General features: G+C 36.9%; 1 protein-coding gene and 1 pseudogene across 1 annotated transcript; both read left to right on the forward strand.

Annotated features, from left to right (window-relative positions):
• Positions 1-24,480: 24,480 nt before the first annotated feature.
• LOC119505684 (bile salt sulfotransferase-like) lies at positions 24,481-100,785 on the forward strand. The gene is made up of 6 exons (XM_037798555.1): positions 24,481-25,140; positions 61,187-61,395; positions 61,861-61,984; positions 94,497-94,591; positions 96,028-96,202; positions 99,393-100,785. The coding sequence occupies exons 1-6, from the start codon at positions 25,008-25,010 to the stop codon at positions 99,503-99,505; spliced, it is 849 nt and encodes a 282-aa protein (XP_037654483.1). The 5' UTR covers positions 24,481-25,007; the 3' UTR covers positions 99,506-100,785.
• Positions 100,786-107,151: 6,366 nt separating this feature from the next.
• LOC119505123 lies at positions 107,152-110,215 on the forward strand (annotated as a pseudogene).
• Positions 110,216-144,179: the final 33,964 nt, after the last annotated feature.

A 144,179-nucleotide genomic window follows, 5' to 3' on the forward strand; every position in this document is an offset into this window, starting at 1 on the left:
TTGAGTATAATTTTATCCTTATTTAAGAGAATTCACTGACTAAATTGGAAAAGAAACACAAGAGTTCACATTTATTATAAGAGATACAAAGAGCTTGAGAACAATGGGAAAGAATACAATTTTTATTTTCACAAACCATGATATGATAACTGTGCTGTCTCAATATGTGTGCCTTATTATTAAGCATCATTTTAAAGATGAAAATACTGAAGCTCATAGAATTTAAATAATTTGCTCAGGATCAGAGACCTGCTTTGTGTTGAAACATGGCTAGATATGACTCAAATCTATGACCTTTGTAATACACCATCCTACTTAAATACTAAAGAAATTTATCTAGGCTATATTAACTGGGTTGGACATTGAAGTACAGTAGGCTTTCACAAAATGACTTAAGAACATCTATTAAGAAATTTTCATTCCTTGACTCTAACTGGTTTCCCCAGACTACCTCAGCACTAACATTAGCATGAGGAGAGGAAATGGCACATTGGACACAGATCTCATTTTCCTTGGACTATTTCCAAATTTCAGATATATCAACTTTCTTATCTCCATCATTTTCCTGAGCTACATCATTGCCCTCACTGGAAACTCCATCCTGATCCTACTAATTTGGATGGAGTCCAGACTCCACACTCCCATGTACTTGCTCCTCAGCCATCTTTCTGATATGGACTTAATTCTCATCTCCACCACCATCCCCAAGATGGTCACTGACTTCTGGATGCAGAGGAGAACTATCTCACAGATTGGCTGTGGAATACAGATGATGCTGTATGACAGGTTCTGAATGTCTCCTCTTGACCCTGAAGTCCTATGATCGCTATGTAGCCATCTGCAACCCACTGAGGTAGTCAGTCATCATGAATCCCAGAGTCTGTCTGTGGATGGCTACTCTTTCCTGGGTGTTTGGGTTCCTAAATTCCTTTGCCCATACTGTGCATATAATGCAGTTTCCATTCTGTAACTCCAAGGATATTCAGCAATTCTTCTGCAAGATTTCAGCTACCTTGAAACTCTCTTGTGATGATACCTCTATATATGAAATGATTTTGTTTGTCACAGGAATTGTGTTCTTTCTCATCCCCTTTGGACTCATTCTGGCTTCCTAAAGCCTCATTGTCTTGCGTGTCTTTCATATGAAATCCCCTGAAGGACAGAGCAAAGCCTTGGCCCCTCTCCTCCCACCTCACAGTGGTAAGCCTATATTTGTGTTCAGGTGTCTTTCTCCTTATGATACATCCAAAATTGTATTCAGCACACCAGGCTGTCTCTCTTTTCTACAATCCCTTCACTCCCATGTTGAACCCCATCATCTACAGCCTGCAGAACAAGGAAGTGTTGGGTGCTTTGAGGAATATGCTTAGGATGGGTGTCAGTTGTCAAATTGTAGCCAGAAGAGTTTAGAGTTGTACCAACACATTTCATAAAAATCTTTCATGCAAATTTTGATAAAATAATAAAATAATTAGATGAAATCTTATTTATAACCCTGATAATCTTTGGCTTCATATTAGGAAACAAAATAACAAATATGGGATACTGCAATTTTCAATAACATGCAAATGCAGTAGTCACAAGAAGATTTAGCTGAAAGATAGCACAGTCAAGGCACTAATTCTCAAGGATTTCTGTTTTGAAATTCTTTTATTTCATGACATTTTAAGTTTTGTAGTTTCTAAACTAATTAGATAGATATATACTTAGGAAATTGGATCATAGTTCAAACTTCTACAACCCACCCACATTTTATCACTTTTAAATTTTTTGCATAACTACTTTTAATTAAGTTCATGTTCATATATGTAGGCTTAAGTATAAAAATAAATGCAACTTATAGACATTTGCATGTGTGTGCATGAATGTGTGCAGAATGATTATTGGACAATAGGAAAGAAACAAAAAATCCACAAGAATCTAATTATTGTAGTCTACTTTTTCATTTGTCAATAAATTGTGAATGTTTTCCATAATCTTTCTATAGTTATTCACAATATCATATATATTACTGAAAAAATTCCATTAAAATTCCACCATAATTTGTCATTGCTAGAGATCTAAAATATGTTCTTAACACAATGATAAATTGATTCAAAATGTTTGATTAAATGCATTCATTACTCCTCTTAATAAGAATAGTGTCATAAAATTTTTAACAAAATACAATCAGAAGGATTATAGAAAGTGGCCCATCTGCTGATATGAGCATACATGAGATTGGAAGTGGCCACTGACCAGTCAGGTCTCAGTAAGCACAAAAAAATAGACATTTTGTAGAGAAGTCTACTTTTTGAGGTAGACTCCCTTCAGAGCCCAGAAAAATTCAGGAATCCAAAATATTTTCCCTGATATAGGACAGGACTGAGATAGGCTGAAAACAGAGAGATATTGGTGTATCTTCAGGAAACTACTTCCTCATATCCCATCCATCCCTGTGAAAATAGAGCACCTTGATACAGAACTTTGGCCCACTCTGTGAAGATTCAGAGAATGACTTGCTACAAATAAATGAACATGTTCCAAGAAGATGAACTCAGCCTTCTGACCTTCAGGATTCAAAGCATAACTTTTGTTCCTCTGCCTAAAGACTCTGAGAAAATGAGAATTTTTCATGTCCACATCCAGTGGACCTAGGACAACTTTCACATACTCATTCTTAAATATAGAAAGACAGCCAAAAACCACCAGGGATTGCCATGCTTTGTAACATGAAATAAATGCAGATGAACCAAGTGGAAAAAAATTACAGGCAAAATCAAATTCAGGAAATAAAAATAAATCTGAATATAAAACAATGAGCCATTGGACATTATTAGGGAAAAAATATTTAATTTATAAAATAAACAAGAACAGGTGGATGCCAAAATGACAGTAAGAGAACAAGAAAGGAAAAGTAGAGCGTTCAGAAAGTTGCAAGAGAAAAGCCATATGCTATGTACAGGGGAGTCCCAATTAGATGGAGTGCTGAGTTTTTATAAGGAAACTCTCAAGGTAAGGAGTCAGTGGATTGAAATACTTAAACTGCTGAAAGAAAACATTTGCCAACCCCAGAATTTTATTGCTGTGAGACATTCTTTCCAAAGTGAGGGAAGGATTAAGACATTCAGAGATAAACAAAAGTTGAGGGAGTTCATCATCACTAGATTTCCCTACAAGCAATGCTAAAGGGAACTCTTCAGGCTGAAAGGAAAGTATGATATACAGTGGTTAAAATTGTGATAAATAAATAAATACCTGTGATAAAGATAATCATATGGGCAATTATGAATACCAGAAAAGTTTTGCATATTGTTTTTCATGTAACTCTACTTCTTACTTCATTCAGGTGCTAAAATGCAAATGCATAGCAGTAATGAGAAGTCTATGGTTTTTGGACATAAAATGTACAAAAGAAAGTTACTGGCAACAGGTACAAAATATAAAGATAGTGAGCAGAGAAAAAATAGGAAAATTCTGCATGTATGATACTGAAGTTAAATTGTTATCAAATCAGATATGATTGTTATCTATGTAAGATATTAAATTTTATTTCCATTGAAACCACAAGTAAAATAGATGAAAAATATGTCCAAAAAGAAAAGAGAGGAAACTCAATATGGTATAGTACAAAAAAAATCAAATAAATATAAATGTAGGCATTAATGGAAGAATTAAGGGTCACAAAATGTATAAGATATAAAGAGGCTAAATAGAAAATCACAGAAGAAAGTCCTGCTTTAACAATAGTGACTTTAAATGTAAATGGGTTAAACTCTCCAGTCAAATAGACACAGAGAGTTTGTATACAAGATACTTGTTCTACAAGGAATACTAAAGGGATCCGTACCAGCAGTTAGGAAAAGACATGAGAGAGGTTTGGAGAAGACTGTAGAAATGAAGACTGACAGTAAGAGTAAAAATAAAAATAAAATAAGTTATGACATATAAAATTCAAAAGACAAAATGGTAGACAGTAGATATTACATTGAGAGAAATTAGTCAGAAACAAAAGGACGGATACTATATGTTCTCATTAATATGGGTTAACATTGATGAACAAAATTTGATATATATATATATATATATATATATATGCATGTTTTCCTTCATATTGAAATATGAGAAGAGTGATGAAGAATAATTATATATGATGTTTATCTATTTGCATTTACAAAAAGTGCTGCCAGGTTAGTTTAATTAATGAATTTTGGGCTGAAATGGCAAGAAAATATTATACTATCAATGAGATTACTTATTAAATGTTAAGTTTCCTTGCTTCTTTAATTGTTTTATATTACCTTTTTGAAAACTTTATTAAAAAATTTAAAACAACACACAAAACCAAAATAACACCATATTTACAACAACATGAACCAAAGATTAAATATTCAAAATACCAAAAAATCCAATTTTTGTGCAATTCATGTTCCTAGATGGCATTTTTGCTTTATCTCCATGCAGTTGATTAAATAACATTTCTGATACAAAAAGTACTCTTAATTCAGGCCATGTATTTTCTGACAGTCATGTGTATTGCTGCACAATCCTAAGTTTTTTAATTTTCACACATTTTTCTTCTTACATACACACAATTCCATGTCCCAGTTACCCAATTTCAAATAAAGACACTTCTACTGAACCATATGTGAAGAATTCACTGCAGTGAACACACATCTTTCTTGAAACTCTTCCTTCACTACAAATAGGAATTCCTTTCCCAATACATGTACAATATGCAGCAGAAAATCCCAGTGGTAAGAAACTTCATGGAAGAAACCTGTTTTTAAAGGACCTAAGGAGAAGGCAGATTCAGATCACATTCTCAAAGAACCCTAGATTTCAGGTGGCACCTTGGAAAGCACATGGGCAAGTGCAATTCTATCCACCCACGTCACAATTAGAAGCAGGTTGCTAAGTGACAGGTATCAAATACAAAGGCTCTCCCTGAGGTCTGGAAATTTAAAGGACCCCAAAGTGGGCAAGCAATGGAAGGAGGAATTAGCACCCCAAATGACAGTATTAGGTACATGAGAATTTTTCAGCAGCCAAGAATATCAGCACAAATTTTGGAGGAAAGCTTTTGACTCTCCCTGTAATATTCTATGCCAAAACCCCTTGTTGCCTTTCTGGTTTGTTTGGCTGCTTGGTCATTTAAGATATGTGACAATTGCTGAGGATTCACCAAGCAAATTTTACACTAGCTCAGAATATATGAATGGATTTGAGGCAGGGATCTTAGAATCCCTGGGACTCACTGTGACATTTGCTCATGATGTGGCACAGCCATGCACATTCCAAGAACTGCATGAAATCAAGGAAATTTGGAGCAGTTGTGATGAGACCCACCTCCAAAGTTTTAACTGAAGTGAAGCTTGATTCCTTTCTTGTCTTACAGGTGAATTTGCTCCTGAATATTCTGCCCACCATGTGTATCTGTTAGTGCCTAAATACTGAGAGACTGTCTTGGGAGTACAGAGTTGCAGTGCCCAAATTATGATTACCTCTTTTGGAATTCAAAGTTAAATCCTTTTGTTAAAATTTGGACAGGGGAGGGTTCTAAGACAAGGCAGAAATTATGCTGTCCAATGAATAATATATTTGCTGGGTCCAGAAAATCCCAAACCCCATGGAATACCATGATCCTGGAGCAAGACTGTGCTGGATCTGACAATGGAGTGCTCACCTGGAAACTGTCATAGCCCACACCATTTCACCCATTAACATGATTCTGTCTCTGGGATAAGACACCCCAGATTGTATCATCTGTTTTTGGCTTCTGAATCCTATCAAAGTAGGAAAATATATTGCATGAATGCTTACCATGTTCAACTGATCCAGAATGTGCTGATTCCCATGTGTTGATCCTGTTGGCACTGATTCTGAATATCATTCTCAAATCCAGTGAAAGGCAAGTCAGTGCAAATTCACCCTGGCTCTGACCCACTGCCTTCATGTGGAGGGCAGCCACATCATCTGGAGTACATTTATTTCATTTCTTTTCAAGAAGATAACATTTTTTTAATTTGCTCTTGATAATAACATTACTTCTCAATCACTGGGAAATAATATATAAACACAATATTTCTATCTCATACATTATTCTATATATTTATCTAAGAACAAATACATTCTCCTAGGTATTCATAGAAAAATTTCAACAATCAATTAATTATCCATGAAATAGTCCTAGTATCACATTTCCAGGCCATTCCCATATCACACCAATGGCCTTTGTAATATCTTTCAAGCAAGCAATACCTTAATAACTATGAAAATGTTAGAAACAAAAGTAAAAATCAACAAATATATCACATCATCCTGTCTCATATCATGTATTACACTTTCTTTTCAGGTATATTTATTCATGATATACTGTAGTAATTGTATATATATTTTTTCTTCATATTGATATATTTGAAGAGCACAGAAGAACCATGCAGAATATGCATCAATTGGCATTTATAAAAAGGTGCTTTTTCATATGATTGAGGTAATGAATTTTGAGCAGGAATGGTAGAAATTTATTTTTCAATCTCTGTGATTATAGAAATTCAGAATTGAATTTGAATGTTTAGGCATATGGTTAAAATAAAATCAATGGTGGGAGAAATTAGAGCAAAGCAAAACAGCTTTAGAGTCAGACAGGTCTAGGTCAACATTTGGATCAACAACTAATCTGCAGCAAATTGTTGAGAGTATTTATTTAGCTTTTCTCAACTTCCATTTCACAATCCCAAAGAATGTAATCATAACACTACCAACCTTATGATTTGGGGAAGAGTTAAATATGGTGCTAAAGTGGTTTCAAACAGCACCTGGACAGTAGCAACTGGTTGATAAAAGCAAGGGACTGATATGGTCACTACAAAAATAAGCAACTTGGAAAGTCTTCATCTGTGATGTAATGTGATGGAAAGCACAAAGCAAAGAAAAGGGGATTTGGTGCTAGGCTACCTTGAAGTAGGGATTCATTTCCTAGTTTCTACGTCTTTCATCATGGGTGCAAGCAATGGGCTCTTCCTCTGTCTATATTTGTTCCAGTTATGTAAGATGTACTCTTCTTCAGATCTGGAAAAGTTGCTCAAGTAGCTGAGTATTTCAGATGGTTGAGGCAGGATAAAACATAGCAAAATAAGGCATAAAGCTACAAAGCTACCAAGGTGTGAAGAGTCACAGAAATGGCCAGGAAACAAAACAGAACAAGTAGTTCTATAAATGTTCAGGTATATAATCTCCCAAAAGATTAAAGAATGCAGTTCTATTTTTTCCATTAAAACTCTCTTGGTGCATGTGATGACCTGAACTAAAATGAGATTTTCATTGTCATTTTTCACATTTCTCTGTAGAAATAGTCACATATTTGGTTATGTATTTGTGCTTCTCTGGTAGTGTCACCTAATACTCTGTATATGATTACTTTCATTTTACCCAAGGACAAGGCTGGGGTTGGGATAGGCAATGGGAAATTAATGGTTAAAGGGTACAGAATTTCAGTTTGGGATAACAGAAGGTTTTGGAAATGAATGGTGGTGATGGTAGTAAAATATTGTGAATATAGTTAACAACACTGAATTATATATTTGAATATGGCTGAAAGGAGAAATCTTAAGTTATATTATTTTTAAAATATCAAACTTTTCTAGGATATGTCTGTCCCCAAAGGAATCTAGTAAGTGATTGTTGACATGAACTAATTTTATATTAAAATAAGAAGGTATCATGAGGAAATAGATCAGAGATCAATGGCTTAATGTTGAGGTCCTAAGTAGGTATATTTTAATTTCATATATACATTTCTGTTTTCTTCCTGTTTTATTTTTTGACAGATTTATTAAGATATAATTGATATACTATAAAGTTCACTCAAAGTAGGCAATTTGATGGTTTTTATTATATTTTTAGGATTTTGCAACCTACACCAAAACCTGATTTTAGAAATTTCATCACCCCCACAAGAAATTCTTTGTTCTCTCACCTCCAGTTCCATCTCTAGATAACCATTAATCTACATTTTGTTTTGAGAGTTTAGTTTTTTCTGGAAATTTCATATAAATGGAATAATACAATATGTACTCTTTGAGTGTCTTTCTTTCAATGTTTATCAATGTTTTAGCATGTTTTAGTACTCCATTCCTTTTGATGGCTGAATAATATTCCAATATATGGATTACACCAGATTTTGTTTATCCATTCATCCATTGATGGATGGATTTGAGTTGTTTTTACCTTTTGGCTATTGTGAATAGTGCTTCTATGAATATTTATATTAGAGTTTTTGAACACCTGTTTTCAACTCATAGGAGTAGAATTGCTGGCTTATCTGGTTATATTTAACATTTGAAGAGCTGTCAAACTTTTTTGTCAAAGTGATTAAAACATTTTACAATGACATCAGCAATTTATGCAAGTCCTATTTTCCCCATATTCTCAACACTTGGTTTTATCTCTCCTTTTAAAATTATAGCCATCCTAGTGAGTGTGTAGTGATATCCTATAGTTTTGATTTGCATTTCATGAATTTTTATAATATTGAACATCTTTATGTCTGGAGAAATGTTTGCTCATATCCATTGCCAATTCTTTTTTTTAAGAGTTGGGTTATTTATCTCTTATTGTGTTGTAAGAACTCATATATTTTGGATTCAAACCTCTTATAAGGTAGCTGCAAATATTTTCTTCCACTCTATGGGTTTCTTTTCATTTTACTAATGGTATCATCTGCAGCACAAAAGTTCTTAGTTTTGAAGTCCATTGGTTTATTTTCTTTTGTCACATATGCTTTTAGTATCATATCCAAGAAGGCTTTGCCTAAAAAGTGGTCACCAAGATTTATTCCTATGTTTTCTCCTAAGACTATATAGTTTTAGATCTTCATTTAGATCAATGATCCACTTCAGTTAATTTTTGCATTTGGTGAAAAGAAGAGCTTCAACATCATTTTTTTTTATGTGAATATCCATTTGTTCCAGAATCATTTGTTGAAATAGTATTCTTTCCCCATTGAATTGTCTCAGCAACTTTGTTGAAAATAATTGACTGTAAATTTAGGGATTTATTTCCAAATTCTTGGTTATGTTCCACTGCCCTGTGTGTCTATCCTTTTGCCAATACTCTAGTGTCTTGATTATCATAGCTTTGTAGCATGTTTTGAATTTGGGCAGGGTGAGACTTTCTACTTTGTACTTTTATCAAGATTACTTAGACTTTTCTAGATCTTTTGAATTCTCATATGGATTTTACAATGAGTTGGTCATTTTCTGAAAAAAGCCAGCTGGGACTTTGATGGGCATAACACTGAATCTGCAGATCAATTTGATGAGTATTGCCATCTTGACAATATTAAGTCTTCCAATCTGTGAACAAGGGATATCTCTCCACTTATTTAGGTTATCTTTAATTCCTTTCAATAATGCTTTGTAGTTTTCAGGATGTAAGTTAGTCTTATATTTCTTTTGATGAATTTATTTCTATTTTATTCTTTTGATGCTCTTGTGTATGGAATTGCTAATTTGATTTTTGGATTTTTCATTGGTATATAAAAACACAATTTTTGCTTATTTATCTTGTATCTTGCAACCTTGCTGAACTCATTTATTCTGATAATTCTTTAGTGGTTTTCTTAGGGTTTCTCTTCATTTGTTTATAATCATTTAATGACTGTTTCAAACATGTTCCGTAGGTTTTTTTTATATATAGGATTATATCATCTGCAAATAGCTGTAGTTTTACTTGTTTTCTTTCAAACTGGGCAATTTTTTTCCTCTCCCTTAATTGCCCTTGATAAAACCTCCAGTACAACATTGATAGAAGAGTGGTCTTGTTGACAAGATCTTTGTCTTGCTCCTGATCTTAGGGAGGAAATCATTCAGTATTCATCCACTAAGTAAGATATTAGCCATGGGTGTTCCTTGGATGTACTTTACCAGTTTGAGGATTTTCCCTTCTATTCCTAAGTTGAACATTCTATTTATTATGAAAAGATTTGGGATTTTGTCATGTGTCTTTCTTTCCTGCATCTATTGAAATGATTGTATGTTTTGACCTTTATTTATTGATACAGTATATTGCATTACTTTCTCTTCACATGTCAACTCAACATTGCTTTCCTGAGAAACCCACTTGACCATAGACTGAAATCCTTTTTATCTGTTGGTGGATTTGGTTTGCTAGTATTTTGTTGAAGATTTGTGTCTATATTTATAAGAAATATTGGTCTATTAACATCTTTGTGATGTTGTTATCTGGTTTTGGTGTCCAGATAATAGTGATTTCATAAAGTGATTTGGGAAGTATTCCCTACTCTTCTATCTTCTGGAAGAGTTTGTGAAGAATTAGTATTCTTAAATGTATTAATTGTTAAACCAGCGAAGCTATCTGAGCTAAGAGTTTTCTTTGTAGGTAGTTTTTTTTAATAGTTATCCAATCTCCTTACATGTTAAGTCTATTCATATTTTCTATTTCCTCTGAGTCAGTTTTGGTAGTTTGTATCTTTCTATGAATTTTCCCACTTCATTTAAGTTTTCCAGTGGGTTGACATGTGCTTGTTCCTAGTTCACATCTACATTTTAAACAGTCCAGATGCATCATAGTAAAATAACTTTCTATTTTTGCTGCTTATTTTTTCCTAGTCATGGAATTGAAGTGTAAAAATGATGAAAAAAATTTCATTTCCCTAAAGAAAATATCTATAAAATGCAAAATTCTGGTCATTACCAAGTCTGATAACTGGGAAATATTAATATCCTAATGGATTTATACTGTTTTTTTTTATGAAGAGTTTTTACAAAGACAACAGGAAAATTTTTTAGTTTATTTTTCTTGCATTTATATAAAATTAAGAAAATGAATGCAAATGGCTATATAAATGAGAGCAAACCCATATCACTAGTATCAAAGAAAGACAATTTAACATACCAACATGGTATCAGTCTGAGCAATCTAATTGGTAAATATAAAAATATTTATGATCATTGATTAGAATCCTGTGAAAATAAAGGCTGAAATTTGATTTCTTCTAATACAAAATCAATATACAACAACTTAATCAAATCTTTACAGAAACTCTTTTAGGTAAATAAAATATGATTAAAATATACCTTACTTTAATTTGGAGATAAATATCAAAATATGTTTTACAGATGATAATGTGATATCTGGTATTTATTTCAAAATCTAGCATGAGTTAGATTTTTCTCATGTCCTGCTGGATGGGAGAAATGGATGGGATATAGAAGAAAGACAGCTGTCCCTGTGTTGACAAATATTAAGTATGAGTGAGGGGTAAATGGAACTCTATATCATGGTTTAATTTTGCATGTTTTAAATACTCAGATATATAGATTTTATGAAAAACCCCTAATGAAATAAATTGTAGGTCTTGACAAAAATATTTATTCCAACTAATGAATATTATAAGATGTCAATTTAAATGTTAGTGATAAGGTAACAGTTTATCATATCTAGTAAAGCCCTTGAGTTCAGTGTTCAGCAGCAATTGAAATGTTAATAGTTTTATAAGATGATATAAAACATAAGGGTTTACTTAATTTGAAACAAGTGACACAATAAAATTCCTGATTTTCTGGTCTGACCTTGAGTATGGGTAGAAAAGATTAAATACATAAAAAGGAGAACAGTAGTGAAGCCAATAGTTACTTAGATTTCTTTGAAATCACATGATGGAAGGGGCTGAACCTTCAAGGACCAGACAGACATAGTAAACGAAGAAGGTTAGTAGGAGCTGAGAGCAGACAGGAGAGCACATGCTATGTTTTAAGGGAAGGGATGTTTCCCAGAGGTTTAGAGAATTTCTGTAATAGGCTAAGTAGTACATATTTTACCCTTTATGGGCCATAATGGTCTCTGTGGCAACTTCAGCTCTGCCTTTATAATGCAAAAGCAGTCATGAATCATATGTCAACAAATGGGTGTGGTTGTTCCAACAAAACTTTGTAACATCAAAATTTGAATTTCACACTCTTCAATTGTCACAGAGTATTAGTTTTCTCTTTTCTCAGACACTTAAAATGTTAAAACCAACCCTAGCTCACATTTGTACAAAAAACAGGCAGCAAGGTCGATTTTGCCTGCCAACCATAGTTTGCCATCCGGAGCTCCAATGAATATTCATGAAACAAAGATCCAGCTTCTTAAAATAGAAGCTAGAAAGCCAGATTAGAAATGAGCAAAACTTCAAATATTGGTAACAAATTCACAGTTAAAAAAAAGAACTGAGAATTCCACAAAATTGTTCTACAGATCCATATTTGAAGGGTTATAGGCATGACTTGAGATATTATGTTTCCTCTATTTTCAAAATTTCAACAGTCTTTATATTCATTTGTAACTGTTTTAGAATAATAGAATCATAGATTTAAAAGGTTGAAAGAATTTTAGGATTAAATTTAACCAATACACCTTATCAAACAGTGAGGAAACCAATTGTAGTAGAAATTTCTAAAAGGTCATCCAGCTGGTGAAAGAGATTTTTCTCATATCCTGCTGGAATTAAACATTCTGTGTTTCACACTCTGCATCATTTCAGTCATTTTATCTTCTTTCCAATAAGGAAGACACAGGAAGAGACTCTTGGCTATGACCCAGAAGTCATAGAGACACTTTTGGGTGTTAGACAGGTGTTGGATGATCATCTTCATGAGATTAAACAGTTTTATTGACTTGCTTTTTCTGTGCTTGTGATCCTTCACAGGTTATTCTTCTGTTGTCTCACCAAAACTTGTTGCAGCTCCATTGGGAGAGTTCTCATGCTCAGCAAAACCTTAAAACACTTGGATTTAAGTATGAATTACCTACAAGATCATGGAATACTTGTTTTGACTTTGCCCTTGATGTTAGCAAACTGTAAATTACAGGAGCTCAAATAAGTCTTGCCACAGGTTTCTTCAATGACTGTGTCCCTACTGTAAGAATTTGGGTGGCAGAGTTGGCAACATAAATGAGCAAAGACTTTAACAGTTGTGTTGGGAGCAGGAAGTGGTACTCATGAGGATTGGGGACATGCTTCCAGCAATAGGCCACCTAATGGTAGAATAAGATTTATTGTTAAAAAATTCCAGTTGAGAAACAGCTGAGTACACGCAGTTCCTTATAATACAGAGAAGGTTCACCTGGATACATATGTGGAAATGTACTACAGGAGAAGGGCTCCAGAGATCCAGCCCTGACCTGGCTTAAAAAATTTGAGGGCATTGGAATATTTTTTGGACTAAGCAATAGTGGGACCATCTTTTTTGGGAAATTGACCTACTGGAAAATTGGTGTGTTGGGTAGACACCTTGGTGGTAGCCATATCAAAGAAAGTACTATAGGCCAAAACCATATGCACTTCTGGTAAAGTAACTTAGGATGATCTGGCCATAGCCAAATATCCAAAAATAAATGTAGGTAATCATCAACCAATCATCTCCCATAGCCTTCTGACAATTTTTCATCAAAGATAGTAAATAATCAACTTTCTCATACTTCTAGAGATGCTGAGCTGTTACTTAGCTGGAAAAAATTAACTTTTTAATTCTTTGGCATTATTTGCATTGAAGCATTTCTTTGAAAATATTCCACCTCAAACGTCTTTCCTTAGCTTAGAAATATGGGAAATTGAGGTAAGGAAATTATCTCCTGTTCATAAAATAACAGCACTGTGGCCTATCAGCTCCTGAACTGAAGTGCTCAGTGGATTATATTAAAGAAAAATAACCAGCATTATGGTCTCTTTTTACCTCAAATTTATTTCCACCTAACACTTATAATTTAAATCCAGAAGTTCTTCTACTTTAATTTAGTGGTGATAGGTGAGTCAGGGAAAGATAGACAGTTCAGGGGAAACCCTTTTGTTGTAGAATCCTGTTTACCTTGGCATGACTGTCTATATATAGCCTTTGGGAAAATAACCTCTGTACCCCCACCTTCCCAGCCCTTGGTTTGTGCTAATTTGTTTGAGGTAGAGTCACTCAATGCTCTAGACCAAGGGCCAGAAAACTTTATCTATAGAGGGTCAGATAGTAAGAATTTTGAATTTAAAGACCATGTGGTTTCTGTCACAATTATTTGACTCTGCCATTGTAGTTCAAGAGTAGCCATGGACAATAAATAAGAGAATGGCTGTGTCCTAATTAAACTGTTTACAAAAAGAGGCAGGTGGCTGGATTTGGCTTGCAGACTGGTTTGCTATAAACATCACACTCTTTTCATGTCTACTTCTAATTTAGCCTTCAAAAGTCATATTAATTATAACTTTCCATTTCTTCTATAAGCTTCCTTAGGGTGTGTAAAAGCTTGTGTTTGTTTACCAGTCTTCATTTCTTTTAAGTATGAAAGCAGTGGTGTTATCTTTACCCCAAAATTAATACAGTAAATGGCCATAACTATTGAATGAATATACTTGAGGTTTTTTGAGAATTATTGAATGTGTTCTAAGCATCAGGTCTTCTTCAAGGTTGTTGGGATGCATCAGTGAAGAAAATGAATATCCATGTCCTAATGGATCCTAATGGAAAGATAGAAAACAAAGAAGGCATAAATAAATTATGCTATGTGTTAGTTTGAGGGTCAGGAAACCACAGCCCAGGGGCAAAACCTGGCCCACTACCTATTTTTATAAATAGAATTTTACTGGAACATAACTACAGCCATGTATTTACAGCATTATCTATTGCTGCTTTCATGCTAAAGTTCCAAAATTTTTACATTTTTGATAGGCTGTGTGACCCACAAAACCAAGATACTTACCATTTGAACCTTCACACACACACCCTTAGATGTTAATAAGCACACTGGACTTTTAAGCACACTGTGATCAGGACTGCTGACTGTGAGATGTGGCAATCTTAAGGAAGGTCAGTCAGTGTAAACATCATTGAGAAGGGGACATTTGAGCAAAGTCCTGAAGGAGGTGAGGGAGTCAGTCACACAGAAAACTGGAGGGACACTTTCAGCAGGATAATCAGCCAGTACAAAGGTGCTAACATAGGAACAGGTCATACACTCAAGGAGAATCAAGGAGGCCAAAGTAATTGAAACAGTGAGTGTCCCTACTGTAACCACAGATGTGATGGGAGAAGAGAATGAGAAAATGAGGTATATATTACTGGGAGCATATGGGCAATTGTAAGCACTTTACTTACTTTGAGTGAGAAGGGGAACCACCTTGTATAATTTTCCTTTTGCTATAAAGCCAAAATCTTCAGTCCTCCTCATTGTTTTTTCACAAGAGTACTAAAAGATAGAAGAATAAGTGCCAGAGGTTGCATAAAATAATTCTTTAGAGCTCCAGTTCAGTATCACAAAAAATGTAAATGGAAAATATGGTTTCCAATCATCTGCATCCTCAGACAAGATGCTTAAAACCTTCTGGCATCAACTTCCTTGTCTGTAAAGTTGGGAGTATAATAGCCTTGTAACTATCCTGGGAGGTAATAAGCATTAAGGGCTTAGATAATGCCTGGTACTTTGTAAGTGGCCCATCTGCATTGAAAATAATGCTCCCATCCTGAGTCCCTTCTTTGTAGATGATTTAAGGACAAAAATATCTGTCACCTCACAATATAAAATCTTGAGATATGTGCTCATGACTACAGCTCATGTTTGCTTTTTGCAGGCTGTCTGGTTGTTTATTTTTAGCAGTTATATCTGTAGAAAAATTGCTTTGGCTATTACTAATAATCAAAAGCTGAGGATCCTGGAGCTTGGAAGCAATAATATAGGGGATGCAGGAGTGGAGCTGTTATGCAATGCCTTGAAACATCCAAACTACAAGCTAGAAAACCTTGGTAGGTACATGGTGGGAAAAACTTATCTGTGGGCTGGGAAATGAGAACTCTCATTGGTGTTTGAGATGCTGCTCTATTGGATTGTCAGTTGTTTCATCCAAAACTGACTAAGATTGGCATTTGGTAAATGTCTAGTTCATGCTTATCTATTCAGCCTGCCACTGGTCTCCAAGGATGGGGTTCTGTTTCACCTGTGCACCTCCTTGTTTCAGGATAGAAGAGTTTGTTAATGAGTGCCTGCTGTGAGCCATTGCATCTCTTCTTATCAACAACAAAACACTAAAAAAATGTATTCTGTTTTGGAATGAGTTGGGTGATGAAGGAATTGTACAACTCCTTGAGGCTTTGAGACACCCAAATTGTATATTTCAGACAGCTGGATAAGTTGGATGCTTTCTTTCTTGGTGAAAGAAAGAATCCTTAGAGAATTCAGTTTTGAGATGTTCTAGAATGTAAAAACCCTGTTAGCAGACTCAACTTTCTGGGGAAAAAATGAGAAGAGTATCCCTGTTGGGAGATTGAGAATGGCTGTGGAATGCCTAGAGTAGAATATAATGATGAATAAATGGTGGCAATTACTTGTTATACTTGAGAGAGGATAAAAATTATTCTATATTTAAATATTTCCTAAATTTCTAATTTCTCCTGTTGTGAGCATTGTAAGGTAGTCTGGTTGGAAAGATGGGCAAAAAAGCCAAACGGGCAGGTGACAAAGAAAATTTTATTTGAGAGAAGGCTCAGGGAAGCCCCCACTGGCAGAAAGGCTGCTTGGAGGGGAAAGCACACAGTTGGCTGGTGGGACTTCTTTTTATAGGGCTTTTGCCAACCAGGAGGTTACACAGTGTAAGGTATGTGAACTTTGGCCAATAGGATGTTATACATAGTTTATCTTGTAACTTTGGCAAAGCCTGGTTTGTGCATTTGAACAGGAGAGGTGATAGGGAGGGAATAAATTTGTGAGGGAAAGGGAGGGGGCATTTATCTGTAAGAACAAAGAAAGTGGCATGAAAATTGGGGAAGAGAGGGGGCAGCAACATGAGGCATGATCTGATCTGCAGCCTGGTTTTGCAAAACAGGGAGATGGAGGAGGGGCCCAGGGCCCAGACCTAACAGATATGTCCTTCATTACTAGAGAAGACAAAAAGACCAATTTTCAGCTCCCCATTTTGGGGCTTCAAACTTGGAGTCATTAAAATCCTTTCTGTATTAAATTCTCTTTCTGTATTAGCTATCTATTGTCATGTAGCAAATTACCACAATAATATGGCTGGAAGCACCACACAGTTATCTCATAGCTTATGTGGGCTAGGAGTCTTCTCCAGGGTCTTTCCTAAGACACAATCAAGGTTTCATGCAGGACTGAGGTCTTGCCTGAATGCCCAGCTATGAAAGGATCTAATTGTAAGATCATGGGGAAGATGGAAGAACTTAGTTCCTCAAGGGCTGTTCTGTCCAACATGGCATCTCATTTCAAAGTGTATGAGCTAAGAAGGCAATAGTGTCTGTTAGTAAGGCAAAGGTAACAATTGTATATAAACTAATTGTTAGTGATATCCCTCATCTTTGCCTACTCTGTTGGTTAGAAGCAAATCACAGTTCTCTCCTTCTCACAAGGTAAGGATCAATGGAAAACATCTTAGAAGTTGCCTACCACAATTTCCATTCATACTTTGTTTACATATATGGACACTTCTGGACATATTTAGCTTTCCCTCTACCACTCTTATTTTCTTGAAGGAAAACGATATCCAAGTTAGTGAGCATTTAAGTAAAGACAAGGTACACACATCTTGGTTTTCCCATTGATCAAGCCCATAAAGGACAACTCAATTACGCTTTGCTTGCAGGTTTCTCAAATAAAAAATGTTCTTGGCACATAACTATGTTATCATACTGTGGACAGTGGATTATATATCATGGATGATTGTATGGTGTGTGAATGTGTTTCAATAAAACTGAATTTAATAAAAAAAAAAAGAAATTAACAAAAAAAAAAGTTCTTTGGACCCCAGTAATAATTATTTTCCCTTTTCCTCAAATGATACTTTTCCATATACATAAAGTGTCAAAGCTTCAAATGCATGGAAGCACCCAGTAAAACACTGCAGCCTTTCTCATATCCTTTATTATGTTATCTTTCTCCATGGCTCTTACTTTCAAGCATACCATGTCTTCTGTTTGTTATCCATCTCCTTCCACTAGAGTATAGACTCCATAATGGCATAAATTTTATTTTTTTCTTCAATAATGATTCCTGACACCTATATTTCAAGTTATAAAAGCATTTGCACCTACATAGTAATGGGGACACATATACAGAGAGGACATACAAAAAATATGTGAGTATGAACCACCCATCCTTGCTGTGAAGAGGCTGTACCAAAAGTTATGAGCATGGGCTCCTGAGTATGGACTTTCTTCTCTGTAAACATCTTTGGGTTAAAAATTTGGATCATAAAAATTATGTTCCATGAAATAACAACATTAATGGCATTGTTTGTGAAGATATAATTATACATGCATGTAAAGTATTGGGCACACAGCATCAGTGATTATAACTACTAACTTTGGTCTGTTCTTTCAATGGAATTCTTGCTTCATGCTGCAGTGTTTAATGCAATGCTCTATCTACTGAAAGCAAAGGTTTTTAGTCTAGAGTATATTTTCTTTTTTCCTCAGAGGCAGTATGAGACTCCCAAGAATGTCCCAAGAATGGTGTTATGGGAAAACTATTAATGTGATAACTTTGAAATATAACATGTAGAATTAACATAATTCCCCCTCTATCTCTATAGACTTCGGACCAGTGATGTCAGTGCGGAAACCCTTAAGTGGCTAATGTCTGTAAAACAGAAAAATACAAGACTAGTCTTTGTGAATCAATCTTGTGCTGATAAGGAAGGAAGAAATATCAGTCAACAGTTTGATTATTTAAGCCTTTCTCAGTCAGACCCAACAATAAGTAGCCTTACTTGGCATTTAATCTCTTTCAAAATGCCCAGGAAGTTTAGATAAATGTGAGGGTCAACTATAGTTTCTTGGAAACACTCTCAGTCATTCTCTATATAAAATGTGTTGACATAAGTTACTTCTATGACTGGGATGTGGGAAATGTGGTTATAGTTTCTCATCTTGTTTTCTCTGTTTAGTGTTGTGACTTTAGACAAGCTAATTGCTTTCTTTGTATAATCCCCACATTGTTCAACAAGAGTATTTAAAGGATTATATGAAGTAATAAAAAGTTAGAATGCATTGGAAAAAATGTACCTAGCATTATTCTTTTGTCAATGGGCTTTGTCCAATAACTTGAATTTTGAAAGAGCATGATCCTCTCACTCTCCTGTCTAGGGAGAGATGTCAGAAGATATCACTAAGAATCACTTGAGAGGAAGCATTTATCCTACATCATTCCTTACTTTGCATTTCTGTCTCAACTCTTTCATCTCTGGCCTATTTTTTGCCTCAAACTGGTGTGTTACCTCATCTTCCTCTTCTCTGCACACACATTCACAGGGGTACCTCATTGGGGGAATTTGGACTTCCCCCTAATGTCAGGTGTGTGTGATCTCAGAAAATCACCTCCTTTTTAAACTTTTCTTTCAAAGTGGGGAGTTTGGAACTGAGGGCACCTCTAAAAGCATCTTCAGTTTTGACACAATGTTTATTGTGTCCCATTCCAATCATTTGGATCTGCTCATATCTAAGATGGCTGCAGAGGTGAGGGGAAACATTTATTCAAATGGCTTAGATTTTAGAGTTCTTAGGGACTGATTGAAAACATTTTTATGGAGAGCAAGAGCTGGGGAGATGATTTAGGATTCATTTGTTTAGATCTTTTTCACACAGCCACTGTTCTAACATATTTTATACCATTGTTATTAACTCCTAGTTTAATCCTGCATATATCTTCTCTTTAGTCTTCACTGTACTCCAACAATATCCCAGCCACAGCTCCCTTGACCAATCATTCTCACAAGCTGTGTGTTCATACTGAAGTCCAGTTCTTTAAATGCTTTACACAAACATCAAACTCAAAACAATGCTTGGCTGTGGTCCTTCCTTAATCCTGTGTTGCCCTGATATTCAGCCCTAAACCTAAGGTTCAAATCAGTCCTCTTCTATTATCCCAATCATAATACACAGAAAACCATTCATAAATCCAGATAATTTAACAATATTCAACAACCAGCTGGAATGGAAGAGCACCCAGCTACAGGCTATACTATTCCATAGGTCTGAACTATTCACTGAAGAATTTGTTAAAAGTAATGGGAGCTCAGCCACTCTGGAAAACAGCTTAACATTTTCTTATAAAATCAAACATACACTTACCATACAGCCCAGGAATCCTACTACTGAATATTTTTTGACAGAGAAAGGAAAAACCTTCCCAAACAAAACTCTTGTATATGAATGTTCCCAGCAGCTTTATTTGCAGTAGCACTGACACTAGAATCAGCCAAAATGCCCATCAACAGGTAAATGGCTATAGTGTGATGCATCTGTACCAGGGAATACTACCCAGAAATAAAAATGTATGAACTATTGCTACACACAACAATGTTGAGTGACAAAAGTCAATCTCAAAAAGTTATAGAGTATGATTCCACCTATAGAACATCCTTGTAAAGACCTAACTATAGAGATGAACAAAGCAGTGGTTGTGCAGGATTAGGAATGGGGAAGGGATGGATGAGTGTTATAAATATCATGAGAGTCTCTTTGTGGTGATGAAACAATTTTGAATCTTGACTGTGGTTGTTATGTGAATCTACATGTGGGTAAAATTGCCTGGACCTATGTATGCAGATGAGTGCACTTAAAAACCAAGAGCTTTAATTTACTTTCCATGAAAAACCAGGGCTGAGAACTTGTTTATAGAAACTGTTCAATAGGAACTCCAGTGCCAACTCTTTCCCTGGCCAGAGTAGGTAGAGATGGAGAGATTTAAATTTGCATCTTTTTCTTAGCAACTATGCACACTTGCTTCTGAAGTTATGTTTTAGAAAAAAAAAATTGCTCACCAGAGAAGTGATAGGTGCAAGGCATTTATCAGGGGATAAAGCTGCCCAATGGAAAACATAGCATGTGCTTTTAATGCCAAGTTATTTTGTAAGTGAGTAAAGCAAGGGCTTCTGGGGCTTGGAGATGACTTTTCCATTATTTGGGAGCCCTGCCAAGGCCAGAGGATGAGCTGAATCTTCTCAAAGCCAGGGATGCCAGGAAAGGAGGAATACACCATTTCTGAGCTCCTAGTCACACCACATTCAGAGGGCATTTAGGAATTCCCAGGCCTGAATTCAGGGTATTGAGGAATAATCAAGGCAAAAGTGTGGATTCACCACAAACACCCATGACAGCCCTCTCTTTTCTGTGGTTGTCTGTAGTTTTGTACCTAAGAAGGGAATGTAGCTGTCAGAATCAAATCAGGAGACATAAATCACTCAATGATATAAACAGGGTATGGTCCATATGAAAAAAATAATAAGACAGTGTATTGCAGTAACAAGAGACTGCCCAGTAAGAAATAAAAAGGATCCCAAACAATGCAGAAATCACAGATAGGAGGAGGTGTGGCTAACAGAATGACATGGAATGAGCTGTGGTGCTGGGCTCACTGAACTTGCTAGAATTCTTCCTTGCTGGGCCCCCTGGGAAAGTGCTTCACAGCTGGCAACTCATTAGAGGCTCTATGCCACAAAACCACAAGAAGGCAAACCAGGGAAGCCACAGAATGTGAGTGCTGCTGGCTTCCATGCACTGCAAAAACCAGACACTGGAGAAGCTGTCCAAGCCCTAGGTGGCTGCTCAGCCAGAACACTGGAACAAGGAAGTAAAACAAAACACTCCTTTTCTTCAATGTCTCTCCAGTGCCCTCTATGGAAAAAAATGAAAAGGGTTAGCACAGTGCTGGATGGCAAAGGAAAGGCCTTTCAGAAGGGAGATAGTGCCAGGTTGTGCTCTCAAAACAAGGGGTATCTGTGAGTGCTCCACATGAGCCTCTAGCCTGCATCTTCAAAATTTAGATTTGGAGGCCCATCCTAGACAGCTGCTTCTTCTGCCCCCCAAGGCCTGTACCACACTGGATGCTTTGTTAGGGATCTCTTACATCTTTCCTTTGAGCATCTTGTAGGCATGGGGAGATGGAGTCTGCTATAGGACGTGGGCTCCCCAGTTATTGCAGCCCCAGGAGTTTCCATGAATTCCTGCCAGCCTGAACTCTGCCTTCAATGATTTGGCCCCTATTATGGCTTAACTCTGCTTGTAGGGGTCGAACTTTAAGCAGCTAGGGACATAGGAACTGAAGTTCTCATTTTCCAAAAGGGGAAACACCAGAGGCCTTTACCTCAATAATAATAATATAGGGTTTATTAAGAAAAAAACAGCATGCATGCAGAGCACCAGCAAACAGGGGTTCTTCTCAAGAGTCTGGGCTGTGAAAGTGACTTATTTGACTGTTTAAGAGAAGTGGGAGTAAGGGAGATGGGATGTGAGGGAGTATATGGGTTAACCTGGGAAGAAAGTCCTTGGACAGGCAAGAGTCAGGATGCAGGAACAGGATGTTTGTGCAATATCTTGGTCATTTATCAACTGTCAGTGGACTCTTTATCCCTGGCCTTAACTTGTTTGCCAACAGTTTCACAGGAGAAGAGGTCTCCACTGCCAGACACATAAAGTAACATTGGTATGTTGGCCTGCTTCTCTTCTTCCTAGTTCCCTGGAAAAAATGGAAGCTCAAGCAAATCAAGATGGTTAGTGTAGTTATTGTTCATTCTGTTTTCTCACAGGTGCTCAGTTGTGTCTTCCCCAGGTGAGTGCACATTCACCCTCTACCCCTCCCACCCATCTACAGTCTCTCCTTAGATTTCAGGATACTTTGTTTTCCTTCAAGCCTAGTTCTCCCATGGGTTTCAAACTCTGTCCAATAATGAATTTGACATTATTCTAGCTCTTTTTCATTGTAAGAGTGGGAAAAATTCTCCTTGCATGTTTCTGTATCCCAGGGCTTATTGTGGGTAAGATTAATGCCATTTCTTCAGCTGTTGTTAATAACATGCAAAGTTAACTTACATTGCAGACTCCTAAATGATTAATGGCTCTTCTTGATGTATTAGGTTGTTGGAGACCATTATTCCCCATTTAGCACAGATTCTAAGACCTTTGTACACCCTTCGTAGAAAAGGAAACGTGTGGGTATCAGATTTTTCCACAGTAGACTGCCTTGAAAAAGCTAATTGAGCTATCACACCAGCTCCATACCTATTTCTCAGTCTCCCATTTGTTGGACTCAAAGGTACATTGTGAATTTGATGTGTTCAGCACAGGAATTGGCTTTGAGTGGGATTTGTGGCAAAGGCAACAGGCAAAATGAGCTCCCATTGCTGAATATAGCTACCTTGTTGCAAAATATGAGTGCACAGCAAAGCAAGTTTCATTTTGCATTAGACATTGCTAATGCTTTCCTTAGAATTTCCTTAGACACCTCCAGCCAGGCTGAATTCACCTACATGTGCGAAGGACAAAAATGGGCATTTACTGTATTTTCAGAGGGCTCCCTTCATAGACCTACTATCTTCCATGGTCTGGTTTTGCAAGACCTAATATCATGGAAATCCCTCCCAAAATGGAACTCTGTTTCGTTACATTGATGATGTTATGATAACCAGTAACTCTTGCAGTCATATAGCCCAATCTCTCTAATTCTTTTTTGGTGGCATTTATTTCTCATTGGTCCTCTGGAAGTTTATAGTGATGTATCATTACTGTGTCTGAGGGAAGGTACTCTTTGATCATGAGTTTCTGCATGCCTCTGTCTAAATTTAATTCTTCTTCCCAGCAGTGGACTGCCACCTTGGCTATTAAGGCCTTTTCCATACCTTCATGCACAGCCTCCAACTGTGGCCAGGCTACTGCTGCAGCAGCCTGGTGGCTTTTCTTTTCCTTATGAAATCTTAATAATCCTGTGGCCTGTGGCGCAAGGGCTCTTAGTCCAGCTGGAGAGTTACAAGCACCTATGTACTCGCTCAGATGACCCTATTCATCTAGAGGGTAGCCACCCCTCCCCACATAGATGTTGCAGGTCATCCCCATGTCCCACCTGGGGAATCTCCCTTTCTTAAGTTCATACCACCAGTGACCAAGGTTTCTTTAGTCTCCTGGCTGACTTGCCAATTGTTCCAGCCCACAACAGCTGGTCCAGCAGAGAGACCAAAGAAAACACCAGGAAAGAAGTGAGACAACTTTATTATCGGAACTTACAGGAGTGAAGCAAGAAGTCAGCTAAGTTGCTCTGACAGCAGCTGGTGCTGAACTCTGTGTGGAAGCACTGTGTGGTTAAGTTGGAGACTGCAGGGCCAGTTATGGGGGCCCAAAACAAGAACATTCTAGTGGGTATGTGATAAAGGTGTCTTGTAACACACAGGTTAGCTACTTGCTAGGAAAAGTGTGACAACCTTGGTTCCAGGAATGAATGGACCTTGAAAAGATTTTCTTAATCTGTCACAGGAGGGGTAATTGATTAATCTGCATGCTCCCTTCCTCTGAGGGAGGCTGGCTACATTTTGACTAAGTGTCCTGGGTCATGAAGGCTGTTGTGTGCTTATGTTTTAGAGAATCTTAGGAAATTTTTCTGGCCCTGGGTTTCCACACAGGACTGAAATGAGAGTTTTTAAGATACCTTTTAAGTGAAATAACATTAAGCCTCTTTTGTCTTATTTCCTGTTTCTGCACCAGAAACATCTTATCAGGCATACATGGAACTGGGTGAAGGGGCAGTGGGAATCCCAAGAAAGGAATGGAGCCTATGAAGCTCTTTCAAAGCCACAGACTTGCAGGAAGACCTGAAGGAGCTCACCAGCCCCTTCCACCCTCTGTTTCTTAAACTGGAGAGCCCTGGATACCTCTCCTCCCTCAGCTGCTCTCCCCTGTTCTTGTCCTAGATCCCCCTCTCCTGTTTACTGGTCTGGTTGTCATCTTTTTATAACCTGTCAGGGTTTTCCTGTGTCTAGGGGCAGTCCTTGACTCTTTCAAACTCCACCCCATTCACCCCACTGTTGAGTAAGACCTGCTCTTTGGGAGCTGCCAAGGATCTTCAGGAGCTAAGAACAGTACATTGGTGTTCAGGATGCCTTGGATGTTCCAATTTCTTTTCTGACTTACTTAAAGGGGCCATTCAATCCAAGATCAGAACTCAGATCCAGTGGTCCTGGAAGATTCACTGAATAAGAGTACAGTATCAAAATGTCTGAGCTATTTTTGTTTGAAGGGACAAAGATGACCCCTTTATTCACCAGCAAGGAGGATCTGCTCTTTTCCCGGGATGAGTTTTTGGTGAGAGATGATGATGTCATCATATTGACCTACCCTAGATCAGGTAAGAGGAGTGTGTGCATGTTAGTGGGTGTGTAAGTGCATGCATGTGTGAGAGCCTGTGTGCCTGTGCATGTGTGAGTGACTGTCCTATGCATGAGTATGTGAAGGTATGTGTGTGAGAGTACATGTTAATGCATATTCATGTGTGTGAGTGCATTTGTGCATGAGTGTTTGAAGGTATGTGTGTAAGAGTGTGTGTCAGCGTGTGTGTATGTGGTTTCTTCAGGGGAGGCTGTTTATAATATAAGTCCTCATGATAAATGTCTTCCTTCAGAAACCAGATGCTAATAATGATGATGATGACAACATTTTCACTGATAAAAAATAATAACTTTTGAAACCTGGTTGGGACATGAAATGTAAAAAGCACTGTCCTAAGGAATTTATATGTTTCAATTAATATAACACTCACATTTGTTCTGTTAAGTAAATACTTCTGATATCTATAAATGAAGAAATTGAAACATGGGTTAGGTAATTTGTCTAAGTTCACACAGGCTTCAAATCAAAGAACTTGGTTCCAGGGTTCTCTATCATTCAACACTGTTAATGAAATACAATTTATACTCTGAGAAATTCACACATTTTAAGTGTACAATTCAGTGAATATTAATATATTTACAGAGTTGTACACTGATCGGTGCAACCTAATTTTAGAACATTTCCATCACATGAAAAGAAACCTCCTGCCCATTTACAGTCACTCCTCATTCCTGCCCCTATCCCTGGGTAAACTTTTATCTATTTTCTCACTATATAGATTTACTTTGAACATTTCATACATACCGAATCATATAATGTTTCCTTTTTCCTTGCTTCTTTCATTGAGCATAATGATTTTGGGGTTTGTAGCATGTATCACTTTCATTAATTTTTATTTTCAGTGAGTATTCTATGTATGGATATACCACATTTTGTTTTCATCCATTCAAAATCTGATATATATTTGGGTTTTTCCACTTTTGGGCTGTAATGGATCTATGGCCATTCCTATAGAAGTCTTTATGTGAATGTACATTGTCAGTGCTCTTGGATACACATCTAGGAGTGGAACTGATTGGTAATATAATACATATCTTTTAAAGGAATTGCTGAACTGTTTTCCAAAGTGTCTACTCAACTTAACATTCCCATAAGTGATGTGCTTATGGGATATTATTGTATCTTTTTCATCACAGCCATTCTAGTGGATAAAGAATGGTATCTAAATGAGGTTTTGATTTTCATTTCCCTAATGATGAATGATGTTGAACATTTATATATCTTATTTGGAAAAATTACTAGTCAGATATTTTCCCATTTTTAATTGGGATATTTGTCTTTTCATTATTGGATTCTAAGATTTTAATTTTTCTTCATACAATTCCTTGGTCAGATATATAATTTGAAAATAATTTCTCCATTGTGTCTTTTCACATTCTTGATGGTGTCATTTAAAGAATTCAAGTTTTAATTTTGATGAATTCCAATTTACTTTTGCTTTTGTCACTTGTTCTTTTGGTGTCATTATTGCCTAATCTATTATCATGAAGATTTACTCCTATGTTTTCTTCAAAGTGTTTTATAGTTTTAGATCTTCCATTTAAGTCTGGGTACATTTAAGTTAATTTTTATGTATAGTTTAAGATAGAGGTCTGTTCCAGTTTGTTAATACTGCCATTATGCAAATACCAGAAATGGATTGGTTTTCATAAAGGAGGTTAATTTGGATACAATTTTACAGTTCAAAGGTCATAAAAGTGTCCAAACTAAGGTATCAGCAAGAGGATACCTTCTCTGAAGAAGAGCCAATGGTATCTGGAAAACCTCTGTCAGCTGGGAAGTCACATACCTGGCATATGCTGGTCCCTTGCTCCAGGGTTGCTTTTCAAAATGGCATTCTCCAAAATGTCTCTGAGATTCTCTCTCTTAGCTTCTCTGGAGAAAACTCTGGGCTGGCATCTCTAAGCATCTGCTTCCAATGGCTGCCTCCAAAAATCTCTCTCTGCTGTTCTGTATGAGCTCTTGTTAAACGACTACAATTATCTAATTAAGATATACCCTGAATGAGCAGGATCAAATCACCATAGAAAAATTCAATCAAGAGATCACATCCTGATCAATAAGACTAATAAGTCTGCCCCCACAAGATTGCATTAAAGGTCATGGCTTTTGGGGGACATAATATATCCAATCTGACACAAGGCCCAACTTCATTCTTTTGCATATAAATATCCAATTCTTCCAGCACCATTTCTTTCCTATTTAATGTTCTTGGAATCTTTGTCAAAAATCAATTGATACTATATGGAAGGTATCCAAACAGAAAGGAAAGAGTAAAACTATTTTCAGATGACAGAATTTTCTATACTAAAATCCTAAGGAATCCACTTAAAACTATTAGAACTAGCAAACAAGTTCTGGAAATTTCAAGATAGGATATCAATATACAAAAATTAATTGTGTTTTCATACACTAGAAATGAACAATCTGAAAATGAAATTAAGACAACTATTCAGTGGACAAGAGCATAACAATATAAGACTCCATGATAAGTTTAACAAAAGAAGTGGAAGACTTGCATAGTGAAAACTACAAAACATTGTTGAAATGAAAACCTAAATACATGCAAAGACATCCCAAGGTCAAGGACCAAAAGACCTAATATGTTAAGATGGCAATTATTCCCAAATTCACCTAAAGATTTGACAAAATCCTTACTGAAATCTCAGCTATTGTTGGTTTTTTTTAATTTTTTTAAAAAATTATCAAACAATTTATAAAAAGCAGACAATAAAAAAAAATTTCAAAACCAAAACAAAGGAATAGTAAAAAACAAATAGCCTAAAATAACTACATTACTTCCAAGATTTTCCTACTCTACCCAGAGAAAAGATACAGAGTATTGCATATCTCAGCTATTGTTTATTTTAATTGCAGAAATTGACAAGCTGTTCTTGAATTTTATATGCAAATAAAAGGAACTTAAAATAGCCAAAACAATCTTGAAAATGAGGAACAAATTTGGAAATGTACACTTTCCAATATCAAAACATTAAAAACCACAATATCAAGACAGTGTGGTACAGGCATAAAGACAGATATATAGAGCAATGGAACAGATTTGGGAGTCCAGAAATAAACCCTCACATCTATGGTCAATTAAATTTTGACTATAGGTGGGGAGACTATTATATGGGGAAAGAGTGATCTCTTCAACAAAATGGCATTTGGAAAAATGGATATCCTCATGCAAAGGAATTAATTTTTACCCTTACTATTCTAGTTTGCTAATTCTGCCATTATGCAAAATAGCAGAAGTGGGTTGACTTTTATAAAGGGAATTTATTTGGCTACAAATTTACAATTATACAGCTACAAAGGGTCCAAAATAAGGCATTAACAAAAGGATACCTTCACTGAAGAATTGCTGATGGTGCCTGGAACACCTCTGTCAGCTGGGAAGGCACATGGCCAGTGTCTGCTGTTCCTTTGCTCCTGGGTTGCATTTCAGAATGTCATTCTCCAAAATGTCTCTGGGTTTCTCTTAGCTTAGCATTTCCAAATGTCCTTCTGTGTACATCTCTAAGCATCTGTAAGCATCAGAAAGCATCTTGGACAGCTCCTAGCATCTCTGTCATTGCCCAAGAATCTCTTAAAGGACTCTGGTGAACTAATTAAGACCCACCCTGAATGGTTGGGGCCACATCTTCATGGAAATAGCTAATCAAAATGTTTCACCTCCCTTTGTGAGAGTCACATCTCCATGGAAACAAAGTAATCCAAACATCCTGCAAGATTGGATTAAAACATGGCTTTTGGGGAGGGGGGACATAATATATCAAAAACAGCATACTTACCTTACACCATATACAAATATTAGCCCAAGATGGGTCAAAGACCTAAATTTAGGAACTAAACCTATAAAATTCTTAGAAGACAAAAAGGGGAAGATCTTCATGACCTTAAATTTGGCAATAGTTTTTAAGATATGACACAAAATCATGAGGAACAAAATAAAAAATATAATAAACAACTTCATCAGCATTAGAAATTTTTGTACATCAAACAATACTGTCAATAAAGTGAGAGGACAACCTCTCAGAATGAGATAAAATAGTTGAAAATCATATATCTGAAAAGGGTTTCATATCCAGAATATAAAAATAACTCCTACAACTCAAAAACAAAACTATAATGATAAAATAGGTATTTCTCCAAAGAGTATACATCAACAACTAATAAGCACATGAAAAGATGCTCAACATCACTATGCATCAGGGAAATGCAAACCAAGAACACAATAAGATTGCAATTCACACCTATTAGAATGACTATAATTTAAAAAGTGGAAAATAAAAAGTGTTGATGGGGATGTGGAGAAAATGGAATCCTCATGCATTGCTGGGAGGATTGTAAATTGGTGTACTCACTGTGGAAAACAATTTGATGGTTCCTCAAAAATTTTACCCAGAGGGGGCATGGGTCTTTTGACATCTTGGTTTTACACTTCTAGCCTCCAGGATAGTGTGAGAGAATAAATTTCTGTTGTTTTATGCCACCAAGTTTGTGGTAATTTGTTATGACAGCCATAGGAAGCTAATACATTAATTTATCTCTTTATTAAAATAATATTTACTTATAATAAATGTACATATTATGCTATATTAAATTATATTAGGATAATGTATTTTTATTATAATAAATAATTAAATAATTATTTATTATTCTGTATATACGATACATTTGTGATCAATGATGTTGACAAGGTAAATTCAAAAAACACTTATTTGCCACAAAACATATACTATAATCTAGGCACATTGTCTTACTGCCTCTTTATGGAGGCTAGTGTTTGGGGATATTTATACCATATGGATTTACAGACAATATATCATTAGGGCTCAATAAAAGAAGCATAAATCACCCATTTGGTAGAAAGTATGTATTTAAATTGTCTTTATGTTTCTTATGATGGAAAATTTCCAAAAAAAATTAAAAGTAAGAGAGAATAGTGCAAAGAACCTTCATATGAACCTCCATCACCTATTTCAGCAACCAATATTTTGGTCTTTTTTTCTTGATTTCTCAACCCTCTCATTTATTTTCTTCTTTATCTGGTAATCTGTAGAATTTTTAATATCACTAACAGACAAGACTTATTTTACCCATATAGCAGTATAACATCACAATACTCTTACTTTCTTAATTTCATACAATACACCATTTGTGTGTTATTTTCCACATTGTCTCAACATTTTCTTTACCTGGTTGATATATTTGAATTAGAACACAAAGTACACTTTATTTCTATCACTCTTTTAAGTCTCTTGATCTTTAACAGAAATATCCTTTCCTGTCTTAAAATCAACTTCATTGAGGTATACATTGTACACAATAAAATACACCCATTCTGGCTGTACGTTTTGGTGAGTTTTGAACAATCTCTACTCACCCTGTAACCACCATCACAATCAAGATATAGAATACCCCCTTCATTTCTAAATATTCTGCATGGCTCATTTTACTCCAGCCTTCCCCAAATACCAGCCCCAGACAACCACTGATCTGCCTTCCGTCTCTCTAGGTTGGACTTGTCATTTTTGGAACATCATATAAATCAGAAGATAAAATATGTACTCTCTTAGGTTTGATTAATTTCACTCAGCACACTGTTTTTGAGATTCATTCATATTATTATGTGTATCTGGAGTCTATTTTTGTATTATACCTGGACTGCATTATATTGTGAGACTATGACCCAAATTGCTTATCATTTACCAAATGGGTGGGTATCTGGATTATTTCCAGCTTTGGGATATTATAAGTAACAATACTATTAATATTCATGTGCAAATCTTTGTGTGGACATATATCTTCATTTCTCCTGGGTAAATACCTAGGGATGGAATTGCTGATTCTATGGTGTCATGGTTAATTTTTTGTGTCACCTTGGCTAGTTATGGTGTCCAGTTGTGTGGTCAAACACTGGCCTAGTTTGTGCTATAGAGATGTTTTGTAGCTGGGACTAGCATCAGCAATCAGTTGACTTTAAGGAGTTTATGCTCCAAAATGTGGGTAAGTCTCCTCCAATCAGGAGTGGGTGGGCCTTTTCCAATATTAACAGCAAGAACTAAGGTGTCAGGGATCAGGGGAATGTCTGCTCAAGACTTCAACTTAAACTCTTAATGGAATGTCCAACCTGTCAGTTTCCCCTGGGAAATTCAGACTCAGGACCACAGTATAACCTGTAGCAGAGGTTCCAGCCTGTAGCACACCCTACAGAGTTCAGAGTTCATAGTCCCTGTGGTCACATGCACCATTTCCTTATAGTACATCTATCTATATTTATATACACCTGTGGCTTCCATTTCTCTGGAGATATCTGATTCATGCTTATGGGAAGTGAATATTTAACTTTTAAGAAAATGCCCAACTGTTTTTCAAAGTGATTGCAAAATTTTAACTTTCAATGAGCACGGGAAGAGTGCATCAATTGCTCTATAATTTTGCTAACTCTTGGGGTTATCAGTATTTTTCTTGTTAGATATTCAAGTATGGGGTAGTCTCTCATTGTAGTTTTAGTTTGCTACACATCCACATTCTGGATGATTAATAATGTTGAACATTTTTTCAAGTATATATTGATTATTTGTAGATCTTCATTATTGAAGTGTCTGTTTAAATCTTGTGCCCATGTTTTTAGTTGGCGTAGTTGTTTTCTTTTTACTAAATGAAGAATTATTTTCATACTCTGTATGTAAGTACTTTGATAAATATAAGAATTGCAAACATTGTCTTACAATCTATGGCTTGCCTTTTCATATTTCTAAAGAGATATTTCAACAAGCAGAAGTTTTTTTTTTAATTCTGATGAAGTGAAATTCATCCATTATTTCTTTTAATATTTTCACTTTTTGTATTTTATAGGAAATTTTTTGCATATCTCCATATTATATGCATTTTCTCCTGTTTTCTTTTAGAAGTTTTATTGCTGTGCCCTTTATGTTTAGGTTTATAATTATTTTTAAATCTTGAGGTTCACTTTTTTCATAATGGACATCCAGTGTTCTATCAACAATTATTGAAAAGAGTATTCATTAACCTCTAAATTACCCTGACAGCTGTGTCAAAATTCAATCTACTGTTTATGACATATTTGTGGACTCTCTAGTTTATTCTACTGATTCATATATCTACCTTTAGGCTAGTATGATACTGTCTTGATTGCTATATTTTTATAGTAAGTCTTAAAATCAGGTTGTGCAAGTCCTCAAAATTTGTTCTTGTTTTACAAAATTGATTTGGCCATCCTAAATCATTAGAAATGTCTCACCAATTTTACAAAATTCCTGTTAGTATTTTTACTGAGTTTTAATTGAGTCTATAGATCAATTTAAGAGTGCTAACATTTTAACAATATTGGGTATTTGTTACAATATTACATTTTCTTTAATTTCTCATACTGATATTTTTAAAAATTTAGTTTACAGATCTCACACATAGTTAAATTTATCATAGACATATCTTGCTTTTTAGTCTATTGCAAATGGTATTGCATTTTACTTATGATTTCTAATTGTTAACTGCTAATATATAGAAATACAATTAATTTTTATATTGGCCTTTTATTCTGTGACATTACTAAACTCATTTATTAAATCTCATAGCCTTTGCAAATGTTCTCTAGGAATTTCTACACACACAATCTTGTCATCTACAAACAAAGATAGTTTTTCTTCTTCCTTTCCAATCTGTATGTTTTTTATTTCTTTTTCTTGTCCTATTCACTGGTCAAATTTCCAGTACTTATTAAATAGCATTGTTGAAAGTGTACATCCTTGCCTTACAATCAATCTTAGAAGAGAAGTATTCAGTCTTTTACCATTATTATGTTGTTAGTTGCAGAGTTTTTTTCATTGTGTTTATGGCTCAATGTTTAAAAGAAAACTTTTTATTGTCATAACAAATATGCAGTTCCACGTTTCCCATTTTAACCACCTTCAAGTGTACAATTCAGTAGTATTAATTATTTTCACAGTATTGTGCTCCCATCACCAATATGCATTACCCCAAATTTTCATCATATCCAACAGAAACTCTATCCATTAATAAATAACTCCTCTTCCTGCCCTACCTCCACCCCTGGTAACCTATAAACTACCAACTGAATCACAGAAGTTTGCTTCTCTAGATATTTCATATAAGCAAGATCATACAGTATTTAACTTTTTGTGTCTGGCTTGTTTCACTAAACATTGTCTTCAAGGTTCATCCATGTAGCATGTATCATAACTTCATTCCTTTTTTTTGGCTGAATTATATTCCCTTGTAAGCATATGCCACATTTTATTTATCCATTCATCTGTAAAATGACACTGGGTTGCTTTCAATAACAAGGTGTACAAATATCTGTTTATGTCCCTGCTTTCATTTATTTTGGGTATATACCAAGAAGTTGGATAGCTGGATAGTATGATAATTCTATGTTCAACTCACTGTGAACCACCAAACTGATTTCCACTGTGGCTAACCATTTTACATTCCCACCAACAATGTATAAGGATTCCTATTTCTTCACATCCTTGTCAACACAATATTTTATATTTTTATATAATAGCCAACTGAGTGGATGTGAGGGGTGTATCATTGTGGCTTTGATTTGAGTGGTCCTAATGACCCATGATGATGAGAAACATTTTACCTGCATACTCTCGATTTGTATGTCTTCATACATATATATATATTTGAAATGTATATTCAAATACCTTGCCCATTTTAGAATTGTATTATTTGTCTTTTTGATGTTGAGTTACTGCAGTTCTTTATATTCTGCATATTATACCCCTATCAGATATATGGTTAGTAATTATTTTCTCCCATTCCGTAGGTTGTCTTTTCACTTTCTTCATAGTGTCCTTTGATAAGCAAAAGTTTTCAATTTTGACAAAGTTCATTTTATATATATTTTTCTTTTGTTGCTCATGTTTTGGTGTCATATTTAAGATATCACTACCAAATCCATGGTTATAAACTTTTCCCCTAACTTTTCTTGCAAGAGTTTTATTGTTTTTGCTCTTAAGTTGGGGTCCTTGACCACTTTTAGTTAATTTTTGTATATGGTATGAGGTAGGGGTCTAGCTTCAGTCTTTTGCAATTATATATCCAGTTTTGCTAGCACCATTTGTTAAAAAGACCATTCTTTCCCCAATTAATGTACTTGGCACCCATTTCAAAAATCAGTTAGATTTATTTCTGAAATCTCTGGTCCACTTGTCTATCTTTCAGTCAGTACTACATAATTTTGATTACTGTGACTTTGTAGTAAGTTTTGAAATTGGGAAGGATGAGACCTCCAACTTTGTTCTTCCTTGGAAATATTGATTTGGCTCTTTGGGGTTTCTTGAGATTCCATATGAATTTTAGGACCGGCTTTTAATTTCTATGAAAAAGGCTTCCGGGATTTTGATAGGTATTGCACTGAATAAGTAAACTGCTTTATGTAGTGTTGACATCTTAATAATAAGCCTTCTATCCATGAAAATGGAATTTCTTGCCATTTATTTTGGTCATTTATTTATGTATTTCAACATTTTTTAGTTTTAGGTACATAAATCATTTCTTTGCTTGGTTAAAATTTATTCCTATGTACCTTAATCTTTAGGAGTTACCATGAATGGGATTTTTTAATGCAATTTTATTGAGATATAATCACTAACTGTACAGTCCACCAAAATTATGCAATCCATGGCTTACAGTGTCATCACATATTTGCACATTCATCACAATTTTAGAATATTTTCATTGATCCAAAAAAGGAAAAGAAAAAAATATAAATATAAAAGGAAAGCCAAAATATTCCATATCCATTATCCCTAACCCCATTGTTGAACCCTACTATTGGTGTTGTACCTTTGTTACTCCTTATCTTTCTTTCATTTTTAAAATAAAATTTTATTGTAATATATTCACACACCACAAAATTCATCCAGTGTATACAATCAGTTACTCAGAGTATCATCATATAGTTGTGCATTCATCACTACAGTTTTAGAACATTTCCAACACTCCAAAAAAAAAAAAAAGAAATAAAAAGAAAAAGAAAACCCAAAATGTCCCCTAGTCCTTCTCCCCCCACTACCCATTATTGACCCCTGGTATTAATGTGGTGCATTTCTTACTGTTGGAAAAATATTAAGATAGTGTTGTTAACAATAGTTCAGAGTTTGCAATAGGTATTTTCCTCCATATATGACTCTATTATTCTCTGCTTGTAAAAGTGTCATAAAATTCTTCTAGTTCATGAAAAAACTTACTTACATATATAGGGTTAATCAGAGTCATTGTCCACCACAAAGTGCACTGTGTTATATATTCCCAGATTTTAAACTCTAGCTTTCTTTCTGGTGACATATGTGACACTAAACTACCACCTTCAACCACATTCACATACAATTCAGCACTGTTTACACTCATAAAAATGTGGTACTATCACCTCTATGCATTTCCAAATGTTTAAGTTCATCCTAGTTAAACATTCTACATATGTTACGCAACTGCTGCCCATTATCTAGTCTCATTCTATCTCCTGGTAAGCTATATTCTAGATTTTATGACTATCAGTTTATGTATCATAATTAGGTCATATCAGTGAGATTAGAAAATCTTTGTCCTTTCATGCCTGACTTATTTAACTCATCATATTGTCCTCAAGGTTCACCCATTTAGTCACATGCTTTAGGACTTCATTCCTTCTATTGCTGAGTAATATTTCTTTGTATGTATATACCACATTTTCTTTACCTGATCATCAGTTGATGGGCAACTGGGTTGTTTCCATCTTTTGGCAATTGTGAATAATGATGTTATAAATATTGGTGTGCAAGTGTCTGTTCACATCACTGCTTTCAGATCTTCTGGGTTTATACTGAATAGCAGGATTGCTGGATCATAAGGCAACTCTATATTTAGTTTTCTGAGGAACCATCAAAAATTTCCACAGTGGCTGTACCATTTTGTATTCCCACCTGCAGTGAAGAAGTGTTTATATTTCTCCACATGCCTTACAACACTTCTGGTCTCCTGTTTAATAGTGGTCATTAAAGTGTGTGTGGAATGATATCTCTGTGGTTTTGATTTGCCTTTCTCCAATAGCTAGTGAAGATGAGAATTTTTCATTTGTTTTTTTAGCCATTTGTATTTCCTCCTTGGAAAAATGTCTATTCATGACTTTTGCCCATTTTTTAATTGGTTTGTTTGTCTTCTCATTGTTGAGTTGTAGGATTTCTTTATATATTTTGGATACAAAATCCTTATCAGATATATGGTTCCCAAATGTTCTCTCCCATTGAGCTGCCTGCCTTTACACCATTTTGACAAAAACCTTTGATTCACTGAGGTATTCAATTTTGAGGAGGTGCCATATTTCTATTATTTCTTTCTTTGCTTGTGCTTTGGGGGTAAGTTCTAAAAAGCTACCTCCTGTCACTAGGTTTTGAAGTTGTTTCCTTATATTTTCTTAAAGATATTTTATGGAACTGGCTCATACACTTAGGACTTTGTTACATTTTGACTTAATTTTTTATAAGGTGTGAGATAGGCGTTCTTTTTCATTTTCTTGGATATAGATATCCAGTTCTTCCAACACCATTTATTGAAGAGTCACTTCTGTCCCAGTTGAGTGGATTTGGGAGACTTGGCAATACTCAATTGAGCATAGATTGGAGGATCTATTTCTGAACTCTCAATTTGATTCCACTGATCAATATGTCTATCTTTATGCCAGTAGCATGCTGTTTTGACCACTGGGACTTTAAACACTTTCAAGTGAGGAAGCCTGAGTTGCCCCACTTCATTCTACTTTTTCAAGATATTTATGGCTATTCAAGGCCCATTTCCCTCCAACTAAATGTGATAACAACTTATATTTCTGCAAATAAGGTTTTTGGAATTTTTGTTGGTATTGCATTGAATCTGTAGATCAATTTGGATAGACTTGACACCTTAACATTTACCCTTCAAAACCATGGACATGGAATATCTTTCCATTTATTTAGGTCTACTTTGATTCCTTTTATCAATGCTTGTAGTTTTCTGTGTACAAGTCCTTTACAAACTTGGATCAGTTTATTCCTAGATATTTGATTCATTTAGTTGCTCTTGTGAATGGGACTTTTTTCTTGATTATCTCCCCAGACAGCTCATTATGAGTACATAGAAACTCTCCTGATTTTTGCGTGTTGATTTTGTTTCCAGACACTTTGCTGAACTCATTTATTAGCTCAAGTAGTTTTTTCATAGGTTTACAGAATTTTCTAAATATAGGGTAATGTCTTCTGCACATAGTGACAGTTTTACTGCTTCCTTACAATTTGGGTGAATTTTATTTCTATTTCTTCCCTAATTGCTATAGATATATCTTCTAGCACACTGTTGAAAAAGTGGTGACAGTGGGCATCTTTGTCTTCTTCCCAATCTCTGAGGAAAAGTCTTCCGTCTCTAATCAGTGTGTACAATGTTAGCTGTGGGTTTTTCATATATGCTCTTTATCATATTGAGGAAGTTCCCTTCTATCCCTACCTATTGAAGTGTTTTTATCAGGCAAGGATGCTGAATTTTGTCAAATACCTTTTCTGCATCAATCAAGATGATCATGTGTTTCCTCCCTTCCAATTTTTTTTTGTGTGGTGTATTACACTAATTGATTTTCTTGTGTAGAACTACCCTTTGTATACTTGGGATAAAACCCACTTTTTCATGTTGTATAATTCTTATAATGTTCCTTTGGGCTTGATTTGCAAGTATCTGGGTGAGAAATTTTCCTATATATTCCTTGGTTAGTTTGGTCTGTACTTTTCTTGTGCTATCTTTTTAAAGTTTTGTTACTAGTGTGATGTTGGCTTCTATAATGATTTAGGCAGTGTTCCCTCTTCTTCAATTTTTTTGGAAGAATTTGAGCAGGAATGCTGTTAATTATTATTGGAATTCTTCTTAAAATTCACCTGTGAATCCATCTGGTCCTTGGCTTTTCTTTGTTGGGAAGGTTTTATGAATGATTTAATCTCTTTCCTCATGATTGGTTTGTTTAGATCTGTTTCTTCTAGTGTCAATGTAGGTTGTATGTTTCTAAGAAATTGTCCATTTCATCTAATTTGTCTAGTTTTTTGATATACAGTTATTCATAGAAATCTTTTATGATCTGTTTTATTTCTTTGGGATCTACAGTAATGACCTCCCTCTCATTTGTCATTTTATTTCTGTCACCTCTCCTTTTTGTCTTTGTCAGTCTAGCTAAGGGTTTCTCAATTTTATTGATTTTCTCAAAGAACAAGAGTTTGGTTTTATTGATTCTATTATTTTTGTTGTTGTTGTTCTCTGTTCCATTTATTTCTCCTCTAACCTTTGTTATTTCTTTCTTTCTGCTTCCTTTGAGATTAACTTGCTGTTCTTTCTCTAGTTTCTCCAGTTGTTCAGTTAGGTCTTTGGGTTTATCTCTTTCTTCCTGTTAATGCAGGCATTTAGGGCTATAAATTTCCCTCTCAGCACTGTCTTCACTGCATTCCTTTAATTTTGATATGTTGTGTTCTGATTTTCATTCATCTCAAGATATTTACTGTTTTCTCTAGTTATTTCTTCTTTGACACATTGATTATTTAAGTGTGTGTGGTTTAACCTCCATAAATTTGAGAATTTTCCAGTTCTCTGCCTGTTATTGATTTCCAGCTTCATTCCATTATGATCAGAGAAAGTTCTTTGTATTTCAAACTTTGTAAAATTATTTAGTCCTGTTTTGTGCCCTAGCACATGATTTATCCTGGAGAATGTTCCTGAGTCCTCAAGAAGAATGTACATCATGCTGTTTCAGCATCAATGTTCTATATATGTCTTTTAGCTCTGGTTCATTTATCATATTATTTAGATTATCTATTTCCTTATCAATTCTCTATCTGGATTTTCTATCTATTGAAAAGAGTGGTGTGTTGAAGTCTCCTACTGTTATTGTAGAGACATCTATTACTCCCTTCAGTTTTGCCAGTGTTTGCCTCATGTAGTTTGGGGAACCTCAATTAGGTGCATAAATATTTATGATTGTTATTTCTTTTTGGTGAATTTTCCCTTTATTGTGATATACTCAAGTTCTTTGACTCATAATGCTTTTGCATTTAAAGTCTATTTTGTCTGATATTAGTACAGCTACCCCAGCTGCTTTTGCTGCTGCTGCTTCTTTTTCCCCTCCTCCTCCTCCTCTTCTTCTTCTTTCCTCCTTCTTCTTTTTGGTTATGGCTTGTATGGAATATTTTATCCAGCCTTTCAACATTTTTATTCTCACATTCAATCTATTTGCATCTTTGTATCTAAAATTATTCTCTTGTAAACAGCATATATATGGGTCATATTTTTGCATCCTTTTAATTACCTTACTGAAAATTATCCTTTTTGTACTGTCCTCCAAGCCTCTCTCTCCTGTCTTATTTGTTTTCAGCTGACATAACTCCCTTTATTGTTTCTTGCAGGGAAGTTCTCTTGTTAACATACTCTCTCAGCTTTAACTCTGAATATTTTAAAACTCTCCTTCACTTTTGAAAGAGAGCTTTTCTGGATAAAGATTTCTTGGCTGGCAATTTTTTTGTATCTTAAATATACTGAACCACTGCCTTCTCACCTCCATGGTGCCTGATGAAAGTCAGCACTTAGTCTTATGCAGCTCCCTTGTATATAATAAATTCTGTTTTTCTTACTGCTTTCAGGATTCTCTCCTTCTCTTTGGCATTTGGCAGTCTTGGAATGGGTCTATTCAGATCGTTTCTATTTGGGCTACAATGTGCTTCTTGGATTTGCATACTTATGCCTGTTATAAGGGTCAGGAAATTTTCAGCCATTATTTCCTCAAATATTCTTCCTGGCCCCTTGCCCTTCTCTTCTTCTGGGACACCTATGATTGTATGTTTGTTTGCTACTTGTTGTTAATCATTTACCTCAGACTGAGCTCAAATGTTTCCATTTATTCATCCATTTGTTCTTTTGTGTGTTCCAATTCAGTTGTCTACCTCTAGTTCACTGATCCTTTCTTCTGCATTTCAAATCTATGTTGTTTGTCTCTAGTATATTTTTACTTTCATCTGCAGTATCTTTTCCTTTCATAAATACTATTATTTATGTATTCTTTCAGATTCTTCTTTACACTCTTAAACTTTTTCAATAATTCAACTTTATTGAGATATATTCAAAATGATACAATCATCCACAGTGTACAATGAATTGTTCACAGTATCATTACATAGTTGTACATTCATCACCACAATCAATTTTTAAACATTTGCATTATCACATGCAAAATAGAATAGGAATAAAAATTGAAGTTAAAAAGAACACCCAAAACATCCCATCACCCCATCCTTCCCCATTAATGTTACTTCACTCTCACTTTTCTACTCATCAGTCCATACACTGGATAAAGGGAGTGGGAGCCACAAAGTTTTCACAATCACACTGTCACACAGTGCAAGGAATATAGTTATACAATCTTCTTCAAGAATCAAGGCTACTGAGTGGCAGTTCAACAGTCTCAGCTATTTCCTTCTAGCTATTTCAATACACTAAAAATTAAAAAGGGGTTTCTATACAATGAATTAGAATAACCTCCAGAATGACCTCTCAATGCTATTTGAGGTCTCTCAGTCACTGAAACTTTGTTTTGTTTCATTTATCTCCCCCCTTTTGGTCCAAGAAGGCTTTCTCAATCTCACAGTGGTAGGACCAAACTTATCCCCATGAGTCATGTCCCATGTTGCCAAGGAGATTTACACCCCTGAGAGTCATGTCCCACATAGGGAGAAGGGCAGTGAATTTACCTGCAGAGTTTGCTTAGAAAGAATGGCCACATTTGAACAACAAAAAAGGTTCTCTGAGAGTGATCCTTAGGCAAAATTTTAAGTAGACTTAACCTTTCCTTTGCAGTAACAGGCTTCATTAGGGCAAGTCCCAAGATTGAGGACTTAGCATTCTAAATTGGTAGTCCCCAATGCCTGTGAGAATATCATTAATTCCCCAGGTGGGAAATTTAATATTTCCACATTTTCTCCCAGTCCCTCAATGAAACTTTGCAAATACATTTTTATTACCTGCCCAAATTACTCTGGGATGTATCAGAGCTTCACAATAACGTGTACAAATGGACCAGATTTCACTTCCTGTTCAAATTTCCATGTAATTATATTGTTTTAATAAACTGAACATAAAAGTTAAACCATATAGTGTGCTACAAAAATATAGATTTTGCACCTAATAAACATCTCTTCCTTTGGTTTCACACAGAAGTTAAAGCTTTAAAACACCATCAATATCATCCTTTACTCTTTAGTCTGATTTACCTCAGTCCTAATCATGCATTCACCACTACTATCTATATGAGGACATTTCCATTTCTTCCACAAAAAAAGAGGGAGAGATGGAAAATGGAAAAAGAAAAAAGAAAAAGAAAGGAAAAACAACAACTGGAAAACAACAAAAGAAAACATGAAAATTAAATTAAATTAAATTAAAGTCAGACAACAACAGTGTCAAGAATATCATACCCCTCCTTATATCTCCCTCTTATAGGCATTTAGCTTTGGTAAATTGCCTTTGTTATAATTAATGGAAACGTATTACAATGTTACTTTTAACTGTAGATTCTGTTTTGAATTGATAGTACTTTTCCTCAAACAGCCCTATTTTTTACACCTTGCAATGTTGACATTCCATTGTTCTTCCTCATGTCAAAACATTCTTATATTTCATGTTTAATCACAATCATTGACCACTCTAGGTTTCACTGAGTGTGCCAGTTTGAATGTATTATGTCCCCCAAACACCATTATCTTTGATGTAATCTTGTGGGGCAGACATTTTAGTGCTGATTAGATTGGAATTCTTTGAGTGTTTCCATGGAATGTGCCCCACCCAAATGTAGGTGATAACTCTGATTAGATATTTCCATGGAGGCATGGCCCCACCCATTCAGGGTGGGCCTTGATCAATGGAGCTACATAAATTATCTGACAGGCAGAGGGAACTCAGTGCAGCTGTGAGTGATATTTTGAAGAGGAGCTACAGCCAAGAGGGACACTTTGAAGAAAGCACAAGAGCTGCAGATGAGAGAGTTTGAAGACAGTCATTGAAAGCAGACTCTTGCTCCAGAGAGGCTAAGAGAGGACAAATACCCCAAGTGCAACTAAGAGTGACATTTTTGAGGAACAGCAGCCTAGAGAGGAATGTCCTGGGAGAAAGCCATTTTGAAACCAGTACTTTGGAGCAGACAACAGTCACGTGCCTTCCCAGCTAACAGAGGTTTTCTGGACATTCCATTGAAGGTACCCAATTGCTGATATCTTACCTTTGACACTTTATGGCCTTAAGAGTGTAACAGTGTAATCAAGTAAACCCCCTTTTATAAAAGCTAATCCATTTCTGGTGTTTTGCATTCTGACAACATTATCAAAATAGAACACTGAGTTATACAGTCCCAGTCTTTATCTTCTATCTTTCCTTCTGGTGTCCTGCATGCATCTAACCTTCCTCTTTCAACCTTTCTCACAGTCATCTTTGTTCAGTGTACTTACAATATTGTGCTACCGTCACCCAATATTGTGCTATCCATTTCTGTATCTTTACAATCAATCCTGTTTAGCACTCTGTACTCCTTAAGCATCAAAGGCCTAGTCTTTACCCTCTTTCTATCTCCTGGTATCTTCATTTCCATACTCTTCTCCAAACCTCTCTCCTGTCTTTTCCCATCTGTCTGTAGAATTTCCTTTAGTATTTCTTGGAGAGGAAGTCTGCTCATGAACTCTATCAGTGTCTATCTGTAAATATTTTGAACTCTTCCTCATTTTTGAAGGGCAGTTTTTCCAGATATAGGATTCTTGGTTGGCAGTTTTTCTCTTTTTGTATCTTGAATATACCATGCCACTGCCTTCCTGCTTCCATGGTTTCTAATGAGAAATCAGCACTTTATCTTATTAAGCTTCCCTTGTATGTGATGGATTGCTTTTCTCTTCCTGCTTTCAGAATTCTTTTTTTGTCTTTGATGTTTGACAATCGGATTAGAAAGTGTCTTGGAGTAGGTCTATTTGGATACGTTCTGTTTGGGATATGCTGTGCTCCCTGAATCTGTAATTTTATGTCTTTCATAAGAGTTGAGAAATTTTCATGGATTACTTCCTCTCTTATTTTTTCTGCCCCTTTTCCCTTTCTCTTTTCCTTCTGGGGCAACTATAGCATGTATATTCATGCACTTCATGTTGTCATTCAGTCCCAGATCCCCTGTTCATATTTTTCCATTTTTTTCCATAGTTGTTCTTTTGTGTATAGGATTTCAGATATCCTGTCCTCTAGTTCAGTAATCCTTTTTTCTGCCTCTGCAAGTCTGCTGTTTTATATCTCCACTGTATTTTTTATCTCTTCTTTTGTGTCTTTCATTCCCATAATTTCTGCTGTTTTTTTTCAAGCTTGCAGATACTTCCTTATTTTCACCCAGTGTCTTCTTTATATCTTTCATCTCTTTTGTCACATTTTCTTTCAACTCATTGATTTGATTTAGAAGATTTCTGTGAACTTATTTAATTAGATGTTTCTACTGTTTAATCTCAGTTGAAGCATTAGTTTGTTCCTTTGACCTGGCCATATCTTCATGTTTCCTGGTGTGGCTCATAATTATTTTGCTGACTAGACATCTGAATTTTCTTGATTAGTTTATTCTGGAGGTTGTGTTCTCTTTTGCTTTGGGTTCTCTTGCTGATTTTCTTTGATGTCTATATTTCTTTATTTCTCTCACTGGCCAGTTGTCAGATTGGCTCTGCCCTCAGGTCTTCCTGCAAATCAGGCACCCATCATGGCCTGCCACAGTGATGGTAAGTAGGCACTGGGTACCTCTGCAAGTTCACTGTGTGTGGTAATATAGATCTGCCAGTTTCCAGTGGTGCTGTTTTCTTCCAGTCAACAAGACCTGGGTTTGTTTTAGAGCCCTGCATTGAGAGTTGGGTTGTCCATATTTCTCAGTGAAAATTGGGTGTTTTTTTCTGTGCAGGGCATGCAGATCAGTTCTAGTGGTCCTAACAAATGGTTTGAAGCATGTTTTTAGGAGGGCTTCTATTCCCTTACACTTTCAGGACTGTCCAGCACTTTTCAGTAACTTAATTTTCCTCAGAGACTGTTTTGCCTCAAAGACCAGGTGAGATAAAATCACAGGATCTCTATGCCCTTACTATCCCAGCCAAAATCTGGCTTGATATTACACTACACCTGTGGCCAAGTACTCTTTCAGTGTCCCAGTATTCCAGCTGTCCCCAAGTCAAGCAAAGATTCATCAGCTGCTCTTACCCTCAAGGGTGAGAGAAGGGATTTCAGAACCAGGACTGGAATCACAGTCTTTGTACACATTTTCTGTCTTTCTTCCCCTCACTGACCTGGGCTTTGAATTGTCCTCCTGTGTCCCCTGGACCTTCAGGGAGTAGGTGGGTCTCACTGCTGTGGGAGATTTTATAATCTGTGTTCCTAGTGTGAGGGTTCCTGTCTGCTGATTCTGTACCTTTCCCACACTGATCATGAGAGAGAGGGTAGTGAGTGGACTAGCTGGTCTAGGATGGAAGTTTCCTACCTGATATTTCTTCTCTTTCTTCAATTAAGAATCTGCAGGGTCCTTTTCCAGTCTATATTCTCCTCCAGGTTTTCAAACTTCAGAATTGTCCTTTTTTTCATTTAATCTCTGGAGAGGAGTTTGCAGTAGGTGTTGACATCTCCATGTTGATTACATCATCTCCTTCTACTTTGTTCTTTATATCCTTTATCTATTTAACTATCTCATTGAAATTATTTAGGAGATTTGTTTGTGCATCATTGATTAGTGATTCAAAATTCTTTGCCTCATCCAACTTTTTAATTCAATTATTTGGCTCAGCCATATTTTCTTCTGTCTTAATGTGCATTGTAATTTTTTTGCCTATTCCTGGGTATCTGATTATCTTGCTAACATTACTTTGAAAGTTGTTTCCCTCAATTTTGTAAGATTTTGTTTTTAATTGCATTCATGTTTAAGGTCTCCTTTGGCACTAAGTTCATCAGTTTTTCCCACCACAACCAGAGCCAGTATCTCTCATAGGGGGTGTAGCCCCATTCCAAAGGGCCTTACCGAGAGGGTCAGGAAAGCATTTTCCCAGACTTCACTTTTGCAGACTTCCTGGTAAATGGTAGTCTTAGGCCATCTATTTTCCCCAACCCCACCTCTCCCAAACCGCAGTAATCAGGTGGACAGGGTCTAGATTGACATAAAGCTGCTGGACTTGGATGTGAAGGGTGGGCACTGGGGCCTACAGGGGAGCTTAGTCACTCACTGCCACTTCTGTTTATGTATACAGTAGGTACAAAAGTGCCCTGTGCTCCTTCATGGATAGGTTCAAGGCTGTGGGAGAAGAGGGTCACATTCACAAGCCAATTTTTAAATCAGGACCATTCTGCAACCCTATTTTCCCAATGGTAAGGCCTCCTTCTCTCTCCCAGACAGTTGCAGCCAGGCAAGTGAGAATCAGACATGCCTGAATCTACTGGCCCCTGTAGTGAGAGATGGGCACCAGGAATCATGGTGGTGATGAGATTCTTGCCACAGTCTTTTTCCTTGTGGAAACAATGGAACTGCTGGCTCCCAGATTCCCACTTGGAAAGGCTCTAGGCTGGGGGTCCAAGAGGGTTAAATTTGCTGGCCAAGAGTTGAAACAGAACTGCACTCCACCTCACAAGCCATACAAGAACATGCCAAATGCACATGGTCAAGTTCACTCACCACAATTTCTCAATTGTAGTTTCTCCATTTTTCCTTGAGCTCTTCCTTATATTTTGCAATGGTCCTTCCCTAGTCTGCCAAGCCTCTTAACTACAGCCTTTGGCAGTTTCAGTCTGTTCTCTATGTGTTTCTGGTGAAGAAATGAGATCTTCCTGTCCTTATTCCACCATCTTACTGGAAGATGAATGGAATTATAAAAATATTTCAATTTCAGAATATTCTTTACTGGGGTGTAGACACACAATTGATTTTTTCATGTTAATCTTATAGCCTGAAAACTTTCTCAGTTTATTTATAAATTCCAGAATCTTGTGGATTCTTTGGGATTTTCTGTATAAAGAATCATTTTATCTGAAAATAGGGAAAGTTTTCCTTCTTATTTTCTAATTTGGATGCCTTTAATTTCCTTGCCTAATTGCTTTGATGAGGACTTCCAGTACAACATGGAGCAGCACCAATGAAAGCAGGCATCATTGTTTTGTTTCTGACCTCAGCGGGAAGGCTTTCAGTCTTTAAGCATTAAATACAGTGTTGTATGTGGATTTTTCATATATGCTTTTTATCATGTTGAGGAAGTTAGTTTCTATTACTAATTTTCTGGGTCCTGTTATCATGAAAGGGAATAGGATTTTGTGAAATGTCTTCTCTGCATCAACTGAGATGGTCATGTGATTTTATAATTTGTTCTAACCATGTGGTGTATTACATTGGTTTTCTTATATTGAGCCACTGTGGCATTCCTGGAGTAAATTCTTATTGGTGTATAATTATTTTTTGAATGTTTGATAGAATTCACCAGTGAAACCATCTGGTCCTTAAATTTTCTCTGCTGGAGGCTTTTGATGACTGATTCAATCTCTTAAATTGTTTTGGTATGTTGAGATCTTGTATTTTTATTTAAGTCAGTTTATGTAAGTTATGTGTTTCTAGGAATGCATCCATTTCCTCTAGAGTATAATTTGTTGTTAATCATTTTTCATAGTATTCTCTTTAATTGTTTTACTTACTTCAAGATCAGTAGTAATGTTCCATTTTCATTTGGGATTTTAGTTGTTTGTGTCTTCTTTTTTCTTTCCCAGTCTAGCTAAAGGTTTGTCAATTTTACTGATTTTTTTCAAAGAATTTTTTGTTTTGCTGATTTTCTCAATTGTTTTCTATTACCTATTTATTTTCACATTAATGTTAATTGCTTCCTTTCTTCTGCTAATTTTAGGTTTACTTACTTTGCTCTTCTTTTTCTATTTTCTCAAGATGTAAAGTTAAGTTATTAATTTCAGATCTTTCTTTACTTTTAATATAGGCATTCATAGCTATAAATTTCCCTTTGAAAACTGCTTATAAGATTGGGGATTGTGCATGTTAATTTCCAATTGTTTGTAAGTATTTTTTAATTGTCCTGTATTTCTTTAAATCATTGGCTTCTTATAAATCTGCTGTTTAACCTCCACATATTTGTGAATTTCACATCTCTTCCTTTTTGATTTCTAGGTTCATTCTATTGTGTTCAGAAGATAAATTGTTTGCTTTGAATATCTTACACTTTATTAGGACTTCTCTTTTGCCTAACATGTGGGCCATCCTGGAGAATGATCCATGTGCACTTGAAAGGAATGTGTAGTCTACTGTGGAGGGATTAAATGTTCTTTATATGTTTCTTAGGTCTTTTGCTTTACAGTATTTTTCAATGCTTCCCTTTTTCCATATTTTCCCTTGTTGATTTTCATTGTACATATTCTATTTAGTATTTAAGGATTGTGTACTGAAATGTCCAACTGTTAGTGTTTGTGAATTTTCTAAGTCTCTTATAGTTATTGACTTCTAAATGTATTCCACTGTGGTCAGAGAATGTTCTTTGAATAATTTCAAATTTTTAAATTTATTGAGGCTTTTTTTATGTTCCAGCATAAGGTCTATTCTGCAGAAAGTTCTGTGATCACTACAGAAGAATGTGTATCCTGGTGATTTGGGATCTAATGTTCTATATATGTCTGTTATACCAAATACATTTATCACATTTTTTAGGTTTTCAATTTCCTTATTGGTCTTCTGTCTAGTTGATCTACCTAAAGCAGAAAGTGATTTGTTGAATTCTCCCACAATTATTGTGGAAACATCTATTGCTTCTTTTAGTTTGCCAGTGTTTGTCTCATGTATCTTGTGGCATCATGATTGGGTGAATAAACATTTATGATTGCTACTTCTTGTTGAATTGCCCCTTTTATTAGTATGTAGTGGCCTTCTTTATCTCTCATAATATCCTTGCATTTAAAGTCTATTTTATCTGGGATTAATGTTGCTACGCCTGCTTTCTTTGGGATGTAGCTTACATGAAGTATGTTTTTCATCCTTTCACTTTCAATTTCTTTGTGACCCTGTGTCTACAATGAGTCTCTTGTATGCAAGATATTGATGGTTCAGAATTTTTGATCCATTGTGCCAATCTATATCTTTTAATTGGGGAGTTTAATCCATTTACGTTCAACATTATTACTGTGAAGGCATTTTTGAATCAGCCATCTTTTCCTTTGGTTTGTGTTTGTCAGATATATTTCCCCTCTCTTTCTTATTTTCCTTTTATGAACCAATATTTCATTTCTTTAGTACTGAACCTTTTTATATATCTCTCTCCTTTCTTTGTTTCTCTGTTGGTAGGGCTCACTTTAGTGGCTTAAGTAGGGCATGTCTTTTATTAGAAATATCTGTCAGCATTTGTTTGTCTGTGAAAAATTTAAGCTCTCCCTCAAATTTGAAGGAGAGCTTGCTGGCTAAAGTATTCTTGGTTGGAAATTTTTCTCTCTCAGAATTTTAAATGTGTCATGCCACTGCTTTCTCATCTCCATTATGGCCACTGAGTAGTCTCTACTTAGTCTTATGTTGTTTCCGTTGTATGTGGTGAATTGCTTTTGTCTTGCTGCTTTCAGAACTTGCTCTTTCTCTTCAGTATTTGTCAATCTGATCAGAATATGTCTTCAAGTGGTTTATTTGGATTTATTCTATTTGGACATCACTGGGCTTTTATGCTTTCTGTATTTATATTGTGTAGAAGGTTTGGGAAATTTTCCCCAACAATTTATTTGAATACTCTTTCTACACCTTTATCCTTCTCTTCCGCTTCTGGGGCACCAATGAGTCTTAAATTTGGATGTTTTATTTTATCTATCATATCCCTGAGGTCCATTTTGATTTTTCCCCATTCTTTCTTTTGTTCTTTGATTTTCCATTCTGTGGTCCTTGAGGTCACTGATTTGTTGTGCTGCTTATTCTAATGCTGTACTATGAGTATCAGGAAACTTTTTAATTTGGTCAACAGTTTCTTTTATTTCCATAACATCATCTCTCTTTTTTTTACTCTTGCAATTTCTTCTTTATGCTCTTCTAGGGTCTTCTTGATGTCCTTTATATCTTGTGCCATGCTCTTCTTCATATCCTTTATATCCTCTGCCATGCTCTCATTGTCTGCCTTTAGTTCTTGATTAATAGCTCCAAGTACTGTGTCTTCTCAGATCTTTTTATTTGGGCATTTGGTTATCCATATCATCTGGTTTTTATATGCTTTGAAATTTTCTGTTGTTTTTGGTATCTTGGCATTTGCTTTACTTGGTAGGGTTCTTTTAGTATATGTAGGAATATTCACAGACTTATCTTTAATTTGTCATATCAACAGCTTGGTTTTGTGCACTTTCTCCAGCTAATCAGCATATGGCCTCCATGAGTCACCTATTCCCAAGTCAATTCTCCCCAAATGTGTCTTTGTGGTGTGTGGGGGTCTGATTCTAGTGGGGTCCAATTGTAGCACCAAGTTTGGGTATGTTGTTGGTGCTGTCTGCCCTGAATGTCGGTCATGTGTCTGAGTGGTTAGGGAGGGGAGCAGCTTTAATAATCAAACCTCCCAGGTGTTCCTGGAGATTTAAGGCTGTTGCAAGAGTCTAAACCTTCAGTTCAGTCTCACCACAGATTGTCTCTGCCACTGACCCACAAGTGCTTGTTATTGGCATCTGGTCCCTGGAATTTCCAAGTGGGTCCTTCTTTCAAGCCATACCCTTCTAGGGCATCTAGGACATCTGCTGAGGGAAGGCTGTGCACTCTCCCTCATTGGAAGTTCTTGGCTGCTGGGCCATGTAGGGGGCAATCTCAGCCTGCTGTAAGCATGGCTGAAAGCAGCATGTTAATTTCCCCCTTTTTGCACAGCTCTGCCTTCCCAGCTACATGACAATTAGCTGAGGGTGCATGAAAGGCTATTGTCCATGCCCAATATTGTGGTGTGTGTGTATGTTGCTGGGAACACTTCCTGTCACACTGGGTTTTTTGGCACAGCTCTGGGCTGTGTCTCCATCACCAGACAGGAGTGTTCCTAGCCTGCCAGGAAGACAGCTGCAAAGGACATGTTTATTTTCCCTTTTTGGCACACCTTTAGCTTCCATGCTCTGAGACAATTGGCAGTGGGAGTGCAAAATGCTCTCTTCCATGCCAGATATTGAGGTATTTGCACAGCCCATTCCTGCTGCTCTCCACTGTACAGTTCTCACTGCTGTATCTGCAGGCACTATTGGGTTTTTTTAAAAAAAGAGCTACTCCACCTCTAAATGCCAACCCATGGCCTCCCCACACCAAAGCATGACTGCTGGACATTCATCAGGCTTACTCACTCATTTCAGAATGCAGACTCCAGGTTTCACCAAGTGCATGGTCCCTGTGGATTTAGCAGAACTTGTCCAGCTGGTGCATCACAGGAACTTATGTTCTGGGTCACTTTCTGGCTTTTATCTAGTATTTTTCAGGGATGTATTTTTTTGCCCTGTCTCTCCTAGCCACCATCTTAGGTTCTGTCTTCTAATAGATTTTTACTTAAGTCCATTTTATCTCACATTAGTATATCCAGCAGAGCTATCTTATTTTTTTAATTCATTTTTATTGAGATATATTCATATACCATGCAGTCATACAAAGGATGCATTCAATTGTTCACGGTACCATTATATAATTGTGTATTCATCACAAAATTAATTTTTGAACACTTTCATTACCACACACACATGAAAATAATAAGAATAAAAATTAAAGTGAAAAAGAAAAATTAAAGTAAAAAAGAACACTGGGGTTTTGTTGTTGTTGTTGTTGTTGTTGTTGTTGTTTTGCCTGTATTTTTCTACTCATCCATCCATACACTGGACAAAGGGGAGTGTGGTCCATATGGCTATCTCAGTCACAGAATCACCCCACATAAGCTACATTTTTACAAAAACTTCTCCTAGATTCGTGGGTTCTGGGTTGTAATTTGATAGTTTCAGTTACTTGCTGCTAGCTATTCCAATTCATTAGAACCTAAAAAGGATTGTCTATATTGTGAATAAGAGTACCCACCAGAGTGACATCTCAGCCCCTTTTGGAAACTCTCTGCCACTGAAGCTTATTTCATTTCCTTTCATATCCCTCTTTTGGTCAAGGTGCTCTCCATCCCATGAAGCTGGGTCTAGATTCCACCTCAGGATTTATATGCCATGTTGCCAGGGAGATTCACTCCCCTGGGTGTCAGATCCCATGTAGGGGGGAAGGGAGTGATTTCACCTCTCAAGTTGGCTTACCTAGAGAGAGAGGTTACATCTGAGCAACAAAGAGATATTTGGGAGTAGGCTCTTAGACACAATTATAGGCAGGCCTAGCCTCTCCTTTGCAGCAACATTTTTGCAAACGTGAGTCCTGTGGTAGAGTCTGTAAGCCCCTATGTCTGACAGCACATCAGCAACCATCGAGGTGGAGAAGCCCAACAGCCCTGCATTCTTCACCAGCTCCTCAAGGGAGTTCTGCATATTTTTCACTGTTTTTTAATTAAATCTATTTTTAATTAACTATATAAAAGTATTAAAAAACATAAAATAAAGAAACATTTCAAAAAAAACTGTAAAATAATAAGGCAGTAAGGAAAAGACAACTAACCTAAAATAACTACTTTACTTCCGACATGTTCTTACTCTACCCCAGGAAAATAACCTAATATAGCAACATTTCTGTGAACTTGTTCTTACCATACCCATCAGAAATTGACAAACAATGGTCATTCCTGGACATTCCCAGAATGTAAAATTTACCCAGCATAGCTTATCTGTTCTTATTGAGTTATTGTTTCCTCTTCATTAATTGCTCTCTATTGCTAGTTCCCCTACATTCTACATTTTAAACAATTTATTTTTCATTTTTCAATGTTCACATTAGTGGTAACATATAGTATTTCTCTTTTTGTGCCTGGATTATTTCACTCAGCATTTTGTCATCAAGGTTCCTCCATGTTGTCATATGTTTCATGACATCATTCTTTCTTAGTGCCACATAGAATTCCTTCATGTGTATATATCACATTTTATTTAACCACTCATCTGCTGAAGAACATTTGGGTTGTTTTCATCTCTTGGCAATAGTGAATCATGCTGCTATGAACATTGGCATGAAGTTATCTGTTCATGTCAGTGCTTTCCAATCTTTTGGATATATACCAAAAGTGCAATCTCTGGATCAAAAGGGTAACTGCATATCTAGTTTTCTTAGGAAATGCCAGACTGACTTCCAGAGTGGCTGAACCATTATATAGTCCCACCAACAATGAATAAGACTTCCAACTTCTCCACTTCCTCTCCAGCATTTGTAGCTTCCAGTTTGTTTAACGGCAGCCATTGTAATTGTTGTGAGATGTTATCTTGTTGTGGTCTTAATTTGCACCTCTCTAATAGCTAGTGATGCTGAAAATTTTTCCACGTGTTTTTTGGCCACTTGTATTTCCTCTTCAGAGAACTGTATTTTCATATTTTTTTCCCATTTTATATTTGAGCTGTCTGCACTATTGTCATTGAGTTGAAGGATTTCTTTACATATGCAAGATATCAGTCTTTTGCCAGATACATGGTTTCCAAAAAATTTTTCCCATTGAGTTGGTTGTCTCTTCACCTTTTTGACAAATTCCTTTCAGTACGGAAACATCTAAGCTCAAGGAGTTCCCATTTATCTATTTTTTCTTTTGTTGCTTGTGCTTTGGGTGTAAGATCTAGGAAGTGGTCGCCTAATGCAAGGTCTTGAAGATAATTCCCTACATTTTCTTCTAGGAGTTTTATGGTACTGTCCCTTATATTGAGATCTTTGATCCACTTTGAGTTAATTTTTGTGTAGAGTGTGAGGTAGGGGTCCTCTTTCATTATTTTGGAAATGGATACTCACTTCTTCCAGCCCCATTTGTTGAAAAGACTCTTGTGTCTCAGTTCAGTGGCTTTGGGGGCCTTATCAAAAATCAGTCAACTGTGGATCTGGGGATCTATTTCTGAATTCTCAATTTGATTCCATTGATCAATATGTCTATCTTTATACAAGTACCATGCTGTTATGACTACTGTGGCTTTATAATAAGCTTCAAAGTTAGGTAGTGTGAGTCCTCCCACTTTGTTTTTCATTTTTAGAGTGTTTTTAGCAATTCAAGGCAGCTTCCATTTCCAAATAAATTTGATAGCTAGCTTTTCCAAGTCTGCAAAGAATATTGTTGGGATTGCGTTGAATCTGTAGGTGAGTTTGGGTAGAATTGACATCTTAATGATATTTAGCCTTCCATTTAGCCTTCCATTCTATGAACATGGAATATTTTTTCCATCTTCTATGGTCCCTTCTCTTTCTTTCAGTAGAGTTATAGTTTTCTTTCTATAGGTCTTTTACATCTTTGGTTTATTCCTAGGTACTTGATTTTTTTAGCCACTATTGAAAATGTTGTCTTTTTCTTGAGTGTCTCTTCACTCTGTTCATTTGTAGCATATAGAAACATTACTGACTTATGTGCATTAATCTTGTATCCTGCTACTGTTGTAAATTTTTTATTAGCCCTAGTAGCTGCATCATCAATTTCTCAGGGTTTTCCAGATATAAGATCATATTATTTGCAAATAATGATTGTTTTACTTCTTCCTTTACAATTTGGATGGCTTTTATTTCTTTGTCTTTCCATATTGCCCTGGCTAGCCCTTCTAGCACAATGTTGATTAACATTACTGACAGTGAGCATCCTTATCTCATCCCTGATCTTAGAAGCAAGGCTTTCAGTCTCTCACCATTGATTATTCTGCTGGCTGTGGGTTTTTTATATATGCTCTTTATCATATTGAGGAGCTTAAATATTTCACAGACAAAAAAATGCTGATATAATTTGCTAACAGGAGACCTTCCCTACTTGAGATACTAAAGGGATTCCTACCAACAGAGAAACAAAGAAAAGAGAGAGAAATGGAGAATGGTTCAGTAATAAAGAGTTTCAGTATGGCTATTTTAAAAAACAATAAGAGAAAGAGGAAAAATATATCTGACAAACATAAACCAAAGGATAGAATGGCTGACTCAAGAAATGTCTTCACAGTAATAACATTGAATGTAAATAGATTAAACTCCCCAATTAAAAATATAGATTGGCAGAATGGATCCAAAAAATTAACCATCAATATGTTGCATACAAGAGACTCATCTAAGACCCATGGACACAAAGAAATTGAAAGTGACAGGATGGAAAAATATTTCATGCAAGCCACAGCCAAAGAAAGCAGAAGTAGCACTATTAATCCCAGATAAAGTAGACTTTAAATACAAGGATGTTATGAAAGAAAAAGAAGGCCACTACATACTAATAAAAGGGTAATTCAACAAGAAGAAATAAGAATCATAAATATTTATACACCCAACCAAGGTGTCACAAAATACATGAGACAAACACTGGCAAAACTAAAGGAAGCTATGGATGTTTCAACAATAATTGTAGGAGACTTCAACACATCTGTCTCTCCTATAGACAGATCAACCAGACATCAGACCAATAAGGAAATTGAAGACATAAATAGTCTGATAAGTGAATTGGATTTAACAGGCATATACAGAACTTTACATCCCAAATCACCAGGATACAAATACTTCTCTAGTACTCACAGAACTTTCTCCAGAATAGATCAAATACTGGGACATAAAGCAAGCCTCAATAAATTCAAAAAAAATGAAATTATTCAAAGTACATTCTCTGACCACAATGAAATACATTTAGAAGTCAATAACCATCAGAGACTTAGAAAATTCACAAATACCTGGAGGCCAAAAACACACTCTTAAACAATCAACGTGTTATAGAAGAAATAGCAAGAGAAATTGCTAAATATATAGAGATGAATGAATATGAGAACACAACATATCAATGCCTATGGGATGCAGCAAAAGTGGTACTAAGGGGGGAATTTATAGCACTAAATGCATACATTAAAGAGGAAGAAATAGCTAAAATCAAAGAACTAATGGAGCAACTGCAGAAGCTAGAAAATGAACAGCAAACCAATCCTAAACCAAGTAGAAGAAAACAAATAACAGAGCTGTCTTTTGATTACTATTTGCATGGAATGTATTTTTCATCTTTTAACTTTCAGTCTGTGTCTTTGGATGTGAGCCCATTGTCAGTAGCATATAGTTAGATCATACTTATATCCATTTTGTCAATCTCCACATCTTGATTAGAGAATTTAATCCATTTACATGTAAGGTAATTACTGATAAGTCAAGACTTCTGGCATATTAATAATTGCTCTTTGCAAGTCTTATACTTTACATTTTCTCTCCTTTCCTCCTTTACTACTTTTCTTTTTGTTTAGATGAGCTTCTATACTGAGACATTTTTAACAACTTCTCATTTCCTTTTTTTTAAATTCAGTTTTATTGATGTACATAAAACCATCCACAGCGTACAGTGTCCACAGTACCATCATATAATTGTGCCTTCATCACCAAAATCAATTTCTTAACATGTTCATTGCTCTTAAAAAAGATAAAAATAAGAATAAAAGTAGAAGTATAAAAGAACAACCAAAATATTCCATTCCCCATTCCACCCTATTTTTAATTTAATTTTTCCCCATTTTTCTACTCATCTGTCCATACAATGGATAAAGGGAGTGTGAGCCACAAGGCTTTCACAGTCAAAAGTCACATGATATAAGCTACATAGCTATAAAATCTTCTTCAAGAATCAAGGCCACTGGGTTGCATTTGAGAGTTTCACATATTTCCTCCTAGTGATTCCAAAACACTAAAGACTAAAAAGGGATATGTATATAATGCATAAGAAAACCCTCCAGAGTGACCCTCTGACTCCATTTGAAGACTCTCAGTCACTGAAGCTATATTTTGTTTCATTTGCTTCCCCTTTTTTTCTGAAGGCTTTCTCAATCCTATGATGCTGGACCCAGGCTGATCCCTAGGAGTCATGTCTCACATTGCCAGGGATATATAAAGCCCTGGGAGTCATGTCCCATGTAGGTGTAGGACATTGGGTTTATCTGTAGGATTGAGTAAGAGAGAGAGAGAGGTCATATCTGATCAACAAAACAGGTTCCCTGGGGGAGACTCTTAGGCACAATTATAGGTAGTCTTAACATCACCATTGCAGTAACAAGTTTCATAAAGGTAAGCTCCAAGATGAGGGCTCAGCCCACCAATCTGTCAGTCCTCAGTGTTTGTAAGAACATCAGTAATAAATCAGGTTGTGAAGTTTAATATTTGAGCATTTTGCCCCAGTTCCTCAGACTCCCAAATTACTTTAGAATGTATCAGGATTTCACATTAAACTGTATAAACCTTACAGATCTCACCTCCTATTAAAAGCACCATGTAGTTATGCTGTTTGAATACACTGACCATACAAATTACATTACTTAGTGTGCTACAGAAAATACTGATCCTGCACCAAATAAACATCACTTCTCTTGGTCTTATGTAGAAGTTAAAGTTTTTTAACACAGTCAGTATTATCCTTTCCCCTTTGGCCTGATTTGCCTTAGTCCTAACCAGATCTGTTTCATTCATATGTCTAGTTGAAGCCTGAGCTCTTTTTTAGCTTTTCTTAAACACTTCCTCTATGAGGAAATACTAAAATTCATAGCTGCGGAACTCTAATTCTGAGTCTCAGGTATCACACAGATACCCAAATTTCCAGAAAGCAGCCAGGTTATACACAAAGAGCTCAGCATCTCAGGATTTTAAGATAACCGTTACAAGTCAGGAATTGATGTGACTGCCATAAGAGCTTACAATATAGGGACCATTACAGTAAGACTTCCCCTGATAATCTGTCATCTAAGATTCAATTCTTAGAGTTCACACATTATATTTAGTCCATATGTGAGGTTGGAGAATTGATATAGCCCTGAGGTAGCACAGTGAATGTACACTACTGGCCTTGCCAGCAGAATGAAAACTCTTTCTTGTGGTCCTTACTAAGAGGCATAGAGAAAAAAGAATTTGCCAGATGAATAGCTGCATGCCATGTAACAGGGGAGGGGTTGATTTGCTCAAGCAATGGTACCACATCTGGAAAAGCAGTTGCAATTGGAGTCACCACCTGGTTAAGCTTATTATAATTCACTGTCATCCTTCAAGACACATCTGTTTTCTACACAGGCCAAATAGGAGAGTTGAATGGTGATGTGGTGGGAATCATCACCTCTGTGGACTTCAAGTCCTTAGTAGTGGAATTAATCTCTGAAACCCTTCCAGGAGTCCAGTATTGTTTCTGATTTACTATTTTTCTAGGCAAAGGCAGTTCTAGTGGCTTTTACTTGGTCTTTCCTATCATAATAGCACTTACTCAACAAGTCAATGAACTAATGTGGTGATTCTGCAAGTTGCTGAGTATGTCTATTGCAATTATGCATTCTGGAACTGGGGACACAACAGAATGGGTCCAAGGATACACTGGGCCCACTGTAAGATGGACCTGAGCTAAAACTCCCTAAATCTCCCTAACCTCCATAAGCTCAAACTCTGACTGGTGGACCAGAGTGACATTTTGGGTCTCCTGGAATTAATGTCACTTCTGGGCCAGTGTCTAATAGTTCCCCAAATATCTGATCATTTTCTTTTCCTCAATGCACAGTTACCTGGTAAAAGGCCATAGGTCCCATTGGGGAAGGCTGGGAGGAAGATTAATAGTACAAATTTTTGGCAGTGTAACAGAGTCCTTCCCCAAGGGTACCAGTCCTTCCCCTCATTCAAGGGGCTCTGGGGCTTTAAACTCTCTCAAGTCTAGGAATTGATTAAGGGACCTTGACTCTCTGTTTTTGTAATTCAGGTTAGACATTTGTTCACTTGACCTAGAATTCTTCTGCTTACAAAGATCAAATAAGAATTTAGTAGACTGTCCATCTATTTTACTTCTAGGTACTCCATGATCTACTAGCCAATGTCATAAGTTTCTGTCAGTCAGATCATTTTGACTGCTGCTTTGAACCTGTTGTCCATTATGGTAGCCATGCCCTCCTTGCCTTTGGCAATTAAGTGCTGCCACATGGCTTCTGCCAACTTGGGGTATGATTATCCCCATTTTGTTTAAGGATTCCAGCACAGTGATAGCAGTTTCTACAGTACTTTCTGACCTACCAAAAAGGGCAACTACAAGGCTGTCCAGAGGTAATCGGGCCAGTGTAACACATTTATTTCTCACAATCTTGGTAAAAGATATGTCCTCTGGGCATTCCTGGCGTGTGTGAGCAGGTCTTTCATGATAAATTCATGCTAACCTATTCCAATCTCTCTAAGCCTTTGGATCTCCCCCTCTATATTATACTAGTGCATTTCTGGCATTTCAACCTCAGGTAATGTCAGCCACATTTTCATCCATATTTCAGCCAACCACCCAAACAGAATTCAATGGCCTTCCTAAACCTTTGTGCTACAAAAATTGAATGCAGGAGCTCTGCTTAGTGGGCATCCCTGGGAGCCAGGTCCTGCTGAATTGGCTTAGCTAGAGAGAGAGGGTAACATCTGAGCAGCAAAGAGGCACAGTTATATGTAGACAGCCTCTCCTCTGCAGTAACTATCCTCAAAAGGGCAAGCCCCAAGATTGAGTGCCTGGCACAACAAAGTGTTGGTCCTCAGTGTTTGCAAGAACATCAACAATAGCCTAGGTGGGGACATCCAACATTACTTCATTTTCCCCCAGATCCTTAGGGGGGCTAGCAAATATATTTTTATTCTCTGCCCAAATTACTTTAGGCTGGATCACTATTTCACACCAACCTGTACAAACATACCAGACCTCACTTCCTATTCAAAGTTCCATGTAATTGTGGTGTTTGAATAAACTGACCATAGAAGTTAAATTATTTATTTATTGTGCTCTATAAGATATATATCCTATACCAAATAAACATCTTTTCCCTTGGTCTTACACAGAAGTCGAAGTATTAAAACACAGTCAGTATTCTCCTTTACCCTTTGGCCAGATTTGCCTTAGTCCTAACCAGATCTGCTTCATTCATATCTGTAATTGAAGTCTGGATCCTTTTTCAGTTCTTTTAACAGTTACTGTATGCTCTAATACTGACATTCATAGCTGCCAAGATCTAGCTCTGAGTTTCAGGAGTTACACAGATACCCAAAGTTCCAGATTCCAACCAGGTTATACACAAAGAACTCATAATCTCAGAATTAGGAATAACCATCACAATTCAGGCATAAATGTGACTGCTGTAAGAGTTTACAATCTAGTGTCCAGTATAAAAAGAATTCCCCTGATAAGCTGTGCTCTAAGATACAAATATGAATATACATGGTAGTTAGTCCATATTGGTGACGCATTATAATGTTTGTTTTTGTTTTTGCTGTACTTCATTCAAAATGCTGTCCTCAAGATCCATTCACCTTGTGTGTCTCACAGCTTCATTCTTTCTTGCAGCTGCTCAATATTCTCCTGTATGCATACACCACAGTTCACCATTCTGTTCCTCAGTCAATGAACCTTTAGGCCACCTCCACTCATTGCAAATCACAAATACTGCCTCCATAAACACCAGTGAGCAAATGTTCATTCATGTCTCTGTTCTCGGATCCTCCAAGTATATACCCCATAATGAGATTGCAGGACCTAATGGCACCCACATACTCAGCTTGTTGTGGAACCACCACAATGTCCTCTAGATAGACTACACCACTCTACTTCCCCAATAGTAAATAGGTACATCCCTGGCTCCATGTTTTCTCCAGCAGTTTTATCCATATTTATAGTTTTTTCCTACAATTCTTTGGAGATATATTCACATACCATACAATTATCCACAGTGTACAATCAATTGTCCACAGTATCATCATACAGTTTTGCATCCATCACCACAATCAGCACTTGAACATATTCATTACTATGAAAAAAAATTATGAATAATAAAAAAATATGATAAAATATACCATACAATACAATATGGTAAGGTCAGACACCACCACTACCAAGAATCTCATATCATTCCTTATATCCCCCTCTCATATATTCAGCTTTCATATATTGACTTTGTTACATTTAATGGAAGCATATTCAATGCTACTATTAACCTTAGACTCCAGTTTGCTTTGATTATATTTTCCCCAGTACCATCTCTTTTTCAAAGTTTTTCAAGGTTGACCATTATTTGTTCTCCCACATGTAAAACCATTTTTGTAAAATATAAGCATTTTGCCACATTTGTTGTATTTTTTATCAATTTATCTATCATATCTATTTTATAAACATTTTATTGTAGGTTGCATGCATCATGCTCCTTGAACACTTAATACTTCCATGTACACTGCCAAAGAGCAAGGATATTCACTTACATAACCTCATTAATTTCTGTTATCATATTCAATAATTTTAACATTGATATAAAGCATAGAAATTATATTCCAATTTTTTTCAATTGTCCCAATAATATCCTTTTTGGCATGTTTCTCCTTCTCATCACTCTTTAAACCAAAATAATTTACAGGCAAATGAATGTACTAGAAGCCAAAACAATAAAAAAATACTAGGACAAGAAGAAAGTTAATAATTTTCCAAATTCTGGAATGTTAATAAAGATTTTCTGTGATTATTATATAAATTAATAAAAACAATATTATTTACCTTAATTTATAAAGTTTTCTTTGACTACATAAGAAAAGGGGGTTAAAATTCCCACAAATTATTTTAAAATGCGAGGACATTTATGAACTTGTATAATGGCAGTGCTTCAATATCACTAATAATCAGATAAATCATAATTGAAACAACAATACAATAGTGCCTCTTCCATCATAATTTCTAGTATGATTTTCAGGACATAAGAGCTGATGATTATGATTGATGACAGACTTGGGTGTCTGGAATACAGAAAATGTATATATTAATGTAAATATATTATCAAATCTATTATAATATATAAATAACATGACTTCACCTTCTGCCCTCAACCAGGAACACACTGGATGATTGATATTGTCAGTTTGATCAACTCCAAAGGGGACCCCAGTTGGGTCCAGTCTGTCCCCAATTTTCTCAGGTCCCCATGGATAGAAAATGATGCTGCAATGAAAGCCCTAAATGACCAGGAGGGACCACGCCTCATGACTTCACATCTCCCCATACATCTCTTCCCCAAGTCCTATTTTACCTCCAATGCCAAGGTGAGTTGATGTTCCTCCCTCTGAAGGATTCTCAGATCATGTTCTATCATTTTATAAAATGATGAATCCAAGGAAATATTCTAAATGCATGGCAAATTTCACCATTCCCCACTCCCACATCTAGGCAGCCATAATTAACTGATCATAGCACTTTGCCTTGTGAAACAAGATGGCAGGTATGAATTCTTCTTAATCTAGTGGGAGCTGCTACCAATTAATTAATCTTGCCCAAGGTTAAGATTAATTTAACATCTATTAACTAATGGTAAAGGGAATCATGTTAGGAAGGAGAGCTTGCCTTTAAAGAGCATTGGATTGAGAGTGAAGATTCTTATTTTCTAACTCAGGCTTTGTGTTTAAATAGATGAGTAGGTGATTCCAGGTACAAGAAATGTGCAATACTGAGAAGGGCAGACAAAGATGAATATCTATGCTGGGCTTCCATGAACTGTCTTTCTCCTTTAGGTCATTTATGTCGTAAGGAATCCAAGAGATATTCTTACATCTTATTATTATTTAAATAAACAAAGCAAGGTGTCAAAGCAAGAAAATTTTGATGAATTCTTCAACAGGTTTATCCAAGGTGATGGTGAGTAGAACATTGACTTCCATTAAAAATTTTGGAATAATAATAATCAGAGTAACTGCATTTTTAATGAAAGTGTAAATCTGTGGTCAGTAGTTGTTTAAAATTTTCTCCAATGTCACAGAAGGAATTTAGTGTGGAAAAATTTCTTATTGGATTCTCATTTTTATCTTTTTTTTTATTCAGAAGATCACTGTGTGGAGGACTTATTTTATGTACTTGTATGAGCATATATTATTTATTTATATTGATATTTTTCAATTCTTTCTGTTGTCTCCTCTTACCTTCCCTGAACTCTTATATCTCTGGCTTAAATTCTTGTTTAGTAGATGTAGTTGTTTTGAAGAGGGTTAACTGAATTTCTCCCTTCTCCTTGGCAAAATTTTTCTTTTCAGAAGTTGTGAAATATCATTTATTATCTTATGGTTCTCTGGTTCTCCTTTTTATTTTATATAATTGTGTATTTCCTGTGTTGGTTTGTTTTTAATTACTTATTTTGGATAAGGACAGCCTTTTCCTCATCCATCTGTCCTAAGGGGGTTTTTGGCAGTGTTTGGACTGTGTTTTGGAAGATGTGTTGTTATGGCTTAGGGAAGTGTTTTAAAGTCCAGTGAGCCTTTAATTATCTGCAGTCAAAGAGATGAATAGTTCAAATTTCAATGCAATTCTTCTCTTTCCCACATTACCACTTGTACTGAATATTTCTGAAAATATGATTGTTCCATATAATTCTTTGTTCAACTATGACTCTTACTTTTTGGAAACAATCATGTTTTAGAGGGAGTCTCACAACCATGAAACACATTCCCACTGTTGCCACAAGGTATTTGGCTTTGTTCTTCAGCATATGCTTTTCACTCTGGATCAATTTAATTTGCTGGTGTTTAAGATTTTTATTAATTTTTATTTTTGGAAATATTTTCAGCCTACAAAAATGAACAAATTTATAAAGAACTCTCATATACCCATATTTACCAAATATTAACACCTTTTTAAAACTACAGCATGATCAAAATCTGGAAATTAACATTTCAATATGATATAATGCTACTACCAAACTATGTCTGTTCAATTTTCACCAGTTCTCAACTGGTGAAACAGGACCCAATGAAAAATTGTACATTTCACTTTGTTAAGCCTCCTTATTCTCCTTTAATCTGGAATAATTATTTTTTCATGCCATTGATGTTTTTGGAGAATAATATCTAGTTTTTCTTTTTGCAGAATGTCCTCCAATTTGCTATTTTCTCATGTTTCCTCCTAATTAAATTCATGTTATGCTCTCTTCACCATAGTACCTGTACCAGTTTGAATGTATTATGTACCCCAAAATGCCATTATCTTTGATGCAATCTTGTAGTGTTGATTAGATTGCAATTCTCTGGTTGAGTCTTTCTATGGAGATACAAGCAAACCAGCTGTTGGTGATAACTCTGGATAATTTCCATGGATGTGTGTCCCTGCCCATTTGGCATGGGAGTTGATTGGTTTACTGGAGCACTATATAAGCTCAAACAGAAGGAGTGAGCTTGCTACAGCTAAGAGGGACACTCTGAATAGTGCACAGGATCTGAGAGAGGAGCTGCAACTAGAGAGACATTTTGAAGATGGTCATTGAAAGCAGACTTTAGCTCTGGAGAAGTTAAGAGAGGAAAAAATGCCTAAAGAGCAAGATTGTGAAGAAGTCACAGGAGCTGAGAGAGAAGCTGGAACACAGTCTAGTATCAGTAGATGCCAGCTACGTGCCTTCCCAGCTAACAGAGGTTTTCAGATGCCATCAGCCATCCTTCAGTGAAGGTACCCTTTGTTGACGCCTTACCTTGGACACTTTATTGCCTTAAGACTGTAACTTTGCAACCAAATAAATACTCTTTATAAAAGTCAATCCATTTCTGGTGTTTTGCAAAAGGGCAGCATTAGCAAACTGGAACAGCACCTCAGATAGGAGGTTTTCTCTGTGAATCCTATCAGGAAGCATATAGTTTCAATTTTACTCATTCCAGGTGAAAATTTTTCACTTGGTTAAGATGATATCTGTGAGGACTCTCTGATAAGATTTTCTCTTTAAATTAATATCTGCATTGTGGGGAGTTATTTTGAGAGTAAATAACCATCGTGATACTTTTAGAATCTATTATTATTCTTAGTTGAATCAATTATGGTCATGGTGTTTGCCAAATGGTTCTATTTCAATTATTCTTGCTACATTTGTTGGTTGAAATTCATTTGTAACAGATTTCCTTTATATCCACCTATTTTTATTTTATTTTATGGATTAAACTCCATTACTATTATTATTTACTTAGTTGATAAAATTGTCTTACACTTGCATTACCACCAACAATGTGTGAGTGTACCTATTTCCCACATTGTCTTGCTAATGGAATATTTTGTCATACCTTTTTTAATTTTTGTCAATCTGATATGTGAATAATGATATCTTGATGCAGTTTTAATTTGAGCATATGTAATTATGAATAAGGTTGAACATTTTTCCATGTTTAAGGTCAATTTTATATCTTTTTTGTGTGTAATTTATGTTTCTGTTCTTTTATCCATTTTATTATTGGGATTTGGTTATTTTCCAAGCAATCATCAAGGGTTTTAAAAATATATTAGCAGTTTCAATCCTTTTCTTGGTGATATATTTGGACATATTTTCTTAAGTTTGTCAGTTGTCTTTTTAACTATTTATGATCTTATGCAATTTTTGAAAAAACAGTTCAATGTTACACTATTTTACTGCATATATATTTAAGGCAGTTTTATATAGATATATTTACATACCATAGTAGCCATCAAATGTGTACAATCAGTAGCTTTTAGTGTAATCTCTTTGTGATTTTACTAAATTAACTTGAATGATAGTTACAAAGCCTTTTTCTTTTAAGAGAATAAAGAAGAATTTGCTCATATTATCTTTGCCAAATTGTATGGGTACATATTTTTTACATTTAGATCTCTGGAACTTTAATCTAGGGTCTGGTGTAAAGAATGGAGCTAATTTTATCTTTTTTCCCAAATGGATCCAATTTATTAATAAGTTTATTACTTTACAATCACTCACCCCCTTGAGGGCACAGAATCCATTAGCTACTATAAAAAGATAGATATCAAATTCGTAGTTGGAAACTACTTCAGAACTGATTTTGTAGAATTTGGGAACACCTAAGCCAAATTATTTCATATATATATATATATATATATATATATATATATATAGCCACAGTGACTTTTCTCTATTAGAGTAGTTGCCAGTTTTCAGAACAATCATGTACAAAATAGAGGGTTCCCATACACCAACCCACAACCAACATATTTCATTGCTGTGAAACAAATTTTTATATTAATTATAGCACATTTTTATAATTGTACCATTAACTATAGTCCATGGTTTAACTTAGTATTCACAGTTTATATAGTGCAGTTGCATAAATTTTTAAAATTAGTGTTGCCATATATACAATCTAACATTTCCTCTTTAAATCATTCAGAGATATATATTTCAGTGATATTAATTATGTTCACAATATTGTGCTACCCTCATGACCATCTATTACCAAAATATTTCCCTCATTTCAAATAGGAACCCTGTACATTTCAAGCCTTAATTTCCCATTTTCTATACCCATGCTGTGCTCTGGTAACATATATTCTAAATTCTGTTTCTGTGATTTTGCTTACTCTAATAATTCCAAATCACTAAGATCATACTTGTCTGTTTGCATCTGGCTTATTTAACTCAATGTGATGTCTTCAAGGTTCATCTATGTTGTTGCATATATCAGGACTTCATTTCTTTTTACAGCTGAATAACATTTCATAGTACATATCACACATTTATTTATCCATCCATCAGTTGATGGACACTTGGTTTGACTCCATATTTTGGCAATTGTAAATAATGCTGATTTGAACATCAATGTACAAATATATGTTCAAGTCCCTGATTTCAATTACTTTGGTATATACCTATATCTGGGTACTAAACTTAGCTTTCAGAGGAAACCCCAAACTTTCCTCCATGGTGGCTGCACAATTTTACCTAGGCACCAGCAATGAATGAGTGTTCCTATTTCTCTGTATCCTCTCCAGCACTTATTTTCCACTTTTCTAAAAAGCAGCCATTCTAATGGGTTTGAAAGTGTATTTCATTGTGGTTTTGATTTGCACTTCCCCTGATGGCTAATGATTTTGAACATCTTTTCATGAGCTTTCTAGCCATTTGTAAATCTTCTTTGGAGGGAAGTCTATTGAAGTATTTTGTCCAATTTTTACTTGGGTTGTTTTCCTTTTTGTTGTTGAGTTGAAGGATTTCTTTTTATGTTCTGGATATAAACTTTTATTGGATATGTGGTACGCTGATTTGAATCTGTTGTGTACGCCATACAAAGACTATGTTCTTTTAATCTACTCTTGTGGAGGCAGACCTATTGTGGGTGGGATCTTTTGATTAGATTTTTCCATGGATATGTGACCCTGCCCATTCAAGTTTGGACTTAATTAGTTTACTGGCATCCTCTATGAGTGGATAAAAGGCACAGACATTTTGAAGACAGCTCAGAGCTGACACAGACCCAGATGTTTGGAGAGCCTAAGAAATCAAGCCTAGAATTTCCCCTGGAGAAGCTAAATGAGAACCCACATATGCTTAAGTAGAAAGCCACTGGAATCAGAATATGAAAACAATGCAACATGTGAGAAAAGGACCAGCAAATGCCAATGATATGCCTTCCCAGCTGACAGAGGTGTTCCAGATGTCACCACCCTTTTCCTCAGAGAAGGTCTCTGCCTCTTGATGTCTTAAATTTTGACATTTTCATGGCAATGGAAACCTTAATTTGTGAACTACTACCTCCCCCCTCCACTGTAAAAGCAAATCCATTTCTTGTATTTTACATTTTGGCAGATTTAGCAAACTGGAACATATGGTTTCCCCAAATATTTTCTCCCATTGTAAGGGTTGTCATTTTAATTTCATGATAATCTCCTTTGAGGTACAAAAGTTTATAATTTTGATGAAGTCATATTTGTCTATATTTTCTCTTGTTGCTTGTGCTTTGGGTGTAAATTGTAAGAAACCATTCCCTAACACAAGACCCTAAGGATATTTCCTTAGGTTTTCTTCTAGGAGTTTGGCATTTTGGGCTCTTACATTTAGGTATTTGATCCATTTTGAGTTGGTTTTTGTGTATGGCTTGAGGTAGGTGTCCTTATTTTTTGATAATGGAGATCCAGTTTTCTCAGCAACATTTACTGAAGAGATTTCTTTCCCAGTTCAGCAGTCCTTGCCACTTTGTCAAAAATCAGTTCACCATAAATGTAAGGATTGATTTCTGAGCTCTCAATTCTATTTCTTTGTTCTATATATCCATCCTTGTACTAGTACACTGCTGTTATGATTACTACACCTTCGTTAATAGGTTTTAAAATCAGGAAATGTGATTCCTCCAATTTCATTCTTCTTTTTGAGATAGATTTATTTACTTGGACCCCTCACATTTCCATACAAATCTGATGATTGGCTTTCCATGTCTACAAAGAAGTCTGCTGGAGTTTTTACTGGGATTGTGTTGAATCTATATATTCCTTTTGTTAGGATTGACAACTTAATCATAATGGTCTTCCCATCCATGGACATGGAATGTCCTTCCATTTATTTAAGACATCATTTATTTCTTTTAGCAATATTGTGTATTTTTCCATATACAAGTCTTCTACATCCTTCATTAGATTTATTTCTATATATTTCATTTTTTAATTCCTGATGTGAATGGAATTTTTTCTTTATTTCTTCTTCTGATTGTTCACTTCTTGTATACAGAAACACTACTCATTTGGGGTGTTAATCTTGTACCCTGCCAATTTGCTGAATTCATTTATTAGGTCTAGGAAATTTGATATGGATTTTTCAAGATTTTCTGTATATAGGGACATGCCATCTGCAAATATGGAATGTTTTTCTTCTTTTTTGTGATGGTTAGGTTCATGTGTCAACTTGGCCATGTGATGGTGCCCAAGTGTCTGGTCAAGCATGCACTGGCCTAACCATTATTGCAAGGACATTTGTGGCTGGTTAATAAACCAGAAGGCTCACTCAGTCAATTGGCTGCAGCTATGACTGATTACATTCAACAAAGGACATGTTTTCCACAATGAGAGAATTCAATCAGTTGAATTTGATCCAATCAGTTTAAGACTTTTAAGCAAGACAGATAGAGGGCCTTCACTTCCTCAGCTAACCAGGGAAGCATTTCCTAAGGAGTTCATTGATGTTGTCAGTTCATTCCTGGAGCATCAAACACATTCATCCAAGTTTCCAATTTGCTGTCTGAAGAGTTGATTGAACATCTTCATTTGAGTTGCCAGTTTGCTGCCTACCCTATGGAATTTGGAGTCATGCATACCCACAGTTGCATGAGACACTGTTATAAAATATTATATTTACAGATATCTCTTGTTGATTCTGTTTCCCTAGAGAACCCTAACTAATAGAGCTTGGTACTAGGAGAGGTTCATGAGAAACAGAATCTTAAAATGGGCTTTTACAATTGGTTTTCTACTCTGATTAGATTCAAAGACACTAATGACCCAATTTCCAATAATCAAGATGGCACTGACTGTCCATGACATGAGTTGGCAAAGGGGATAAGCAAAATAGCATCATTTGATTCTCCTAATCATACTTTTGTATGAATCAAGGCTCTGTGTGACCATGTTTTTGACACCTTAACAAAGATTTGCAGAGTTAAGAGGTACAATGTTGTTGGCTGGTTGCTCTTACATATGCTGGATAAATTTATAAGAGAAAGGGATGAGTTAAAGGTTACAAATTTGAAATTTAAGCACTGTATGACAGCTGTAAAGGTTTCTGAGTGTGCCCTTAAAGAAAATATTATTTTCTGTTGTCACAGACTTGAGATTTTTGAAAACCAGACACAGAGTCTCATTGGGTGAGTATCAGGTGCAATGTAAACTAAAATCTCAACCTCACAGCATGTCTGCTGTTAAAATAAATGCATTGATTGGAAAAGAATGGAATCCTGAAAGGGGATGGGGACATATGGACTGACAATAATTTCAGTGAGGAAAGGGGAACCCTGGATTCTGCTGACTCTTTGTTAGATATGCCTGTAGCGGTTTGTCCTGAGGACACAGGCCCCCATGTCTAGTCTGCCCTGAGGAAACAGCTTCCCAACCTCCAATCTGCCCTGAGGAGCCTACCATCCAACCTCCACTTAAAGAGATTAACCCTTCAGTGCCTGATAAACCTGTAACTGGCAGAATCTTCACATTCATTCCCTGACTCATGCAGTGAGGGCTATTAAGGTGGGAGAGGCCAAGTGGAAACCACTAGAACTGCCCTGCCTAACAAAATAGTAAATCAGAAGCAATACTGGATTTCTGGAGGGATTACAGAGATTAACGTCACTCCTAAGGACTTGAATGATGCAGGAGTGATGACTTTCAACACATCCCCATTCAACTCTCCCATTTGGCCTGTGCAGAAAAGAGATGGGACTTTTTGAGTATCACAGTGAATTATTGTAAGCTTAACCAGGTGGTGACTCAAATTGCAGCTGTTGTTCCTGATGTCATATCAGTGCTTGAGGAAATCAACACATCCCCTGGTACCAGGTATGCAGCTATTGATCTGGCAAATGTTTTTCTTTCTCAATAGTGGTTAGTGAAGACTACCAGAAAGTTTGCATTCAGCTGGCAAGGCCAGCAGTTTACATTCACTGTGATGCCACAGGGGTATATCAACTCTCCATCCCTATCTCATATCATTGTCTGAAGAGACCTTGAACATTTCTTCTTCCTACAAGACATCACACTGGTCCATTATATTGATGATATCAAGTTGATTGGAGCTAGTGAGCAAGAAGCAGCAACTACTCTAGATTTGTTCATAAGGTATTTGCATGTCTGATGATGGGAGATAAATCCAACAAAAATACAGCAGTCTTCCACCTCAGTAAAATTTACATGTCCAGTGGTGTCAGGCATGTCATTATCCCTTCTAAGGAGAAGGATAAGCTGGTGCATCTGGCACTCCCTGTGACTTAAAAAGAAGCACAATGCTTAATTGGCCTCTTTGGATCTTGGAGACAACATATTCCTCATTTTGGTGTGCTACTCCAGCCCATTTACCAAGTGACCAGAAAAGCTTCTAAGTTTTGATAGGGACTGGAAAATGATGAGGCTTTGAAACAGGTCCAGGCTGCTGAGTAAGCTACTCTTCCACTTGGACCATATGATCTGGCTGATCCAATAATGCTGGAAGTGTCAGTGGCAAATAGAGATGCTCTTTGGAGACTTTGTCAGGCTCCTATAGGAGAATCTCAATGTAGGCCCTTATGATTTTGGAGTAAAGCTTTACCATCCACTGCAGATAACAACTCTCCATTTGAGAAACAGCTTTTGGCCTTCTATTGGGTCTTAGTAGAGACCAAATACTTAACCATGGACACCAAGTTACCATGAGACCTTAGTTTCCTATCATGAGCTGGGTGTTGTCCAACTCACCAAGCCATAAAGTTGGGCTTGCACAGCAGCAGGCCATCACAAAATGGAAATGGTATATAAGAGACAGAGTTTGAGTGGATCCTGTAGGCACAAGTAAGTTACATGAGGAAGTGGACCAAAGGCCCATGGCCCCCACTCCTCCTGCATTACCTGCTCTTTCAGTACTCACAGCTATGGTGTCTTGGTGAGCTCCTTACAATCAGTTGACCGAGGAAGAGAAAACTTGGGCCTGGTTTACAGATAGTACTGCATAATATGCAGGCACCACCCAAAAGTGGACAGCTGCAGCACTGCAGCCCCTTTCTGGGATGTCCCTGAAGGACAGTAGTAAGGGGAAATCCTCCCAGTTGGCAGAACTTCAAGCAGTGAACCTGGTTGTTCACTTTTCTTGGAAGGAGAACTGGCCAGAGGTGCATTTGTTTATTGATTCATGGGCCGTTGCTAATGGTTTGGCTGGATGGTCAGGGACTTGGGGGGTACATGATTGGAAATTTGGTGACAAGTATGGGGAAGAGGAATGTGGGTAGTCCTTTCTGAATGAACAAAAGACATGAAGGTATTTGTGTCCCATGTGAATGCTCACCAGAGGGTGACTTCAGTAGAGGAAGATTTTAACAGACAATTGGACAAGATGACCCATTTGGTGGATACCAATCAGCCTCTTTCCCCAGCCACTCCTGTCATTGCCCAATGTGCTCATGAAAAAGTGGTCATAGTGGTAGGGATGGAGGCTATGCTTGGGCTCGGCAACATGGACTTCAACTCACTAAGGCTGACCTGGCCACAGCCAGTGCTGAGGGCCCAATCTGCCATCAGCAGAGACCCAAACTCAGTCGCTAATATGGCACCATTCCCCAAGGGATCAGCTTGCTATCTGGTGGTGGGTTGATTACATTGAGTCATTTCCATCATGGCCAGGGCAGTGATTTGTTCTTACTGGAATAGACACATACTCCAGATTTTGTTTTTTCTGCCCTGCACAAACTGCTTCTTCCAAAATTACATCTGTGGACTTACAGAATGCCTTATCCACTGTCATGTTATTCCACAAAGCATTGCTTCTGACCAAGGGACCCACTTCACTGCAAATGAAGTGACGGAATGGGCACATGCTCATGGAATTCTCTAGTCACACCATGTTCCCCATCAAGAGGCAGCTGGGTTGATAGAACATTGGAATGCCCTGTTGAAGACTCAATTACAATTACAACGCCAACTAGGTGGCAATGCCTTGCAGGGCTGGGGCAGTATTTTCCAGGAGACTGTGTATGCTCTGAATCTGCATCCACTGTAGGGTGCTTTCCTTCCATAGCCAGGATTCACAGGTCCAGGATTCAAGGGGTGGAAACAGGAGTGGCAAAACTCACTGTCATTCCTCATGATCCACTAAGAAAATTATTGCTTCCTGTTCCTGCTAGCTTAAGTTCTGTGGGTCTACAAGTCTTAGTTCCAAAAGGAGGAGTGTTTTCACCAGGGAACACAAAAATAATCCCATTGGACTGGAAATTAAGACTGCCACCTAGACACCTGTGCTTCTTATGCCTGTGAATCAACAGGCAAGGTAGGAGATTACTGTGTTTGCTGGGGTGATTGATCCTATCAGGGAAAATAGCACTGTAACTACACAATGGAGGAAAAGAAGGGTTTTCCTGGAATACAGGAAATCCCCTAGGGCATCTCTTAGTATTACCATGACCTGTGATTAAAGTCAATGGAAAACTGCAACAACCCAATCCAGGCAGGACTACAATGGTCACGAAACTTCAGAAATGAAAGTTTGGGTCACGCCACCAAGCAAAGAACCATGGCCATCTGAAGTGCTTGCTGAGGTTAAAGGGAATGGATAGTGGAAGAAGGTAGTAATAAATATGAACTACAATGACATGACCAGTTACAGAAATGAGGACTATAATGGCATGAATATTTCCTCCTTTTTTTTGTTATGAATATGTTTGTATTTGTCTGTAAAGCAAATATCTTTGTTTTCTTCTCTATCTTATCCCCTTATCATATGACATAAGCTGTGTTGTTCATGTGCTGGTTTGAATGTATTATGTCCCCAAGAAAAAGCCACATTCTTTGATGTAGTCTTGTGGGGCAGATGTTTTGGTGCTGATTAGATTTTCATGGAAATGCACCCCACCCAACTGTAGGTGATAATTCTGAAGAGATATTTCCATGGAGGTGTGGCCCCACCCATTCAGGGTGTATCTTGATCAGTGGAGCCATATGAATAAGCTGATGGGCAGAGGGAAATCAGTGCAGCTCTGAGTGACATTTGAAGAGGAGCTACAGCCAAGAGGGACACTTTGAAGAAAGCACAGAAGCTGCAGATGAGAGACAATTGAAGATGGCCATTGGAAGCAGACCCTTGCTCTGGAGAAGCTAACAGAAGATAAATACCCCAAGTGCAACTAAGAGTGACATTTTTGAGGAACAGTGGTCTAGAGAGGAATGTCCTGGGAGAAAGCCATTTAGAAACCACAACTTTGGAGCAGATGCCAGCCACGTGGCTTCCCAGCTAACAGAGGTTTTCCAGACACCATTGGCCATCCTCCAGTGAAGGTACCCAATTGCTGATGTGTTTACCTTGGGCACTTTATGGCCATAAGACTGCAACTATGTAACCAAATAAACCCCTTTTATAAAAGCCAATCAATTTCTGGTGTTTTGCATTCTGGCAGCATTAGCAAAGTAGAACAGTTTATTTCACAGTATTTAAGTTAAAGGAAATCAATTTTAAGAGTTTATGTCAGCCAAGGACTTGCACCCAATTCTGGATAGATTTAGTGTATTTCCAGCTGTATGCAGTACAGCAGAGAATTATTAGGTGAAACATAGGTCTGTTATTGTTCTCTACATAGACATAAAGTATGGTTTAAGGTGATGTATATATCTACCAATTTGACAAATGGTGGACTGTGATAGGTTCATGTGTCAACTTGGCCATGTGATGGTGCCCAGGTGTCTGGTCAAACTGCACTGGCCTGTTACTGCAAGGACATTTGTGGTTAGTTAATAAACCAGAAGGTTCATTTATTAGATCATCAGTCCATTGGCTGCATCTGTGACTGATTACATTCAATGAAGGGCGTGTCTTCCATAAAGAGAGAATTCAATCAGCTAGGTTTAATCCAATCAGTTTAAGACTTTTAAGCAAGACATAGGACCTTCACTTCTTCAACTAACATGCAAAATGTTTCCTGAGGAGTTCATCAAAATTGCCAGTTCATTCCTGAGGAGTTCTTTGAAGACATTTATTGAAGTTGCCAGTTTTCTGCTTGAGGAATTCATTGAACATCTTTATTTGAGTTGCCAGTTTGCTGCCTGCCCTAGAGAATTTGGAGTCTTGCATACCTACAGTTATGTGAGGCACTTTTATACAATCTTATACTTATAGGTATCTCTTGTTGATTCTGTTTCCCTAGAGAACCCTAATACACTTTTTGATTCAGTCACCTTTATTTCTGTTTCTTTCCTAATTGCTCTGGCAAGAACTTCCAGTACAATGTTGAATGACATTCATGAAACTGGGCATCCTTGTCTTGTTCCTGATCTTACAGTGAAGCTTTAATTCTTGCACCACGAAATAGGATGTAACTTGTAGTATTTTCATATATAGCCTTTATCATGTAGAAAAATTTCCTTTCTAGTCCTAACGTCCTAAGTGATTTTATCAAGAAGGAATGCTGGATTTTGACAATTGCACTTTCTGCATCAATTGAAAAATCATGAGTTTTTTTCTTTCATAGTTTTAAAGTGTCATATTACATTAATTGACTGTCTTATGTTGAGCTAATCTTGCACACTTTGGATAAATTCCACTTGATCATGGTGTATAATTCTCCTAACATGCTGTTGGATTTAGTTTGCTAGTATTTTGTTGAGGATTTTTGCATCTACATTCATGAAAGATATTGGTTTGCAGTTTTCTTTCCTTGTGGTGTCTTTATACAGCTCTGGTATGAGGGTGATGTTGGCCTTGTGGAAAGAATGAGGGAGTGTTCCCTCTTCAAGTTTTTGGAAGAGTTTGAGCAGAATTGGAGTTAAGTCTTCTTTGAATCTCTGGTAGAATTCCCTTCTTAACCCTGGGCTTTCTCTGTTGGGAGGTTTTCATTACTCATTCAATGTGTTTAATAGTAATTGTTTTGTTGACATCTTCTATTTCTTCTTGATTTAATGTAGGTGGTTTGTGTGTTTCTAAGATATTGTCCATTTCATCTAGCTTATCTAATTTATTGATGTACAGTTTTTCATATTATTCTCTTATAGTCCATTTCATTTTGGTAGCGCAAGAAGTAATGTTCCCATTTTCTTTTTGAATTTTCATTATTTGTATCCTCTCTGTTTTTTTCTTTTGTCAGTCTATTAAATGTTTGTTAATTATAGAGATCTTTTCCATTAACCATCTTTTGGTTTTGTTAATGCACTCTATTGGGGTTTTGTTGTTTGTTTCTTTTCCATTTATTTCACTCTAATCTCTGTTATTTCCTTCCTTATGCTCACTCTGGGTTTAGTATGCACTTCTTTCCTAGTTCTTCCAGTTTTGAGGTTCAGTCTCAGATTTGAAATCTTTCTTCTTTTTTAATGTAAACATTTAAAGCTATAAATTTCCCTCTCAGTACTGCTTTTGCTGCATCCCATAAATTTTATGTTGTATTTTCAGTTTCATTCACCTCAAGTTATTTCCTAATTTCACTTCTGATTTCCTCTTTAAACCATTAGGTGTTTAAGAGTGTTAATTTCCACATATATGTGAAATTTTCATTTCTCTATCTGTTATTGACTTCTAGATTCATTCTCTTTTGGTTGGAAGCTACACATATATGATTTCAATTTCTTTATTTTGTTGAGTTTCATTTTGTCACATAACTTATGGTGTCTTATGGAGAATGATTCATGTGCACTTGAGAAGAAGGTGTACTCTCCTTTTGTGAGGTGAAATAGTCTATATATGTTTGTCAGGTATATTTGATTTGGAATATAGTTCAAGTCTTGTATTTCCCTTTTGATACTTGACTAGATGTTCTATCCATTATTGAAAGTTATGTATGACTGTCTCCTATTATTAATATACAACTGTCAATTTCTCCCTTCAAATCTGTCAGTGATTGCTTCATATATTCTGGGGCTCTGCTCTTAGGTGCTTAGATATTCATAATTGTTACATCTTCTTGTTGAATTTCCCACTTTATCAATATATAATGACAGTATTTGTCCCTCATAAGAGATTTTTACTTAAAGTCTATTTTATTTGATATTAGCACAGCTTCTCCAGCTCTCTTTTTTTTATTAGTTTCATGATATTTTTCCCATCCTCTGGCTTTCAACCTACTTGCATTTTTTAATTTAAGATGAGTCTCTTGCAGACAGCATTTAGTTTGGTCACACTTCTGTAACTATTCTGCTAATCTCTCTTTTACTGGAGTGTTTAATTCATTTACATTTAAAGTCACTAATGATAATGTAGTACATTTTACTATTTAGCCTTCATATGTCTTGTACATTTTTTGACCATTTAATTCTTCCATTAATGCCTACTTTTATATTTATTTGATTTGGGGATGGTGTCATATTGAGTGCCTTCTCTTTTCTATTTGCATGTATTTTTCATCTCTTTTCCTTGTGTTGACCATGGGATTAAAATTTAACATCCTAAATACATAACAATCATATTTGGTTGATACTACCTTAACTTCAATAGCATACACATATACTTTTCCTATACCCTTGCATCTGCCCTCTTTTTTCTGTACTTGTAACCAGTCATATCTTTGTACATTGTATGTCCACAACCATAGATTTATCATTATCTTTTATGCATTTGCCTTTTAGCACCTGTTTAGCTATCATAAAAATACACCACAATAATATTGGCATTTATAGTCACCCCAATGGCTAACTTTACCAGAGGTCTTTGTTACTGTATGTGGATTTGAACCACTGTCTAGTGTCCTTTCCTTTCTGTTTGAATAACTCACTTTAGTGTTGCTTGTAGGGCAGGTTTAGTGGTGATCACCTGTCCTCAGTTTTTGTTGATCTGGGAATGTCTTAATATCTCACACAGTTTTGAAAGAAAGTCTTGCAGATATAAAATTCTTGACTGGTAGCTATTTTGTCCCAGTATTTTAAGTATTTCATGGACCACCTACTTGCCTCCATGGTTTCTGATGAGAAGTTGGCACTGAATCTCATTGGGACTCTTTTGTGCATAACATGTTGCTTTTCTCTTGCAGCTTTAAGGATTCTGTCCTTGTCCTTTGTATTCAGTAGTGTTATTAATATATGCCAGGTATATCCTTCTTCATGTCTATCTTGTTTGGTGTTCTCTAAGCTTCTTGGATTGCATAATATGTTTTTGCTAAATTTTGGAGGTTCTCTGTCATTATTTCTTTGAATGATCCTTTGCCCCTTTCTCTCTTCTCCTTCTGAGACTCCCATAAGGTGTATGTTGATACACACGATGTGTCCTTCAATGCTAGTGGTTCTGTATTGTTCCCTTTTAAAATTTCTATCTCTTTATTAATACTCTTGTATCATTCATTCATTGTTTTTCTTATATCTTTCAGGTCTTTCTCATTACTTTCCTTCATCTTCTTTAGAATTTTTTCCATGTATGTATTTATTTTACTTTTCATCTAACCATATATATATAAATGGGTTATCAGACACAAGGTTTTAACAATCAAACTGTCACAAGATAAAATCTATATAGTTATACAATCATTATCCAAGATCAAAACTACTGTGTTACAGTTCAACAATTTCAGGTATTTCCTTCTGGCTATCATAATACACTAGAAACTAAAAGGAAATAGCTATATAATGATTCAGTAGTCATAATCATTTGTTAAATCATAACTTCTCTATTACAATTCCTCCCTCTTATTTGATCATTCTCTCACTATTCTGTGATATCTTGGCAATGGCCATTCTAACCTCTTCCTGCTGAAAAGGAGTGTCAACAGTATGAGGTAGCTGAATGAAACTGGTTGATGTTCTTGAAGAGACTGTTTCCTCTGGGTTTCAAGGCTTATCTCTCATAGGGACAATTTGGAGGTTTTAAGTTTCTGAAAAAATAAACTTAATAAGTAAAGCTTTTATAGAGTCTTAGATAGAGCCCAAGATATTCTTTAGAGTTTTCAGGAATATGGCAGGTTGGAGTTTAGTATACTGTGGCAATTTGCAATATCTGGCTGAAGCTTACATAAGAGTAACCTCCAGAATGACCTCTTGACTCTGTTTGAAATCTCTTAGCCACTGAAATTTTATTTTGGTTATTTTCTTTCCCCCTTTTGTTCAAGAAGCCATTATCAATCCCATGATGCTAGGGTCAGGTTCATACCTGGTAATCAACTCCCATGTTGCCAGGGAGACTTACACCCCTGGAAGTCATTTCCTATGTAGGGGGGTGGGGTAGAGAGTTTATTGTCAGAGTTTGGCTTAGAGGATGACAGACTACATCTGAGAAACAAAAGAAGTTCACTAGGGGTGACTCTTAGGCATAATTATAAGTAGGCTTGGATTTGCCATTTAAGAAATAAGTTTCATCAGGGCAAGCCTCAAGATTGAGGGCTTGACTTATTAAATTGGGAGTCCTTAACCCTTGAGACAATTATCAGGAATTTCCCTGGTGGAGAAGTTTAATAGCTCAAAAATTATCCCCAGTCCCTCAAGTGACTTTGCAAATACTTTTATTTTCTGTGCAAAATTCTCTGTAATGTATCAGTGTATTACATTAAGCTAGACAGAATAACAGGTTCTCATTCCCTCTTCTAGGCTCCATGTAATTAGGTTGTTTAAATAAATTGACCAGACAGGTTAAGTTAGACAGTATGCTATAGAAAATTTAAATTCTGGACAAAACTTACATCACTTCCTTTTGTCTCACACAGAAATTGAAGTTTTAAATACGGATAATATCATCCTTTATCCTGTATTCTGATTTACCTTAGTCCTAACCAGATCAGCTTCATTCATATCTCTAATTGAAGTCTGATCACTTTTTCAGCTTAAGACTTTCTGTAAAGAGTAATGCTGAATTTCAGAATTGCAGAACTTTAACTTGGTGTCTCAGGCATCACACAGATACCCAAAGTTCCAGGGAACTACCAGGTTGCACACAAAGAGCACAGAATTTCAGAATTTGGAAATAACAAATTAAAACTCAAGAATAAATATGACTTCCATACCACCTTACAATCTAGGCCTTAATTTTTTTATGAGCATTTTCTAAATGGGACTTCTTTGGCTTGCTAAAGTTTACAGAATGCAATATGCCAGAAATGGATTGACTTTTACAATGGAAGTTTATCTGTTCACAAATTTACAGTTCTAAGGCCATAAAAATATTCCAGTTAAGACATCAACTGTATGATACCTTCTCTGAAGAAAGAGCAATGGCATCTGGGGTTCCTCATTCACATGGGAGGGCACATGATGAGAGTCTGCTGGTCTTTCCCAGGTTTAACTTCTGGTTTCTGTGGATTTCTCCAAATGTCTCTGAGGCAAACTCTGGATTACGTATTTTAGTTCTCTGAATACCCCCTTTTCTCTATCTCTGTCTCAATTTCAATCTCATTCTCTCTATCTCTATCTCTATCTCTACCTCTACCTCTACCTCTTTCATTTCTATCTCTTTCTCTATCTCATCTCTATCTCCTCTCTTAAAGGACTCCAGTAAAGGATTAATACCAATCTTGAATGGGCAGTGTCTAATCTCCACAGAAACAACCTAATCAAAATATGCCACCCACAGTAGTTAAGTCTCTACAAGACTGGATTTAAAGAGCATGGATTTTCATAACAGATTCAAGCCAGCACAGTCTCCTCTCATTTCTGATTTTGTTTATTTGCATCTTCTCTCTTTTTTACTTTGTCAGTCTAAGTGTTTCTCAATCTTGTTGATCTTCTCAAGGAAGAAATTTTTGTGTTATTGATTCTCTCTATTGTTTTGGTCTCCAATTCATTTATTTCTGTGTTAATCTTTATTTCTTTTCTTCTACTTGCTTTTGGGTTAGTTTTCTGCTCTTTCTCCAGTTCCTTCAGTTGTTCAGTTAGGTCTTGGCTTTAGCTCTTTCTTTATTTTTAATGTAGGCATTTAAAGCTATAAATTTCCCTCCCAGCATTGCTTTTGCTGCATCCCATATGTTTTAATATGTTGTTTTCTCGTTTTCATTCATCACGAGATATTTACTGACTTCTCTTGGAATTTCTACTTTTACCCACTGTCTGTTTAAGAGTGTGTTGTTCAACCTCTCTCTCTCCATATATATATATATATATATATATATATATATATATTTCTCTTAAACCACAAACATTTATTTTCTCAGAGTTTTGAAGGCTAGAAGTCCAAAACCAAGATGTTGGCAAGGCCATGCTTTTCTCCAACATTGATAGCATTCTGGTGATGTCACCTGGTGTCTCTCTCTCTCCCCTTGTATCTGCTCTTCTGGTTTCTGCTGACTTTTGTCTGACATCTTTTGGCTTTCTCTGACTGACTTCGTCCAAATTTCCTCTTTATAAGGCTTCTAGTCATTTCAATTCAATTCTCTACACCTTAACTAGTATTCATATCTTCAATATGTCCAATTTACAAATGGGTTCACATACACAGGAAAGCAGATTAAGATTTGAACATGTCTTTTGTGGAGGATGTGAATCATAAAATCAGATTAGGCCTTAAAGCAGGAACTAAGGATTTCAGCAGTCAGAATGAAAAATCCCTGTTTCTACTCAACCAGCCCAGTTCTGCTGGGGAATTTATCACCTTGATTGGAGTTTCCAATTTGGGAATTCAACTTCACCTTCAAGTTTCCAACTTCTGGCCTGCCCTATAGAATTCAGTTTGCTAATTCCCATGGTTGCATGAGCCAATTCCTATACTAAATCTCTCTATATTTAAAATTAAATTCAGTTTTATTGAAATATATTCACATACCATACAGTCATCTATGGTGTACAATCAACTGTGCACAGTACCATCATAAAGTTATGCATTCATCATCCCAATCCAATTTTGAACATTTCCCTTACATCAGAAAGTATCAGAATAAGAATAAAAAACAAAAGTAAAAAAGAACATGCACATCATCCCCCATTCCAACCTATTTTTTATTTAGTTTTTGTCTCCATTTTTATTCTCAGCATCTGTACACTAGATAAATGTAGTGTGATCCACAAGGATTTCACAATCACACTGTCACCCTTGTAAGCTGCATTGTTATACAATCATCTTCAAGAGTCCAGGCTACTGACTTGGAGTTTCATAGTTTCGGGTATTTACTTCTAGCTAGTCCAATACATTAAACCTAAAAATTGTTATCTATATAGTGCATAAGAATTCCACAAGAGTGACATTTTGACTACATTTGAAATGTCTCAACCACTGAAACTTTATTTCATTTCATTTTGCATCCCCCTTTTGGTCAAGAAGATATTCTCAATCCCACAATGTTGAGTCCATATTCATCCCCAGGAGTCATATCCTTATTGCCAGGGAGAGTTGCACCTCTGTAGTTCAGGTCCCAAATAGAGGGGAGAGCAGTGGGTTCACCTGTCAAGGTGGCTTATCTAGAGAGAGAGGACCACATCTGAGCAACAAAGAGGAAAATCTTAGGCACAATTATATGCAGGTTTACCCTCTCCTTTACAATGATGAGTTTCACAATGGCAAGTCCCATGTTAGAGGGCTTGACATATCAAACCAGCAGGACTCAGTGCTTGTGAGAACATCAGCATCAGTCCAGGTGAAGAAGTCTGTCACTTCCACATTTTCCCCCAGCTCCTCAGGGGTTCCATGAATATATTTTTTTATTCTCTGCCCAAATAACTTTGAGATGTGTCACTATTTCACTCTAACCTATACAGACCTACCATATCTCACTTCCTATTCAAAGTTCCATGTAATTGTAGTGTTGGAATAAACTGACTGTAGAAGTTACACTGTTTAGAAAATACAGATCCTGCTCCAAGCAAGCATTTCTTCCATTGGTCTCACAAAGAAGTTGGAGTTTTAACACACAGTCAGTTTCAACTTTCACCCTTTGGTCTGATTTGCCCTAGTCTTAGATCTGCTTCATTCATATCTGTAATTGAATTCTGGACTCTTTTTCAGCTTTTTTTTTAATAGCTGCTATATGCATTAATATGAACCAGATCCACTTCATTCATATCTCTAATTGAAATCTTGACTGTTTTTCAGCTTTTTAAACAGTTACTGTTTGAGGTATTAATGGCATTCGTATCTGCTGAACACTAGCTCTGAGTTTCAGGTGTCACACAGATACCCAGTGTTCCAGAGACTAATCAGGGTATGCACAAAGGGATCAGCATCTGAGTTTGGAGATAACCACTAAAATTCAGGAACAGGTTTGACTGCTGTAAGAGCTTACAATCAAGGGAAAATTACAATAATCATTCCCCTGTTAAGCTGTGTTCTAAGATTCAATTCTGAGTTTACACATTGCAGCTAGTCCACATTGATGTGGCATTATATTGTTTGCCTTTTTTTCTGGTGTACTTCACTCAAAATGCTGTCTAAGGATGCATTCACATTTTTGCATGTCTCACAGCTTCACTCCTTCTTGTATTTGCTCAATATTCCATTATATGCATACACCACATTTCACCATTCTGTTCCTCAGTCTATGTAACCTTAGGCTACATCCACCCATTGCAAATCATGAATACTGCCTCCATAAACACCAGTGTGCAAATGTTCATTCTTGTCTCTGCTCTTAGATCTTCCAATTACATATCCCATAATGAGGTTGAGGATCTTATGGCCCTCCATTCTTAGCTTTCTGTGAAACCACCAAACTGTCTTCCAGAAAGGCTGCTCCATTCTGCCTCCTCATCAACAGTAGATAGTTGCATCCCTCTGTCCATGTTTTCTCCAACATTTTTACTCCTATTTACATTTTTCCTAAAATTTTATAGAGTTATATTCACATACCATATATTTGTCTGTAGTGTACAGTCAGTTGTTCATGGTATCATCAAAAAGTTGTACATTGATCACCATAATCAGCATTTGAACATATTGATTACTACAAAAAACAGTTTTTTTTAATGATGTATAACATGTCATATGGTACAATATAATAGTAAGGACAGAAAACACCACCACTTCCAAGAATCCCAAATCCCTCCCTTATATCCCCCTCTCATAAACATTTAGCTTTGCTATATTGCCTTTGTTACATTTAATTGAAGCATATTACATTGTTACTGCTGACCACAGACTCCAGTTTGCTTTGATTATGTTTTTTTCCCAAATACCATCCCTTTTTCAACATGCATGGTTGACATCCATTTGCTCTCCCACATGCAAAAACATTTTTATATTTGTACATTTAGTAAGAGTCATTTGCCACTCCAGTTTTCGCCAATGTTTTTGTGGTCTATTTTTACCTCTGGTTTCATGAATTCACCTATCCCACCTTTTTCAGCTTTACTCACAGGCATCTTTGTTCAGTGTACTTAAATTATTGTGCAACCATCACATAGTATTATGCTCTTTCTGGATTTATACAATCAGTCCTGCTGAACATTCTGTAGTCCTTCAGCCTCAAATTCCTGATCTCCAACCTCTTTCTGTATCCTGGTAGCCTGTGTTGTCAACTTTTAATGCTCAAACTCTGTTCAATGTTAGCTCATATTAGCAAGACCCTACAGTACCTGTCCATTTGTTTGTGGCCAAATTCACTTAACATAATGTCCTCAAGGTTAATCCACCTTATTATATAATCCATGTCTTTGTTTTTCCTTACGACTGCATAAAATTCCATCATGTGTATATACCACAGTTTTTTATCCACTTAACCATTGTTGGATATTTGGGCTGTTTCCATCTCTTGGCAATCATGAATAATGCCACAATAGACACTGGTTTACAAATGTCTATTTGTGTCTTAACTTTCAGTTCTTCTGAGTATATATCCAGCAATGGAATAGCTGGGATATATGGCAAATCTATACCTAGTTTGCTCAGGAAATTCCACACTGTCTTCCAGAGTGGTTGTGCCATTCTACATTCCCATCAAGAGTTAATGAGTGCCTCTTCCTACACATCCTCTCCAGCACTTGTAATTTTCTGATTTTTGTTTAACAGTTATTCTGGTAGGTGTGAGATAATATCTCATTGTGGTTTTGACATGCATTTCCCTAATAGCCAGTGAAGTTGATCATTTTTTAACATGTTTTTGTGCCATTTGTATTTCCTCTTCAGAAAAGTGTCTGTCCATGCCTTTTGCCCATTTTTTAATTGGACTGTCTTTCTGGTGTTGGATTGTAAGTTCCCTTTATATATTCAGGATATTAAACTCTTATCTGATATGTGATTTCTAAATATCACCTCCCATCTCATAGGTTGCCTTTTTTACTTTTCTGACAAAGTCTTCTGATGTACAAAATTGTATAATTTTGAGGAGTTCCCATTTGTCTGTTTGTCCTTTGGTTGTTTGTGACTTGCTTGTGAGGTCTAGGAAACCACCTCTTATCACAATATCTTTAAGACATTGCCCTATGTGTTCTTCTAAGAGTCTTATGGTCTTAGTGCTGATGTTTACATCTTTTATCTATTTCAAGTTAATTTTTGTATAAGGTGTGAGATATGAGTCCTCTTTCAATCTTTCAGAAATGAATATCCAGTTCTCCAAACACCATTTATTGAAGAGGCTGCTCACTACAACTTGCTTTGGCTTTACTGCCTTACCACAGATCAACTGTCCATAGATGAGAGGGTCTATTTCTGAACAATCAATCTGGTTCTATAGGTTGGTATATCTGTCCTTATGTCAGTATCATGCTGTTTTGACCACTGCAGCTTTGTAATATGTTTCAAAGTCAGGTAGTGTGAGACTTCCAATGTCATTCCTCTTTCTCAAGGTATTTTTGGCTATTTGGGGCACCTTGCCCTTCCAAATAAATTTGTTTTTTTCTATTTCTGTAAACTAAGTTGTTTTGATTTTAATTGGCATTGCATTGAATCTATAAATCATTTAGGTAAAATTGCCTGTTCAGTTTCCTTTAGCACTTTCCTGTAGTTTTCTGTGTAAAGTTCATTTGTGTCCTTGGTTATGTTTATTCCTAAATACTTGATTCTTTTGGTTGTTACTGTAAATGGATTTTTTTCTTGATTGCCTTCTCTTGTTGCATATTCTTTTTGTGTAGGAGCACTACAGATTTTTGCATGTTGATGTTGTAGCTTGCCATTTTGCTGTGTTCATTCACTAGTTCTAGTAGCTTTGCTGTAGATTTTTCTGGATTTTCTTCATATAGAATCATATCATCTGCAGAATGAAAGTTTTACTTCTTCCTCTCCAATTTGGATGTATTTTGTTTCTTTTTCTTTCCTAATTGCTGTAGCTAGCACTTCCATCACAATGTTGAATAACAGTGGTGACAATGGGCATGCCTGTCTTTTTCCTGATGTTAGAGGGAAAACTTTCAGTCTTTCCCCCTTGAGTATGATGTTACCTGTGGGTTTTTCATATATTGCCTTTATCATGTTGAGAAAGTTCCATTCTATTCCTATCCTTTGAAGTGTTTTCATAAAGAAAGGATGTTTAATTTTATCACATGCCTTTTCTGCATCAATCAGGATGATCATGTGGTTCTTCTGCTTTAATTTATTGATGTGGTGTATTACATTAATTGATTTTCTTGTGTTAAACCAGCCTTGCATACCTGGAATAAATCACACCTGGTTGTGGTATATAATTCTTTTTGTGTGCTGCCAGATTCAATTTGTGAGTACTTTGTTGAGGATTTTTGAATCTATATTCATTAAAAAGATTGGTGTATAATTTTCTTTTTTTTTTGTAGTATCATTGTCTGATTTTGGTATTAGGGTGATGTCGGCTTCACAGGATGTGTTAGGTAGCTTTACCTCTTCTCCAAATTTTTTAAAGAGTTTGAGCAGGATTGGTACTAATTCTTTCTTGAATGCTTGGTAGAATTCAAATATTAAGTCACCTGGTCCTAGGCTTTTCCTTTTTTTGGTTGCTTTTTGATGACTGACTCAATCTCTTTACTTGTGATTTGTTTGATGAGGTCATCTATTTCTTCTTGAGTCAATGTTGGTTGTTTATGCTTTTCTAGGAAGTTGTCCATTTCATCTAATTTGTGCAGTTTATTAGCATATAGTTGCTCATAGTATCTTCTCATTATCTCCTTTATTTCTGCAGGGACAGTTATGTCTCTTTACTCATTTCTTATTGTATTTATTTGCATCCACTCTACCCCCCCCCCTTTTTTGTTAGCCTAGTTAGTGGCCCATCAATTTTATTGATTTTCTCAAAAAGCCAACTTCAGGTTTTGTTGATTCTTTCTATTGTTTTCCTGTTCTCAAATTCATTTATTTCTGCTCTAATCTCTGTTATTTCTTCCCTTCTATTTGCTTTGGGGTTAGTTTGCTGTTCTTTTTCTAATTCCTCCAGGTGAGTAGTTAATGCCTCATTTTTTGCTGCTCTTCTCTTTTAATATAGACATTTAGGGCAATAAATTTCCATCTCAAATAAATTTTGCTGCATCCTGTAAGTTTGATATATTGTGTTTTCATTGTCATTTTCCTCAAGGTATTTACTAATTTTTTTTTTTTGTAGTTTCTTCCTTTACCCACAGGTTTTCTAAGGGTGTGTTGTTTAGCCTCCATATATTTGTGAAATTTACTACCTTCTTTCTGTTATTTTTTTCCAGCTTCATTCCATTATTGTCTGAGAAAGTGTTTTTATAATAGCAATATTTTAAAAGTTGTTGAGACTTGCTTTGTGAGCCAACATGTCTGTTCTAGGGAATGTTCCATGAGCACTTGAGTAAAAAAATGTATCCTGCTGTTGTTAGATGTAGTGTTCTATAAACATCTGTCAAATCTAGTACCTTTATCATACAATTCAACATCTCTGTTTCTTTATTGATCCTCTGTCTAGATGTTCTATCCATTGATGAGAGTGGTGTATTGAAGCCTGAAACTATTATTGTAGCGGTATCTACTTCTTCTTTCAGTGTTCTCAGTGTTTGCCTCATGAATTTTGGGGTATTCTGTCTTTGTGCATGAATATTTATGATTGTTATGTTTTTATGATGAAGTGACCTTTTTATTAATATATAGTGTCCTTCTTTGTCTCTTTTAAGTGGTTTACTTTTGGTGTCTAATATGTCTGATATTGATATAGCTACTCCCACTTTTTTTTGTTGTTTGTGTGAAATATATTTTTCCATCCTTACACTTTCAGACTATTTTTGCCCTTGTGTCTTAAATGAGTCTCATGCAGACAGCATATAGATGGGTCCTGTTTTTTAATCAATTCTGCCAGTCTGTTTCTTTTTATTGGGGAATTTAATCCATTAACATTTAGTGTTATTACTGTAGGGGCAATAATTTATTCTATCATTTTGTCTTTTGGATTTTATATGTCATATCTTATTTTTTCCTATCTTCTTTTACCTTTCCTGATAATCTTCATTTCTGCACTCTTCTCCAACTCTCTCTCTCCTTTATTTTCCTATCAGCCTGTAGCACTCACTTTAATATATCTTGTAGTCCTGGTCTTTTATTCACAATCTCTCTCAGGTGTCTTTTTGTCTGAAAATATTTTAATCTCTTCCTCATTTTTGAAGGACAGTTTTGCTGGACATAGAATTTTTGGTTGGCATTTTTTCTCTTTCAGTATTTTAAATATATCATGCCACTCTCTTCTCACCTCTATGGTTTCTGCAAATAAATCTGTCCATAGTCTTATGGAGCTTCCCTTGTATTGGAGAACCTGATCAGTAAGTGTCTCAGAGTAGGTCTATTGGGATTTAATCTGTTTGGGGTACACTGTACTTCTTGAATCTGTAGTTTACTGTCTTTTATATGAATTGGGATATTTTCAGTGAATATTTCTTCTATTATTCTTTCTGCCACTTTTCCTCTCTCTTCTCCTTCTGGGATACCCATAACATGTATATTCGTGTGTTTCATGTTGTCACTCAGCTCCCTAATGCCCTGTTCATATTTTTCCATTTTTTTCACCATCTTTTCTTTTGTATGTATGAGTTCAATTGTTTTGCCTTCCAGTTCACTGATCCGTTCTTCTGCCTGTTCAAATCTACTGTTCTGTTCCTCTATTGTGTTTTTCATCTCCTCCATTGTGGCCTTCATTCCCATAAGTTCTGCTATTTGTTTTTTCATATTTATGAATTCTTCTTTATGGTCATCCAGTGTCTTCTTTATATCCTTCATCTCTTTTGCCATATCTTTCCTCAGTTCATTGAACTGATTAACATTAGTTACCTCAACTCCTGTATCTCACTTGATCCATTAATTTGTTCATTTGGCTGACTCATATTTTCATGTATCCTAGTATGGCTCATTATCTTAAGTTGTCTAGTCATCTGATTTTCTTCATTAGTTTATTCTGGAGCTCATTTTCACTCTTTTACCTAGGAGCTTCTTGTCATTTGACTTTCTTCTCTGACCTTTGTTGTTCAGTTCAGCTTATTTTAGATCTCTAACTTAAGTTCTATTTAATTGATCAGAATTTTTCACATCTTGTATTTCTGTTTCTTGCTCTGCATCTATATAGACTTTTTTGAGAAGGCCCCTCAGATATGGTCAACCCCAGTCAGGTTTACACAGTCTAGAGGGGCCCAGGTCTCAGGAGGTGGATATGGTATTTCCCTGGGAATGAGACCCACCTCGGAGGCCTCTAGAATCTGTGCTTTCCCTGTCCTGTCTGGCAGGTGGCATTTGCCAGCCCACAGCTCCCCCACCTGTGTAAGGAGGTACGGAGTCTTTAGTTCTCCCAGTGACTCTGATTCTGTTGGGGGCATGGCTGACTGAAGCTGGATTCTCATTTCCAGCACCTGGTTCCTGAGCTCCCAGAAGAAGGCCTTCCAGTTGATCTGGACCTCTCTCCATTCTCCCAATCCTGGGAAATCCAATTGTCTCCCAGAGTCACCATTCCTTTCTCCCCTCTCCTCTTTGGGGCAACTCCAGCTTAATTCCTTGGTCAGCCTGAGTTGTCAATTAAAGACTAGGGTGGAGACCTTCAGAAGTGAATCTGGAGTTCAAAGAAATTCTGGATACTCTCTCTTCCCACCATCAGACTAGCCTAGAATTTCAACTTGGGCTTTCTGATAGAAAATAATCACATATACTACTTTTAGATTTAAAAAATAGAAACGAAAAACAAGGAAAAAAAAGGAGTCCCTTTTAAAAGACTTTCCCCAGCCTGGACATTTTGTCAGTGTCAGAAAAGAGCATTTAAAGATGTACTTTGAGATATTGCTTGATAATTATCTGCAACAGCATCAATTCCTCCCATGCTGGGAGCTATTGAATTCCAAAAGTAAGGAGTCAGTGAGAAAGGGGAGAAAAGGCATTTTTTTGGAGCCAGAGAATGGGTGCCTGCTTTTATGTGCCCTCCTTGTTGGAGCCCAGTCACTGTTTAGCACCCCCAGCTCAAAAAATTAGTTAATTAAATGATTAATTCTGCAGTTGAGTCTGGGTTGATCCCCTCTTCTTGCCTTCAGCACATCATTGTGTATTTTTTCCCTTTCAGGGAGCCAGCTGCAAGACAGTCCATGGGTTCTGTGGGGGGGGGGGACACCAAGCACCTCATCAGGGAAACTTACAATATTTGCCACAATCTTGGCTTTTCTTACAGTTCCAAACTTGTGTCTTATGTGTGACTGGCCAATGGAGACCCAGAAAGCACTGTTTCATAAAGTTCTTGTTTAATTACCAGCTGCTGTAGAAGAGAGACTAAATTCTGCACCTCATCACTCTGCCATTTTTTTCTGCCCCTCTACTCTCCACATATTTTTGAAAGTTATAGTTCCTTGGTGGTTATTGGTTTCTAGCTTCATTCTGTTATGGTCAGAGAAAGTGCTTTGCAAAATTGTAATCTTTTAAAAATTAGTAAGACCTGTTTTGTGTCCCAGAATATGATCTCTCCTGGAGAATGTTCCATGAACACTTGCGAAGGATATATATCCTGGTGTTTTGGGGTACAAGCATCTGTATATGTCTGTTAGGTCTAATCATTTGTATTAAGCTCTTGTTCCAGTTTGAAACTGATAGGTACCCCAGGAAAGAGTATGTTCTTTAATGCAATCTTGTGGTGGTACACATACCATGGGTGGGCCATTTGATTAGGTTTCTTCTATGGAGATGTTACCCACACAATTGTGGTTGACATATTTTGACTAGATTACTTCCATGGGTGTATGACCCTTCCCATAAAGGGTGGGCCTCAATTAGATCAGTAGAGTCCTTCAAGAGGGCTCACAGAGAGAAGGAGATAAGGAACTCAGAGAAGCTGAGAGAGGCAGTTTGGAAAGAAATGTACTAAGACATGAAATCCAGAGTTTGGTCCCAGGAGAATGAGTTTGGAGATGCAGAACTAAGAGATAAAGCCCAGAAGTTTGACTTGGAGAAGCTAACAGTGGACCCTCAGATGTTTAGAGAGAAATGCCCTGGGAGAACAAGCAAGGATTCACAGGAGCTGAGAGAGAAGCTAAGAGACACAGAAGACCGGAGACATTTTGGAGAAAGATATTTGGAAACCAGTATCCAGGAGCAAAGGACCAGCAGATGCCAGTCACATGCCTTCTGACAGAGGTGTTCTGGAGGACAATGGGATTTCTTCAGCAGAGGTATCCTTTTATGTCCTTAGAACTGGAAATTTGTAACTGAATAAATCCCCCTTATAAAAGCCAATCCATTTCTGGTATTTTGCATGATGGCAGCTTTAGCAAACCAGAACAAATTTTGGTACCAGAGAAGTTGGGTGCTGCTGAGTTTGAAAATACCAAACATCTTGGAATGGATTTTAAATGGATAAGGGGAATATTCTGGAAGAAAAAATGTGAGGATCTTGATAGTAAAAGCCTAGACTGATTTGAAGAGACTATTGGTAGAAATATGGACCCTTAAAGATATTTTCAGTGAGGCCTTATACAGAAATGATGAATGTGTCATTGCCAATTGGAAGAAAGGCCATCCTTGTTTTAAAGTGGCAGAGAATTTGGCAAAATTGACTCCTGGTGTCTGATAGATTACAGAATTTGAAAGTGACAAGCAGGGATACTTAGTTGAAGAGATCTCCAAAGTAAATTTGGAAACTGCAGCCTAGTTTCTCCTTGCAGCATATACTAAAATGTGAGAAGAAATATTTAAGCTGAGAATTGAACACTTGGGTACTAAGAAACTAGAAATTGATGGTCTGGAAAATTCTGGGCTTCCAGAAAGTGAGACTCCAGAAGACAGTGTACCATACAAAGATTTAATGAAATCTGGAACCAGTCAGCCATTTCAGTACTAGCCAGGATTGGAGATGGAGTTATCCAGAAAGAATTTGAGGAAGATTTTATTATCTGGAGCTTTCACCCCTGTATGCTGCATGCCAAGACATTATTGCATGTGTGAGATCTGTATAAATGGAGCCACTGCCAGTCTGTAACAAAAGGGACATAAAAGAGACAGATTGAAGGAAACATTTATTCAAAGCTCAAACCATGCAATCCATGGTCTGGAGTCAAGAAATCTCAGGATCGGAGAGCAGAGCAACCCATGCATGTGAAGAGGGTGAATTTTTGCCAGAGGCTGAGTTTATGTCTTCTACCTCAAAGCTCATGATGAGTGCTGCTGCCCCAGGCCTCAGAGAGAGTGGAGCACATTCCCTGGGGATTAGGGAGATCCTGCCACCATCTCATTTTTCTGAGGGGTAAGCATGTACCATGGAGATGGCAGAAAGTCTGGGTACCACCCAGATATTTTAGGAGGGTGGAGCTGAGAAAATGTGATCTCCCCACTACTTGGATTCATCAGAGCAATCACCCCAGTGCTCGAAGAAAGCAAGGCTACTGCATGAGCCTTTGAAAGGGGTGGGACTGCCACTATTTCAAGCCCAAGGATAAAACATCATTCTACAAATAACTCTCAGATTTGACATCTAATGAGGTTTGCCCTGTAGGTTTTGGAAATGTTTATGTCCCATTAACCCCCTTTTCCTTTCAATTTCTCCCTTTACAATGGGAATATTTACGCTATGACTGCTCCTCCTTTGTTGGAAATGGATAACCTGTTCTAAGTTGCACAGCCAGAGGGGAATTTTGTCTTTGGGGAAGCCAGGGCTGTAACAGATTTTGATGACTTTGTACTTATCAATTTTTACTGAAATGATTTAAGGCTTTTGTGATATTGTGATGGAATGGATGTATTTTGCATTTGGAAAGAACATGACTACCTTGGGCCCAGAGGGTGAAATACGTCAGTTTGAAACTGTTACATACCCCAGGAAAGTCTAAGTTCTTTAATGCAATCTTGTGGGGGCAGACTAATGGGTGGGTTCTTTCAATTAGATTGTTTCCATGAAGATGTGACCAATCCAAATGTGGGTGAGACATTTTGATTAGATTATTTTTGTAGAGTTGTGACCCCTTCTGTTCAGGGTCATAATTAGATCACTGGAGTCCTTTAAGAGAGCTCATAGAGAAAAGGATCCAGAGAAGCTGAGAGAGACATTTTGGACAGAAATGCACTGAGATGTGTAATCCAGAATTTGCCCCAGGAGAAGCTAGGAGCCAACACAGACCCAGATGCTTGGAGATGCAGACAGAAAGATGTTTGGAGATACTGAGCTAAGAGATGAAGCCCAGAGTTTTCCTAGAGAAGCAAAGAGAGGACCCGAAGATGTTTAGAAAGAAACACCCTGGGATAACAAGAAAGGATTCACAGGAACCGAGAGAGAAGCTAAGAGAGACAGAAGCCCAGAGACATTTTGAAAAAAGCCATTTTGAAATCAAAACCCAGGATAAAAGGACAAGCAGACTCCAGCCATGTGCCTTACCAACTGACAGAGGTGTTCTGGATGCCATTGCCCTTTCTTCAGTGAAGTTATCCTTTTGTTGATGCCTTAGTTTGGACACTTTTATGGGCTCAGAACTGTAAATTTGTAACCTAATAAATCCCCTGTATAAAAGCCGATCCATTTCTGGTATTTTGCATTATGACAACTTTAGCAAACCAGAACAGTTCTCTATTTCCTTACTGATCCTCTGGCTAAGCTGTTCTATCTATATAATTGAATAGTGTATTGAAGTCACACACTATTGCTCCCTTCAGTTTTGCCAATGTCCCTCATGTGCTTTGGAGAACCTTGATTGGATACATAAACAGTTATATTCCTTCTTGGCAAATAATCATGTTATTAATATACAGTGTCATTCTTTGTCTCTTTTGATATTGTTGCTTTTAAAGTCTATTTTGCCTGATATAAGTATAGCTACCCCTGGTGTTTTTGTTTTTGATTTTTTTTTTTTTTTTTTGGTTACAACTTGTATTGATTATTTTTTCCGTCCTTTAACTTTTAAACTATTTGTTTTCTTGGGTCTATGATGAGTCTCTGGTGAACACCAAATAGATGGATCATATTTTTTAATCCAATCTGTCAATCCATATTTTTTGAATTGGAGGAGTTCAATCCACTAACATTCAATATTATTATTGTAAAGGCAGTTCTTGATTCAACCATATTATCCTTTGATTTTATTTGTCAGATCTATTTTTCTCTTTTTATCCTTTAAGTTATCCTTAATACCATTCAATTCTGTGCCCTACTCTAGACCTCTCTCTCTTGTCTTTTTGTCAGCCAACAGAACTCCCTTTAGTATTTCTTGAATGGCATGTCTCTTGTTAACAAATTCTCTCAGCACTTGTTTGTGAAAATTTTAAACTTTCCCTCACTTTTGAGGGCCAAATTTGCTGGATAAAGAATTCTTGGCTTGGAATTTTTCTCTTTCAGAATCTTAAACATATTCTACTACTGTTTTCTCACCTGCATTTTTGCCTGATGAGTAGTCAGCACTTAGTATTATGTGACAGTGAAACTATTTTGCAAGATGCTGTAATGGTGGATACATGACATTATGCATTTATCAAAACTCATAGCAATGTGCAACACTAAATGTGAAACTGAATGTAAGCTAGAAACTTTAGTTAATAATGTGTCAATGTTGGCTCATCAATTGTAATAAAAGTACCAAACTAATGTAATATATTAATAACAGAGGAAACTGTGTGGAAGAGGAGAAGGAGTATATGGGAACTCTTTGTGCTTTTGGCTGAATTTTCCTATAAACCTAAAATTTCTCTAAAAATGTCTATTCATTTAAAAAATCTAAATGTTAAGAATGAGTGTATCATATTTGTGCTCAGTACATAGAAAATGCATCTGAGATTTTATGGTTCTTATAATCATTATTTTATTATGCACTGCTAGAGGGAAGGACATTTTCTTTCTCCCCTTCAACACTCCACAAAATAAAGTATTGCCTTCTGTTACATATACGAGCCTGAAGGTGGCCTCTGTGTGTTTTCACTTGGTCACAGCAGCCTGGGTTTGTTAGAAAAGCCCACTGGTGCCAAACTCAAATTCTTACACATCTGATTCTTTTAAAAATGGCCCAGTTAAGCAATTTTGGCTATTTAGAGTTGACCTGCATTGCCTACCCTAAAAAAAAAAAAATGTCTGCCAATTGTGGTTACCATTGATAAGATAAAACTCTGCACTTATAAGGCCCCAAGCCTCTTTGGCACCTCAGAGCTTTCTTGTCAATAAGCCCTTGTTGTGCAAACCCTGTGACATTGTCTAGATACATAACCCTTGCCCACCCACCACTTTCCCTCTTTCCTGGGAATTTTGGGGGTTTCCCCTTCTCTACTTCTCCTAGAGGCTTCCTCACACTCTGCGTCTGGAATGTTTCCTGCTAAGGAGGACTGCTCTTCCCATGGCAAATCTGTCAAAGCTAAAACATCATCCCCAATAAATAGCTTGTGCATTCCAAAATGCAGTGGTCAAAACTTTTTCTTGGTTAACTACAAACCCTCAAATTCAAAATAACTAAATCCACTCTAGGTATGGCAATAAATATTCTTTGAATATGAGTATGGGAGGAATTATTAACCTTTATGTTTTTTATCCCCATACAGTGGTTTATGGACTTTGGTTTGATCATACCCTTGGATGGATGGAGAGAAGAGATAAGAAGTGTTTCCTACTAGTGTTTTATGAGGAACTGCAGAGGGTAATCTCCTTTCTCTGGCCCTCCTAGTATCAACCCACTTTCTTTCCCTTCCCAGATATCTCTTCCTCCATGCAGAAGCATTGATAAGAGGAAGTGTGGGTCAGTGACTAGAAGCTTGATGCTCAGAGCCAGACTGGCTACTATTTACTGGGTAAACTTGACAAGCTTTTAACTACTCTGTGCCTCAGTGTCACCATTCCCTAACCTGAATAATAATAATTTACTGAGTTGTGAAAACAAAAAGGAAAGTATCTAGAATCCTCTTTCCCATAGGATATGTGTTTAATAAGTGTTAGCTATAGCATCATTACAGACATGTTTCTTCCACATGTCTTTCTGATTTTAGCATAAGACAGTCTCAGGGAGTTAGGCCAGAGCAGCAGCTGACAATCTTCTACTCTTTTTGGTTTATGCACATTCTCCAAGCTGTATGGTGTATGCTTAACACAAGGAAATTGCTATTTACATACATGAAGCTGACTCCAACCTGACAACTCCTGCATCTCATGAACATGTTCTATGCAGGCAACTAAAATCATCCTCAGCTTTGGTCCATTGCTATTGTATGGACTATTGAACTGCCAAGCTATTCCCAAGTCATTTCACATAAAATTTCAGATGTTTTTCCAGATTAGAGTGTTCCCAAATAGAGTTCCTGGGGTGGAGGGTGGGGGTGGTAGACAGAAATCTAAATAATCTCTAGACTTTGTGTGATTACCCACCCACCCCCATCCTGGTGTCAATAACAATAGTCAGTTTTTATCTAGACCTTTATCTATGCCAGATATACTTCTATAAAGTCATTTACTCAGTGGCATTGTTGGCCAGCTGGCCACTGAATTGTTAAGTTCCCCTTTGTAGTGGTAGAGCTATTTCTGGAAAGTGGACTCCCATGTAAGGTCCATATTTCCTAGTCTCCCTTGCATCTGGAAGGGAGCATGTGGCTTGATTTTGTTAATGGAAAATAAGTGGAAAGCTGGGGTCACTTCAGGAAGAATTGATGAAGAAGGAAATGCTTCTTTCCTATGATCTCCTTCTCCAACTGCCAATGGAGGAGAGGAGTGTGAGGATATGATGGAGGATTGAGCCACAAAACAGTAGGAGGCTAAGATTGTAGTCATATTAAAACACATATGACTAAAAATATGCACTTGACTTAATGTGAACAAGGAAAAACCTAGTGCTAAATATACAAGGCATCATGGAAATCTATTATACAAAGTGTTGTTAGCCTCACTAGTAGCATTCTTATAGCCACCTTATGTGGTGTGCATTTTTATCTCCATTTTATAGATTTGAAAACTGAGGCATGTGGGAGTTCAGAAAATGTCAGAAGGTCACACAAGTATTCAGTTTTGGACATTGATTAGACTTCAAACAGCTGGTTCTAAAATCAGTCCTTAGAATCACTATCTGTTGTCAATTTTTCCCCTCAGAACATTAGAGGCAGTGTGGAGAAGATTTGTCAGTTTCTTGGTAAAAATTTGGAACCAGAAGAATTTGACTCAGTACTCCATAACAGCTCCTTCTCAGTCATGAAAGAGAACAAAATGTCCAACATGGGGCAGCCAATTTTCCATGCCTCCACTGAAGCACCAATGCTGAGAAAGGGTGAGAATGGATGGGCTTGGGGACAAGATTGCATCATTGAAGTAGATTGTTTCTCAAGATTCATATAAAGCACAGGGCATGGAAGCAACTCTGAAAATTGACTGCCCTGTGCTTAATTTTTTGAGGAGAATGATCATTTTTCAGAATAAAGATTAAAACATTGCTGAATGGATCATGGGGAGGAATGATCAGAAGATAAACTGTTTTTCCCTTCTTCTGAAAAGTGGTTACTCCTGCCAAGGTATCAGAGAGCCCCAAGCATCATTATCCCCCAGCAGATATCAGGTAGTTAGATGTTCTGGGTCACCTTCAATTTTATCTTTTTATTTTGAAGTGATTAAAGAGTCAAAGAATGTGCAAAAATAGTACACAGGTTACTTATGCCTTTCACCCAGTATTCCCCTAATGGTAACCTCTTTCATAACTATAGTACAATATTTAAGACCATAAAATTGGCATCAGAAAAATCAAGAGACCACATTCAGAATTGACCAGTTTTATGTGCATTCATTTGTATGTGTGTGTTTTTATATTTCTATGATATTTTATCACATATGTGATACCACTACAATCAAGATACAGAATTATTCCATCATCACAAAGACTTCTCACATGCCACTACTTTATACAATCACACCCATTCTTTTCCCCACGTGTTCCCTGGCATCTGGCAACCATTAATCTATCCAAAATCTTTATAATTTTTTCATGCCAAGAATATCATATAAATTGAGTCATAGAGCATGTCAACCTTGTGACATTGGCTTTTTACCCTCACTCAGCATCATAACCTTGAGATCCACTCAAGTTGTTGCATGTATCAATAGTTTCTTCCTTAAACTGCTGACTGGTATTCCATGGTATGGATGTACCAGTGTTTGTTTAACCATTCATTCCTTAAAGAATATTTGAGTTGTTTGCAATTTATTTGCTATTGCAGATAAAGTTTCTATTATCAGTTATGCATAGATATTTTTTGGACATTCATTTTTATTTCCTTGAAGTAAATGCCAAGGAATGAAATACAGTAACTATACGTTCAGTTTTTAAAGAAATTGCCAAACATTTTTTACCAAGTGCTTGTACCATTTTATATGCCCACCAAAAATGTATGACAGATAGTCTTTAGATGTATTACTCACTTACCAAAACTATTGTCAGGTATCTATTGTCAACATTTTGAGCCCATGTGTAATTTGTTAGGCAGAATATAACACATAACATCTTTACCTATAATCATACCTAACCTTAGACCCCTTACCCTATTCTTGATGGCATCACAGATCCTGACTATAATCCAATCCAGGTACTTTTAACCATTCCTCTGCTTCTTTACATGCCTAAAATTGACCCCATATTTGTTATAGCAACTGCTTCCTGGGCTACATCTGTAGGAAAGATTCCTTGCATCTATCCCTACCACATATTTCTCCTTTCATATATTATCCTAAATGGAAATAATCCATGGAATAATAAACACATTACAGGAGATGGATCTGGATCTTTTTCAGAAAATACAAAATGATTATATCCTAATCAGAAACATATATATATATATATATACATACACACACATGCATGCACATACATGTATATCCTGCTTCAGATGGGGGAAATAGAGCTTCTAATTCTCCCATCTCAGTAATTATAGAATGAAATATAAATGTGTTATCTCTCAATTGCTGAATGTGAAGCTTATGTAATATCAGAAATTAACTTCAAATAGGTTAGGAGTGGCAATGCATGCATTTGATCAAAAGTAACTCCTGTAACAGAAGGATGTCTTCCATTAAACAATTGCTTGGATGTAAAATTAAGATTAAGGTTTGAACATACACCAAGATATTTTTAATAAATGGTTGTTTTTTTAAGACAAAACCTCCCCAATTATTGAATGGGTATCCTGTTTTCATAGATGGTGAGCTCCACCACAATGAATGTTTTTGAGTAAGAATAATTTGTTCAGGATAATTCTGGTGAGGAGTACCTCCATTTAGGATCCCATCCTTATATAAGGGATAGTGTAAAAAATGGTGAATGCCAATATATTTGCAAATAGGGTTTTCTGTGTTCACTCACAGGCTCTGCCTTTTATTGGCTGTATGTCCTTTGAAGAGTCCATAGTAAACTGTGGGTAAAATGCTCATTGCAAGAAGAACCCCTAAATGAAAAAGTGAGATAACTTTTGCAAATAGTAATTATCCATTGTGCTCCTCATGTGGCAAGTATAGTGATACAAACTTATCACCCATATGAAAATGAATTTTGATATATGCATCAACTTGGATGGATCTCAAGGCATTATGCTGAGTGAAAAATGTCAGTATCAAAAGGCCACATATTGTATAATTCCATTTATATAACATTTTTAAAGTAACAAATTTATAGAGATGGGGAAAATATTACTGATTTATGGGGATTAGCAATGGAGGGGGAGATGGCTGGGTGTGACTTGAGGAGTAGTATGAGGGAGATCTTTGTTGTGATGGAATATTTTATGACTTACATTAATATACATGTTATGTATATTATATTGTATTGTATTGTATTATATTATATTATGTTATATTATATTATATTATATTATATTATATTATATTATATTATTATTATATTATATATGGGGTAAAATGACAGAGGATTATACAAACACATTATACAAATGTCAATTTTCTGGTCTTGATATTTTCCTATAGTTATCTAGATATAAATATGGGAGGAAACTGGATGATGTACACCCAGGACATCCCTCTACTATTTTTCCAACTTATTATCCATCTACATCTAAAAATAAAGGAATATAAAAATGTTATTATCCATTGTGTTATTTAAATATATTGAAATATATTGTATATAATGGATAATGCAATTCTCTCAACAGTTTATGATTATTATTCCAATAAGGAAGTTGGGGTTCAGAGAAGTACAACAACCCTCTTGTGTTTCCCAAGCTAGTACAGAAGTGGGATTTCAAATCTCATCTGTGTGATGCTGTAGTCACTTGCAGCCACTAAACTGGTGCTCTTCATTGACTTTGTGCACAGGGAGCAGATGCTCATGTTAATGTTCAGAGGTATCACTGACTGGATTGATTGGGTCATTGGGAGAAACAGGGGTAGTCAGGCTTGGATGCATATCTGGGGATTTATTTCTCTGACTTGATACTTTTCCTTCCATCTTTGTCTGGCAGGAATTTCTGAGGACTGGAAAAACCACTTCACAGTGGCCCAGAGTGAAGCCTTTGACAAGCTTTTTCAGGAGAAGATGTCACATTTGGGGCCAGGATTGTTCCCCTGGCACTGAGGCTGTATCTTGCTTCAGGTTTCTGTGTGTTGGTTTGTTGGGCAGGAAACAAGTGATTACCTCTTAGCAACTTTTTTTTTTTTACCCCACACTTCTGATTTGAGTAGTAGTTAACATCATGGAACAAAGGACAAAAAGTCATCTTTTTTCAATGGCTGAATCTCAACTGATGTAGAGTACAAGGTAGACACATTTGTATCTATTCATTTAAGTGGAATGCTTAAAATTATATGGTACTCAATAAATAGAACAAATATCAACTTAAGTGCCCATTTCTTTAAAACAACAACCAAAATATTTTCTATTAGGATTGTCAAGGATAAGTACAAGAAAACCCTGTTCTCTGTCTGAGGTTGGAAGAAACAGAGCAGAAGCAGTATCACACACTTAAGAATCAAATTATGAACTTTATGACTGATGAAGATCATGTTGGGGAATTAAGCCTATTTTTGGCCTGTCCCACAGAAGTGTCTGATGTATCCCACAGTATAGCATTGCTACAAGAGAAGAAAGGGGAGCAGGTGTGTGCTCAACTGGGTGAATTAGAACTGGTCCCAAGTCATTGTTTAGGTCAACAAAAGAATATTCTGTGAAAAGCTAAGTTTAAAAAATTTGGTATGGCTACAGTAATATCAGAAAACTTTGATGAGAAAAATGCTTCCCAAGTCCTCCCTGTTGATTCATCTATATTTATGGATGTGGGGAACTAAAATCCATAAGGTTGCATCCATCCCAATCATAGAGTCCTCTAAGATTGGCCCAAACAAATATTTCTGCAAATACTTGAGAAAGGAGAACAAAAACATACAAACTTTACAGTGAGAACTGTGCCATGAACACCCGTTCAGGATGTTATGAAGCTTGTGGCATGATGGCAGTTGTGCCTCTTTGAAATAGCAATTGGGTAAAGCAGGGCATCAGCAATGGAACTTTCCAATCAATACCTCTCTGACTCACTAGTATATTCATACAGGAAGCTGGGCTACGTTCATTTCAACACTTTCAAGATCAATTGGAGAAACCAGGTTCTCCACTTCTGGGAGAGTGTGAAACATGTTACACATTTTTCATGAATATGATTTCTGCATACAAATATAAATAATTAAAATAAAATTCCACCACTTTCTTACATTTGAGAATAATTCACATTATTCAAATTATTCTTCCAATATTCTAAACGTTATAAAATTATAAAGAACTTGTGATAGTTTCTTAATTGTCATAGAGAATGCAAGAAAGTTTTATATTGTATTTTCAATAACAAGAAAATCAATGTAACTCAGGAGGAACTATTTAAATTTCACCAGAAGCAGGAGTTGATCAGGGGATCTGGAGAAAATTCATTTTCAAAATGTCAAGCTAGGTAAAAGGGAATTACTTTTGCACACACTTAAGAGTTAAAGTAGGTATCTGTTGCCTACATTTTGAGGTGCTGGCATTGTTTCATGCTGTATGATTTGCAGGAGGAAGGACCTACAAGACAGTTAATGGAGAAATTTCTAAGAAGCTGCTTTGGTTATTGGCCGAAAAACTGATATGAAGCACTTTCTCAAACAAACCCAATCTTCCCACTGTGGGAATTCACCGATTCTGGCCTCACTCTTCAATTTACCACAAAGGCCCAAATATCTCATTCATTTTCACTTACATTTACTCTTTTCCTCTAAATCAGAATTTACCTGGGGAAAATTTTCTAGCATCCCTAAGTAAAACTTTATATACAAAATGAATGAACACAATTGTAACAAGTCCATTTTAGTCCTAGTAAGGATATTTTTACATTGGGTTATTTGATTATTTAAGAATTTTTCTTCTCTCTGGTGGGTAAGATTCATGAAGGTGGAGGACATGAACTTTTTCCTCTAAAACTAACTATATAAATTAGCACAGATCCTATCAGAACACAGCCATCTAGTGGATATTTTGAATGATGGAAAGAAATAATTTTGCTTATTGCAGAAAACTGTTGAAATATGAAAGTTTGTTTTTCTTTGCAATTATATTCCCCACTTAATATTGTTGACCAGGAAACTGCATTCCAGGACTTTGTTTCCCTTGATAATAACAAAATGAAGAAATAATGCTAGGAGTTCTGAGATGAAAAGTCAAGAAGAAAAGGGATTCCTGGGTATGAGTACGGATATCTTTGGATCTTGGTAGCAATTTAGAGCCAGAACTGGCCTGGTGCAGTGCTCAGAGGGGCAGATAGACAGAGAGGTGTGCCTTTGACAATTTCCAGTATCTCCAACCATAATAATTATATAGGATCTGGATGCAAAAGTGCTTGTCCTGACAGAGTGTGGATGGAGATAATGTGAGCCTCAGAAGTAAACCCTCTCACACCCACAATGAATCACTCCATTCAGCTTCTTTATGACATGGCTCAGCAGAAGATGTGTTCTTCTTCAAAGCAGTGTTGAAAAGGACAAAATAGATCTTGGAAAGGTTTCACAATTTCAGAGGTAGGTTTGCATGGAACAAAAAGCATACTCATTTAGAAAACAATGAAATAAATCATTTTTTACAATTGATATTGTGGGTCAGGCTTCATATCAAAGCACAGTAATTATATTCAGGCCCAACAGAAAACATTGATTTTATGACACATGGTAACATGAAGAGACTCTGGTGGTATAGAGAGAATGACTTTCAAAGGAGCCTGTTTTCAGAAATACTGTAGGCCTTAGGAGTGATCCTGACTTTAGAAAAAATATACATGCAGCTGAGTTGTGATGATTCACTTTTACTGCACACCTTTTATCAAATTACATCACATAATTAACTCAGAGTTGGGAAATGAATCAGGCATTATTTACCATAGTTATTGTTGGAAGAGCATGCCGCAATCCAGAGTATGAAAATGGACCTAAATCAGAAGAAATACATGAGACCTGAAGCAGATAAGGAGAAAAAGTCACAAAGAGGAGAATGAATAGAATTTTCAGCTCTTTGTCCTAAGATTAGCCTCACTTATGCTTCCAAAGAGCTATCTGTGTCTTACACAGATGTATCATAGGTTTCCTGGATGAATAATGGAATATTCAAGCTTTCAGGATACACTCTATAGACAGACTCTTCTCACCATCCTGACCTACTTAGTGAACATGAATTTCTTTCTTGAGACCTTTCAGATTTTCCATATGTAGAAAATGGTATAAAAACAAATGATGAAGATGAACAAACCTTGGATTGCCCATTGAGCTCAAGAGAAGAGGAGCAATTGGACAGTGGTCCAAGACCAAGTTAAGGGAAGCACTTGGCAGCTGGCCTCACCCTTCTTCTGAACAGTGACCAAAACTTTTGCTTGCTGAACAGCTGGCTGTGGACATCAAAGCTATGGTGACTGCTGCTGTCAAAGACCAGTTAGAAAAGGCAATATACCAAAGATAAATGTCAGTAAGAGAGGGATATAAGAGAGAATTATATTTTTTCTTCTTTCTTTTCAGAAGAGATGGTAATGTTCTCACATAGAGTGTGGTGGTAAATGCATAACTATTTGATTATGCCAGGAGACATTGATTGTACACTTAGGATGTATTGTACAGTGTGTGAATAAATCTGCTGAAAAAATAGAAAACTGCAAGTGCTGGAGAAACTGTGGAGAAAAAGGTACACCTATTCACTGTTGGTAGGGAAGTGGAAATGTGCAGACCCTCTGGAGGGCAATGTGGTGTTTCCTCAGGAAGCTAAGTATAAAATTGCCATATGATCTAGCAATCCTTTTACTAGGTATGTACTTGGAAGAACTTAAAGCAGACTTGAATAGACATTTGCACAACAATGTTTATGGCAGCATCACTCATGACTGCCAATGGGTGGAGGAGACCCAGGTGTCCATCAACTGATGAGCTGAAGGGTTAACAGTGGTGTCTGCATACAATGAAATACTGTGCAGCTGCAGAAAGGAATGAAATTGTGAGGCATGCAATGATGTGAATGAACCTTAAAATTATGTTGAATGTAATAAGCTGCAAACAAAAGGGCAAGTATTATATGATATCACTAATATGAACTAAATATAATGAACAAACTCTGAATGTTAAATTCAAGAGCATAGGTTATTAGGAGATAGAAAGAGGGCAGGGATTGGGCAATCACTGATTAGGAGTACTGAATCTTCAATAAGGTTGAGTGTAAAGGTTTGGAAATGGATAGCACAATACTGTGTGATGGCAACACAATACTGTAAGGGTGATAAACAAAACTGAGTGTGAGTATGGTTGAAAGAGGAAGGCTAGAGTTGTGCATGTCACAAGTAGGAAAGCTAGAGGATAAAAACTGGGATTGTATAATTTAGCAAAATATAGAGTTCACAGTGATGGTGGTTAATTGTATAATAAAGTTCTCACATCATAAATTAGAACAAAAGTATGTTACTGTTACCAGGTGTTAATAGGGTGTAATATGGGAGAAAATACAATTACTGTAATGAAGGTCCATAGTTAACAGTAACATTGTAATATTCTTTCATTAGTTGTAACAAAAGCACTATACCAAATTTCAATTTTTTTTTTTTTGCTTGTTTGAAATTTTCTGGTGGTTTATCTGTGTTCTGTTGCAAGGTGACTCCCCAAAAAAATGGCCTCCCAGTAGATTTGAAAGGAAGCTAGAAGACTTCTTATTTGCTGTGCTTCTGCTTTCTGGTCTTGTGCAAGTCCCAAGATATATGTTCCAGTTGCTAATGCTGTTCATTATGCAAAATACCAGAAATGGATTAGCTTTTATAAATGGGGTTTATTTGGTTACAGAGTTACAGTCTTAAAGCCATAAAGTGTCCAAAGTAAGGCATCAAAAATAGGGTACTTCCACTGAAGAATGGCCAATGGTGCCCAGAAAATCTTTGTTAGCCCTGAAGGCACATGGTTGCTGTCTGCTTGCTTCCAGATTGCATTTCAAAATGACATTCTCCAAAATATTGCTCTTGGGCTGTTTGTTCCTCTCTTAGCTACAGCTCTTCCAAAATGTCACTCTCAGTTGCTCTGAGATCCTTCTGTCTGTGAACTCTTTATACAGCTCCAGTGATTTAATTCAGACCCATCCTAAATGAGTGGGATAACACCTCCATGGAAATTATCCATTCAAAGGTCTTGTCCAAAGTTGATTGAGTCACATTTCCATGGAAACAATCAATAGGTTCCAACCTAATCAACACTAATATGTCTGCTCCCACAAGATCAAATTAAAGAATATGGCTTTTACTGAGGTACATAATATATACAAACCAGCACAGTATAACAATATATATCTAATTAATTCACAGCTGACATGAATAGATTGATATTTTTGATGGGCATTTTTATGTAATAAGGATGGAGACGAACTATCTCTGACACCACAGAGTATGTGTGTGTGTGTATGTGATTTTTAAAACAAAAAGAAAAAACACCACAAAATTTTTTAGATCCCTGTATAAGTATTCTTGATTTTTCTTTACAATTAATATTTCAAGCATAGAAAAGAGTTTATTGTTACTTGCTGATAAATATTAACTATTAATTGTGAATACATGCCGTATTAGCTCCATTATTCCTTCTTAATACTTGGAAATAGTTAAAACAAAATAAAACTGTGAAACTAATTCCTGATAAGTTTTATGAGTGATGCAGTTACCTGTGATAGAGAAATAGTTAATAGCCCTGTTTTCTTGGCCTGTATAAAGGTGATAACTTTCTTGGCTTTTTATGTGTGTTTATTTGCCATGTTAATATTCACCCTATGTTAATATGTGATATATAGTCTCACTCAATTTAACTAAAGTATCTAAACTATGAAGTTCCACAATGATGTACAAACAACATATTTGGTAAATAACCATGTGTACAAAGCTATGATGGGATGGAAACTGGCCATGCTATATTCCCACCCTCAGGGTAGGATTTTCTCACTTTGATCTAATCAATGACTAGGAAGAAGATACCTTAGTGTCATTTTGTTTTGTTTTACTGCTCATTTACATATAAAAATGAAATTGAGTCAAAAATCATGATGCTTATTAAATATTTTTTGACATTGAAAAGAAGAGAAGGTCAAAAGGACCCTTCACAAATTAGTACATATTTTAAATATCTGTATTACAGTACCCTCAATGTGATTTGAGATTTTTCTCTTAAACATTTTTGGCCTTTATTAGTTCAGTATAATGATCTCACACAGACTTTGTTTCCTGTGTGACAACTGTAGGCATTTTTAACAGCTTTTGGTCCATGAAGTTATAATACAGACATCTGGTGTCTCCCAGAAACCTCCCAGGTGGTGCTATGTTGATGTTTACAAGGTGTCCTTCTTCTTCCCTGTTCTGAGTCAAGCTTCCTATCTCCATGTTCATGATTTAAAATCAACAGGTTTCTTGGTAATTTTCTGTAATATTTCATCCACTCTACATAATCCTGGATCCTCTGTGGGTCATCTAAAACACTAACATACCATATTTGAAGAGCACAAAATTGTACATCAAAAAAGAATAAAAAAACAGAATTCTTCTGAACTGTGATATGGAATTCAGAAGGGAAAATATTTAGATTATATTACAAATTATTTATGATTTGTTTCTTTGTAAATACTTATGCATTATCAAACATTTCTAAATCTCTGATAAGGAAATGAAAGAACACACAAAAATTATAAACTGCCAGAAAGGAGAAACTGTGGTTACATGTGAAATTGAGGTATGTCATTCCAAACTACTATAAATGTAAAGGTTTACACTTTTGTCACACCATTAACAGAATTGAAATGTATGTACTATTAGGATTAACTAAGGATGAAAATATCTTTGGAATAAGCTGATGAGTACAATTTTTATGTGGATCTGAGTTTTAGGTTTGGTTAAAGCACAGATGATACGATTTTTTGGTCTTTAGGTGATTTCTTTTATTTCAGTTATACTTCCTGGCATATTATTTTAAAGGAAGGTTATTGTCCAGCTACACAAAGTCTTAAGGCAGTTTCTAGTATTTTTTCTTAAACAAACTTCTGATTAAAAAAACAAACTTTTTGCAATCAATGAGAGAAACATTTAGTAGAAAGGATTGCGGCCACTGAGTGAGATTTTAGAGGACACCTCTGTCAAGGTTTCATGACTTTTCTTGATCTAAATATGAGAATAGTTTTATTCCTTTCTCAGCAGCTGGATAAGTGACCACATTCTATATGGATAGGTATTAACTCTTTAATACTGTTAAAAGAACCCAGTAGGAATCCCCAATTTTCCTGTACACACTCACTAGGCATAGCCTGAGCCTTGGTCTCCCCACCTGGTAGTGTTGGCACTTAAGGCTGGAGGATTCTTTGTTGTTGGTTGGGTGGCATGCAATGCTGGATGTTTTGCTGCCCCCTCGCCTCTACCCACCAGATGCCAGCAGTGCTTCCCTCCCACAATTGTGAAAACCAATGATTTCACCAGACATTTACTCAAATTGCCCTAAGTGGCAAAATATCCCTGGGAGAGAACCACTGGATGTCAAAATATTTCCCATTTAAATAGATAATGTTCTTTCTAGGGCATAACTTTTGATTTGATGACGTCTTTAAATCAAAATGAGACTGACTTACATAAGCATAGCAGAGTATGAATGAGATGAGAGGAGAGAACTTTCCAATAAGAAAAAAAACGCACATGGTTCTGTTTTACAACAGAACTGAGCTCGATGAATAACCACATTGAAGTCATAGGAGATTTCAGGAGAGGTGAGTCCTAAATGACTTTAACAAATTTAATCAGAAACCTGAAAACCATGGCTAGGAGAGAGCAAAATGGACACTTTCTACATCCAAGTGAAGCTATTACTGCCAGGAAGCAACTGTGTGTGTGCAATTTGTCACTTCTTGACTTTGTCCTACAGGAGTTGTGGGCATAGATTTAATTTTAAATAACCAAACTGAAGGGTTTGCTATTGTCATGAATCAAATTATCACCTTGGGTTTGCTGAAAAGCACTGTCCAAAAGAAATTTCTAGGATGGAAAGAGTTTGATAGTAACTTAAAAAGTTAAACACACACCCCCACTTCCATGTGTGCTATCTGGGAAGAAGATTCCTGGGGTCTGGGAGGCTCCCTCCATCCCTCCCTCTCTGGAAGGTCAGCTGCGTGGCCCCTGAAGAGGACCAGGGGGACATCATCAGGGTCTGGAGTCAGACAGGGGGGTGGTTTTGGAGAAGAGGTTGGGGGCTCAGCATCACTGGGTGGGGAGAACCAGGCTGAGAGTCCACAGGGCCCCAATGGGGAGTGTGGGTGCCAGGAGTCTGGCTCAACCTGTTGGACCCCTGTGCAGTAGCTGCAAACACCCTGGCTGCTGCCTGTCTACACACCCCAGTGCCCTCAAGCTCCCCTCACCCCCTGGAGCTCCATGCCCACTGGCACCTTCTGGAGCACCCCCAGCCCCAGTCCCAGCCCTGCCTCTGCTCTGCCTAGATGCTGGTTTCTGCCCATTCTCCTCACCATTTGGCCCTCACGTTGGAGTCATTCACTGTAGAAAGCCCCTTCACAGACAGTTTCTTTGTGAAGACACTACAGAGGTTCCAGCATTACGGTAGAGAAGCCTTGGCAGGAATGGACAGGCTGTGAGAACAGGGCAGAGTGGATGGGATCTGTGGAGAGTGTTGCAGGGGCTGAGAGACTTGCTTCAAAGCTCAGTAGAGGGTGGAGTATCTCCAAAGGTAGTTGGTGTGAGCATCAGTGACAAGTGTTTTGTCCTTTTCATGAAAAGGAATAGCCAAAGATTTACTGTGAAATATGTGACAAACTCACCAATCAGGACTGTCAATTATTAGAACATAAAAACATAGACATCAATTTATAAAAGAAGATTTTCAGAGTCAGAAATGGATCATGGATACACCAATCAAAAAACTGATGGAAAGACAAAATACATACAATTCAGAGAAAATCAGATCCAAAACTGGATAACTGAAGTAAATAAAAATCAAAAGCTGGTGGAACAAGATACTCAAGTTACTGTATTTATTTTATGGGTAGAAATAAAGAAAAAAGGAACAGCTCTACTGCATCAGCTGCAGAGCCTGGTGAAGGACCAGTGCATGAAACTTATGCAACAACAAGAATTGGCTGCACTTTCTAAGCTGTGGGTACATGGCATGAATTTTTCTAAATGAGCAGTGTCCATGGCAGCTGAAGATCATTTCTTTATAGCAAGCCCCTGATAACATGCCAATTATGGCACCTCCTTTGGGCAAAGGTTTAAGTTCCCCAGTGACCATCAATAACATTCAATATCACCATGATCTTGGTTGCTGGTCTCAAAATATTATCAATTTAAGTTCTTTAGTAATTGAGAATAAAGAGAGTCAGCCACAAATGCCTAAGCAGAATTCTGTACTGGAACAGAAGTCATAGCCACCAGGTGGCTTATCTGCAAACCCGGTATCCAAGTTTCCAACACACAGATCAACCCAGCTCAGTGATGTCTCCAGCATGTGCAGCAAGGCCAACCCTCATGTGTGGTACATTTTCAAAATCACTGTCCCAAACCCATAGAAGCAGTACTTCCTTCTCATCCTCCACAACTGAGATATCCACCAAATCAGAATATGCCATGACATGCAAGAGCCCAACCCTACATATGGCTTTTTTTGGCTCAGTGAGCCATAAACTGTGGCAGACCAGCAGTGGATGGCTGCCTCATCAACTACTAATATCCCATCCTGTACACCTCCCAGTGCCACCACTACCAATACTGCAGGATACCATGGAAAGGCGTTTGGTTCACCTAGGATCAATTTGAGCTCACCAGTTGGAGGTTCTTGTCATCTTCCTTCTCTTACAGATACTAATTGTTCAAGATCTATTATTCTGGACTGTATCTGGATGGAAGATACTAGCATAGATCATGGCCAGCCAAGACCTCCCTCAAACAGAACCATCCAATGTCCAGATTTTCCAGTGCCATCTCCAGGTCATGCAGGACCTGTTATTAAGACTAGTGTACATGCCAATACATTCACCACTGCTTCCAGCTCTGGAAGTCAAAGATGCACAGGATATTCTAGCAAAACAGCAGGAACTGATCCTACACACAAAGTCCCAGTGATCATGTTAGAGTTGATCTGAATAAAACAAGAAAACAGGGGGCCACCTGAAAATTATGATTTTCCTGTTATTGAGAAACAAGAAACAGATGAAGAATCTAGACCTCAAAATACTGCCTATCCAAGAAGCACACTATCATCCATGTTATTAAGTAGCAGTCAGGGCTCTGTTTCCAAGGAGGCTTTGCTAACTTAGATGATCTGATAGCACAGGAGATAAGTCTGGACTTCATCAGGAAAATTCCTTACATGGAAAGTCTGAGTGACTGGACACCTCCCAGAAGTTACTGCTTGATGTTAGAGTGATGAGGAAAGAGGGTGAGCCCAATGAGGAGTGGTGTGCAATTTGTCAGAATGGGACTCCTGTCCCTTGAAAAGTGTCTCAGAGCATCCCATCTGTCTTATCATGTGCCCATATTGAAAAATTTTCCAAGTGAAGTGTGAATTTGTACTTTCTGCTGAGACTTATCTAAATCAGAAGTTGAATATGATTGCTGTGCTCCCAAACTTAACTCAGAAAAAGGAAAATTGAAGACCCTGTTAAGTCAACACCAATAGATACAAGAAGAGTAAATGGCTACCATTATTTCTCTATGGCCATGAAATGAGCCTGGTTTCCCAAGACCTAGTTCCTCTAACCATGCCTGATTACTATAAAATAATTTAAAATCCAGTGGAATTCTCAATCATCAAGAACAGACTACAATCATAGTTGGACATATTGTGGGTTCAGTTTCAGACCACCACAATAAAGTGAATATGGCAATAACCTGAGTCAAATGAATTTTTTCATCCTGGTACACATATAAGTTATGCTTGCACTATGTAGTCTATGAAGTGTACAATGACACTATGGACTGTACAAAAACAAATAAACATTATTTACTTCTTATAAAACAAGTTATATAACTTAATTTGAAAACTTTACTGCTAAAAATTGCTGACCCTCATCTGAGCCTCCAGCAACTGGTAAATTTTTACTGGTGCAGGGTCTTGTCCAGATGTTGATGACTGCTTACTGATCAGGGTGGTGGTTGCTGAAGTTTGTGGTGGCTGTGGTAATTTCTTAAAAGAAAAGTAAGAATGAAGTTGCCTGCTTTGACTGACACTTCCTTTCACAAAAGATTTCTCTGTAGCATGTGATGCTGTCTGATAGCACTTTACCAACAGTAGAGTTTCTTTCAAATTGGAGCCAGTCCAATCAAACCCTGCTGCTTCTTTATTAATGAAGTTAATGTAATATTCTAAATAATTTGTTGTCATTTCAACAAGTTTCACAGCATCTTCACTTGGAGTAGACTATCTCAAGAGACCACTTTCTTTGATTATCCATAAGAAGCAATTCCTAATCCATTCAAATTTTATTACGAGTTTGTTACAATTCAGTCACATCTTCAGGCTCCGTTTCCAATTCTAATTCTCTTGCTATTTCCATCACATCTGCAGTAATTCCTTCACTGAAATCTTGAAACACTCAAAGTCATCCGTGAGTGTTGGAATTGTCTCCCAATCTCCTATTAATATTGATATTTTGACCTCCTCCTATGAATCATGAATGTTCCTAAAGGCATAAAGAATGGCAAATCCTTCCCAGCATGTTTTCAGTTTACTTTGCCTAGATTCATTAGAGGAATCACTATCCATGGCAGCTAGACCACAGAGCCTTACAAAATGTTTTTCATAAATAAGAGTTGAAAGTTGAAATTACTCCTTCATCCATGGGCTGCAGAATTGATGTTGTGCTAACAGGCATGAAAACACTAATCTTGTTTACATGTCCATCAGAGCTCCTGGGTGTCCAGGTGAACTGTTAATGAACAGTAACATTTTGAAAGGAATCTTTTTTTCTGAGCAGTAGGTCTCAATAGTGGGTGCAAATTATTCAGTAAATCATACCATCATCCAGACTTTGTTGTTCCATTTATAGAGCACAGGCAGAGTAGATTTAGCATAATTCTTAAGGGTCCTGGGATTTTCAGAGTGGCAAATGAGCACTGGTTTCAACTTAAACTCACCAGCTGCATTAGGCTTAAATAAGCAAGTCAGTCTGTCCTTTGAGGCTTTGAAGCCAGACATTGACTTCTCCTCTTTAGCTGTGAAAGTTCTAGATAGCATCTTCTTCCAATATAAGGCTGTAACATGGAAAATCTGCTGCCCCACTGAAAAGGGGATAATAACAAGAAAATAACACCTCATGAGTTTGTCTTGGTGTTTTCCATGATCCATTTAGAGCTGTCTCTAGCCTGGCAATATACTCTTCATGGGATTCTGTAGTATTGGAAGATGCCATGAGAGCCCTCATGTTTTGTTTTGTGATTTTTCAGTTTTCTTAGAGAAATTGTGGGTTTACAGGGCAATCATGCATAAAATGCAGAATTCCCATTCACCAGCCATCAACAAAACTTGCATTGACATGGAACATTTGTTTCAATTGATAACAGCACATTTTGTAATTTGTAGTATTAATTAAAGACCATGGTTTAACCTAATGTTCACTGTTTGTGTAGTACACTTCCATGGATATTTTTTAAACTTTGGTGTTACCATATATACAACCTACATTTCCCCCCTTTTAATCATATGCAGATATGTATTTCAGTGCTGCTAATTAAGTTTACATTGTTGTGATGGCATCATCACCATCCATTACCAAATCATTTCCATCATTCCCAGTAAGAACCCTGTACATTTTAAGCCTTAATGCACCTTTCCCTATCCCCATTCAGTCCCCTGGTAACCTATAATCTAGATTCTGACTCTATGAGTGTGTGTATTCTAAAGTTTCAAATCAGAGAGATCATACAGTCTTTGTCCCTTTGCATCTGGCTTGTTCACTCAACATGATGTCTTCATATTGTTGCATGTATCAGGACTTCATTCCCTTTATGGCTGAATAGTATGCCATTGTATGATTATACCACATTTTATTTATCCATTCATCAGCTGTTGGACATGGGTTGCTACCATCTTTTGGCAATTGTAAATACTACTGCTATGAACATCAATGTGCAAATTATCTGTTTGAATCCCTGCTTTAAATTCTTTTGTGTATACACCTTGTGATGGGATTGTCGGCTCATATGGTAGTTCTATACTTAGCTTTCTGAAGAAATGGCAAACTCTCTAATCTCTGTCTCTATTCTATATACATATAATAGAATGTTATTCAGGCCTAAAAAGGAATGAAGTTCTGATACATGCTACCACATAGATGATCCTGGAAATCATTGTGTTCAATGAAAAATGCCAGACACAGATGGATAAATACTGTATGAATAAACTTTTATGAAAAATCTAGAATATGTTCTAACAGTTTATAAAATTGATTTTATGGTATTTTCAACCATGCCATCTGAAAAAGAGAAAGTTTTATATCTTTCTTTCCAATCTGTATACATTTCTTTTCCTTCCTCCTTTTCTTTCTGGACAGGGATTTTAAAATTTTACTGCGGTAACATATAGACCAAATAAAATTTCCCATTTAGCTACTTTCAAGCATACAACTCAGTAGTATTCATTATGCACTGGCTTTTCTAACCTGATAGAGTTCCACTTAGGCAATGGATAAACAAAACCCTATTCCCTCCTGAAATCTCATCCTAAACAAAAATAGGAACATTGACAGTATTTGGTACCCTCTTCTGGTATGTCTAAATGGCCAGTTGGCCACATCATTCATGGTACAAGATACCTCTACTTAAACAGCATATTCTGGGAAATATACCAACCATACTTACCATTCCCCATCAGAACAATTACCCCTCTCCACTATGCTCCTCTTTAGCTGGCTGAAATGTGATTTGAGCTCACAATTTCTATTCCCACCTGAAAGTAGGCTTCACTAAAGAAAAATAAAGTTTGCCTGAGGCTAACTCTTCTGGGCCTGAATCCAACCAAGCACAAGGACCTTTCTTGGATGGTCATTGAAAGACTATGTTACTAAGCTTGAGAAGCACCTGGTGAAAGAAGGTGGGCTCAACTGATAGGAGGCAAAATAGAGCCAATCATTTGACATTTACATGAATTTACATTTCTGGGGGCAGTTTAAAGGGTTAAAATGTTTTTTAAATGTGCAGGGCACTTACAGAAATAATACAAATTCCATACAGAGAACTCCAACATATTCCCATTACCCTGAGTACCCAATCCAACAGTTTTAACATTTTGCATGTGTCTTGTTTATTTTCCTTCCTTCCATTTCTTCCTCCTTTCCTCCCTCCCTCCCTCCCTTCCGTCCTTCATTTTCTAACAATCTATTTTCTGAACATTTGAATGTAGGTCATTTGTATACATCATGCTCCTTGATACAACCATGTACATTTCCTAAAAACAAGGATATTCATTCATAACCAACCTAAGTGCAGTTTTCAAACCCAAGAAATTTAACATTGATAAAAGATTACAGTTTATGTTCCAATTTTTCACCTGTCCTAGTAATGTCCATTTGAGCCTTTCTCCTCCTTTATTAAATTCCATCCATGTCCATGTGTTTCATTTAAATGACATTGTCTCTTTAGTTGCTCATTTTTAGCTGTGGAAACATATCCAACATAAGCATTCTCATCTCAACCACTCACAAGCAATCAATTCCATGTGATTAATGATATTCACAATGTTACAGTACCCTCACCACCTTCCATTATTAAAACTTTCCCATCTGCACAGTCAGAAACCCTACACACATTATGTATTTTCCTCCCTGATTGCACTGGCTGAAATCACTGGTACAATGATGACTAATAGAAATATCCTTGTTTTGTTGCAGACTTAGGGAAAAATCTTCTAGGCTATCAGGATTAAGCATGATTGGTGTAGAATCTTTTTAGATACCCTTTGTCAAGTTGAACATGTCCCATTTTATTTATCTTTTGAGAGGGGTAATATCAGAAAGACTTATCCATATCTTGTCCCTCCATGAATCTAGATGGCAGTATAGGGGAAAATTATGAGTGTGCATGTCAGATGGTACCAGGAGTATAACCTAAATTGGGAACTAAATCATTCTATCATAATAGAACCTCAAATATAGGCTTAGTCATGCACAGGAAAAATAAACTTTAGATAAGTTTTCCTATGATGGGGAAATATGTCTTCTCAATTCTGGATATTATACAGGCATTGATCCATTACTCAACTTGAAACATACATGTATTTATTTTTAGTTTACATCAGGCCTTATTTCCTTGTCATTTAGAAAATTATGTAATCTGTTGGGTCACACCTAAATGTTACCTATTTTAAAACCTCCATAACACACTAAATCTATCCTACAGAAAATAAAATGGAACACATTTGGAAATTGATCTGAAATTGTTTATATGACATATAAATATAAAACCTCAAGAAGAAAACCATATAGATACTAAATATTTGACATGTAATTTTACCTAATTCATTTACTTAATTGATGTTGATAACACATAAAATGTTCCATATCTGCTGTTGCTTTGTACCATGTGTGTACCAAGCAGAAAACAGTTTAGCTCTGAATTTGAAGTAATTTTCTATAAATGTTTTTTCTGATCAAAGGTTTGTCTTTCCCAGAATAAATTGGAGGTATGGAAGTCCTCAGATTTGTCACAGGAGAGATATGCAAGAAGACTTGATCATCATTAATTGGGTTTGAAAAAATGGGTGCAGTGGCTCCATAGCAGAAATTTTGGTGAATGTAAAGATTTGGGATCCATCACTAACATCAGAAAAGGAAATGTTGCCAATATCCATATCCAGGAAAATCCCTACTCAGTGTAGCTGGAGGTTCACACACAGGGTTGTCAAAGGAGCAGTGCTGGCTGAGTAGGACTCTCACTTTCTCAAACCAGTGGCCCAGAATCCAAGTTATGAAGACAGTAGGATGTTCCCTTTTTGATTAACAGATTCTGTGCAGACACCCAGGTCCCATTCTTTGCTTGCTCCAATATCCACCTCCCAGTAATGGCAGCCAAGGGTGAACTGATGGGAGCCCAAGACATAGATTGAAGTCTTGAATCTCTTGGCATATCTTCTCCAATTCTGACTGAAATTCCCACATTGGGCAGTCCTCAGGTCATCAGAAATTATGAGGTAGCTGTTTGCTATGTCAACATCTAAAGTGATATCCACTATGGAAAAAAGTATAAGGAGCTCAGCAAATACATAGACTCCCCCTTCTTCACTTCTACTGACATAGCCCAAATATATACTTCCCTTTCACTTGTTTGTATCTATATCACTAAATCAAAATTTTCCTTGGGAAACTTCCCTGGCCTCCTGAATCAAATTTTATATCTAGAATGGAGGGATATAGTTGTAACCAGTCCTGTTAGTCATGGTAGGTGTTCTTTATATATTATTTGTTTCAAGATTTTTCTTTCCTTAATGTGTGAGATACATGAAAGTAGAGACTGTCATGTTTGTCTGCTCTAAAATTTTATAGAAATTTTCACAGATCCTATGAAAATACAGGTATCTAATAGGTATTTTGAATAATGGAAAATAATTTGAATTATTTTAGAATAATCAAATATTAAAAATTGTTTTGCTTTGCAATTAGTCTTCCCTATTTAGTCTTGACTAGGCAATTGCATTCCAGGCTTTTGTTTTCTGAGGGTTATAACAAAAATGAAGAGGTAATGTGAGGAGTCCTGAGATAAGAAAGATCATCTCTGTGGCAGTGAAGACAGAGGGAGGGATTCCTTGGGTATGAGTAGAGTCAGTTTTGGGTCTATGTAGCAGCTTAGACTCAGAACATGCAGGGTGCAGCACTCAGGGGGGCTGGTGATCTGAGAGAGGAGTGGCTTTTTGGATTTCCAGGATCTAAGCAAGCTCAAATTCATAGGATCTGGTTGCAGAACCATTTGTACTAATGCTACTGTGTGGACAGAGCCAATATGAGACTCAGAAGTGAATCCTCTTGGCCATGACCAATTAATTCATGTGGCTCCCTTGTCACTTGGCTTGCTGGAAGGCACTGGGATATGTGTGGTACCTGCAGAGGTCTTGTCAAGGATATGGTATATCTTGGATATATCTGCCCATTTCAAGTGCAAGATTGCATGGACCCAAAAGCACAGTAACTCAGAAAACACAAGTAATTCATTTTCCCAATTGATATTGTGGGTTGGGATTCCTACCTAAACACGCTCATCCTATGGACACCCTAGGCACTGTTTTATATGACATGGTTTAACAGATATTGTTCTTAGAGAGATAATGAGCAAGTACCTGGCATACTCAAAGGAGTCTGGCTTCAGGCATGTGGTAGGTCTGGCCTGACTTTAGAACAAATATACATGCAGCTGAGCTGTGATTATTCAGTGTAACTGCATAACTTTCTCCAACTTCTACCAAAAAACCCCTCAGAATTGTGATATCCAATCCAGATTATTTTCTCCAGCTCCAGATAAGGGTAGGAAGGATGTGCTGCCATCAATTTTCTGCTACTGAACCTAGATCTATAGAACCAACAGCCACATAGAACTTTTCCAAGTGGTGCTAGGAAGCCTGAGCTTGGTTATAAATGCATTCATCATAGTGGTTGCCCTTGCTCACTGTGGATTAGAGTCACCTGAGTGTTTGAACATTTCAGATTCCTGGGATATAGAGGAAAAATGAGGGCAGGTAAGTGTTCTCTGGGAACCAGTAGCCTCAGCAACACCTGAGCACTGGCAGAAATCCAGATTCTCAGGGCAGACAAGCACCACATAAATGAAATCCACATATTAAGAAGGCTTACAGGTAATTTAATGCATTTTCAAAGAGAGAAACCATGAAAAGGCTTTTGCTGCCCACTAGACACATAATGTGAGTCACATGTGCAATTTTAACATTTCTTTATGGACATTAAAAATTAGAAGAAATTAATTTCTAAAAATATATTTTATTTACCCCAATATATCCAAAAAGATTATAATTTGTTTCTCACATTAGCCACATTTAAACTCCCCAGTAGTCATTAGTGACCATCATATTGAACACACAGGTATAGGAATGAATTAAATATTATGTTTCCTTTGATATCTTCAGGTAAATCTACTCTATTCTCAGAGGTAAGAACAACTGCTGTTGGGGAGAAAAAAAAATGAGGTGTCAGAATTCAGCTCATGCCCATATTCAATAGAGATCCTTTTGAACATTTGTTCATTCAAGGGCCCTTTTTAAGTTGAGGAAAAGTACAGATTCCCTACCTTGGAAATTCAGTATCCTTGTGTATATCCATAGAACAGCTCTCGGGTGGGGGTCCAGGTCCTTGACCTTGGAAACCAGCTTCCCCAGCTGCCAGTTGGGCCTGACATTGTCCTTCTGAGAGACGATGGAACAGAAGGTGCACAGCAAGCCCTCCCCACAGGGCTCCTTCTTCAGTGAGTTGATGCAGCAGAAGCAGCAGATGTATCTACATTATAGGTGATGCAGATTTTCAAGATAGTCCAGACATACAATACCTCTACTTGCTTCTTTAAAGTATTTAGCCATGGCCACTATCTGGGGAGGAAAACATGCATGATAACAGAGTTTCCAAGAATTAAATGATAATATGCCTAATATACTTTGGACATCATTCATCTTACATGCCTAGAGAATGTTTCATACTTTCTCTGTGCAATCCCTAGTACGAGGTAGTGAAGATAATATATAAATACAAATAGAAAGAGTCATGGTCCTGAGCATCTGAAATTTTAAATGCTAGTTTGAATGAACTCATTAACGGATCATTTGGCTTTAAGTTTAGTTGGTGAAGATAAATGGAACTAAAAATAAATAAGTAAATAAATAAATAAATAAAACTAAAATAGGAAAAAGTTTAGGTGCTCAGAAGTCTCCACCTGGGCTGTCCAAGAGGGTAGTCACGAGACACATGTGGCTATTAGCACCTGAAATGGGACAAATCTGAACTGAGATGTGCTGTGAGTACAAAATGCGCACCAATGTCAAAGATGTAATGAGAAAGAGAATGTAAATTATTTCATTAAGGACTTAAAATTTGATTACATGTTGAAATACTAATATTTTGTTTATTAAAATTAATTTGACCTCTTTCTTTTTACTTTCTTTAATATGGATGGTAGAATAACTGTAATTATGTAAATCACTCATTTTTCTTTGAACATTGCTTGTCTGGATGCAGACATCTTACAACTCCCCCAGATAGTTCAATTGAGTGTGGCCAAAGCCCCTGGTAGCAGCTGTGAGGTTGAGCAATTCAATGGAGGACTTCAGTTCACCGTCCCTTAGAGTTGGCCAAGCTATGCTTTGACTAATGATAAAAGAAGATGTTCTCATTTCTTCAGCCTAGATATTGAAAATCTAGGTTCTCCAACTGCTCCTGGAACAGATATCAAGATCTCAAGAGTCCCTAAGTGCTCAGATTGTGTGTGACATTGACTTGGCCCCAGAAATTATTTGCAGTATTAATATTTTCTCAAGTGTTTGTACCTTGCCCCATCATATTTTCCATTTGTTAAAATCTGATAACTAAATATATGACAAGACTAGACTCATCTCTCCTCCACAAGGGTCTCCTCTGGCCTCCAGCTGCATCCACTGACAGGTCAGTTCTGAACTGAGATCCCCAGACCAGGGGCTTTCACTAGAGGCCCCTCCTCCCACCTCATTACTTCCTACCACTCCCTCCTCTGTAATTAAATCAGATTTTGATTTAATTCAGCAGAAATGAGTGTTTAACTCATGACTTAGAAAAGTTAAGACAATGGAGGACACTTTATCCTGAGAATGTTTTTTCTTAATGTGGACAAAATACATTATCATTGCAGATGACAACAAAATGTTAATCTTTTGATGAGAACATTTGGAATTAGGAAGAAACTTTTTAAACAAAATATTAAACATCATTATTAATTTTTATTTAAAAACTACTCTTATTTTAAATAATTGTATATAAAATATAGTTGTTGGCATTTTACCCAGTTTTCAAGCGCACATTTCAGCAGAATTAATTATGTTTGCAATGTTGTGCTACTATTACCACCATCAACACCCAAAACTTTCCCTCTAACTCAACAGAAACTGTGTATCCCTTATTCAGGTATTTTACATAAGTGGACTCTTACCATATTTGTCTTTATCTGTTTGGGTGATTTCTTTCAGCATAATGTCTTCAAGTTTCATCCATGCTCTAGCATGTGTCAGAATATCATTTCTTTTATGGCTGAAAAATATTCCATTTTACAGATATACTAGATTGTGTTTATCCATTCATCTGCTTATGGCCATTAGGATGTTTCTACTTTTTGGCTATTATGAATAATGTTATTATAAACTTTGTTGTACAAATATCTGTGTCCTTGTTTTCAATTCCTGTAGGTATATCCCAAGAAGAGGAATTGCTGTGTCATATTGTAATTCTATGTTTAACTTTTTGAGGAACTACCAAATTGTTTTTCACATTGCCTGCAACATTTTACATTTCCACAAACAATGCCTACATTTCCAATTTCTCTGCTTCCTTATCAACACTTGTTTCCCATTTTTTTTCAGTTTATAATAATAGCCATCCTAATGTATTGAAGTGGTGTCTGATTGTGGTTTTTACCTGTATATCCTTAATGACAAATGATGTGTATTTTTTCAAGTGCTTATTGGCTATTTATATATCAGCATTGGATTAATATTCATGTCCTTGGCCCATTTTTCAGTCCGGTAATTTGTCTTTGGGTTTTTGAGTTGTAGCAGTTCTTCATATAATCTGGATATTTAGTCCTTATCATATAGATGATGTGTAACTATTTTCTCCCATCATATAGAAAGAATTTCCACTTTCTTGATAATGTCTTTTAATGGATAGGATTTTAAAATTCTGAAGTTGGATTTATCTATTTTTTTCTTTTGTTGCTCATGCTTTTGGTATCATATCTAAAAATCTGCTAAATCCATGGTCATGAAAATTTGACCCTCTGTTATTTTCTAAGAATTTTATGATTTTATCTTTTATGTTTAGGTCACTCATACATTTTGAATTAATTTTTGTGTATATTATGATGAAGGGATCCAACTTCATTCTTATGAGTATCGGTGGCAAGTTTTCCTTGCAAAATTTGTGGAAGCGAACCATTCTTTACCCATTGAATAGACTTTGCATTCTTGTTGAAATGTAAATTGTCCATAGATATGTGGGGTTATATTTGGAGTCTCAATTTTATTTCATTGGTCTATATATGTATCTTTATGATAGTAGTGCATTATTTTTAGTACTGTATATTTGTAGTAAATTTTGACATAAGGAAATTTGAGTTTTACAACTTTCTTCTTCTTCTTCATGATTGTTCTGGCTATATCAGTCCTCTTGTGACTCCATATAAATTTGGTGACAGCTTTCCCATTTCTGCAAAACAAAAATGTCTGCTGAAACTTTTTTATTCAGTTTTATTTAGATATACTCATAATCCATATAATCCATCCATGCAGGCTAGAAACTGTTATGTACCCCAGGAAAGATGATGTTCTTTAATGCAATCATGTGAGTTCAGAATTATTGTTGGGGCCCTTGTATTAGGTTGTTTCCATGAAAAGTGACCCTCCCAACTGTGGGTGAGACATTTTGATTAGATTATTTCTATGGAGGTGTGACCTGTCAAATCAGGGTGGGTCTTAATTATATTACTGGAATCCTTAGAAGCCAAGAGAGACATTTTGGAGAGGAGTTAAAGTATGTAATCCAGAGTTTTCCCTGGGAGAAGCTAAGAGCCAGCACAGACCCAGACACTTGGAGATGCAGATAGAAAGAGGATTGGAGATGCGAAGCTAAGAGATGAGGCCAAGCATTTGCCCAAGAGAAGATAAGAGAGTACTCACACAGGCTTAGAGGGAAATGCACCAGGAGAACCAAGCAGAAAGCTGAGAGAAGCTAACAGAGACAGAATAAGAATTTTGGTGAAAGCCATTTTGAAGCCAGAAGCCAGGAGCAAAGGATGAGCAGATGCCAGTTGCATGCCTTCTCAGCTGACAGTGTGTTCCAAATGTCATTGGCTTTTCTTTGGTGAGGGTATCCTCTTGATAACTTAGTTTGGACAACTTCATGGCCTTACAACTGTAAAATTGTAAACTAGGAAGCCACTTTATAAAAGTCAATCCAACTGGGGGGCAAGATGGCAGAGTGGTGAGGTGTGGGTTTTAGCTACTCCTCCAGGGAAGTAGGTAGAAAGCAAGGAATTGCATAGACTGGACAACACAGAGCAATTTGACTTTGGGCATACTTCAAACAACACTTAGGAACTCATGGAACAGCTGAGATCAAAGAAAACTATAAATTCTACTTCCCAGGGTGCCCATGTCCCTCCCTGCCAGGCTCAGTCCCATGGGAAGAGGGGTTGTTGGTGCTGGGAACCAGGAGGGAGAACTACATTTGCAGCTCTAATTGAAAACTCAGACTGCTGATCAAGATCTCCAAACACAGATAGACTGAGACCAGACACCAGAGAAACTGGGAGGTGTCAGCCCAGTGGAGAGGAGATAGGGCTAGCAAAAACAGCAAAAAAAAAAAAAAACACCCCCCAAATTTAAAAAGAGACTTTTTGGAGTTCTGGTGGGCATAAAACGGGAAGACAGGGCTCAAACAGAATCAGATGCATAGGTAAATCCAGAAGGTGAAGACCCTTGTCTGAAGAGCTGGTTTCTTTGCTTTCTTGATTGTTCCTTAATGGCCCTAAACTCCTTGTCTCTTACCATTTCAATAGCCCATTAGATCTGCAAGGAGGGCCCTTCATTTTCTTTTATCTTTTTCTAAAGCAATTATTCTAAGAAGCCCATTACAGAAAGCATCAAAGACTTGCAATTTGGGCCCAGGCAAGAGCAGAGCTAAGACAACTCTGAGGGACAAAGCAATAAGTCTAATGGTGAAGAAAATTAACTAAACACCAAAACTTCCGAAGAAAAGGAGTGTGTCCCCTTATAGCCATCTTCCTGGCAGGCTGGGAACACTCCTGCCCAGCACAAACATGACAACCCAGAGCTGCCCCAAACAACCCAGTGTGACAGTAACTGTTTCCAGCAACACACACACACACAACACAACATCTGACATGGACAATAACCTTTTATCCACCCACAGCTAATTGTCACAGAACTGGAAATGCAGAGCTGTGTGAGAAGGGGGAAATTAACATGACTCATTCAGCCATCCATTCAGAAGGCTGGGAATGCCCCTACATGGCCCTGTGATCTAGAACTTCCCATGGGGGATGGTGCTTACCTGTGATGTAGCACACTCTTCCCTCAGTAGAGGCCCTGGCATGGCATGGCTTGGAAGAGGGATCTACTCACATGTCCCAGGGACCATACACTAATACCAAGAGATAGTGGGTCAGGAGCAGAGACAAACTGTGGTGAGACTGAACTGAAGGATTAGACAATTGCAATAGATTTAAACCTCCAGGAACATGTGGGAGATTTGATTATTAATGCTGCTCTTCCTCCCTAAACACTCAGATACATGTCCCACATTCAGAGTGGGCAGAACCAACTACACACACAAACTTGGTGCACCAATTGGAACTCTACAAGACTCAGACCCCACTCACCACAAAGACAAATTTGGGGAGAACTGGCTTGATTGAAATAGGTGGCTTGCAGACACCACCTGCTGGTTAGGTAGAGAAAGTGTATCCACGAAGCTGTACATATGACAAATTAGATCCTACATAGCCTAAAAGAACCCTATCAAGTTAAGCAAATGCCAAGAGGCCAAAAACAACAGAAAATTTTAAAGCATATGATAAAACCAGATGATATGAATAATGCAACACTAGACACCCAAATGAAAAGATCAGAGGAGACACAGTATTTGGAACAATGAATCAAAGAACTAAAGACCAAAAATGAGAGCATGACAAAGGATATAAAGGACATGAAGAAGACCCTAGAAGAGCATAAAGAAGAAATTTCAAGAGTAAATAAAAAAAACAGATGACCTTATGGAAATAAAAGAAACTGTAGACCAAATTTAAAAGATCCTGGAAACTCATAGTACAAGACTAGAGCACCCTGAACAGTGAATCAGTGACATCAAGGATGACAAACTGGAAAATGAAAGAACAAAAGAAAGAATGGGGTAAAAATTGAAAAATTTGAAATGGACCTCAGGGAAATGATACATAAAAAACATTCAAATATAAGAGTGATTGGTGTTCCAGAAGGGGAAGAGAAGGATAAAGGTCGAGGAACAGCATTCAAAGAAACTGTTGGGAAAAACTTTTCAAACCTTCTAAGCAACATAAATACACAAATCATAAATGCCCACAGAACCCCAAATAGAAGAAATCCAAATAAACCCACTCTGAGATATATTCATATTGTCAAATACTTCAGAGAAGGAGCAAGTTCTGAAAGCAGAAGAGAAAAGAAATTCACCACTTAAAAAGGAAACATTAGACAAAGTAGTGACTACCCAGCAGCCACCATGGAGGTGAGAAGGCAATGGCATGACATATTTAAAATTCCGAGGGAGAAATATTGCCAGCCAAGAATTCTTTCTCCAGCAAAGCCCCCCCTTCAAATTTGAGGGAGAGCTTAAATTTTTCACAGAGAAACAAATGCTGACAGAATTTGCTAACAAGTGTCCTGCCCTACTTGAGATACTAAGGAGAGATCTACCAGCAGAGGAACAAAGAAGGGAGAGGGAGATATGTAGAAAGGTTCAGTACTAAATAGATTCAGTATGGGTACATTAAAGGACATTAAGAGAGAGACAGAAAAATGTATCTGACAAATGTAAATCAAAGGATAGCATGGCTGATTCAAGAAATGCCTTCATAGTAATAGCATTGAACATAAATGGATTAATCTCCCAAATTAAAAGATATAGATTGGCAGAATGGATCAAAAAATATGAACCATCAATATGTTGCATACAAAAGACTCATCTTAGAAACAGGTACACAAAGAAATTGAAAGTGAAAGGATGGAAAAATATTTCATGCAAGCTACAGCAAAAAGAAAGCAGGAGGAGCAATATTAATCTCAGATGAATGGACAATATATACTTTAAATGCAAGGATGTGATAAGAGACAAAGAAGGCCACTACATACTAATAAAAGGGGCAATTCAACAAGAATAAAAGACAATCATAAGTGCTTATGCACACAATCAGATTGCCACAAAATACATGAGACAATCACTGGAAAAACTGAAGGAAGCAATTGATGTTTCCACAATAATTGTGGGAGATTTCAACACATCACTCTCTCCTACAGATAGATCAACTAGACAGAAGACCAAAAAGGAAATTGAAAACCTAAACAATCTGATAAATGACTTTGATTTGATGGACACATATGGAACATTACATCCCAAATCACCGGAATACGCATTCTTCTCTTGTGCTCCTGGACCTTTTTCCAGAAAAGGTCATTTCCTGGGGCATAAAACAATCCTCAATAAACTAAAAAAATTGAAATTATTCAAAGCAAATTCTCTGACCACAATGGAATACAATTAGAAGTCAATAACCATTCAAGATTTAGGAAATTCATGAATACCTGGAGGTTAAACAACACACTTCTAAACAATCAGTGGGTTACCTGGAGGTTAAACAACACACATCTAAACAATCAGTGGGTTAAAGAGAAATTGCCAAATATATAAGAATGAATGAAAATGAGAACACAACATATAAAAACCCATGGGATACAGCAAAAGCAGCAGTGAGGGGGGAATTTATGGCACTAAACACCCACATCAAAAAGGAAGAGATAAAATCAAAGAACTAATAGAGCAACTGAAGAAGATAGAAAATGAACACCAAACCAATCGTAAACCAAGTAGAAGAAAAGAAATAACAAGGATTAAAGCAGAAATAAATGGCAAAGAGAAGAAAAACTAATACAGAGAATAAATTACACCAAATGTAGGTTCTTTGAGAAGATTAACAAGATTGATAAGCCCCTAGTGAGACTGACAAAATCAAAAAGAGAGAAGACCCATATAAACAAAAGAAGGAATGATGAAGGTGACATTAGTGTGGATCCTGAAGAAATTAAAATAATTATGAGGATACTGTGAACTGTATGCAAACACACTGGCTAAAATAGAGGAAATGGACAATTTCCTAGATATACATGAACAAACTACACTGACCAGAGAAGAAATAGAAAACCTCAGCCAACCAATCACAAACAAAGAGATCCAATTGGTCATCAAAACGCTTCCCACAAATATATGCCCAGGGCCAGATGGCTTCACAGGGGAATTCTACCAAATTTTCCAAAAAGAACTGACACTATTCTTAGTAAACTCTGTCAAAACACTGAAGAAAACAGAATACTACTTAAAACATTTTACCAAGCTAAGATCAATCTAATACCAAAACCAGGCAAAGATACTACAAAAAGGAAAACTACAAGCCAATCACCCTAATGAATATAGATGCAAAATTCTCAACAAAATACTTGCAAATCCAATCCAAAGACACATGAAAAAAGTCATACACCATGATCAATTGGAGTTCATTCCAGGAGAGTAAGGATGGTTCAGCATAAGAAAATCAATGTATTACAACATATTAACAATTCAAAACAGAAAAATCAAATGATCATCTCAATAGATTCTGAAAAATTGTTACACAAAATCCAATATCTCTTTTTGATAAAAACACTTCAAAAGTAGGAATTGAAGGAAACTTCCTCGTATGATAAAGAGCACATATGAAAAACCCACAGCCATCACAGCACTCAATGGTGAGAGTCTGAAAGCCTTCCCTCTAAGATCACAATTGAGACAAGGATGCCTGCTGTGACAACTGTTTTTCAACATTGTGCTAGAAGGGATAACCAGGGCAATCTGGCAAAGCAAAGAAATAAAAGGCATCCAAATTAGAAAGGAAGAAGTAAAACTCATTATTTGCAGATGATATGTTCTTATATCTGAAAACCCTGAGAAATTGACAATATAGCTAATAGAGCTAATAAACAAATTTTACAAAGTAGCTGGACACAAGATTAATGCACATAATTATTAATGTTTCTATATGCTAGTAATTAACAAAGTGAAGAGACACTCAAGAAAAAGATACCGTTTTCAATAGCAACTGAAAAAACTCAAATACCTAGAAAGCAACTTAACCAAAGATATAAAAGACCTATGCAAAGAAAACTACACAACTGTACTAAAAGAAATAGAAAGGGAAATTAAAAGATGGAAAAGTATTCCATGTTCATTGAAAGGAAGGCTAAGTGTCATTAAGATGCCAATTGTAACCAAATTCATCTACAGATTCTATGCAATCCCAATCAAAATTTCAATAACCTCCTTTGCAGACCTGGGAAAACTAGTTATCAAATTTATCTGGAAAGGGAAAATGCCTCATATTGCTAAAAACAATATAAAAAGGAAAATGAAGTGGGAGGACTTACACTCCCTGACTGAAGCTTATTATAAAGCCACAGTAGTAAAAACAGCATGGTAATGATATCAAAATAGACATATTGATCTATGGAAATGAATTGGGAATTTGGAGATAGTCCCTCAGATCTACAGCTGAGTGATCTTTGATAAGACCTCCAAAGCCAGTGAACTGGTACATAATAGTCTTTTCAACAAATGGGGCTGCTAGGTTTGGATATCCATATCCAAAAGAATGAAAGAGGGCCCCTACATCACACCCTACACAAAAATTAAATCAAAGTGGATCAAAGAACTCAATATAAAAGTACCATAAAACTCCTAGAAGATACTGCATGGAAACATCTTCAATACCTTGTATTAGGCAGCCACTTCCTAGACCTTACACCCAAAGCACAAGCAACAAAATAAAAAATAGACAAATGGGAACTCCTCAAGGTTAGCAGTTTCTGCACATCAAAGGAATTTGTGAAAAGGGCAAAGAGGCAGCCAATTCAATGGGAAAAATTTTTGGAAGCTATGTATCTGACAAAAGACTGATATCTTCCACATATAAAGAAATCCCACAACTCAATGACAACAGTACATACAACTCAATTACAAAATGGGCAAAAGATATGGAAAGACTGTTCTCTGAAGAGGAAATACAAATGGCCAAGAAACACATGAAAAGATGTTCAGGTTCACTAGCTATTAGAGACATGCAGATTAAGACCACAATGAGAAACCATCTCGCACCAGTTAGAATGCCTGCCATTAAACAAACAGGTAACTACAAATGCTCTATAGGATGTGGAGAAATTGGAACTCTTATTCACTGTTGGTGGGACTGTATAATGGTTCAGCCACTCTGAAAGTCAGTCTGGAAATTTAGAAAACTAGAGTAGAGTTACCCTTTGATCTAGCAATTGCACTTCTCAGTATATACCTGAAAGATCTGAAGGCAGCGCACAGATATCTGCACGCCAATGTGCATAGCAACATTACTCACAATTACCAAGAGATGGAAACAACTCAAAAGTTCTTCAACAAATGAGTGGATAAGTAAAATGTGGTATACACTTATGATGGAATACTACACAGCAGTAAGAATAAACAATGTTGTGTAACATACGACAACATGGATACACTTGAAGACACAATGCTGAGCAAAATATGTCATACACAAAAAGAGAAATATTATATGCCACCACTAATGTGAACATTGAAAAATGTAAAATAAATGGTTTATAATATAGAATGTTGGGGAACTAGTGATAGAGAGCAATTAATGAAGGGGGAATGATAACCCCATAAGAACAGATAAGCTATGATGGGTAAATATAACATTCTGGGAATGCCCAGAAATGACTATGGTTTGTTAATTTCTGGTGGGTACTGTGGGAACCAGTTCACAAAAATATTGCTATATTAGGTTATTTTCTTGGGGTAGAGTAGGAACATGTTGGAAGTAAACTAGTTATTTTAAGTTAGTTTTCTTTTTCTTTCTCACTTGTTATGGTATGTTTGAAATGTTTTATATTGTATGTTTTTTTTTTATTTTTTATATAGTTAATAGTTAATTTATAAAAAAGAGTTAATTTTAAAAAAACAATGAAAACCATATGCAGAGCCCCCCTGAGGAGCTGGTGGAGAATTCAGGGGTGTTGGGCTTCCCCACCTCGATGGTTGCTGATGTGCTCACACACATAGGGGATTGGTGGTTTAACGGCCTGAGCCCTCTAGCACAGGACTTGCCCTTGGGAAGACTGTTGCTGCAAAGGAGAGTCTAGGCCTGCCTATAATTGTGTCTAAGTGTCTCCTCCTGAAAGCCTCTTTATTTCTCAGATGTGGGCCTCTCTCTCTGTAGCTAAGCCAACTTGACAGGTGAAATCACTGTCCTCCCCACTACATGGGATCTGACACCCAGTGGAGTAAATCTCCCTGGCAATGTGCAACATGACTCCCAGGTAGGATTCTAGACCTGGCATTGTGGGATGGAGAACATCTTCTTGACCAAAAGGGAGATGTGAAAGGAAATGAAATAAGCTTCAGTGGCAGAGAGATTCCAAAATGAGCCAAGATGTCACTCTGGTGGGCACTCTTATGTAGAATATAGACAACCCTTTTTAGGTTCTAGTGAATTGGAAGAGCTGGAAGTAAATACCTAAAACTATCAAACTACAAACCAGAACCCTGGAATCTTGAAGATGATTGTATAACAATGTAGCTTATGAGAGGTGACAATGTGATTGGGAAACTCATATGGACCACACTCCCCTTTGAACAGTGTATGGATCAATGAATGGTAAAATGGGGTAAGAAAAAGAGGCACACAGCGTTCTTTTTCACTTTAATTGTTCTTTTTCTTGTTAATTTTTATACTTATTAATTTTGTGCGTGGCAATGAAAATGTTCAACAATTAATTTTGGTTATGAATGCACATCTATATAATGGTACTGTGAACACTTGAATGTATGCTTTTTATGACTGCATGGTATGTGAATATATCTCAATAAAATTGAATTTTAATAAAAGCCAATCCTTTTCTGGTATTTTTCATACTATTGGCTTTAGCAACCTGAAGCAGCTAGTATTGACATCTTAGCAATACTAATTCATCCCATCCATGAACAAGAGATATAGTGTCATTTATTTATTTCACCTTTAATTTCTTTCAGCAGGATTTTGTAGTTTTCAGTGTTCAAGTCTTTCACCCCTTTGTAAAATGAATTCCAAGACATTTTATCCTTTTAGATGTTGTGTAAATAGAATTTTCTTCTTAATTTCATTTTAGGATTGTACATTGCTGATGCATAGAACTGATTTTTACATGTTGATATTGTTCCCTGGTGCTTTGCCAAATTGGTTTATTAGCTCTTGTAGCTTTCTTATGGATTCCTTGGGATTTTCTATATATAGGATCGCATCATCTGTGAAAAGACTTAGTCTTATTTCTTTCTTTACAATTTGGATATCTCATTTATCTTTTACTCCCTTTCTTCCTACATTCTTTCCTTCCTTACTTTCTTTCACTCTTTCCTCTTTCTTTCTTGCATTGTCTTTATCTCACTTTGGTTTTAGAGTAATGCTGTCCTCATAGAATGAGTGAAGTAGCAATCCCTCCTCTACAATTTTTGGAAGAATCTGTGAAAGATTGGTGTTAATTTTTCTTTTACTGTTTTGTAAAATTCACCATGTATTTGCCTACTCTGATATTTTGTGTGATGTCACCAAGTTCCTGTTTTTGTATTCAGTTATAGAATCAAAACAAACCACTATTTTAAAATCTTACTAGTTCGCTACATCATGTTACTTTTTAAAAATGGTATGTTTTCTTTGTTAAAACAAACATACTTGGTTTTAGATGATTCATAGGTGATCAAGGCTGTAGGAGTGAGAATGAGATTGGTAACTGTGAGGGGATGGTAAGCATGGGGGATAGATTACTTTTAGATGATTAAATTAAATAGTGCTTCTTTGCTGGTTTTTCCTGGATAATCTTATATTTTATGTGAAAAGCAAAGGCTCATCTCAATAACTCACTAAGGCAACTGAAATCTAATAACTCCAAACAAAATTGTGATCAATTAATTTGGAGCTACAATACTATCTCTCTCCCTTACTACATATTCATAGTCTTCATTTCTTATCCTAGTATTTATTAGGTTCAAATCATTTTATAAATGTTCTACAATATTTTCACACTTTTGAAATATTTATTCTCATGTATGTAGATTCACTGACCCTTGCTTATGGAGGATTTATCCCTACTTTGTCCATGTTCTAAAGTATTTTCTTTCTCACCACCCAGTTGATGACCTTGGATGTGGACACAGCAAACAATCACCTCTTTAATTCTGATGACCTGAGGAAAATCCAGTGTGACATCACACAGAATTGGAAGGAACATTCCAAGAGATTCAGCTACTCAATTTGTGTCCTAGGTTCTGATTGGTTCTCTTCTGGCCACCATTACTGGATGGTGGACATAGAAACAAGCAAATAATGGGCCCAGGGTGTTTGCAAGGAATCTGCTCACTGCAAAGGTAATGATGAATCTCTAGAACTGGGGAAGTAGACTATGAGTGTGAGGAGTAAAAGTCACTTTGTGCCTATTTGAAGCTGTTATGGACCCCAGAAGAGCCATGATCTTTTAATTCAATATTGTGGGATGAAACATTTTGATTGAATGTTTCCATGGAGATATGACCCACCTAACTGTGGTTGAGACCTTTTGATTAGATTGTTTCCATATAGGGATGAGTCTTCTCATTCAGGGTGAGTCTTTATTTGTTTACTGCAGTACTTTTAGATAGAAGAGAAGGTGCCTAGAGTAGCTGAGACAGACTTTTTGGATAGCAGCTAAGATATATAATCCAGAATATGTCCCCTGGAGAACCTAAGAGCCAAGACAAACCCAGATGCTTGGAGGTGCAGATAGAAGGATGTTTGGAGATGTTAAGCTAAGGGAAGAAGCCCCAAGTTTATCCTGGAGAAGCTAAGAGAGAACCCCCAGGTTTTTAGAGAGAAATACCCTGGAACAACAAACAAGAATGCAGTAAGGCTGAAAGAGAGAAGCTAAGAGAGACAAAAACCGAGAGACAATTTGGAGAAAGATATTTTGAACCCAGCACCCAGGAACAAAGGAACAGCAGACACCAGCCACATAACTTCCCAGTTGACAGAGAAGTTCTGGATGCCATTGGCCTTTATTCAGTGATGGTATCCTCTTACTAATGACTCAGTTTGGGCACTTTTATGGCCCTAGAACTGCAAATTTGTAATCAAATAAATCCCCTGTCCTGGTTTTCTAATTCTGCTGTTATGCAAAATACCAGAAATTGATTAACTTTTATAAAGGGCTTTATTTGGTGACAAATGTACAGTCTTATGGCCATACAAGTGCCCAAGGCAAGGCATCAGCAAGAGGATATCTTCACTGAAGAAAGGCCAATGGCATCTGGAAAATCTGTTACCTCAGAATGCATGAGGCTACTGTCTGCTGATCCTTTGCTCTGGGCTTCTTGTTTCTAAATGGCTTTCTCCAGAATGTCTCAGGGCTAGCATCTCCAAATATCTCCAAGCATCAATAAATGTCAGCTCCTAAGCATCTTTCCAAAAGTTTCTCTCAGTTACTCTTGTGGCATTTTGTCCTCCCTTTGCTTCTCCAGAGCAAACTCTGGGCCAGCATCTCAAAAGTGTGAGCAAACTCCATGTTTCCTGGCTTAGCATATCCTGGGTGTTTTCATCTCTTTGCTCTCTGTATAAGCTCCTTTTAAAGGGCACCATTAAACTAACCAAGACCCACCCTGAATGGGTGGGCCAAATCTTTATGGAAACATTCTATCAAAAGTTCACATCCTAATCAAAAATACAATTTTCTTCCACAAGATTGAATTAAATAATACAGCTTTTTTTGGAGGATATGATATACACAAGCAGGCACATCCCCTTTATAACAGCTAGTTCATTTCTTGTATCTTTGCATATTGGCTGCTTTAGCAAACTGGAACACATTCCTTTAAGAGGATTATGTCTTGGACTGCCCTGTGGGTGGACCCAAATTGCACCTAGTAGAGATTTTTCACAACATAAACATTGGAAACATTTCCTTTTTCAATATAAACTATGAGTCCCATATCTTCTCATTTACTAAAATTTCTACTTTGAATTCAGCAGGTCTATTCTTTGCTCCCTCAAATCCAAAAAAAAAGTACATGATGAGGATTTTATGAATATCTGTACCCTGAAGACTCCAGACACTAAAATTTCTCCAGAATAACTCAGAGAAGACAATTTCTGAATGGAAAACTCATAATGAAAAAGTCTACTTCTTCATAGCTAAGATATTTTCTCTTTTGGGTACATGTTACAAACTATTGCCATAGAAAAAAAAGTATCAATGACACCCAAATTGTGACATGGTAGCATTAAATATGTAGATATTATTGATTAAAAATTAAAAATTAAGTATTTGTTCATAAATCCACTTTGGGTCCAAGAGGTAAACTTCTTTACAACTGTTTCATGGTTTTTGGGATTAATTTCTAACTTTTAAATTTATTCCTCAAAATATTAGCCTTGGATTTTTCCCCTAATTTTTCATTTTGAAATAACTATAGCTTCACAGGAAAATGCAAAAAGAAAGAAGGATGGGGAGGTCTGTGTATCCTTCACATATTTTTCAGCAATGGTATCCTCTTGAATAGTACAGTATAATGTTGGAACCAGCAAAATGATATTGGTACAAGCCACAGAGCTTATGTACAGTTCACCTTTTTACATGCACTCATTTGTATGTGTTCACATGTGTGTGTAGTTCTATGCAATTTTGTCACATACATAGGTTGATGTAGCCACTGACATTTGTTGTAGTATTTTACAGAGATTATGAAATAGGTAAAATATTTTTTACTTTCTTGGGGTGATTAATTTATTTTTACTTGAAGAAGTAGAAATAAGACTTCATTTAAACTGTAACTTACCTGTTTGTATGTAGTAGCAAAATGCATAAATATCTGTGTGATTTCCAGTGTTGAAAAAATAAAATTTTACTTTGTTCACAAGGTTTATCTGTGCCTGTCTAAATGAAGTGACTATATGGTAAGCTTTTCTTCTGAGATTTCTTTAGAATTAAAAAGTTATAAAACCATCAAAATCAACATTGTGGACAGAAATGAAGGGAGTCCTGCAGAATATGAGCACATGAAAGTGGTAGAAAATAATAAATGTGATTAAACTATTTTAATATTTCTCAGGCAGTTGTTATGCTAATATTCTAATTCCATTATTCTTTGTACATTTACTAGTTGCATCCAGACCCTTCATTTGGTCACCACCCAAGATGGTGGCACCTTGTCCACTGCTGTGGAAATAGCCATCTATGGAATTAGAATGATAAAAAGAGAAGGAGACAATGAGAGCTGGGGAGAGGCCCAGTCCTAATACCACTGATTCTCCAAAGCTGGATTTGCCAAGCCAGCAGATGGGTTTATTGGTTAGGTGAGCCAAAATGTCATTACCATTAGTTTAATCAAATTTCCATGTGTTTATTTTGCTTAATTCGGCTGTGTTGGATTTCTGTGTCTTACAGTCAAAGCAGTTCTTACTAATGCTCTACCCACTACAATGTGCCTTGGGCCCCTGCTCTCATGATTTGTTCATCATGCTTCCCATCTAATGCTCTACTTGACTGGCTGATGGGCATCTCAAAGTCAACATCCTGGAAACTGCACTTGTTCTTTTGCCAACAGCCAAATCTTCTCATCTTTGTTTCTTTTCTATCTCAGTAAATGGTAACGCCTAATTGTTTGAACACAGACCATAAATTATTCTTAAGCCCGTGTCTCTCTGTCTTCTTATCTAACTCTTCAGCAAGTCTTGTCAATCCTATCTCCAAAATGTCAGCTTCTCATAATTTAATTGCTGCCATCCTAATCCACCCTCATTGATTCTCTCATCTGTATTTCTCCAAATCTCCCTAAGTAGTGTTCCAGTTTCCACTTTTTTCTATATAACTCATTCTTCCCTGGCAATTAGCATAATACTAGATGTGTACATTTCTCGGCTAAAGCCCTCCACTGTCATTCCTTTGGTCTTAGAATAAAGTCGGGAATTCCTCCTGGGGCCCTGCAGTACCTGGCCTTTCCCTGCTCCACGGTCTCATCTCACATCCTTCCCCCTCACCCTTCACACTCTGGGCATCCTAGGCCTCTATTTCCTGGACCAAACTGGGAGCTTAGTAGCTTGGGGCCTTTGAACCTGCCAGTCCTGCCATGTGGGAAGTTACTTCTCCCTACACTTGGCTTCTCCTCCTCCTTTAGGTCACTCCTATCTTGCCATCCTCCCTCAGAGGGTCCTCCCCTGACCATCTGATTTAAACTTGCTTATTTCCTTCATCAGGGAGTCTTCTAGGGTTTTGGCTGTTTATTTATTTACCTGTTTATGATTTGCCTCTCCTCACTGGAATGTCAGCTTCAAGAAGGCATGGACCTGTTTGGTGCCATTTGAAGCTGAATCTCTGGGCACTGTGTCAAGTACACAGTTGGTGCTCAATAAATATCTCTCCACTCCATGTGTCAGGTCCTGATGGGAACTCACTAGTTACTTTGAAACCCCCAGACAAGAAATTCTCTTGGAGCCTACTGGCTTCAGCATTTAATGATCTGCCTGTACTACATGCAAACAAAATGTAACATCTTTATAGGCATTTATTTACGTGGAGGGAGTGAGGGAAGAAGGGGCATAGAGCCAGTGGTGTAGACTTGAGGATGTCTTCATGGAGTAAGTTTTCCAATGAGAAGTCAACACTTTGTCTTCTTTAAGCCACACCCACCCTCTTCCTGAAATGTCTGTTAGCTCAGGTGTTCAATATAACTTGTATGAAGCAAATACTACTATAAAATGGTCAAGTTCCAGTGTTGCAGGGCATACAGCAAAGGGAATAAGTTTAATCAGTGCATGTCTTTAACTGTAAGACCCACATACAAAACCTTGACATATATTCAAATGCTAGGTTTCTGCTTAAAAACATTTGCATATAGAAATTTGAACAGGGAGAATTTCCAATCTCTGGACACTTTGTGCACAAGCTTTACTTGTTTACCTAACTTTGTTTACTGAGTAAAAGATTTCTTGCATATTTCATGACTTCAGTGGTAGGAAATGGATGAAAACAAAGGAATCAATTTTGTTCTATGTGAACACTTGTAAGGAGCCTTCTTACTTTTGCAGAGGTAAAAATTGAACCCAAACACACGAATTTTCAACACTTTAAATGCTGGAATGATGTTGGTCTCTATATGCTTATTTACATATTTTATTCTTTTTTTTGCTTGTTTTTTTCTTTTTAATTTTTATTGGGATTGTTGAGATACCATACAATTATCCAAAGATCCAAAGTGTACAATCAATTGCCCCTGGTAGTCTCATACAGCTGTGCATCCATCACCACACTTAATTTTTGTTCAATTTTTAGAAACTTTTAATTACTCCAGACAAGAAATAAAGTGAAAGATGAAAAAAAAAAAAAAAAAAAAAAAAAAAAAAAGGAAACTCGAATCCTCCCTTATCCCTAACCAATCCCCCTCAATTGTTGACTCATAGTGTTGGTATAGTACATTTGTTACTGTTTATGAAAGAATGTTGAAATACTACTAACTGTAGTATTTAGTTTGCAATAGGTATATATTTCTTCCCTATATGCCCATCTATTATTAACTTCTAGTTGTATTGTCATGCATTTGTTCTGGTTCATGGAAGGTTTTCTAATATTTGTACAGTTAATCATGGACATTGCCCACCATAGGATTCAGGTTTATACATTCCCATCTTTTCACCTCCAACTTTCCTTCTGGTGACATATATGACTCTGAGCTTCCCCTTTTCACCTCATTCACACACCATTTGGCACTGTTAATTATTCTCACATCTTGCTACTGACACCTCTGTTCATTTCCAAACATTTAAGTTCATCCTATTTGAGCATTCTGCTCATACTAAGTAACCACTCCTCATTCTTAAGCCTTATCCTATATCTTGGAACCTTATATTTCATGTCTATGAGTTTACATACTATAATTAGTTCTTATCAGTGAGACCTTGCAGTATTTGTCCTTATGACTCTGGCTTATTTCACTCAGTATTTTGCCCTTGAGGTTTTGTCATCAACCCATTTTTTTAAGATGGTTTTGTTCACACACCATACATTCCATCTTTTTGTTTTTCATTTTTATTGAGATTGTTCAGATACCATACAATTATCCAAAGATCCAAAGTGTACAATCACTTGCCCCTGGGTACCCTCATACAGCTGTGCATCCATCACACTTAATTTTTGTTCAATTTTTAGAAAATTTTCATTACTCCAGACAAGAAATAAAGTGAAAGATAAAAAAAAAACAGAAAAGGAAACCCTAATCCTCCCCTATCCCCAACCAACCCCCCTCAATTGTTGACTCCTAGTATTGCTATAGTACATTTGTTACTGTTTATGAAAAAATGTTGAAAGACTACTAACTGTAGTATATAGTTTGTAATAGGTATATAGTTCTTCCCTATATGCCCCTCTATTATTATCTTCTAATTGTATTGTTATACATTTGTTCTGGTTCATGAAGTTATTTCTAGTATTTGTACAATTGATCATGGACATTGCCCACCATAGGATTCAGTTTTATACATTTCCATCTTTTGACCTCCAACTTTCCTTCTGGTGACGTATATGACTCTGAGCTTCCCCTTTCCACCTCATTCACACACCATTCAGTGCTGTTAGTTATTCTCACATCTTGCTACCAACACCCCTGTTCATTTCCAAACACTTAAGTTCATCCTAATTGAACATTCTGCTCATACTAAGCAACCAGTCCCCATTCTTAAGACTCATCCTATATCTTGGTACCTTATATTTCATGTCTATGAGTTTACATATTGTAATTAGTTCCTATCAGTGAGACCTTGCAATAATTGTCCTAATGTCTCTGGCTTATTTCACTCAGTATATTGCCCTCGAGGTTTTCTCATCAACCCATTTTTTTAATATGGTTTTGTTCACTAACCATACATTCCATCCCAAGTAAATAATCAATGGTTTTCTGCATGGTCATACATTTATGTGTTCACCACCTTCACCACTATCTATATAAGGGCATCTACATTTCTTCCACAAGGCAGGAGGGAGAGTCAAAGAAGGTAGAGAGGCAAAAGAAAGAGGGAAAAAAATGACAGCTAGGAAGCAGCAAAAGGAAGAATAACCTTAAATCAAAGTAGAATAAAGAATCAGACAATACCACCAATGTCAAGTGTCTAATATGCCTCCCCTATTCCCCTCCTCTTATCTGCATTCACCTTGGTATATCACCTTTGTTACATTAAAGGAAGCATAATACAATGATTCTATTAGTTACAGTCTCTAGTTTATGCTGATTGCATCCCTCCCCCAATGCCTCCCCATTTTTAACACCTTGCAAGGTTGACATTTGCTTGTTCTCCCTCGAAAAAGAACATATTTGTACATTTCATCACAATTGTTGAATACTCTAGATTTCACCAAGTTACACAGTCCCAGTGGTTTTCTTTTCTCTTTTCTTGTGGTGTCTCACATGCTCCCAGTCTTCCTCTCTCAACTGTATTCATAGTTACCTTTGTTCAGTGTACTTACATTTTTGTGCTACCATCTCCCAAAATTGTGTTCCAAACCACACACTCCTGTCTTCTATCACCCTGTAGTGCTCCCTTGAGTATTTCCTGTAGGGCAGGTGTCTTGTTCACAAAGTCTCTCATTGTCTGTTTGTCAGAAAATATTTTGAGCTCTCCCTCATATTTGAAGGACAGCTTCGCTGGATATAAGATTCTTGGTTGGTGGTTTCTCTCTTTCAGTATCTTAAATATATCACACCACTTCCTTCTTGCCTCCATGGTTTCTGCTGAGAGATCTGCACATAGTCTTAGTAAGCTTCCTTTGTATGTAATGGATGGCTTTTCTCTTGCTGCTTTCAGGATTCTCTGTCTTTGACATTTGATAATCTGATTATTAAGTGTCTTGGCGTGGGCCTATTCATATCTCTTCTGTTTGGAGTATGCTGTGCTTCTTGGATCTGTAGTTTTATGTCTTTCATAAGAGATGGGAAATTTTCATTAATTATTTCCTCTATTATTGCTTCTGCCCCCTTTCTCTTCTCTTCTCCTTCTGAGACACCAATGATACGTACATTATTGTACTTTGTTTCATCCTTGAGTTCCTGGAGACGTTGCTCATATTTTTTCATTCTTTTCTCCATCTGCTCCTTTGCGTGTAGGCTTTCAGGTGTTTTGTTCTCCAGTTCCTGAGTGTTTTCTTCTGCCTCTTGAGATCTGCTGTTGTATGTTTCCATTGTATCTTTCATCTCTTGTGTTGTGCCTTTCATTTCCATAGATTCTACTAGTTGTTTTTCTGAACTTTTGATTTCTGCCGTATACATGTCCAGTTCTTCCTTTACAGCCTCTATCTCTTTTGCAATATCTTCTCTAAACTTTTTGAATTGATTTAGCATTAGTTATTTAAATTCCTGTATCTCAGTTGAAGTGTACGTTTGTTCCTTTGACTGGGCCATAACTTTGTTTTTCTTAGTGTAGGTTGTAATTTTCTGTTGTCTAGGCATGGTTTCCTTGGTTACCCAAATTGGGTTTTCCCAGACCAGAACAGGCTCAGGTCCCAGAGGGAAGAAATATTCAGTATCTTGTTTCCCTGTGGGTGTGTCTTAGAAAATTGCTCTGCTCTTTGATGCCTCAGGTCATTGTGCTTTTCTGCCCAGCAGGTGATGACTGTTAGCCTATAATTCTTGACTGGTGTGAGGAGGTATGGCCGTGTTCCCCCAGGCTCTGGGGTCTGGTTCTGAATGGAAAGGGCCCCACCCCTTTCTTCCTAGAGAAGACAGACCCCTCAGGTGGAGGTCATTAGCATTTCAATGGTCTCCTCTCTGCTTGTGGTGTCTCCACCCTTCCCAGAGTCACAGCCCTGGAAACTGAAAATGACTGGGGCTTTCTCCACTGAGCCAAAAAAGAAACAGATAGTCCCCTTCAGACCCAGTCCAAGGCAACCCTCCAGCTCTCCCAGGTCAGTCATCGCCCAAAGCCTCTGTCTGTTTTTTGGGGCTGTGTACCTTTAGTGAGCAGTTCACACTCGCTACTAAAACCCCAGTTGGAGCTCAGCTGAGCTGTATTCGCTTGCTGGGAGAGAGCTTCTCTGTGGCACCACATGGCTCCGCAGCTCGGGCTATGGGGGAGGGGGTCTCCTGACCTGGTTCCGCAGGTTTTACTTACAGATTTTATGCTGTGTTCTCAAGCATTCCTCCCAATTCAGGTTGGTGTATGATGAATGGATGGTCTCGTTTGTCCCCCCGCAGTTATTCTGGATTATTACTAGTTGTTTCTGGTTTTTTGTAGTTGTTCCAGGGGGACTACTTAGCTTCCACTCCTCTCTATGCCACCATCTTGCCCGAGTCCCCCATACATTCCATCTTAAATAAACAATTGATGGTTCTCTGTATGGTCACATAATTATGTGTTCACCACCTTCACCATTATCTATATAAGGGCATCTACATTTGTTCCACAAGGCAGGAGGGAGAGTCAAAGAAGGTAGAGAGGCAAAAGAAAGAGGAAAAATAATGATAGCTAGGAAGTAGCAAAAGGAAAAATAATCTTAAATCAAAGTAGAGTAAAAAGTCAGACAACACCACCAATGTCAAGGGTCTAAAATTCCTCCCATATCCCCTCCACTTATCTGCATTCACCTTGGTATATCACCTTTTTTACATTAAAGGAAGCATAATACAATGATTCTGTCAGTTACAGTCTGTAGTTTACATTGATTGCATCTCTCCCTCAATGCCTCCCTATTTTTAACCCCTTGCAAAGGTGACATTTGCTTTTTCTCCCTTGTAAAAACATATTTGTACATTTTATCACAATTGTTGAGCACTCTAGAATTCACTAAGTCTCACAGTCCTATTCTTTATCTTTCCTCCTTTCTTCTGGTGTCTCACATGTTCCCAACCTTCCTCTCTCAACTGTATTCATAGTTATCTTTGTTCGGTGTACTTACATTGCTGTGTTACCATCTCCCAGAATTGTGTTCCAAACCATGCACTCTTGTCTTCTCCTATCACTCTGTAGTGCTCCCTTTAGTATTCCCTGTAGTGCGGGTGTCTTGTTCACAAAGTCTCTCATTATCTGTTTGTCAGAAAATATTTTGAGCTTTCCCTCATGTTTGAAGGACAGCTTTTCTGGATATAGGATTGTTCGTTGGCAGGTTTTCTCTTTCAGTATCTTAAATATATCACACCACTTCCTTCTTTCCTCCATGGTTTCTGCTGAGAGAACCACACATAGTTTTGTTACGCTTCCTTTGTATGTGTTGGATTGCTTTTCTCTTGCTGCTTTCAGGTTTCTCTTTGTCTTTGACATTTGAAAATCTGATTATTAAGTGTCTTGGCATAGGCCTATTCAGATCCATTCTGTTTGGGGTACACTGCACTTCTTGGATCTGTAATTTTACGTCTTTCATAAGAGATGGGAAATTTTCATTATTTCCTCTGACCCTTTTCCCTTCTCTTCTGCTTCTGGAACACCAATGATACATACATTCTTGTACTTTGTTTCATCCTTAAGTTCCCAGAGATGTTGCTCATATTTTTTCATTCTTTTCTCCATCCGCTCCTTTGTGTGTAGGCTTTCAGGTGTTTTGTTCCCCAGTTCTTGAGTGTTTTCTTCTGCCTCTTGAGATCTGCTGTTTTATGTTTCCATTGTGTCTTTTGTCTCTTGTGTTGTGCATTTCATTTCCATAGATCCTACTAGTTTTTTGAAATTTTCATTCCCACATTGTGTATGCCCAGTGTTTTCTTTACAGCCTCTATTTCTTTTGTGAAATATTGTCTAAACTTTTTGAATTGATTTAGCATTAGTTGTTTAAATTCCTGTATCTCAGTTGAAGTGTACATTTGTTCCTTTGACTGGGCCATAGCTTTGTTTTTCTTAGTGTAGGTTGTAAATTTCTGTTGTCTAGGCATCTGATGTCCTAGGCCACCCCAGTCAGGTTTTCCAAAATGAGAACAGTCTCAGGTCACAGAAGAAGGAAATATTCAGTATCTGGTTTCCCTGATGGTTTGTCTTAGAGGATTGATATCCCTGTGCTTTTCTGCCCAGCAGGTGCACCTGTCAGCTTGTCACTGGCTGGTGCAAGAAGGTGTGGTCTGTAGTCTCCACCCCCAGGCTTTGGGGTCTGGTTCTGGAAAAGCAGACAGTAGAGCTGGGCCCTCCCTTTCCTCTTGGGAAGCTATGCCCCTCCAGAGATGTCATTGCATATCAATAAGTTCTTTGTTTATCTGACTCAGCTGATCAATATGTTTTGATTTCAAAATGGCTGAGGCTGTCTTTACTGCAAAGCACTGGGGGCTGAAAATGTCTGAGATTTTCTCCACAGAGAGAGAAAGGGACAGAAGTTCTCCCAGATTAACATATCAGGCAGAGATAGCACTGGATCCTCCGGGCTCCCCATCCTGAGACAGATATGTCCCCTGACTCTCCCAAGGTCAGTTGTCACCAAAAGCCTCTGTCTGCTTGTTGAGGATTCATTGTCTGTATTGAGCAGTTAACATTAAAACCCCAGTTGGAGCTGGGCTGAGAGTGCTGCTCTCTGGCACCAGGAGGCTTCCATAAGGGAGGGGCTCTTGGCTCTCTGGTCTCAGTGCAGGTCTGCAGTTTTACTTACAAATTTTGTGCTGTGATCTCAGGCATTCCTCCCAATTCAGTTTGGTAGATGATGAGTGGACAGTCACGTTTGCCTCCCTGCAGTTATTCCAGGTTATTTATGATTTTTTTGGTCATTTATGGATTTCTCTGGGGGGTCTAACTATCTTCCACTCCTCTCTATGCCACCATCTTAGCTCCTCACATATTACTTTTAGGAATCTGCAGGCATGACAAGAGAATAAACACAAATTAATGTAAATTTCCCCCATTGCTTCTCATTCCCTCTGACCTCCCTGCACACTGATGTTCCTTTTCTTTATTAAGGTTCTCCAGAGATACTGTAGCCCTTTGCCTGATCAGAACCAAAGTAGTCTGCATATTTTATTCTTGAGCTTGGCTATATTCCACTGTTGTGATGATTATTGGTAAAATAGAAATGAATTCTTTTTATTTCAGTGATCAAACCATTTCTCAGTGGTTAAAATCCTTTGTTCGTCCAACCACAGTGAGAACCTCTCTTAACCTTTGCCTTTGTGGGTGGTGGGCAAAGTGTGCCTTTGTGGGTGTCAGGTCAGGGGTTTCAGCATGGGCTGCTCTCCCTCCTCTGCCTGCTTCACATGGAGCCACTTCTGGGAGGAAGGGGCTGCTCCTCCCTCTAATCCCTGAGCTGCCCTGGGTTAGTGCACGTCCTGCAGACAGACTTTCTTTCCTTCTGTACTGGGAGTGCAGTTCATGGGGACTTTTCTGGCATATGTTCTCTTTCTAAAGAATCCAATTTCTCCAAGGTTGCTGGGGTGGGGCTGGGGAATGCAAAATTATTGTTTCCTCATTAATCTCACCTAATTTATCCCTTCTCTTTAAGCTCTCTCTTCTGGACGATGACCAAGGCAAGGTTGGGTGTCACATATAATACAAGAGAGCAGCCTGCCCCTACTGAGTGTCAGGTCATTCTCCCAACAGTCCTCGGGGTGATCTCGACAGATATGAATATCAGTATTAAGGCACTCAGCAACTGTTAAAAAAAGGTGAACTGGAGCCCAGACTTCGGTTAGATATATGAATAAAGCAGATCTGGTTAAGACTAGAACAAATAGGGCCAAAGGGTAAAGGTTGAAACTGACTGTGTTCAAACTTCAACTTCCATGTGAGACCAAGGGAAGAGATTTTTTTTTTTTTGGTGTAGGGTCTATATTTTCTAAACAATATAACTACTACAGTTTGTTCAAACACTGCAATTACATGGAAATTTGAATAGGAAGTGAGCTATGGTAGGTCTGTATAGATTAGAAAGAAATAGCAACACATCCTAAAGTAATTTTGGTGGGGAATAAAAATGTATATTTGGAAACCCCTGAAGATCTGGGGGAGGATGCAGAGGTGTTGGATCTCCTCACCTGGACTGTTGCTGATGCTCTCACAAACATTGGAGACTGATGGCTTGATGTGCTGAGCCCTCTGTCTTGGGGCTGGCCCCTATGAAGCTTGTTGCTGCAAGGAGAGACTAAACATGTTTATAATTGTGCCTAAGATTCTTCCCCTGAGTGCCTCTTTGTTGCTCAGGTGTGGCCCTCTCTCTCTAAGCAAACTCAGTGGGTGATCTCACTGCCCTCCCCCCTATGTGGGACCTGATTCCCAGGGGTGTAAACCTCCCTGGAAACTCAGGATATGAATCCTGGGGATGAATCTGGACCTTGCCTAGTTGTATCTGAGAACATCCTCTTGACCAAAAGGGGGATGTTAAATGAAATGAAATAAAGCTTCAGTGGCTGAGAGATTTCAAATGGAGTGAAGGGAGCACTCTGGTGGACATTCTTATGCACTATACAGATAAAAATTTTAGGTTTTAATATATTGAAATAGTTTGAAGTGAATACCTGAAACTACCAAACTCCAAACCAGAAGCCTTGACTCTTAAAGACAGTTGTATAACAATGTAGCTTACAATGGGTAACGGTGTGATTGTGAAAACCCTGTGGATCACACTCCCTTTATCCAGTGTATGGATGGATTAGTAGAAAAATGGGGACAAAACCTAAATGAAAAATAGGGTGGGATGGGGGGTGATTTGGGTTTCTTTTTTTGTTTTTA

This window comes from Choloepus didactylus, chromosome 10 (assembly GCF_015220235.1).
Source record: "Choloepus didactylus isolate mChoDid1 chromosome 10, mChoDid1.pri, whole genome shotgun sequence".
Classification (NCBI taxonomy): domain Eukaryota; kingdom Metazoa; phylum Chordata; class Mammalia; order Pilosa; family Megalonychidae; genus Choloepus; species Choloepus didactylus.

Excerpts from the sequence above, each read along its gene's own strand:
- LOC119505684 (XM_037798555.1), top strand. The coding sequence starts at position 25,008 with ATGTCTGAGCTATTTTTGTTTGAAGGGACAAAGATGACCCCTTTATTC. Across the intron at positions 61,396-61,860 it reads ATTTTACCTCCAATGCCAAG|GTCATTTATGTCGTAAGGAA; the intron begins GTGAGTTGATGT and ends TTTCTCCTTTAG. Across the intron at positions 61,985-94,496 it reads CAGGTTTATCCAAGGTGATG|TGGTTTATGGACTTTGGTTT; the intron begins GTGAGTAGAACA and ends ATCCCCATACAG.